A 125650-nucleotide genomic window follows, 5' to 3' on the forward strand; every position below is an offset into this window, starting at 1 on the left:
CTTCAAGAGGTAGTCACCTGGAATGCATTTCAATTAACAGGTGTGCTTTGTTAAAAGTTCATTTGTGGAATTTCTATCCTTAATGCATTTGAGCCAATCAGTTGTTGTTACGGATACAAGTGTGTATCCTGTGTATTTCTTTTTTCTCCTTCTCCTCCTCACAGGTGACAATCATCACTCCCCAATCAGTCATCAATCAGTCCCCAATCAGAAGACACCTGTTCCTTTTCCCCTCAACCTATCACAGTCCCTTTCCCTTGGTTTAAAATCCCAGTCAGTTGTTTTCTCCCCAGCTCATTCTCAATCTGTGATCAATCTTTGTGCTCATTCTCTCTCAATCTCGCTCTATGTTCCCAGCTCTCTTTCTGTATTGATCTCTCTTTTGGTTTGCAACTACATGTCACTTTGTCCATCCCACCTGTGAGTATTGTTTTTGTTAAAGTGTTGACTGTTTTTGTTTGGTGGGAAAAGGGGGTACCAAGACAAGTCGCCCATGGGCATACATTACCCGTAGGAATACTTTGTCTAAGTACCCTAGTTAGAACTGGGCGGACCACCCACTGTATTTTTGGTTAGTTAGCTAGCTGTTATTGAGGTAGGCTAGTCTAGCTTAGGGGTGTTTTTGGATTATTGTTTCTTTGCTTGGGTCCAGCTCAGCCCCTTTTCTCACACCCCATTACCGTGTGTTTATAAATAAACCATTAGAGTTTGACAGTAGAGTGTAGTTGTCTGTGGTTATTGGTTGTCATTGTTTCTTATCACTATTATAATTTGCATGATTTATGTTACGGTCTCGTTGCCATCCCCCCTAGACTGCAGGGCCAAAGGGATTCGTAACAGTTGTGTTGTGACAAGGTAGGGGTGGTATACAGAAGATGGCCCTATTTGGTAAAAGACCAAGTCCATATTATGGCAAGAACAACTCAAATAAGCAAAGAGTGACAGTCCATCATCACTTTAATAACTTTGAAAGTTTCTTCATGTTCAGTCGCAAAAACCATCAAGCGCAATGATGATATTGGCTCTCATGAGGACCACCACAGGAAAGGAAGACACAAATCAAAAACAATGTATTAGTCACAAGCGTTGAATATAGCAGGTGTAGACCTTACAGTGAAATGCTTACTTACGAGCCCCTAATCGACAGTGCAGTTAAAAAAAATATGGATAAGAATAAGAGATAAAAGTAGCAAGGAATTAAAGAGCACCAGTAAAAAAAAAAAAAAGTGTGTGTGTGTGTGTGTGTATACATACATACATACAGGGGGGTGCCGGTACAGAGTCAATGTGCGGGGGCACCGGTTAGTTGAGGTAGCATGTGCATGTACGATGTAGAGTTAATTAAAGTGACTATGCATAGATGCCTTTAGAGCGTGGGGGGGCGGCAATGCGAATAGTCTGGGTAGCCATTTGACTAGATGTTCAGGAGTCTTATGGCTTGTGGGGTAAATCAAATCAAATGTATTTATATAGCCCTTCTTACATCAGCTGATATCACAAAGTGCTGTACAGAAACCCAGCCTAAAACCCCAAACAGCAAGCAATGCAAGTGTAGAAGCACGGTGGCTAGGAAAAACTCCCTAGAAAGGCCAAAACCTAGGAAGAAACCTAGAGAGGAACCAGGCTATGAGGGGTGGCCAGTCCTCTTCTGGCTGTGCCGGGTGGAGATTATAACAGCACATGGCCTAGATGTTCAAATGTTCATAAATGACCAGCATTGTCAAATAATAATAATCATAGTAGTTGTCGAGGGTGCAACAAGTCAGTAACACAAGAGTAAGTGTCAGTTGGCTTTTTCATAGCCGATCTTTGAGAGTATCTCTACCGCTCCTGCTGTCTCTAGAGAGTTGAAAACAGCAGGTCTGGGACAGGTAGCACGTCCGGTGAATAGGTCAGGGTTCCAGCAGGTCTGGGACAACAGGTCTGGGACAGGTAGCACGTCCGGCGAACAGGTCAGGGTTCCATAGCTGCAGGCAGAACAGTTGGAACTGGAGCAGCAGCACGGCCAGGTGAACTGGGGACAGCAAGGAGTCATCAAGCCAGGTAGTCCTGATGCATGGTCCTAGGGCTCAGGTCCTCCGAGAGAGAGAAAGAGAAAGAGAGAATTAGAGAGGATATTTAAATTCACACAGGACACCGGAAAAGACAAGAGAAATACTCCAGATGTGACAGACTGACCCTAGCCCCCCGACACATAAACTACTGCAGCATAAATACTGGAGGCTGAGACAGGAGGGTCAGGAGACACTGTGGCCCCATCCGATGAAACCCCGGACAGGGCCAAACAGGTAGGATATAACCCCACCCACTTTGCCAAAGCACAGCCTCCACACCACTGGAGGGATATCTCCAACCACCAACCTACCATCCCGGGACAAGGCCGAGTATAGCCCACAAAGATCTCCGCCACGGCACAGCCCAAGGGGGGGCGCCAACCCAGACAGGAAGACCACGTCAGTGACTCAACCCACTCAAGTGACGCACCCCTCCCAGGGACGGCATGGAAGAACACCAGTAAGCCAGTGACTCAGCCCCCGTAATAGGGGTAGAGGCAGAGAATCCCAGTGGAAAGAGGGGAAACCGGCCAGGCAGAGACAGCAAGGGTGGTTCGTTGCTCCAGCCTTTCCATTCACCTTCACACCCCTGGGCCAGACTACGCTTAATCATAGGACCTACTGAAGAGATATGTCTTCAGTAAAGACTTAAAGGTTGAGACTGAGTCTGCGTCTCTCACATGGGTAGGCAGACTATTCCATAAAAATGGAGCTCTATAGGAGAAAGCCCTGCCTCCAGCTGTTTGCTTAGAAATTCTAGGAACAATTAGGAGGCCCGCGTCTTGTGACCGTAGCGTACGTGTAGGTATGTACGGCAGGACCAAATCGGAAAGATAGGTAGGAGCAAGCCCATGTAATGCTTTGTAGGTTAGCAGTAAAACCTTGAAATCAGCCCTTGCCTTAACAGGAAGCCAGTGTAGGGAGGCTAGCACTGGAGTAATATGATCTAACTGAAGTTTATTTAGTGCTTTATCCGGGTAGCTGGGAAAGTAGAGCATTGCAGTAGTCCAACCTAGAAGTAACAAAGGCATGGATTTTTCTGCGTCATTTTTGGACAGAAAGTTTCTGATTTTTGCAATGTTACGTAGATGGAAAAAAGCTGTCCTTGAAACAGTCTTGATATGTTCTTCAAAAGAGAGATCAGGGTCCAGAGTAACGCCGAGGTCCTTCACAGTTTTATTTGAGACGACTGTACAACCATCCAGATTAATTGTCAGATTCAACAGAAGATCTCTTTGTTTCTTGGGACCTAGAACAAGCATCTCTGTTTTGTCCGAGATTAAGAGTAGAAAGTTTTCCGCCATCCACTTCCTTATGTCTGAGACACAGGCTTCTAGCGAGGGCAGTTTTGGGGCTTCACCATGTTTCATTGAAATGTACAGCTGTGTGTTATCCGCATAGCAGTGAAATTTAACATTATGTTTTCGAATGACATCCCCAAGAGGTAAAATATATAGTGAAAACAATAGTGGTCCTAAAACGGAACCTTGAGGAACACCGAAATGTACAGTTGATTTGTCAGAGGACAAACCATTCACAGAGACGAACTGATATCTTTCCGACAGAAAAGACCTAAACCAGGCCAGAACTTGTCCATGTAGACCAATTTGGGTTTCCAATCTCTCCAAAAGAATGTGGTGATCGATGGTATCAAAATCAGCACTAAGATCTAGGAGCACGAGGACAGACGCAGAACCTCGGTCTGATGTCATTAAAAGGTCATTTACTACCTTCACAAGTGCAGTCTCAGTGCTATGATGGGGTCTAAAACCAGACTGAAGCATTTCGTATACATTGTTTGTCTTCAGGAAGGCAGTGAGTTGCTGCGCAACAGCTTTTTCAATTTTTTTTTAGAGGAATGGAAGATTCGATATAGGCCGATAGTTTTTTAAATAATTTCTGGGTCAAGATTTGGCTTTTTCAAGAGAGGCTTTATTACTGCCACTTTTAGTGAGTTTGGTACACATCCGGTGGATAGAGAGCCGTTTATTATGTTCAACATAGGAGGGCCAAGCACAGAAAGCAGCTCTTTCAGTAGTTTAGTTGGAATAGGGTCCAGTATGCAGCTTGAAGGTTTAGAGGCCATGATTATTTTCATCATTGTGTCAAGAGATATAGTACTAAAACACTTTAGTGTCTCCCTTGATCCTAGGCCTTGGCAGGGTTGTGCAGACTCAGGACAACGGAGCTTTGGAGGAATACGCAGATTTAAAGAGGAGTCCGTAATTTGCTTTCTAATGATCATGATCTTTTCCTCAAAGAAGTTCATAAATGTATTACTGCTGAAGTGAGAGCCATCCTCTCCTGGGGAATGCTGCTTTTTAGTTAACTTTGCGACAGTATCAAAAATAAATTTCGGATTGTTCTTATTTTCCTCAATTAAGTTGGAAAAATAGGATGATCGAGCAGCAGTGAGGGCTCTTCGATACTGCACGGGACTGTCTTTCCAAGCTAGTCGGAAGACTTCCAGTTTGGTGTGGCGCCATTTCCGTTCCAATTTTCTGGAAGCTTGCTTCAGAGCTTGTGTATTTTCTGTATACCAGGGAGCTAGTTTCTTATGACAAATGTTTTTAGTTTTTAGGGGTGCAACAGGGTAGAAGCTGTTGATAAGCCTCTTGGACCTAGACTTGGCGCTCCGGTACCGCTTGCCGTGTGGTAGCAGAGAGAACAGTCTATGACTAGGGTGGCTGGAATCTTTGACAATATTTAAGGCCTTCCTCAGACACCGCCTGGTATAGAGGTCCTGGATGGCCAATTTTCTGGAAGCTTGCTTCAGAGCTCGTGTATTTTCTGTATACCAGGGAGCTAGTTTCTTATGACAAATGTTTTTAGTTTTTAGGGGTGCAACAGGGTAGAAGCTGTTGATAAGCCTCTTGGACCTAGACTTGGCGCTCCGGTACCGCTTGCCGTGTGGTAGCAGAGAGAACAGTCTATGACTAGGGTGGCTGGAATCTTTGACAATATTTAAGGCCTTCCTCAGACACCGCCTGGTATAGAGGTCCTGGATGGCAGGAAGCTTGGCCCCAGTGATGTACTGGGCCGTTCGCACTACCCTCTGTAGTGCCTTGCGGTCGGAGGCCAAGCAGTTGCCATACGAGGCAGAGATGCAACCAGTCAGGATGCTCTCGATGGTGCAGCTGTAGAACCTTTTGAGGATCTGAGGACCCATGCCAAATCTTTTCGGTCTCCTGAGGGGGAATAGATTTTGTCATGCCCGCTTCACGACTGTCTTGGTGTGCTTGGACCATGTTAGTTTGTTGGTGATGTGGACACCAAGGACCTGCTCCACTGCAGCCCTGTCGATGAGAATGGGGGCGTGCTCGGTCCTCTTTTTCCTCTAGTTCACAATCATCTCCTTTGTCGTGATCACGTTGAGGGTGAGGTTGTTGTCCTGGCACCACATGGCCAGGTCTCTGACCTCCTCCCTATAGGCTGTCTCATTGTTGTTGGTGATCAGGCCTACCACTGTTGTGCCATCGGCAAATTTAATGATAGTGTTGGAGTCGTGCCTGGCCGTGCAGTCATGAGTGAACAGGGAGTACAGGAGGGGGATGGGCATGCACCCCTGGGGGGCACGTGTGTTGAGGATCAGCATGGCGGATGTGTTGTTGCCTACCCGATCCACACACTGACATTTCCCACCTGGACAAAAAAAAGCAACACCTATGTGATAATGCTATTCATTGACTACAGCTCAGCGTTCAACACCATAGGGCCCTCAAAGCTCATCAATAAGCTAAGGACTCTGGGATTAAACACCTCCCTCTGCAACTGGATCCTGGACTTCGACGGGCCGCCCCCAGATGGAAAGGTTAGTGCGGTATGCAAATTGGAGTGGGTCTAGGGTTTCTGGGATGATGATGGTGTTGATGTGAGCCATGACCAGCCTTTCAAAGCACTTTATGGCTATAGACGTGAGTGCTACGGGTCAGTAATCATTTAGGCAGGTTAACTTAGTGTTCTTGGGCACATGCACTATGGTGGTCTGCTTAAAACATGTAGGTATTACAGACTCGGACAGGGAGAGGTTGAAAATGTCAGTAAAGACACTTGCTAGTTGGTCTGCGCATGCACGCAGCACACCTCCTGGTAATCCATCTGACCTAGCGGCCTTGTGAATGTTGACCTGTGTAAAGGTCTTACTCACATCGGCTGCGGAGAGCGTGATCACAGTCTTCTGGTACAGCTGGTGCTCTCATGCATGTTTCAGTGTTATTTGCCTCGAAGCGAGCATAGAAGTAGTTTAGCTCGTCCGGTAGGCTCGTGTCACTGGGCAGCTCTCGAATGGGCTTCCCTTTGTAGTCTGAAATGGTTTGCAGGCCCTGCCACATCCGACGAGCGTCAGTGCCGGTGTTTTACAACTCGATCTTAGTCCTGTATTGACACTTTGCTTGTTTGATTGTTCGTCGGAGGGCATAGCGGGATTTCTTATCAGCTTCCAGGTTAGAGTCCCGCTCCTTGAAAGCCGCAGCTCTAACCTTTAGTTCAGTGCGGATGCTGCCTGTAATCCATGGAGTTACCTCTGCTGCAGAGGATAAGTTCATTAGAGTTAACAGCCTCAGAAATTGCAGCCCAAATAAATGCTGCACAGAGTTCAAGTAAGACACATCTCAACAGCAACTGTTCATAGGAGACTGCGTGAATCAGGCCCTCATGGTTGAATTGCTGCAAAGAAACCACTACTAAAGGACTAATAAGAAGAGACTTGCTTGGGCCAAGAAACACGAGCAATGGACATTGTCTTTGTTGAGACGCAGAGTAGGTGAATGGATGATCTCCGTATGTGTGGTTCCGACCGTGAAGCATGAGGGAAGGAGGTGTGATGGTACTGGTGACACTGTCTGATTTATTTAGAAATCAAGGCACACTTAACCAGCATGGCTACCACATTATTCTGCAGCGATACACCATCCCATCTGGTTTGTGCTTAGTGCATGCTATTCACTGCCCGCACCTGCTCGCCCGTCCAGCATCACTACTCTGGACGGCGCTAACTTAGAATACATGGACAACTACAAATACCTAGGTGTCTGGTTAGACTGTAAACTCTCCTTCCAGACTCACATTAAGCATCTCCAATCCTAAATTAAATCTAGAATCAGCTTCCTATATCGCAACAAAGCGTCCTTCACTCATGCTGCCAAACATACCCTCGTAAAACTGTCCATCCTACCGATCCTCGACTTCGGTGATGTCATCTATAAAATAGCCTCCAACACTCTACTCAACAAATTGGATGCAGTCTATCACAGTGCCATCCGTTTTGTCACCAAAACCCCATACACTACCCACCACTGCGACCTGTACGCTCTCGTTGGTTGGCCTTCGCTTCATACTCGTCGGCAAACCCACTGGCTACAGGTTATCTACAAGTCTCTGCTAGGTAAAGCCCCGCCTTATCTCAGCTCACTGGTCACCATAGCAGTACCCACTCGTAGCACGCGCTCCAGCAGTTATATCTCACTGGTCACCCCCAAAGCCAATTCCTCCTTTGGTCGTCTTTCCTTCCAGTTCTCTGCTGCCAATGACTGGAACGAACTGCAAAAATCACTGAAGCTGGTGACTCATATCTCCCTCACTAGCTTCAAGCACCAGCTGTCAGAGCAGCTCACAGATCACTGCACCTGTACATAGCCCATCTGTAAACAGCCCATCTATCTACCTACCTCATCCCCATACTGTATTTATTTATTTATCTTGCGCCTTTGCACCCGAGTATCTCTACTTGCACATTCATCTTCTGCACTCCTACCATTCCAGTCTTTAATTGCTATATTGTAATTACTTTGCCACCATGGCCTATTTATTGCCTTAACTCCCTTATCTTACCTCATTTGCACTCACTGTATATAGACTTTTTGTTTTCTTTTGTTCTTCTGTACTGTTGCCTGTATGTTTTGTTTATCACGTGTAACTCTGTGTTGTATGTGTCGAATTGCTATGCTTTATCTTGGCCAGGTCGCAGTTGCAAATGAGAACTTGTTCTCAACTAGCCTACCTGGTTAAATAAATGTGAAATAAATAAAATAAAAGTGGGACCAAAAACACACCTCCAGGCTATGTAAGGGCTATTTGACCAAGAAGGAGAGTGATGGTCCTATATCAGGTGACCTGGCCTCCACAATCAGCCGATCTCAACCCAATTGAGATGGTTTGGGATGAGTTGGATCGCAGAGTGAAGGAAAGCAGCTAACAAATGCTCAGCATATGTGGAAACTCCTTCAAGACTGTTGGAAAAAGATTATTCATGAAGCTGGTTGAGAGAATGCCAAGAGTGTGCAAAGCTGTCATTAAGGCATAGGGTGTCTACTATAAAATATATACTGCTCAAAAAAATAAAGGGAACACTTAAAGAACACATCCTAGATCTGAATGAATGAAATAATCTTATTAAATACTTTTTTCTTTACATAGTTGAATGTGCTGACAACAAAATCACACAAAAATAATCAATGGAAACCCAATTTATCAACCCATGGAGGTCTGGATTTGGAGTCACACTCAAAATTAAAGTGGAAAACCACACTACAGGCTGATCCAACTTTGATGTAATGTCCTTAAAACAAGTCAAAATGAGGCTCAGTAGTGTGTGTGGCCTCCACGTGCCTGTATGACCTCCCTACAAAGCCTGGGCAAGCTCCTGATGAGGTGGCGGATGGTCTCCTGAGGGATCTCCTCCCAGACCTGGACTAAAGCATCCGCCAACTCCTGGACAGTGTGTTGTGCAACGTGGCGTTGGTGGATGGAGCGAGACATGATGTCCCAGATGTGCTCAATTGGATTCAGGTCTGGGGAACGGGCGGGCCAGTCCATAGCATCAATGCCTTCCTCTTGCAGGAACTGCTGACACACTCCAGCCACATGAGGTCTAGCATTGTCTTGCATTAGGAGGAACCCAGGGCCAACCGCACCAGCATATGGTCTCACAAGGGGTCTGAGGATCTCATCTCGGTACCTAATGGCAGTCAGGCTACCTCTGGCGAGCACATGGAGGGCTGTGCAGCCCCCCAAAGAAACGCCACCCCACACCATGACTGACCGACCGCCAAACCGGTCATGCTGGAGGATGTTGCAGGCAGCAGAACGTTCTCCACGGCGTCTCCAGACTCTGTCACGTGCTCAGTGTGAACCTGCTTTCATCTGTGAAGAGCACAGGGCGCCGGTGACGAATTTGCCAATCTAGGTGTTCTCTGGCAAATGCCAAACGTCCTGCACGGTGTTGGGCTGTAAGCACAACCCCCACCTGTGGACGTCGGGCCCTCATACCACCCTCATGGAGTCTGTTTCTGACCATTTGAGCAGACACATGCACATGTGTGGCCTGCTGGAGGTCATTTTGCAGGGCTCTGGCAGTGCTTCTCCTGCTCCTCCTTGCACAAAGGCGGAGGTAGCGGTCCTGCTGCTGGGTTGTTGCCCTCCTACGGCCTCCTCCACGTCTCCTGATGTACTGGCCTGTCTCCTGGTAGCGCCTCCATGCTCTGGACACTACACTGACAGACACAGCAAACCTTCTTGCCACAGCTCGCATTGATGTGCCATCCTGGATGAGCTGCACTACCTGAGCCACTTGTGTCTATTCCATTTGCACAACAGCATGTGAAATTTATTGTCAATCAGTGTTGCTTCCTAAGAGGACAGTTTGATTTCACAGAAGTGTGATTGACTTGGAGTTACATTGTGTTGTTTAAGTGTTCCCTTTATTTTTTTGAGCAGTGTATTTTGATTCGTTTAACACTTTCTTAGTTACTACATGATTCCATATGTGTTATTTCAAAGTTCATGTCTTTACTATTATTCTACAATGTAGAAAATAGTAAAAATAAAGAAAAATCCTTGAATGAGTAGGTGTGTTTAAACTTTTGACTGGTATTGTATATATTCTTTGTATCATGTTCTTTATACTCAGTAGCCAACAACAGTTAAATATTATTACTGACACATATCAAATTGCATCTGCATTGTTTTCACACTTATTGTTCAAACTAGAATTGCAATTAATGTCTAAATGTTTCAGCTTTCTTGTTACTGATTCAATCAATTTCTTATTTTAGTTTTTTTTCTCAGTTTCTAAATGGAAGCTATCATAACATGAAAAGTGTGTGTTTTTATTTACATTCTGTGGGTTAAAGGGTAAATGGATGCATCTCTGTGTTACGCTCGTTGATGGAAGGATTGGACCAAGGTGCAGCGTGGTAGGTGTACATCTTAACTTATTAACAGAACAACGAAAAAAAACAACAATACAAACAAAACAAAGTTCTGGGCTGCTTACAGGCAGCTAACCAAAAACAAGATACCACAAACAATAGGTGGGAAAAGGCTGCCTAAATATGATCCCCAATCAGAGACAACGATAGACAGCTGCCTCTGATTGGGAACAATATCAGGCCAACTTAGAAATAAAGAAACTAGAATGCCCACCCTAGTCACACCTCGACCTAACCAAAATAGAGAATAAAGGATCTCCAAGGTCAGGGCGTAATACTCCGTGTTTACTCAAGTAGATTTAATGGGCACAGTCGGCATAGGGAGAAAATGCGTAACTTAATGATTTATATGTCATTTATCGATGCATTATGTAATTGATTGGTTGATTGTAATATTCCTAATATTATTCATGATTGTTCCATTTGTTCATTATAAATTGAATTATGGTTAACTAAACCAATTAATTCTTACAGTACTATTATTTTAGTTTTATTATATAAAACAGTTTTACTATAAAACATGTTAACAAATGTGTGTATGTACACTACATTACTGGCACTATGTGGACACTTTCTCAACAAATCTCTCATTCCAAAATCATGGGAATTAATATATTCAGCCCCTTTGCTGCTATAACAGCCTCCACTATGCTGGGAAGGCTTTCCACGAGATGTTGGAACATTGCTGCGGCGACTTGCTTCCATTCCGTCACGAGCATTAGTGAGGTCGGGCACTGATGTTGGGCGATTAGGCCTGGCTTGCAGTTGGCGTTTCAATTCAGCCCAAAGGTGTTCGATGGGGTTGAGATCAGGGCTCTGTGCAGGCCAGTCAAGTTCTTACACACCGATGTCAACAAACCATTTCTGTATGGACCTCACTTTGTACATGGGGGTATTGTCATTCTGAAACAGGAAAGGGCCTTCCCCAAACTGTTGCCACAAAGTTGGAAGCACAGAATCGTCTAGAATGTCATTGTATGCTATAGCGTTAAGATTTCCTTTCACTGGAACTAAGGGGCCTGGCCGGAACCATGAAAAACAGCCCCAGACCATTATTCCTACTCCACCAAACTTTACAGTTGGCACTATGCATTGGGGAAGATGGCTTTCTCCTGGCATCTGCCAAACCCAGATTTGTCCGCTTGTGTGGCCTACCACTTCGCAGCTGTTGCTCCTAGATGTTTCCACTTCACGATAACAGCACTTACAGTTGACTGGGGCAGCTTTAATGGCAGAAATTTGACAAACTGACTTGTTGGAAAGGTGGCATCCTATGACGGTGCCACGTTGAAAGTCACTGAGCTCTTCAGTAAGGCCATTCTACTTCCAATGTTTGTCTGGAGATTGCATGGCTGTGTGCTTGATTTTATACACCTGTCAGCAACAGGAGTGCCTGAAAAAGACAAATCCACTCATTTGAAGAGGTGTCCACATACTTTTGTGTGTGTATATATAAACTCTGCAAAAAAAGAGACGTCCCTTTTTTAGGACCCTGTCTTTCAAAGACAAGTCGTAAAAATCTATATAACTTAACAGATCTTCATTGTAAAGGGTTTAAACACTGTTTCTCATGCTTGTTCAATGAACCATAAACAATTAATGAACATGCATCTGTGGAATGGTCGTTAAGACACTAACAGCTTACAGACGGTAGGCAATTAAGGTCACAGTTATGAAAACTTAGGACACTAAAGAGGCCTTTCTACTGACTCTGAAAAATGCCAAAAGAAAGATGCCCAGGGTCCCTGCTCATCTGCATGAATGTGCCTTAGGCATGCTGCAAGGAAGCATGAGGACTGCAGATGTGGCCATGGCAATAAATTGCAATGTCCATACTGTGAGATGCCTAAGACAGCGCTGCAGGGATACAGGACGGACAGCTGATCGTCCTTGCAGTATCGGTACAGCCGAACATCACACCTGCGGGACAGGTACAGAATGGTAACAACTCCCCGAGTTACACCAGGAACACACAATCCCTCCATCAGTGCTCAGACTGTCCGCAATAGGCTGAGAGAGGCTGGACTGAGGGCTTGCAGGCTTGTTGTAAGGCAGGTCCTCACCAGACATCACCGGCAACAATTTCGCCTATGGGCACAAACCCACCGTTGCTGGACCAGACAGGACTGGCAAAAAGTGCTCTTCACTGATGAGTCGCGGTTTTGTCTCACCAGGGGTGATGGTCAGATTTGTGTTTATCGTCAAAGGAATGAGCGTTACACCAAGGCCTGTACTCTGGAGCGGGATCAATTTGGAGGTGGAGGGTTCATCATGGTCTGGGGTGGTGTGCCACAGCATCATCGGACTGAGCTTGTTGTCATTGCAGGCAATAACAACGCTGTCCCTCATGTGGTACCCTTCCTGCAGGCTCATCCTGACATGACCCTCCAGCATGACAATGCCACCAGCCATACTGCTCGTTCTGTGCATGAATTCCTGCAAGACAGGAAAGTCAGTGTTCTGCCATGGCCAACGAAGAGCCCTGATCTCAATCCCATTGAAATGGCTAGGGCCATTCCCCACCGAAATGTCTGTGAACTTGCAGGTGCCTTGGTGGAAGAGTGTGGTAACATCTGGCAAATCTGGTGCATCCACGAGGAGGAGATGCACTGCAGTACTTAGTATCTGGTGTGGCCACCAGCTGCATTAACTGTTACTTTGATTTTGACCCCCCCTTTTACCCCCCCATGGCCCTTCTAGCCATATCTGTTTAGAACAACATAAAGTAAGCAAAAATGCCCAGTCATCAAGCTAGGTAAGAGATTGTTATTAAATATGTTTAAGTGATTGATAAGACTGAACTAGAACAATGATAATTAAATTATCAATATTGTGTTGCACCTTTAACCAATAGCCTAACAAATGAACAACTCTTACAAATAAAGTATAGAGAGTTTGATTGTCTTCATTAAGACATCCTTTACATCAAATGTCAGCCAGACCGCCCAGCAAACCCGAGCCACCTACACATCCAACCCTCGCCAGTCTAGTAAATAACTCAACTTCCTTCCCATTATTGTTTTTTATGTCTCAAGGAAAGGTTTGGAAAACAAAAAAGTTTGATTAAAAACACACCTACACATTAACAATACATCCTTCATATAATTATTCTCATAGGTGTGTGTGGTGTAGTGGTCTAAGGCACTGCATCTCAGTGCAAGAGGTGTCACTATAGTACCTGGTTCAAATCCAGGTTATATCACATCTGGCTGTGATTTGGAGTCCCATAGGGTGTAGTCTGGGTTTGGCTGGAGTAAGCCGTCATTGTAAATATGAATATGTTCTTAACGGACTTGCCTAGTTAAAAAAAAAGGTCTAATAGTGATGAAGAGCTCTTTTTTACTTGCACACAATATAGCTGGGTCACCCTGTCCTGCCTCTAGGGGTCCACCATCCTGCTACGCCCCAAACCAACACACTCCACTCAGCTTTAGGAAACATTCATTATAGGTTTCAGCTATGTTAGTCCAAGGCCAGAGTGACAACCAACATTACGGCAGACCCTCAGGGCCAGGACTGAGCAGCCCAGCAGCTAGGGATCACTTAAATAGGTATCTCCCCTGACGTGGGCATGTTTTCAATACAGACTCCTTTTGTCGTACAGTATTCCATATAAGGAATCCAGACCTTATGAAAGTTGCACAGTATAGCCTTAATCTTTTAATAAATCCAATCTAGTGATACATAACTTGACATGTCTTCCATCCATTTTGGGAGGATAACCAACCTTCCAATGAATGGCAAAGCGTTTCTTAACCACTATAAATGCTAGGTTACACAGTCTCCAGCATCAACATTTCCAAGCAAACAAAAACAAGGGGAATGGAGAATCTGTAGACATGCTGAGATAAAAGAACATACTCTTTGCCAGATTTCAGCCAGCCTTCACAAGTCCATAACATAAGCAAATATGTCCCCTTTTGTGTTTTACACCTCCAGCAGAATAATTAAATTTCTGACTGCATGATATTCAGTTTCATTGGCATATAGTACGTTCTACGGATGGTCTTAAAGTGCAGAAATTTATGTCTGAAATTAAATGAACATGACAGAGCATTGTAACATATCTGTATCCAGTCATCATCATCAATAGCGTCTCTAAGGCTTCCTCACATTTTTGTTTTACATGTTTTGTGTCATTGGGAAAAGCCTCTATCAACACTTGATACAGTTTGGAAATCAACTTTAGAGGCTTGTCAGACGGTCTTAAAATATTTTCAATCTTTGAAGCGTCTTGCTTGTCCAGTGTTTGCTGCACAGAGAAAATAAAGTCCTGTATCTGCAAAAACATCACCTCAGCTCCGTCAGACTGGTCTTCCCTGGCTACCTGACCCTGATGAGACCCTTGTCACCATCTGATCCCACTTAGATGAGGCATGACAAAGACTTACATTGGGGTACATTTATACATTATATATACCAGGAATAGAATCAACGGTTAAACAATTGAAATTACCATTATTCCCAGATCCCAGACTAGCCTACCCATCAACTCAAGATGGAACTGTATTTATTCACTGATTGTTATAATATACTGCAAAATTCACCTGAGATCTCTAGACTAGTCTTCCATGGCTGGCTGACCCTGCAGGGACACCTGTCACCATCTGATCCTGCTAAGACATGATGAGCATAGTATTGTGTACTGACTGTGCACCATGACAGTGCAGCCTGTAGAGCTGTTTATACCGTGTCAGTGTGAAAAGTAGGGAATAACCTTCGGAAACTGACAGATCAATAACGTTACATTGCTGTACTGACTAATAAATCCTACAATGCGCTGAAAAAACATCACAATATCTGTCGTCAATCATTTGGCCACTGGTTTCATCGTTTCATTGATTTAGACAAAAAAAGCTAGCTAGCTAACGTTAGCCAACTTTTGGCTAGCTCTGCTAACTAATGGTACATCATTTAATGTACTTCTGTTGACACGGGACATAACAAAAGCTACAAAACATTTTCAAACAAACAACAGCTGTTAGATACTGCTACCTGACAGATAGCTAGAGGCTAGCTAAAGCTGAACTGGCTGTGGTAGATAGTAGCTAGCTAACTAGCTGCTAGCAGTTCATTCACTTCAGTCAAGAGATGATGAAACATTAGCTAACGTAACATGCCAGTTACACTACTAGCCTCACTGAGAATATTATTATTTCTGTCAAACAGCAGTTACCTTGCCAGCTAAATCAGTCAACTAAGGAGTAGCCAGTTTCTGTTCTGCTTGTTTTTACGACTCTGAGAAAAAGTGCAACAAAGACAGAAGCTGCCTCTGTTCATCTCTCATTTGCTGCTCCTATATCCCAGCCTTTCAAAAGCTTTGCCTTCATACATGCTGTCTGCATGCTCTGTGTTGTCTGTGCGGACCGAAATCCAGCTAGCTGAAACCAGAAAACAGCCTACCCGACCGCTCTGAGGCTTTTGCATGGTCGTAAAGTATACCGGTACCACGTTTTGTATCACACTGCAATGATAAAACAGTGCAATTATTTAAAAAAACAGTGAAAATTGCGCCCCTGTCCATAAGATTAATATGGTTTGATTTTTGGTCCTGTTTTCAAACTTATTTCGATAAAAATACATTAAGAAACATCATTTTTAGCCCCATCGGTCTTTGAACTGAGGCTTATCAATCAAACATTTAAGTAAAATACATTAATACATATTTTTTCTTTGGAATACACACACACACACACACTACTCTCAGTCTACACCCCCCTGCTCCAGTATAAAGTGTGACAGTGAATTGATGTCAGTCACTGTAGGATTACACTGCAGCACCAGAGTAACCATGCTATCCTGTCCTGGGAACACCTGGGATAGGCTCTCCCTAATCCTGGAGGTCTCTTCGGCACTCCTCTTCACCCCCAGCCCCAGACCACCGGGTCCAGCCCTAGCCTGCCCATTCCCCCTGGCCTGGCTGGGCTCTGGCTCCACAACGACCCCTGGTGTCCAGTCACGGAACTGAAGGACCTCTGTCTGGGCCCTTGGAGCTCGGGGAGAGTGGAAGGAGGATGACACGCCTGCAAATGAGTGACTGCCTGGGACAAGAGGCCTGAGAAAAGAGAGAGACAGAGAGGGATGTATACCTACTAAAGGGTGATTGTGTTTCCTGATTTGGCATTGTTTTAGATGATTCATGCATAGTTCATGGTAGTACGAGTTGGGATGATGGTTCATTGTTTAGCTAGCTACATGTCTAAACAAAAGACTCCACTATGCAAGTAACCATCTCACGGTACCGTTTACACCTTCTGTATCCTGCGCATTTGACAAATAAACTCAGATTTTTATCTGATATAGTGTATGTTTACCATAGAGGGTAATGTGAAGAACAACATGACCTGCACCAAAATCAGATTAGGATATAGGCCAAGGACTAGATAAAGCGTATTTTTGCTACTACTTTCACCACTTTTAGTCTTGATCTTTGGTTGTTTACTACACTGTAAATCCTTAAAGAGATGGGTGGGGCTAAGGCTTAAGAGTATGTGCATAATGCTGAATGGGTGTAGACAAAGAAGAGCTCTCGAGTAGGTGTACCACAAACATTCACAGGCCATTTTCTCAAAAGTGGTAGGGATATGGAATGTCAAACCAAATTGACCACGGGCATTACGATCAAGACGCATGCAGCTTTGCTCCGAACTGATGATTACTTGGATGCTGCCAGCTGTGGGCAAGATTGAAATAAACCCAACTGTTACGGCACCCTTCGTTCTGTTACGGCACCCTTCGTTCTGTTACGGCACCCTACGTTCTGTTACGGCACCCTTCGTTCTGTTACTGTACCCTTCGTTCTGTTACGGCACCCTTCGTTCTGTTACGGTACCCTTCGTTCTGTTACGGCACCCTTCGTTCTGTTACGGCACCCTTCGTTCTGTTACGGCACCCTTCGTTCTGTTACGGCACCCTTCGTTCTGTTACGGCACCCTTCGTTCTGTTACGGCACCCTTCGTTCTGTTACGGCACCCTTCGTTCTGTTACTGTACCCTTCGTTCTGTTACTGTACCCTTCGTTCTGTTACGGCACCCTTCGTTCTGTTACGGTACCCTTCGTTCTGTTACTGTACCCTTCGTTCTGTTACGGCACCCTTCGTTCTGTTACGGCACCCTTCGTTCTGTTACGGTACCCTTCCTTCTGTTACGGTACCCTTCGTTCTGTTACGGCACCCTTCGTTCTGTTACGGTACCCTTCGTTCTGTTACGGTACCCTTCGTTCTGTTACGGCACCCTTCGTTCTGTTACGGTACCCTTCGTTCTGTTACTGTACCCTTCGTTCTGTTACGGCACCCTTCGTTCTGTTACGGTACCCTTCGTTCTGTTACGGTACCCTTCGTTCTGTTACGGCACCCTTCGTTCTGTTACGGTACCCTTCGTTCTGTTACGGTACCCTTCGTTCTGTTACGGCACCCTTCGTTCTGTTACGGCACCCTTCGTTCTGTTACGGTACCCTTCGTTCTGTTACGGTACCCTTCGTTCTGTTACGGCACCCTTCCTTCTGTTACGGTACCCTTCGTTCTGTTACGGTACCCTTCGTTCTGTTACTGTACCCTTCGTTCTGTTACGGCACCCTTCGTTCTGTTACGGTACCCTTCGTTCTGTTACGGTACCCTTCGTTCTGTTACGGCACCCTTCGTTCTGTTACGGCACCCTTCGTTCTGTTACGGTACCCTTCGTTCTGTTACGGCACCCTTCGTTCTGTTACGGCACCCTTCGTTCTGTTACGGTACCCTTCGTTCTGTTACGGCACCCTTCCTTCTGTTACGGTACCCTTCGTTCTGTTACTGTACCCTTCGTTCTGTTATGGTACCCTTCATTCCCGTTACGGTACCCTTCGTTCTGTGACATACAATTTTTTCCTCTCATCTCGCAAATCTACATTTTGGTCAAGACTGACTTTACCACCAAAATTATTCTATTTACACATTGTAGTACATTTTAATACTAGAATGTTTCTGACACATATAGATGCCAAATACACACATTTCAAAACGTGAAGTTGCTTTTTAGGAGCAGAAAGTCTTTAATATGGGAGAAATGAAGAGAGTAAGAAAGAATCATCAAGGGTGTGTGTGTGTGTGCGTGTCTGGGTTTGTGTGTGTATGAGTGTGTATGGCTCCATGTGTGTTTGTTACCTGTGCTGGGAGTGTAGGAAGTCATCTAGGTGGGGTCCTCCTCGGCCCAGCGGATCATCCGGTACCATAAAGTGATCCCCCACAAACGTGTATTGGAGGAGTCTGGGTAATGAACAGAAACTGAGGTTACGGATGGATATGAGACCAATTTGACTGGATCAATTTCAAATCAAAAAGGTGTTGGTTCATACACAAGGTTTACCTTAGTGGTCAAATCCACTAAGGTAGTGACAAAGATATTGTTGCACTCTTACGTTAGGCAAAAATCTATCCAAAATGTATTTATGAAAATGTTTCTGATTTCTTTAAACAATTCCCAACATACTAAATTACAAAACATATTTCATGCCCATTGTATCTTCTCCTCCATCTCTTTCTTTCTTTCACCTTTTCTTGATGATTTCTCTCCACACATGAGACTCATCCAGCAGGTCTCTGAGGTTGTCGTTTGTCACGATCACTCCATCCGTCTTCTGGGCCAGCTGCAGCATGAACCTGCAGAGAAGAGAGGGATGAACGAAGAGAGGGATGAACGAAGAGAGGGATGAAGGAAGAGTATAAAGGGGAGGTCACTTCATCTGTTTAGATAATATTCACAAGCCTTCTACGGTAAATTTATAATTGTAACAAACTGAAATAACATTCATTAGTCTCTTACTGCAGCTGTCTGGTGAATGTGACAATAACATATATATTTTTTTAAATAATACTTTTTTATAAGCTGTTTATACACTGTTTTTTGCTGTTTATAAGTAGACCTTAAAGTTTATAAGCAGTTTATAAGCAGATATTCAGATAAAGTTTATAAGCTGTTCAAAGGTAGATATTTTCTGATAAAGTTTGTAAGCGGTTTACAAACAAGGTATATATAGTATAAGAGCAGTTTACAAGCAGATCTATTGTATGACAGAGGAGAGCGACTAGAACAACCTGTCGTCGTATGAGTTGATCCTCTTCCCTTGGACTTCTCTGGAGGGGGTGTAGGAGAGCAGACCCAGATTCTGGAGCTCACTAAGGTAGTGCTGCTCTGAAAACAACACAGACACACCAAACTCTCCTTTATGAACGTAGTTCACACAGTCACACACATTTACCACCATTAATCAATGACTTAGGAACTAAACAGGGTTGGGGGTCTATTCTAAAGAAAAATACATATACATTCTTCCTGAAGTAACTTAATTGAAAACTGAATTGATAAAACTGATGACATGAAAGAGCTAGGTGGATGTGAAGTCTGGGCTTCCAGACAGACATATAGTGTTACCTTTGCCCCGGTGGTCTCTCTTCTGCCTCCACTGGGGCAGGAAGGTACTGATTCTGCGATGCCCGCGGTTCCAGAAGTGTTGCACGGCCAGGGCGATGCCTCGGCACGAAAAGAAATGGCCCAGCCCGTGACTATAGAGGAGGAGTGGGATAAAACGTAATTAAATGGCCCAGCCCGTGACTATAGAGGAGGAGTGGGATAAAACTTAATTAAATGGCCCAGCCTGTGACTATAGAGGAGTGGGATAAAACATCATTAAGTGAATCAGCCCATGACTATACAGAAGGAGTGGGATAAAACCAAATTAAATACAGTATAATGTTTGATACTTTGTATAGTTCAGTATGTGCTTTGAATCATGTAAACTATATCTAGCTGTCAGTTAGAGCATAGTATTACCACTAAATCAGTTGTGGATTCAAGTGCTGCAGGGGCCACACAGGTATTTATGCTGCTGTTCTTTCTACACTGCTTTCAATGAAAGCGTTAACATAAATAACTAAATTAATGATTGAATAACCGCAACATTTTGCCTGCTATTCTTGTCTGTGGTTACATTTTCTACATCTTTTTTTATCCCTTCATCTGCTCACCTCTTGTTCTCACATTCCCTCGTACTCACCTCTCTTGTTCTCACATTCCCTCGTACTCACCTCTCTTGTTCTCACATTCCCTCGCACTCACCTCTCTTGTTCTCACATTCCCTCGCACTCACCTCTCTTGTTCTCACATTCCCTCGTACTCACCTCTCTTGTTCTCACATTCCCTCGTACTCACTTCTCTTGTTCTCACATTCCCTCGTACTCACCTCTCTTGTTCTCACATTCCCTCGTACTCACTTCTCTTGTTCTCAGATTCCCTCGTACTCACCTCTCTTGTTCTCACATTCCCTCGTACTCACTTTCTCTTGTTCTCACATTCCCTTGCACTCACCTCATGGCAACGTTGCTCCCATCGATAATCACCATCCTGAGTCCCGGGTCTCCTGGTTGGTCGGTCAGCTTGAGGTCAAATGGAGTCTGGAGGCCTTCCATGAAGCGCTGTTGCCCTGTCACCACAGCCCCTGCTGCCATGGTCGGGAGACCTCGTCTATCAACAGCCTCTGCTGTTAGAGCTGGGAGATCCCTTCCCTCTGCTGCTAGGGGAAAGAGACCACGTTTCTCCTTCGCTCTGGTTGCTGAGGAGTTATTCATGGTAAGAGTGGGGGGTAAGGTGGTCTGGGGTGGCTGGGTGGGAGGGTAAACAAGTTGATGGGGAAATAAGAGAGGGTAGGTGGGTTGTGCGAGTAATGTGTTGGGGTAGGTGGGTTGTGGGAGTAATGTGTTGGGGTAGGTGGGTTGTGGGGGTAGTGTGTTGGGGTAGGTGGGCTGAGGCGGCCCTCTGACCAAAGGGGGGCTGGCTCGATGGGGGGTGTGTGTCCGTGTGGGATTCTTCTGGTGACTGTGGGTCAGGAACGGAACCTGGTTTGTAATGGCATTCCATTGAGCCAGATCTGGTTCAACCTTATCTGTACCATCGACGATTCGGTTCGACACGGTCACTCCTACCTCATCGGTCTTCCTTTCACTCTTTCCTTTCACACTCTTTCTTTCTTCTCCTCTCTTCTCAGTAACAGTGGACTGCGGTACTGGTGCCTCCATCTCTCTACCTCTCTCCTCCTCCCCGTCTCCTGCTCTGTCCTTTCTCTGTAGCTCTGAGACAACCTCATCCACCTCTCTTGGTTCATCTCGTACCTGGTCCTGGGAAGCAGCTTCTGTCTCTCTGGCTCCCTCCCTCTGTAGCTCCAGGAGTAGCTGGCGTGTGGACAGTTCAGGTAACATACTGTACACTTCTGCTACCTTCTCCTCTGTGTATCCACAACTGGCTGCGGCCCTCTTCACAACTCCCAGGACAAAATCCTCCTCGTTCCCCCCTTCGACTCCCTCCATGCCGCCCTCGCCCCTCTCCCTGCCTTCCTCCAGTGAATCCTCAGACAAGTTAACGGTAGACCCTCCACTCTCCCTACCTTTTCTCCCCTCCTCTCTACTCCTCACCCCTTCTTCCACACCTCCCTCCAGCTCCACTCCCATCCCTCCATCTATACCGCTTCTCTTTCCTCTCACTCCTTTACCTTCCCTCTCCTCCACTTCTGTGTGCTCCATCTCCACTGGGCAGTTCATGGCCAGACCGGTCCTGTCATGTTCTTGCTGGACCAGGTCCAGGATCTGGGATGCTTCTCTGGGTCCAGTCTGGGCCAGGACCCTCATTACCTCATCTTCTGCATAGCCCATAGCCGTGAAGAACTTCAGCAAGAGCCCAAACTCCTCCCTACTCCCTACTGACAACAACATCTCCCCCTGTCCTTCCTCCCCCTGTTCCTCATCCTCTACCTCCTGTTGGGAACTTCCTTGCCCCTCCTCCTCAGTTTGAAGGAAAGAGTGGAAGATGGGAAGTTGAGGTGCTGCGTCTTTCCCTATCCCTCCCTGTGACCAATCTTTGCTCATCTCTCTTTCTTGTACATGTAAGGTAGTTAACGTCTTTTGTTGAGAAAGCTGCCCAATATTCCGTAGACCAGGGTCTTGGTTGTGGGTGGAATTTATGGGAGGTTTGCTCCTTGATGTGGAAATCCCCTGCATTCCCACTATGTCCCTAGCCTCTCCAGCTCTGGTCCCTACTCTAGTATCCATAAGTGTTAGTATGTCCAAGCCTGACTGGCTGTCCCATTGTCTCTGGCTATCAGTGTCCATTAGACCCACTCTGTCTCTAGACCCCCCAAGGCTGAGGTTCGAGCCCCCGGGACCAGGGTTGGATCCCAGCCCAGACTCCCTCACCAGATCCAGTAGAGTCTCCTTCACCACCCCTGGTAGCACCAGCAGATCCAGAGTGTGCCTGTCCTCCCATCTCTCCACCAGGGATTTGAAGGCCCGACGGGAATCCAGGGTCTCGCCTGATCCTCTGTCGCCAGGCTCGGTTCTTCGTCCCTGGGTGCCCTCGTAGTTCTTCACCAGGTCTGTGATGAGGGAATAGGCCCTGACCACTGGTTCTGCCAGTCCTGAGATGAGCAGGAAGCCTGGGGAACCCACCTGGAGGAAAGGAAATGGAGATAATCTTAACTTTAGCCTTATTCTTGCCATCTCTCTAAAGAGACTTAGGGGCTCCCGAGTTGCGCTGCGGTCCAAGGCACTGCATCTCAGTGCTAGAGGCGTCAATACAGACCCTGGTTAGATTCCAGGCTGTTTCACAACCGGCCGTGATTGGGAGTTCCATAGGGCGGCGCACAATTGGCCCAGCATTGTCCTGGTTAAGGTTTGGCCGGGGTAGGCCGTCATTGTAAATAAGAATTTGTTCTTAAAACCTGTTGTGGATAGGGGGCAGAATTTTCACGGCCGGATGAAAAAAACGTACCCGATTTAATCTGGTTAATACTCTTGCCCAGAAACTAGAATATGCATATAATTAGTAGATTTGGATAGAAAACACTATAAAGTTTCTAAAACTGTTTGAATGGTGTCTGTGAGTATAACAGAACTGATATCATAAGGTGAATGCACCAATTTGTAAGTCGCTCTGGATAAGAGCGTCTGCTAAATGACGTAAATGTAAATGTAAACTCATATGGCAGGCAAAAACATGAGAAGATTCCAAGCAGGAAGTGGCCTGTCTGCGAATTTGTAGTCCTTCTGTTGCATCTCTATCGAAACTACAGTATCTGAGCTGTTACGTGACACTTTCTAAGGCTTCCATTGGCTCTCTAAAGCCTTCAGAAACCGGATTGAGGCGTCTCCTGTCTCTGGGCAGATAACAGGAGCACAGTTTGTCAGTGGACTGCCTGGTGACAGAGAGATTGGAGATGCGCGTTCACGAGATCACACCATTTTTTATTTTCCTCTTTGAATGAATACAACATTGTCCGGTTGGAATATTATCGCTATTTTACGAGAAAAATAGCATAAAAATTGATTTTAAACAGCGTTTGACATGCTTCTAAGTACGGTAATGGAACATTTTTAATTTTTTTGTCTCGAAATGCGCTCGCGCGTTACCCTTTGGATAGTGACCTGAACGCACGAACAAAACTGAGGTATTTGCACATAACTCTGGATTATTTGGAACAAAAACAACATTTGTTGTGGAAGTAGCAGTCCTGGGAATGCATTCTGACGAAGAACAGCAAAGGTAATCCAATTTTTCTAATACTAATACTCTGAATAGCTAGCCGTGATGGCTGAGCTATGTACTCAGAATATTGCAAAATGTGCTTTCGCCGAAAAGCTATTTTAAAATCTGACATAGCAATTGCATAAAGGAGTTCTGTATCTATAATTCTTAAAATAATTGTTATGTATTTTGTCAACGTTTATCATGAGTAATTTAGTAAATTCACCGGAAGTTTTGGGTGGGAATGCTAGTTCTGAACATCACATGCTAATGTAAAAAGCTGTTTTTTGATATAAATATGAACTTGATTGAACAAAACATGCATGTATTGTATAACATAATGTCCTAGGAGTGTCATCTGATGAAGATCAAAGGTTAGTGCTGCATTTAGCTGTGTTTTGGGTTTTTGTGACATATATGCTTGCTTTGAAAATGGCTGTGTGATTATTTTTGGCTGGGTACTCTCCTAACATAATCTAATGTTTTGCTTTCGCTGTAAAGCCTTTTTGAAATCGGACAATGTGGTTGGATTAACGAGAGTCTTATCTTTCAAATGGTGTAAAATAGTCATATGTTTGAGAAATTAAAGTTATAGCATTTTTAAGTTTTTTTGTATTTCGCGCCACTCTCTACGATTGGATATTGGTGAGGCGTTCTGCTAGCTAAATAAAGGTTAAATAAAAAATTAAATAAAGACTCAAACCCACAACCTCCTTCCTCTCCTCTAATGTGCCTAGTCTTCCTTTACATCATCCATCTGATCAACTTAGTGTGTGTGTGTGTGTGTGTTCCTGCGTGCCTATGTGTGTGTGTGTGTAGCCTGTATGTGTGTGTGTTGCCTATTTGTCTATTCTTACCAGTATGTAAGCAGAGGTGTTTCTGATCAGACACTCCATGAAAAGCCCTCGGGCTCCACAGAACACACAGTGAAGGACACCTGGATATGGAACCTCCTGCTGGGCCTCCTGGTTCACAACTCCCTTCACAAACAACTGGAGGAGAGAGAATGAGAGAGAGGAGGAAGTGGGGAGAGAGAGAGATTTAATACTATATTATGTTACAACATACAGTAAGTTTTGGAGTTTTCCCTGGTCAGATGACGTGATCAGAAAAACCGCATGGCCCAAGTTGTGACAGATATAGAAAATGACCACCTTGCATTACTGCAGAACACACAAGGTTAACCTCAACCTCAAAACATGTTAACATATTATTGTTGTTTTTAACTCCAAACAATGTTAAGAGCCATTTCTTACTTTGGCAGCCACAGCGTTCTTCCTCACTCCTTTTAGTCTGAGCCAGATCTGTCCATCATGGGGTAACACAGCATCTTCCTCTCTACCGATCGTAAAGGACACCCCAAATATCCTCTCCACTGAGGGATGGAAGGACCGCAGGGCACCGCGGAGCGCTCCGGAACACGCAAACTCATCCTCCACCTGCTCCTCTCTTCTTCCATCATCACTCCATCCTTCTCTCATTCTTACAGACATTGGAGAGAGATGGCTTAGGGCAGAGGCCATGGTACTGGGTAGATGTCAGAACTCACTGAGATGGTGGGGAGGGTGGGAAAGAGAGAAAGAGAGGGGGGAGGGAGAGAGAGAACGAGAGACAATACACATGGAATTTTTGACGTGCAAATAAAGCATTTTGATATTGAATTTTAAAATTGAGAGAGAAGACACCGAGAGAGTGAACCATGTCTGTTTATTTAAAATAAAATATGAATAACTTAATATATTTATTATTATTTTCTAGATTATGTGTGAAATTAGAAACACAAGCATTTCGCTGTGAATACATCTACAAATCTGTGAACCCGAACAATAAACTTTGATTTGCCCATGTCAGCCAATGACAACCATATCAGCATAGATCTATAGGTCAACGAGATGAAAGATTTGGAAGGATGGCCTCGCAAGACTCATCTATGTAATTAAGCAGTATTCATAACCCAAGTGGGACATTGGTATTTACCACATACGACTGGGAAAACCCCACTTGAACGCCCCTCCAACTGGTAATTACCAGTGATATATATACATATATATATACATATACATATATATATATATATATACACACACACACACACACACACACACACACACATATATATATATATATATATATATATATATATATATATATACACATACATACATACACACACACACACACACACACACACACACACACACACACACACACACATGATATATTGTTGAACATATCGGAATCGGCCGATATTAGCTAAAAATGCCAGCATCGGCATCGACCCGCTGTCTAATTTAACGGCGATGTGCAAAACTGATGTCAAAGCTGACGTGCATACCTATATAACGTAGGTACATGGAGTAATGATGCCACGTAAAATTTTGCGCTACACGTATAACACAGCATTCCTAACCTAGCCCACAATGTCTGCTGTGTGGATCGAGCAGTCAACTTGTCAAACAGTCATTTGAAAGAGTAAGAAAATTCAAAGGCGAAATCCATTAACGCCAAGATAATGGAATTCATTGCCCTTGACAATCAACTGTTCTCTGTCGTGGGTGATGTTGGCTTTCGCAGACTGGTCGAGCACCAAGTGTGCTATTTTACAGATGTTGCCCTACCGGAGTTACACAGTAATAGCGTCACTGCTATTAGCTTCACGACTGACATTTGGACCAGCAATATCAGCCCCATGAGCATGCTGAATCCGACAGCACAGTGGGTCGTCGAGGATTTCGTACTGAGGAAAGTCATATTGTATGCTCATGAATGTGCTGGTTGTCATACCACTGCTGCCATTTCAATGGCATTTGAGAACATGTTTGAAACATGAACACACTAGCTGACTCCATTCAAACAACTGACTTGAGAAAAAAGCTCATCAACTAACAAGGACTGCAACTTCGATGCAGACAAGAAACAGGGTTTACGTGAAAATGTTACATACACAGCTGAACAAGATGGAAACGGACACAGTGACAGTGCGCACCGAGGAAGAGAGGCCACGGACAGACAGAGCTGAAACTTCACTGCTTGACATGTATGATGAAATCCTGGTTGAGAATGAAACAACTGAACAAATGAACAACGAAACAGCACAGCAAGTAAGTGAAAGAAATAGGTTTTGATTATGTTTTACTGGTAATGGGGACATATGTAAATGCCAACAAAATAACATTTTGGTCAGTGTAATGTGTGTGTGTGTGTAACCTTTATTTAACAAGGCAAGTCAGTTAAGAACAAATTCTTATTTACAATGATGGCCTACCCCGGCCAACGCTGGGACAATTGTGCGCTGCCCTATGGGACTCCCAATGACGGCCGGATGTGATACAGCCTGGATTTGAACCAGGGACTGTAGTGACACCTCTTGCACTGAGATGCAGTGCCTTAGACCACTGTGTCCATGTGTGTGTGTTAACTATTTAACCAGAATGCTTAAAAGGCCGCTATAATTGTTTATATCGGTTATCGCTATTGGTATTGTTTTTTTTGGCAAGGAAAATATCACATATCGGTATCGGCCAAAAACGTCATATCGGTGCATCACTAATATATATATACAGTAACAGTCAAAAGTTTGGACACACCTACTCATTCCAGATTTTCTTTATTCTTTGTATTTTCTACATTGTAGAATTATAGTGAAGACACCAAAACTACGAAATAACGCATGTTGTAACCAAAAAAAGGGTTAAACAAATCAAAATAAATTGTATATTTGAGAATCTTCAAAGTAGCCACCCTTTACCTTGATGACAGCTTTGCACACTCTTGGCATTCTCTCAACCAGCATTTCAATTAACAGGTGTGCCTTGTTAAAAGTAAATTTGTGGAATTTCTATCCTTCTTAATGCGTTTGAGCCAATCAGTTGTGTTGTGACAAGGTAGGGGTGGTATACAGAAGATAGCCCTATTTGGTAAAAGACCAAGTCCATATTGTGGCAATAACAGCTCAAATAAGCAGAGAAACTACAGTCCATCATTACTTTAAGACAGTCAATTCCGAAAACTTCAAGAACTTTGAAAGTTTCTTCAAGTGCAGTCGCAAAAACCATCAAGCACTATGATGAAACTGGCTCTCATGAGGACCGCCACAGGAAAGGAAGACCCCGAGTAACTGGGTGGCTAGGAACACATTTATTTGGGCTGCAATCGAGGATATGTTCATTAGAGTTAAATGCAACTCAGATTGCAGCCCAAATAAATGCTTCACAGAGTTCAAGTAAGAGACATATCTCAACATCAACTGTTCAGAGGAGACTGCGTGAATCAGGCCTTCGTGGTCAAACTGCTGCAAAGAAATCACGACTAAAGGATACCAATAAGAATAAGAGACTTGCTTGGGCCAAGAAACACGAGCAATGGAAATTAGACTGGTGGAAATCTGTCCTTTGGTCTGAATAGTCCAAATTTGATATTTTTTGGTTACAACCACAGTGTCTTCGTGCACCCCCCACAGAAACTTGCCCAAGCCTCCCACATTTCTCCTTCACCCAAATCCAGATAGCTGATGTTCTGAAAGAGGTGCAAAATCTGGACCCCTACAAATCAGCTGGGCTAGACAATCTGGACCTTCTCTTTCTAAAATTATCCACCCGAAATGTTGCAACCCCTATTACTAGCCTGTTCAACCTCTCTTTCATATCATCTGAGATCCCCAAAGATTGGAAAGCTGCCGTGGTCATCCTCCTCTATAAAGGGGAAGACACTCTAACTAACTAACCTCCAGATGAGCTTCAATGCCATTCAACTCTCCTTCCGTGGCCTCCAACTGCTCTTAAATGCAAGTAAAACTAAATGCATGCTCTTCAACCGATCGCTGTCCACACCTGCCCACGCATCTAGCATCACTACTCTGGACGGTTCTGACTTAGAATATGTGGATAACTACAAATACCTAGGTGTCTGGTTAGACTGTAAACTCTCCTTCCAGACTCACATTAAGCATCTCCAATACAAAATTAAATCTAGAATCGGCTTCCATTTTCGCAACAAAGCATCCTTCACTCATGCTGCCAAACATACCCTCGTAAAACTGACTATCCTACCGATCCTTGGCGATGTCATTTACAAAATAGCCTCCAACACTCTAAACAGCAAATTGGATGCAGTCTATCACAGTGCCATCTGTTTTGTCACCAAAGCCCCATATACTACCCACCACTGCGACCTGTATGTGCTTGTTGGCTGGCCCTCTCTTCATATTCGTTGCCAAACCCACTGGCTCCAGGTCAGCTATAAGTCTTTGCTAGGTAAAGCCCCGCCTTATCTCAGCTCACTGGTCACCATAGCAGCACCCACCTGTAGCACCCGCTCCAGCAGGTATATTTCACTGATCACCCCCAAAGCCAATTCCTCGTTTGGCCACCTTTCCTTCCAGTTCTCTGCTGCCAATGACTGGAACAAATTGCAAAAATCACTGAAGCTGGAGACGCATATCTCCCTCACTAACGTTAAGCATCAGCTGTCAGAGCAGCTTACAGATCATTGCACCTGTACATAGCCCATCTGTAAATAGCCCACCCAACTACCTCATCCCTATTGTTATTTTTTTGCTCCTTTGCACCCCAGTATCTCTACTTGCACATCTATCACTCCAGTGTTTAATTGCTAAATTGTAATTATTTTGCCACTATGGCCTATTTATTGCCTTACCTCCCTAATTTTACCTCATTTGTACACACTGTATGTAGACTTTTCTATTGTGTAATTGACCGTATGTTTGTTTATTCCATGTGTAACTCTGTTGGTGTTTGTGCCGCACTGCTTTGCTTTATCTTGTCCAGGTCGCAGTTGTAAATGGTAACTTGTTCTCAACTGGCCTACCTGGTTAAATAAAGGTGAAATAAAAAATAAAATATAAAGTGGTGGTGGATATTTGGTTTTTGTCGGAATGCAGCTGTATTGACCCTCTAGGCAGAATAAACTTGGTTAAGTTTTCATAATGTCCGTTGAGTGTTTTACTCTGAGAATTAGAGTCCAAAAATGTATTGTATGCTGCTGCATAAATTATGTAATATACCAGGGAGAAATGTATACTGTAGCTAAGAAAGTCAAATCAAACTTTATTTGTCACATGCTTATTTACAAGCGCCCAACCAACAGTTCAGCTCAAAAAGAGTTAAGAAAACATTTACCAAATAGACTAAAGCAAACAATAACAATAAAAAGTAACACAATAACACACCAATAACGAGGCTATATACATACAGGGGGCACCGGTACCGAGTCAGTGTGCGGGGTACAGGTTAGTTGAGGTAATTTGTACATGTAGGTAGGGGTGAAGTGACTATGCATAGATAATAAACATACACAAGGGGGGGGGGGCTTTCCTCTGACACCGTCTATTATATAGGTCCCGGATGGCAGAAAGCTTGGCCCCAGTGATGTACTGGGCTGTTCGCACTAGCCTCTGTAGCGCAATACAGACAGACGCCATGCAGTTGCCATACCAGGCGGTGATGCAATCGGTCAGAATGCTCTCTATGGTGCAGCTGTAGAACCTTTGAGGATCTGGGGACCCATAACAATCTTTTTAGTCTGCTGTGGTGGAAAAGGTTTTGTCGTGCCCTCTTCACGACTGTCTTGGTATGTTTGGACCATGATAGTTCGTTGGTGATGTGGACACCAAAGATCTTGAAACTCTCGACCCGCTCCACTACAGCCCCGTCAATGATAATGGGGACCTGTTCGGCCCACCTTTTCCTGTAGTCCACGATCAGCTCCTTTGTCTTGCTCACATTGAGGGAGATGTTGTTGTCCTGGCACCACACTGCCAGTTCTCTGACCTCCTCCCTATAGGCTGTATCATCGTTGTCGGTGATCAGGCCTACCACTGTTGTGTCGTCAGCAAACTTAATGATGGTGTTGGAGTCGTGTTTGGCCACACAGTTGTGGGTGAACAGGGAGCACAGGAGGGGACTAAGTACACACCCCTGAGGGGCCCCAGTGTTAAAGATCAGTGTGGCAGACGTGTTGCTGCCTACTCTTACTACCTGGGGGCAGCCCGTCAGGAAGTCCAGGATCCATTTGCAGAGGGAGGTGTTTAGTCCCAGAGTCCTTAGCTTAGTGATGAGCTTTGTGGGCACTATGGTGTTGAACACTGAGCTGTAGTCAATGAACAGCATTCTCACATAGGTGTTCCTTTTGTCCAGGTGGGAAAGGGCAGTGTGGAGTGCGATTGAATCATCTGTGGATCTGTTGGGGCGAATTGGAGTTGGTCTATGGTGTCCGGGAGGATGCTGTTGTGAGCCATGACCAGCCTTTCAAAGCACTTCATGGCTACTGACGTGAGTGCTACGGGGCAGTAATCATATAGGCAGCTTACCTTCGCTTCCTTGGGAACAGGGACTATGGTGGTCTGCTTGAAACATGTAGGTATTACAGACTCGGTCAAGGAGAGGTTGATAATGTCAGTGAAGACACTTGACAATTGTTCCGCGCATGCTTTGAGTGCACACCCTGGTAATCCGTCTGGCCCTGCGGCTTTGTGAATGTTGACCTGTTTAAAGGTTTTGTTCACATCGGCTACCGAGAGCATTATCACACAGTCATCCAGAACTGCTGGTGCTCTTGTGCATGCTTTAGTGTTGCTTGCCTCAAAGTGAGCATTAAAGGCATTTAGCTCGTCTGGTAGGCTTGCGTCACTGGGCAGCTCACGTCTGGGTTTCCCTTTGTAGTCCGTAATAGTTTCCAAGCCCTGCCACATCTGACGAGCGTCAGATGTGGCAGGGTAGGATTCAATCATCATCCTGTATTGACACCTTGCTTGTTTGATGGTTCGTCTGAGGGCATAGCACTATTTCATATAAGCGTCCAGATTAGTTTCCCGTTCCTTGAAAGCGGCAGCTCTAGCCTTTAGCTCGATGTGGATGTTGCCTGTAATCCATGGCTTCTGGTTGGGATATGTACGTACAGTCACAGTGGGGACGTCGTCGTCGATGCACTTAGTGATGAAGCCGATGACTGAGGTGGTGTACTCCTCAATGCCATTGGATGAATCCCGGAACATATTCCAGTCTGTGCTAGCAATACAGTCCTGTAGTGTAGCGTCCGCGTCATCTGACCACTTCCGTAAGTCACAGCTTTACTTCCTGCTTTAGTTTTTGCTTGTAAGCAGGAATCAGGAGGATAGAATTATGGTCAGATTTGCCAAATGGAGGGCCGGGGAGAGCTTTGTATGCATCTCTGTGTGTGGAGTAAAGGTGGTCTAGGATTTTTTCTCCCTCTGGTTGCACATATGACATGCCGGTAAAAATTTGGTAAAACTGATTTAAGATTGCGTGCATTAAAGTCCCCGGGCCAATAGGAGCGCTGCTTCTGGGTGAGCATTTTCTTCTTCTCTACCAGACGTTGCGTCTCTGTTCTGCCGGTGCATGGAAAATCCCGCCAGCTCTATATTATCCGTATCTTCATTCAGCCACGTCTCGGCGAAACATAAGATATTACAGTTTTTAATGTCCCGTAGGTAAGATAATCTTAATCGTAGGTCGTCAATTATATTTTCCAATGTTTGCACATTAGCAAGAACAACGGATGGTAGTGGGAGTTTACCCGCTCGCCTACGGATTCTCAGAAGGCTGCCTGATCTGCCGGCCCCTTTTCCCGCATCATTTCTTCAAGCAAATGACGGGTATCAGGGCCTTTTCCAGTGAAAGCAGTATATCCTTTTTGTCGGACTCATTAAAGGAAAACGTTTATTTTAGTCTGCAGTGAGTAATCGCTGTTCTGATGTCCAGAAGTTATTTTCGGTCATAAGAGACGGTAGCAGCAACATTATGTACAAAATAAGTAAAAAAATAAGTTACACAAAAAATACTAACAAAATAGCACAATTGGTTGGGAGAATGTAAAATGTCAACCATGTTCTTCGGAGCCATCTATAACTCTAAGTGTAATACAAAGTGTATGTTGTGTAGTAAGCTGTTAGTAGCCCATGTGCCTCACCCTAATAATTTGGTCAATTTTTGTTTGCCCCACAAAGATTTACATGCTAACATCGCCACTGGTAATTACAAGTGGGAAAGTCATCTATCATTCCTGAGCTCCTGGAATCAGGAGGATAGAATTATGGTCATATTTGCCAAATGGAGGGAGGGGGAGAGCTTTGTATGCATCTCTGTGTGTGGAGCAGTGATGCCAACTTCGGAATTTTGTTGCTAGATTTAGGACCTTTTCAGACTACCCTGGCAACTTTTTTTTCAAACAGCACCTAGCAACAAATGTAGCTACTTTAAAAAATGTATTTGGAACTTTTAGCAACTTTTGAAAAGTGACTCAAACGCTAAAATGCACGCATTTTCCCTCTAAATGACACAAAAACATTTTTTTTCTGTCACAACACATGTGCCTGGCTGCAAAAGTGCATTGTGAGTGACATCAGCAGCAGGCGCTCAGCTCGTGCACAGGCAGCAGCAGGCCAGCAGCAATTTCAGCAAATTGCAAATCAGTAGCATGGGTTCGACGAGCCAAACCCAATGAATATAGTTGGTCACGAATGTTTGATCTTGAACAGAACTTACAACATCAATCAACCTTGTTTCAATCAAAATTGTACAGCCAGAAGTACAGAAAACAGTGGGAGTCTGTACCTGAACAAATGTCAAATCATATGTTTTGAATAGATGGCTAGTCAATTTGAGTAACGTTATTGTGTATTCTACGTAATGACGCAGTTTTACGTTATCACGCAATGACATCACAACGTCATTTAGCAACTTTTAGCAACAAATCAACCTGCCTCTAGCAACTTACCCTGAAAGTTAGTTGGCAACACTGGTGTGGAGTAAAGGTGGTCTAGGATTCTTTTCCCTCTGGTTGCACATGTGACATGCTGGTAAAAAATTGGTAAAACTGATTTAAGTTTGCCTGCATTAAAGTCCCCTGCATTAATCACAAGTGGGAAAGTCGTTTATCATTCCTGAGCTCCTGTTGGCTTCACGTTCATGAGGAAAATGGGCATGATTGTGTGCGACATGATTGTGTTCAAGTGCTTTCGAAGTCGGAACAATTCATCAACCAATAAGATTTTAGGTAGCTTGTTAATCTAACTAACGTTGCTAATAATACAATTAGCTAGCTTGCTTAACATTGACAATATGGTCTAGCTAAATTATCCATATCGATAAGGTTGTAGTTGTCAAAACCGAATTTGTTGTCATCTTTTGGTTGTAAAGGTCAAAGGTCTGTGGGGAAACGTCACAACTCCGGCAAAACAATTTTGTTTCCCACATGTAACTCTGAATTGGAGGATCTTTAAATTGAAACTTTTTTGATGTCACATACTAAGAAAATTACCTCGATAACAGCATTTTCGGCAGTTAAATAAAACAACAAAACATTATTTCTAAAAAGCAATCTAACAGTTTATGAAAATTATAATTTGTTTACATCCATGAAAATGTATTTTTAGTTTATCTTTGACCCAGCTTGTTGTTGGCCATTAGCCAATCGCCGTTTCTCAACGAGTTCAAACCACGTGAATGCATCCAATTGTTATTTACACCTTAAATAATAAGGCCTACCACCACTTGGTTATGAACGCAGAATTATAACAGGCACTAACACACTCTCCAAACACAGTATCGTTCACAACAACAGCTATAATAGTTTATTTAATTTACAAAGATAATTGTAGGCTATATTTAAATAATATTATGAACAAACTCAACAAAATAAGTCTCTAACCTCATTCATCCTTTTCCCGAAGTTGCTTCTCTCAGTTTCGATTTCTAGTATTTGAATAACTTGGTTTTGCCTTCTGCAATCACAGAACAATGCAGTCCAAAGTTCACAAGTACCGGTGAACACAAAAAAACGTTGTGAACGAGCGACAGCAAAGGTAGGTAATATTATACAAGAAAGTTTGTGAATTGAGCGACAGAGTTGTGCTACTGTAGAAAGTACTGTCTGAAATTATGTGGGCTTTAAAACAGACACTATACAGACACAACAACATAAAGGCTGGAGTATCTGCGACATACGTAATCATGTAGGCAGAGTAACACGCACGATTTAAATGGGTTATTATCGGTAATATCACCAACAGTTTCCTTTTAATACTTTATTAAATATATTTGGTGCGTTCGAATTATGTGTTGTAGACCTACATAAATATCAGATTCGAAGTGACTGAACACACTTGTACATAACAACAACATGCTGTCGTAAAATCCCTAGCTTTGACAGAACATAAATGCGCAGATACACCAGGCTGTACGATAAAAAAACGAGAATTAACAGTCGTCACTAGTTACCACATCCACAAAGTTACAAACCCTTCCTATTTCTACAATTTATCTCCTTAGATTTTTACTTCGAAAAACCTTACCTTAACTCTAACCGTAACCACACTGCTAACCGTATGCCTAACCATAACGTTAAATTAGGACCAAAAAGCACATTTTTGTTTTCATGAATTTTTACGATATATTCAATTTTTACTTTGTAGCTGTGCTGTCTAGCGTAAACCAAAATAAACCGAGCGATCAGGGAAATTCCATTTACGTCACGTGCAACATAAAAACTTCCCTTTCCATAGATCGGTGGTACCGCTGTAAACTAAAATTATCTTCGTCTTGTAATTAATTATTTGCAACAATCTAGCAGTCAGTCAATAATAATGGTTGTCAGCTGAAGTAGCCTAAGGCCATAACAATACATAATTGGTACATAATCATAATATGCCTAAAATAGGCTATGTAGTGGAATTTCAAACTATTATTCAAAAAAATAAACTTTCTTTTCAAAACACACCGCATTAGGACATTTTTCTAAAATTGCTCCATATAATAAAAACATGTCATTGTCAATGATTCGAAGAAACGGCTATTTAGCTTACTAAAACATTTTACAACTGTGACTAATCAGGTTATCTTCACCTTCACTCTATTTCGCAGCCAGGTGAGGCGCCCCTGCTGTCACTCAAGCAGCGCGTCATCCTCTGATTCTGCAAACTCTTGATGGGAAGTGAAAGAAGTTTATGAGAAGTACACCGCCATTAGAAAAGACATCTCGCAGAAAATGAACTGACAAATTTTTAACACAACGGGTTTGATAATTTTCGCTGCTATTTCATTGCAAAATAGTGTTTTTAATAACACCCATTGTTATAAAGAGAATGAAAACTACAAAGGTAAGCATGGTTCTGTTTGGTTCTGTGATTTTTTTCTTCTTTTTATTGAATGGTAGATTACAATTGAGGAAGTTAAGAGTACGAAGGAAAATACCATTATAGTTGAGAGATTGAGTCTACTCTCTCTCTCTTTCAATTAAATTAAATTCAAAGGGCTTCATTGGTATGGGAAACATAATGTTTACATTGCCAAAGCAAGTTAAATAGATAATAAACAAAGTGAAATAAACAATCCAAAATTAACAGTAAACATTACACTCACAAAAGTTTCAAAGGAATAAAGACATTTCCAATGTCATATTAGTGTTATAACGATGTGCAAATAGTTAAAGTACAAAAGAGAAAATAAATAAACATAAATATGGGTTGTATTTACAATAGTGTTTGTTCTTCACTGGTTGCCCATTTCTTGTGGCAACAGGTCACAAATCTTGCTGCTGTGATCGAACACTGAGGTATTTCATCCAATAGATATGGGAGTTGATCAAAATTGGATTTGTTTCTTTCTCTCTCGCTCTCTCTCCCTCATTTGGCTTTTTTCTATTTCTGGCTTGAGGGTATTCTTTATGGTTGTCTGTTCTTCTCACTTTGGCACAGTAGCTACAGTAAATCAGTTACTTTGTGCAGTATTGTAGCCTACATTCTGTACATTCTATTGTACACCATCACACATGCTGTAACAATCCATTGTTTCACTTGTGGTTTAGTTGCAGTATATCTCCTTGGCCTCCTGGTGAAAGATGGAACTGTCCAGTTGTCCGGCTCCGTTGCTGATTGGTGATGACAGACTGCAGAACTGGTGTGTGATTGGCTCAGGAGGGTTTGGACAGATCCACAAGGCCAGACATGTAGAGTGGGGGTTGGACGTGGCCATCAAGTTGTTGCATTATGATGACGGGTAAGTATTGTCTATTTCACAACTTTGCATAAAAGTACTTTCTTGAGTTGAGTGCATATTCATATTATAGCGTCCATAGTTAACCCAACACCTATTGATCTCATCAAGGGGTTCGGATCTCTTGGTGTAACGACTGTCATTTGACCTGGGTTCAAGTACTGGCCCAGGCAAATCCCACATTTTCCTCAATAACATGTTGCCAATATCTCTGTCAATTATTTTGTCCCTCCACACATACACCTCTACCTACCTACCCATCACACACACACACACACACACACACACACACACACACACACACACACACACACACACACACACACACACACACACACACACACACACACACACACACACACACACACACACACACACACACACACACACACACACACACACACATACACCTCTACCTACCCATCACACACACATACACCTCTACCTACCCATCACACACACACATACACACCAGCTCCAGCTCATCTCTGCTCAGAGAGGCAGACCTCATGCGCCAGGGGGGGAGCTCATATGTCCTCAGGATCCTAGGGGTGTACCAGGGACGGCCCCCAAGCTCCGGCCTCTCCACCCACTTGGGGCTGGTCATGGAGGTAAATAATACCTACTGTGAATAAGTCTGACTTAGTGACTCAGAACATGCACGGGTGGTAATTAGGAGCATATACAATGTGTGGGTATTTATTATTTTATTTGTAATATTTCTACAGTTTATGGAGAGGGGGTCCCTGGCGACCCTCCAGGAACGTCTCTCCGGCCCCCCACCCTGGCCCCTGTCCTTCCGCCTGGCCCACCAGGTGGCTCTGGGCATGAACTTTCTCCACCATCTCGATCCGCCCCTACTGCACCTGGATCTCAAGCCCAGTAACGTGCTGCTGGATGACAGCCTCCATGCCAAGGCAAGTCCCAGGCTCCTTGGTTTGATACAGTACCAGTCAAAAGTTTGGTCACACCTATACATTAAAGGGTTTTTCTTTATTTTTGACTATTTTCTACATTGTAGAATAGTAGTGAAGACATCAAAACTATGAAATAACACATATGGAATCATGTAGTAACCAAAAAAGTGTTAAACAAATCTAAATGTATTTTATATTTGAGGTTCTTCAAAGTAGCCACCCTTTGCCTTGATGACAGCTTTGCACACTTTTGGCATTCTCTCAACCAGCTTCACCTGGAATGATTTTACAACAGTCTTGAAGGAGTTTCCACATATGCTGAGCACTTGTTGGCTGCTTTTGCTTTACTCTGCGGTCCAAGTCATCCCAAACCATCTCAATTTGGTTGAGGTCGGGGGATTGTGGGGGCCAGGTCATCTGATGTAGCACTCCATCACTCTCCTTCTTGGTCAAATAGCCCTTCCAAATCAAATCCAATTTAAATAGTCACATGCGCCGAATACAACCGGTCTGTAGACCTTAAAGTGAAATGCTTACTTACAAGTCCTTAAGTAACAATGCAGTTTTAAGAAAAATAAGTGTTTGGAAAGTATTTCCTAAAATAAACTGAAGTAAAAAATTAAGAAATAGAAAAACAACAAATATTATGTACCAAATAAGCTACAAATAACACAAAAAAACACACACAATAGCACAACTGGCGCCATTATTTGTATTATTATTTAACCTTTATTTAACTAGGCAAGTCAGTTAAGAATAAATTCTTATTTACAATGACTGCCTACCAAAAGGCAAAAGGCCTCCTGCAGGGATGGGGGCTGGGATTAAAAATAAATAAAAATATAGGACAAAACACACATCATGATAAGCGAGACAACACAACACTACATAAAGAGAGACCTAAGACAACAACATAGCATGGCAGCATCACATGACAACTCAGCATGGTAGCAACATGACAATAACATGGTAGCAACACAACATGGCAGCAGCACAAAACAGGGTACAAACACTATTGGGCACAGACAACAGCACAAAGGGCAAGAAGGTAGAGACAACAATACGTCATGCAAAGCAGTCACAACTGTCAGTAAGAGTGTCCATGATTGAGTCTTTGAATGAAGAGATTGAGATTAAACTGTCCAGTTTGAATGTTTGTTGCAGCTCATTCCAGTTGCTAGCTGCAGCGAACTGAAAAGACGAGCGACCCTGGGATGTGTGTGTTTTGGGGACCTTTAACAGAATGTGACTGGCAGAGCGGTGTTGTATGTGGAGGATGAGGGCTGCAGTAGATATCTCAGATAGGGGGGAGTGAGGCCTAAGAGGGTTTTATAAATAAGCATCAACCAGTGGGGTCTTGCGACGGGTATACAGAGATGACCAGTTTACAGAGTAGTATAGAGTGCAGTGGTGTGTCCTATATGGAGCATTGGAGGCAAATCTGATGGCCGAATGGTAAAGAACATCTAGCCGCTCAAGAGCACCCTTACCTGCCGATCTATAAATTACGTCCCCGTAATCTAGCATGGGTAAGATAGTCATCTGAATCAGGGTTAGTTTGGGAGCTGGGGTGAAAGAGGAGCAATTACGATAGAGGGAACCAAGTCTAGATTTAACTTTAGCCTGCGGCTTTGATATGTGCTGAGAGAAGGACAGCGCACCATCTAGCCATACTCCCAAGTACTTGCATGAGGTGACTACCTCAAGCTCTAAACCCTCAGAGGTAGTAATCACACCTGTGGGAAGAGGAGCATTCTTCTTACCAAACCACATTAACTTTGTTTTGGAGGTGTTCAGAACAAGGTTAAGGGCAGAGAAAGCTTGTTGGACACAGCTTTGTTGTAGAGCATTTAACACAAAATCCAGGGGCCAGCTGAGTATAAGACTGTATTATCTGCATAAATGGATGAGAGATCTTCCTCAAATCAAATCAAATTAAATGTATTTGTCACATACACATGGTTAGCAGGTGTTAATGCAAGTGTAGCGAAATGCTTGTGCTTCTAGTTCCGACCATGCAGTAATATCTAACAAGTAATCTAACAATTCCACAACAACTACCTTATACACACAAGTGTAAAGGAATGAATACGAATATGTACATAAAAATATATAAATGAGCGATGGCATAACGGCATAGGCAAGATGTAATAGATGGTATGGAGTACAGTATATACATATGAGATGAGTATCGTAGGGTATGAAAACATATAAAGCGGCATTGTTTAAGGTGGCTAGTGATACATTACATCAGGATGGCATAGAGTACAGTATATACATATGAGATGAGTAATGTAGGTTATGAAAACATTATATAAAGTGGCATTGTTTAAAGTGGTTAGTGATACATCTAATACATCAAGATGGCAAGATGCAGTAGATGGTATAGCGTACAGTATATACATATACTGTAAACATTTTCTAATATAAATAATATAAAGTGGCAAGTGATAAATTGATTACATCAATTTTCCCATTATTAAAGTGGCTTGAGTTGAGTCAGTATGTTGGCAGCAGCCACTCAATGTTAGTGATGGCTGTTTAACAGTCTGATGGCCTTGAGATAGAAGCTGTTTTTCAGTCTCTCGGTTCCAGCTTTGATGCACCTGTACTGACCTCACCTTCTGTCCTTGCTGTCCTTGCTGTCCTTGATGATCTTTTTGGCCTTCCTGTGACATCGGGTGGTGTAGGTGTCCTGGAGGGCAGGTAGTTTGCACCCGGTGATGCGTTGAGGAATGTTATTGATTTAAATATTGTATAAGAGAGATTTGAACAATAGAGCTAGCAAGCTTGTAGTCCTAAAAATGGAAATGAGTAACAGAGATGACCAGTTTACAGAGTAGTATATTTATTTACATTAGTGTGTAACAGTTATTTCTGGTTTGTGGCTTTGATATTCGTAGTGTAGTATTGTTAAACTTGTGAAGCAATGGAACAGCGAATTCAGGGTTTATGAACTTGTCATGCCAGTGGTGGAGAAGTAAGAGTGGCACAGACCCTCTACTACTTCATTTTGCTAGAGATCCAGGTTATAGGATCATTCTAATGGTCTTTATATTTTACATTCATTCCAATAACACGTGAAAGTGTTATTGGTTGTGATTTCATGATTTTCATAATGTGATAATTTAGGGGTTTTCCATTTTTTTTTTTTACTTCTTACATCTAGACGTTCCGCTAGCGGAACACCGCTCCAATATCCAATGATAGGGCGTGGCGCGAAATACAAACTCCTCGAAAATCCGAAAACGTCCATTTTTAAAAAATATGACTATTTTACACCATTTTAAAGACAAGACTCTCCTTTATCTAACCACACTGTCCGATTTCAAAAGGGCTTTACAACGAAAGCAACACATTAGATTATGTCAGGAGAGTACCCAGCCAGAAATAATCAGACACCCATTTTTCAAGCTAGCATATAATGTCACAAAAAAACAAAACCACAGCTAAATGCAGCACTAACCTTTGATGATCTTCATCAGATGACACTCCTAGGACATTATGTTATACAATACATGCATGGTTTGTTCAATCAAGTTCATATTTATATCAAAAACCAGCTTTTTACATTAGCATGTGACGTTCAGAACTAGCATTCCCACCGAACACTTCCGGTGAATTTACTAAATTACTCACGATAAACGTTCACAAAAAACATAACAATTATTTTAACAATTATAGATACAGACCTCCTTTATGCAATCGCGGTGTCCGATTTTAAAATAGCTTTTTGGGGGAAGGACATTTTGCAATATTCTGAGTAGATATCCCGGCCATCACAGGCTAGCTATTTTGACACCCACCAAGTTTGGTACACACCAAACTCAGATTTACTATAAGAAAAATTGTATTACCTTTGCTGTTCTTCGTCAGAATGCACTCCCAGGACTTCTACTTCAACAACAAATGTTGGTTTGGTTCCAAATATTCCATAGTTATATCCAAATAGCGGCATTTTGTTCGTGCGTTCAAGACACTATCCGAAGGGTAATGAAGGGTGACGCGCCGGCGTGTATCGTGACAAAAAAATTCAAAATATTCCATTACCGTACTTCGAAGCATGTCAAACGCTGTTTAAAATCAATTTTTATGCGATTTTTCTCGTAAAATAGCGATAATATTCCGACCGGGAGACGTCGTTTTCGTTCAAAGACGAAAATGTAAAATGGACTCTTCACGTGCAAGCGCGCACCCGTTTCATTGTTCTCAGATCGACCACTATCCAAATGCGCTACTGTTTTTCAGCCAGAGACTGCAGAGTCATCATTCAACGTTCTGGCGCCTTCTGAGAGCCTATGGGAGCCTTAGAAAGTGTCACGTTACAGCAGAGATCCTCTGTTTTCAATAAAGAGGCTAAAGAAGGCCAAGAAATGGTCAGAGAGGGCACTTCCTGTTTGGAATCTTCTCAGGTTTTGGCCTGCCATATGAGTTCTGTTATACTCACAGACACCATTCAAACAGTTTTAGAAACTTTAGGGTGTTTTCTATCCAAATCAAACAATTATATGCATATTCTAGTTTCTGGGCAGGAGTAATAAACAGATTAAATCGGGTACGTTTTTTATCCGGCCGTGAAAATACTGCCCCTTATCCATAACATGTTAAACGCCACTCCTGAATAAGAAACAATGTAATTAACAATTCTATAAATACTCACTGTGCTGCTGTGTTGAGTAACACCCCACCACCATCTTGTGGCTGGACAGTGAACTGCTCACATGACTCTCTCACCTTTAGGACTGGTTTTTAAAAAATATTTTTTTTCATCTCTTAAATAATTATGATTAGATCCACCATTGAGCACAAAAACAACACTTGTTACAGAATATTTTACATAGAAATAACATCTGTCAGACAAACCATGCCTGACAACATGATCCAAAATACATATTTTACATGTCAGATTAAATACCACTGTGTGTGTCAACAACATACGTGTGTGTGTGTGTGTGTGTGTGTGTGAGTGAGTGAGAGAGAGAGAAAAGGATATTGCATGTGCTTTCCAATAGGTTATACCGGCACATCTCCTGTGCCGGTATAGAAACAAATTATCTTACTGTCGACTCTATAGGACAAAACAAATATTGCGTTAAAGGACAACGTTTACCCTGAGCTGGGATTAGACCGTCGTGAGACAGGTTAGTTTTACCCTACTGATGATGAAAACTATAAATTCCACTAGATTTCCAACTAAGGAAGTCTCTAGCCTTACAGCATTGTGTCAGGTTCACTGTTGCCCTCCTTACACACTTGAACATAAAACAAGTATTGATTACATTCTTTGCAAATGCTTTCTGGAGAGCCTTCCGATTATGGGCGGAGCAGCTGCCGTACCAGGCGGTGATACAACCCGACAGGATGCTCTCGATTGCGCATCTGTAAAAGTTTGTGAGTGTTTTTGGTGACAAGCTGTATTTCTTCAGCCTCCTGAGGTTGAAGAGGCGCTGCTGCGCCTTCTTCACCACGCTGTCTGTGTGGGTGTACCATTTCAGTTTGTCCGTGATGTGTACGCCGAGGAACTTAAAACTCTCCACCCTCTCCACTACTGTCCCGTCAATGTAGATAGGGGGCTGCTCCCTCTGCTGTTTCCTGAAGTCCACGATCATCTTTTTTGTTTTGTTGACATTGAGTGCGAGGTTATTTTCCTGACACCACACTCCGAGGGCCCTCACCTCCTCCCTGTAGGCCGTCTCGTTGTTGTTGGTAATCAAGCCTACCACTGTAGTGTCGTCTGCAAACTTGATGATTGAGTTGGATGCGTGCATGGCCACGCAGTCGTGGGTGAACAGGGAGTACAGGAGAGGGCTGAGAACGCACCCTTGTGGGGACCCAGTGTTGAGGATCAGCGGGGTGGAGATGTTGTTACCTACCCTCACCACCTGGGGATGGCCCGTCAGGAAGTCCAGGACCCAGTTGCACAGGACGGGGTCGAGACCCAGGGTCTCGAGCTTAATGACGAGTTTGGAGGGTACTATGGTGTTAAATGCTGAGCTGTAATCGATGAACAGCATTCTTACATAGGTATTCCTCTTGTCCAGATGGGTTAGGGCAGTGTGCAGTGTGATGGTGATTGCGTCGTCTGTGGACTTATTGGGTCGGTAAGCAAATTGGAGTGGGTCTAGGTAGGGTGGAGGTGATATGGTCCTTGACTAGTCTCTCAAAGCACTTCATGATGACGGAAGTGAGTGCTACAGGGCGGTAGTCATTTAGCTCAGTTACCTTAGCTTTCTTGGGAACAGGAACAATGGTGGCCCTCTTGAAGCATGTGGGGACAACAGACTGGGATAAGGATTGATTGAATATGTCTGTAAACACACCAGCCAGCTGGTCTGCGCATGCTCTGAGGACCAGCCAGGGATTCCGTCTGGGCCTGCAGCCTTGCGAGGGTTAACACGTTTAAATGTTTTACTCACATTGGCTGCAGTGAAGGAGAGCCTGCAGGTTTTGGTAGCGGGCCGTGTTGGTGGCACTGTATTGTCCTCAAAGTGAGCAAAGAAGTTGTTTAGTTTGTCTGGGAGCAAGACATCGTGGTCTGCGATGGGTCTGGTTTTCTTTTTGTAGTCCATGATTGGTTGTAGACCCTGCCACATACCTTTCGTGTCTGAGCCGTTGAATTGCGACTCCACTTTGTCTCTGTACTGACGCTTAGCTTGTTTGATTGCCTTGTGGAGGGAATAGCTACACTGTTTGTATTCGGTCATGTTTCCGGTCACTTTGCCCTGATTAAAAGCAGTGGTTCGCACATTCAGTTTTGCGCGAATGCTGCCATCAATCCACGGTTTCTGGTTGGGGAATGTTTTAATAGACGCTGTTGGTACGACATCACCGATGCACTTGTTAATGAATTCGCACACCGAGTCAGCGTATTCGTCAATGTTGTTGTTCGCAGCAATGCGGAACATATCCCAGTCCACGTGATCGAAGCAATCTTGAAGCACGGAATCCGATTGGTCCTACTGCCTGAGCTATGTTGTTGATGTAAATTGAGAAGAGCGTGGGGCCTAGGATTGAGCCTAGGCAGTGGCTGAGACAGCATATTGTCTGACTTTATACACTGCACTCAGAGACACTAATACTCCTTAACCTCTCTAGGGCAGGTGGCACCAAATCGTCCCACCTACGTAACAGCCAGTTGAGTCCTGTGGCGCGATTTTCAAATACCTTAGAAATGCTATTACTTCAATTTCTCAAACATATGACTATTGTCGTGTCTTTGGCTATGCCGGATTAAGTGATATGACATGCTAACTTATAAAATTATTTCTCTGTAATTAATATTACCTGATTAAGCTAATCATGTAAATGTAATTAACTAGAAAGTCGGGGCACCACAGAAGAACGTTTATAGAGCTGTTATCTTCCGAATAAACTCTTAAAATACTTAGTAATATTTTACATCGATAGCAGTCAATATTAACCCTTATCTTATTTTCAGTCTCATCATGAAAGTTGTAAATTCTTGGTTATCTTCACAAACCCTGGCTAACAAGTTGAATCAGCAATACAAAATTGGGTTTAATTATTTATTTACTAAATACCTAACTAATCACACAGAATTACAAATACACAGAATACAATGACGTCATACAGAAAACGTCCTGGTGAACGGAGCCTGTATCATGGCTGGTTACACAAAGGAAAGGGGGGTTGGGCTTGAATGAAAGAGCGGGAAGATTTAGGAACAAAGAAACAGCAGCTATGCTATCGTAAATACATTATCTTATGCATTCTAAATTACCGCCCATTTGGAAAAGGAAAATGCAATAAATATTTACTCTGAGCTGCGCTTTGGTAGATTGGTCGTAGATGCTGGCCGGGTTGGCCAACAGATCTGCCTGTAGTGGAAGAATGTCAATGGTGGTAAATTGGGTACGTGGTCTGGTTGTTAGACTGGATCCGTCGTCCGTCCTTTCCTAGCCCACGTTAGCAGCGGCTAACTCAACGGCTAGGAAGTATCACTTCTGTAGTGAATAAGCTCAAAGTTCATACCATTCATACCATAGCTCACGCCGAGGTTGGCTTAGTTCTGTTCTTGATATGTGTCTGTCCTTCTAACGTAGAGGCTGCAGTCCTCACGTACTGGAACACGTGAATGTCTTTTCGTCAAAGACTTATATAGTGGAGAGGAGGGAAGGAGGTGTTTCATCGTTTATAACCCCATGTCTCTTCACAGGGTTGGCCACTGATCGGGCAGGGCCCTTTCCTTATGAAAACCCAATTCTCTCATTTGGAAGCTAAAATTACATTTAATCTCCTAACAAACAATTTCAATATCAAACATTTCAATTGCATAACAATTCCATGTGACTCTGATAACTAGAGGGTGTATACTTTCTCAGGTACAGTTTATGTCGTCCTGTCATCAATCATAATGTCTCAGATAACAATGAACTGACATACATACTCATTACGTTATTAAGCATATTTCCAACTGGTTTTATTATCAAAAGATGGTTCCTTTTCCCCATTTGTTTGATGTTCCCAGACTCTCTATATTTAACACAGGCTATTCAAGTCCTTCAGTAGGGTCAGAGAGAGAGGGGAAGGGAGAAGGGTATTTATGTGGGGGTCATAAACCTTACCCACAGGCCAACGTCATGACACTATTTTACAGCTATTTAAAGACAAGACTCTCGTTAATCTAACCACACTGTCCGATTTCAAAAAGGCTTTACAACGAAAGCAAAACATTTGATTATGTCAGCAGAGTACCCAGCCAGAAATAATCAGACACCCATTTTTCAAGCTAGCATATAATGTCACAAAAACCCAGAAGACAGCTAAATGCAGCACTAACCTTTGATGATCTTCATCAGATGACACACCTAGGACATTATGTTATACAATACATGCATGTTTTGTTCAATCAAGTTCATATTTATATCAAAAACCAGCTTTTTACATTAGCATGTGACGTTCAGAACTAGCATACCCCCCGCAAACTTCCGATGAATTTACTAACAATTTACTAAATTACTCACGATAAACGTTCACAAAAAGCATAACAATTATTTTAAGAATTATAGATACAGAACTCCTCTATGCACTCGATATGTCCGATTTTAAAATAGCTTTTCGGTGAAAGCACATTTTGCAATATTCTAAGTAGATAGCCCGGCATCACAGGGCTAGCTATTTAGACACCCAGCAAGTTTAGCCTTCACCAAACTCCGATTTACTATTAGAAAAGTTTGATTACCTTTCCTGTTCTTCGTCAGAATGCACTCCCAGGACTTCTACTTCAATAACAAATGTTGGTTTGGTCCAAAATAATCCATAGTTATGTTCAAACAGCGGCGTTTTGTTCGTGCGTTCAAGACACTATCCCAATGGTAAATAAGGGTCACGCGCACGGCACATTTCGTGACAAAAGATTTCTAAATATTTCATTACCGTACTTCGAAGCATGTCAACCGCTGTTTAAAATAAATTTTTATGCCATTTTTCTCGTAAAAAAGCGATAATATTCCGACCGGGAATCTGCAATTAGGTAAACAGCCGAAAGAAAATACAGCACGGGGTCGACTCGGGCACGCGCCTAATTCCTTTGTCCTCTTATCGGCCACTTGGCAAAGGCGATAATATGTTTCAGCCTGGGGCTGCCTCGATATCGTTCAGCTTTTTCCCAGGCTCTTAGAGCCTATGGAAGCCGTAGGAAGTGTCACGTTACAGCTAAGATCCCCACTCTTCAATAAACAGAGACAAGGAGAACGACTCCTTGTCAGACAGGCCACTTCCTGCATGAAATCTTCTCAGGTTTTTGCCTGCCATATGAGTTCTGTTATACTCAGACACCATTCAAACAGTTTTAGAAACTTTAGGGTGTTTTCTATCCAAAGCCAATAATTATATGCATATTCTAGTTACTGGGCAGGAGTAGTAACCAGATTAAATCGGGTATGTTTTTTATCCGGCCGTGTAATCGTCATTGGAAATAAGATTTGTTCTTAACTGACTTGCCTAGTTAAATAAATAGTGCTATCTTCTATATACTAACACTACCTTGTCACAACACAGCTGATTGGCTCAAAGGAAATTCCACAAATTAACTTTTAACAAGGCACACCTGTTAATTGCAATGCATTCCAGATGATGACCTCATGAAGCTGGTTGTGAGAATGCCAAGAGTGTGCAAAGCTGGCGTCAAGGCAAAGGGTGGCTACTTTGAAGAATCTGAAATATAAAATATATTTTGATTTAACACTTTTTTGACTTTTTTTTCTACGTGATTCCATATGTTTTATTTCACAGTTTTCATGTATAATGAAAACTATTTCACATGTATAATACATACTTGTACATCTGTGAAATAGGACAAATATAAGCACACACCAAAGAATAATTATTACACTTGTGTTGTTGAATGTTGATCCCAACTCCCGAGTCTGTCTCCTGATTCTATTCTGTCAGCATTCACTCTGTCATTCTGAAAGATTTTCTCGTAATGCCAGAAATGCAGACGACGATGGAGCTGCCCAAAAATGTTTCCAGCCAACGGGAAAACCAGAACCTCTTCAATTTGAGCCAGATTGACAGCGCTCTGACCCAATGAGAATGGGGGGGGGGGGGGGGGGCACCAAGAGTGGCCAATCATATTCAGGGTCGGCTGGTGCAGAGATATGTCCCCCCCCATGCCCCTCCCTTGGCAATTTCACCAATGATTGTGACATTATTCTCTCTTTCTCCTCTCTCCTCTCTCTCCAGCTGACAGATTTCGGCCTAGCCAGGGTTTACCACAGCATTTCCAAAGCGAACAGGAACGACACGGGAGAGGACGGCGGAACATTAAGTTACATGCCACCAGAGGCTTTTGACATGACATACAAGCCCACCCACGCCTCGGATATCTACAGGTAAGTATACACCATTGATACAATTGACATTTCACTGTTTCTCAAGGCATCATTCAGGATAATAAAACAGTTTACAGCAGGTATAAAACGTGCAGCGAAATGCTTGTGAACTGAATGGATACATATAGTGCCTTCAGAAAGTTTTCACACTCATAGATTTTTTCCCACATTATGTTGTGTTACAGCCTTAAAATGGACTACATTGAGATTTTGTGTCACAAAGTGGAATTATGTTTTTCAAAAGGTTTACAAATTCATAAAAAACGAAAAGCTGAAATGTCTTGAGTCAAGAAGTATTCAACCCCTTTGTTATGGCAAGCCTAAATAAGTTCAGGAGTAAAAGTAATTTGCTTACAAAGTCATATAAGTCATACACTGTGAGTGAGTGTTTTAAAATTATTTTTGGATGACTACATCATCTGTTAATTACACTTTGGATGGTGTATGAACACACCCAGTCACTACAAAGATACAGGCATCCTTCCTAACTCGGAGAGGAAGGAAACCGCTCAGGGATTTCACCATGAGGTCAATGGTGATTTATAAAACAGGTACAGAGTTTAATGGGAAAGGGGGATCCCTAGTCAGTTGCATTCAACCAAAATGTGTCTTTCGCATTTAACCCAACCCCTCTGAATCAGAGAGGTGCGGGGGGCTGCCTTAATCGACGTCCATGTTATAGGTGCCCAGGGAGCAGTTGTTGTGGGAGTTAATTGCATTGCTCAAGGGCAGAACGACAGTATTTTCCACCTTGCCAGCTTGGGATTCGAACAAGCAACCGCTATGCTACCTGCCGCTCTTCAATGGCTGTAATAAGAGAACTGAGCAGGGATCAAGAACATTGTTGTTACTCCACAATACTAACCTAATTGACTGAGTGAAAAGAAGGAAGCCTATACAATATTCCAAAACATGCATCCTGTTTGCAACAAGGCACTAAAGTAATACTGCAATAAATGTGGCAAAGCAATTCACTTTTTGTCCTGAATACAAAGTGTTATGTTTGGGGTGTTCTAAATAAACAGATTAAAACTCACAGATTCTTAATAAAGCTCAAACCAAGTTTATTCACGCACTGGGTCATATACAGTCTTATACAGCTGCATAAGACAAAGACATATTTCCACCAGTGGTATTATGTATATCCCAATTTGGGTGGAGTCTCCTCCTTCTGCCTAAACATTACATATTTATTGCAAGTCAGGAAGTTAAGTAATGCGGGCAATAAACTGTTCCTTCTCCCTTAATCTGACCTGATCTCGGCCCCCTTCCTCACTAAACCACATCTCTCCATGCTTATCAGTGCCTGTAAACATGTGATTGCCTTTCCTTTACTCAGTACATTCCAAGCTTAATTGCCTTCACTATATACATTCCTCCTACAGATAACCATTAACTTCTGGTGTAGAAACCAGACTATGGCACTCAATATTCCAATAGGATACCTGATAATTAACGATATTTCAAGTTTAGAGTCAGAACTCATCAGGGGCAAATACAATACAACACATTACTGAATACTACTCTCCATATTTTCAAGCATAGTGGTGGCTGCATCATGTTATGGATATGCTTGTAATCATTAAGGACTGGTGAGTTTCAGGATAAAAAAACCTGAAATTGAGCTAAGCACAGGCAAAATCCGATAGGAAAACCTGTTTCAGCCTGCTTCCACCAGACACTGGGAGATGAATTAATCTTTCAGCAGGACAATAACCTAAAACACAGGGCCAAATATACACTGGAGTTGCTTACCAAGAAGACAGTGAATGTTCCTGAGTGGCCGAGTTACAGTTTTGACTTCAATCTGCTTGAAAATCTATGGCAAGACCTGAAAATAGCTGTCTCGCAATGATCAACAACCAATTTGACACAGCTTGAAGAATTTGGAAATTAATAATGGGCAAATGTTACACAATCCAAATGTGTGGAAAGCTCTTAGAGACTTACCCAGAAAGACTCACAGTTATAATCGCTGCCAAAGGTGATTCTAAAATGTATTGACTCAGGGTCTTGAATACTTATCCAATCAAGATATTTTTGTTTTGAAAATTAATATTATTGTTGTGATTCCATTTTTTACAAAGGTTAAGAATGTTTCTTCCAAGTTGACATTACAGAGTATTTTGTGTAGATCGTTGACAAGAAATGACAATTAAATCATTTTAATCCCACTTTGTAACTCAGCAAAATGCGGAAAAAACTTCCTGATGGCACTGTAGTAGGGGAAAGATACGTTACATGGCTATCATGATGATTATTGTTCTCTTTCTAACAGCTATGGCATACTCCTGTGGTCCATCATCACAGGCAAAGAGCCATATCCTAGTGAGTGACTAGTCCTAACACACAAACATAAATACATTTACCCATCAAAGATATACCCACTTCCCTCGAATTCACAACCCTCCCTCTCCTCCTCCTCCCCTCCCCCTAGACGCCCGGTCCAGTTTGGTGCGGTTCCGGATCCCCCAGGGGGATAGACCCTCTCTGGATGCGTTGGACAGGGACCAGGTCGAAGGGCTGGGGGAACTGGTGGAGCTCATGGAGAGATGCTGGGATACAAAACCCACCCTGAGACCCACATTCCTGCGTAAGACAAGAGCCTGGAGGGGAGTGGATATGTTACAAATAAAATTTGTGCAATATGTTATGATTTTTTTTTTGTGCTTATGATACCGAAGTACATCTTTAACCCATATTTTCTTGTGACCCATGGCTCTATTTTGTTGGTGTTCAGACTGCCTTGCTGTGACAGAGAAGATGTACGAGAAACACAAACAAGGGATAAATGATGCCGTCCATCAAGTGCAGAAAAAACTGGTACTGAAGATGACCCTGTCATTCGACGCTTTCAGTACCGTAACAGTACTAGTCAACTTTATTAAACAACTATGTCTACCTCGCAATCTAACTCCCACCTGTCTGTCTGTCTGTCTGTCTGTCTGTCTGTCTGTCTGTCTGTCTGTCTGTCTGTTTCTAGGATTCAGAGAGTGATCAGAGTATTACATCCGCTGTTGCTGCCCTGCATATCTCACAGCCATCAGGTACAACCCTTTATAACTCGATACATTTGCCAAAAATCTTAAATTACCACTGCAGTTATCATTCATTTATTCATTAACCTTTCACAGGAATTCAAAAACACAAAGTGAAAATCTCTGATCGTGTGAAGAGTGAACCTCCCCCAACACAGGTATGTGATGTATGGTGAATTTGGCCTTTAACACTGGTCAGTTTTGAATTTTCCTCAGTAATGGTTATGGTTAGGATTGGGGGAGGGGACGCTGATCCTAAATCAGTACCTAGGGTAAAACTTCCCCCTGGAACCAGGTATGGTCTAAAGTTAATAATTTGATATATTTTGCACCAGATGCTCAAATAGGAAAATGGAAAATTGGTTTCTGATAAATATAAATACAAATAAATAAATATTATACAAACATTACACAGGACCTATTTTCTTCTTCCTATATTCAAGGAAAAACATCTTGTGTATGAGAAAACAGAGTGGCCTACACAGAGTAACATGAGTCTACATTCTTATGTAACATGTAACATAACAGTTGTGACATGGTGGTGTTATGGGTATTGTTAGGTTCCAAATAGAGTAAAACACATGGGCGCTTAGTAAAGCTCAAACCAAGTTTATTCACCCACTGGGTCACACAGCTGCATAAGACCAAGACATATTCACACAAACGCTGGTATTTAAACCTTTCTTCCTAACATCACTGAACAGCCAATACATCTCTGTTGCTAGACAGAACTTTTGTGATATCTGTTCTTCCTCACTTTATCTGACCTGACCTCAGCCCAAATTCCTCACTCCTCCCCAACTCATGGCTGTCCTGTTGACTTGTACCAGATTGTGGCCCTTTTCCTTTCCGTAGGATCCCTGTTGTCTAACAATAGCATGTTCGGACAGAATGTAAACGTTCTACATTCCCCTCAGTGACATGAATAAGGATATTTCATATTTTCAAGTTTCGAAGTCAGAACACATCAGTATAATCGACCAAAGGTAAAAAAAACTTGACTTCCTGTTCTTGTGTTTGCTACAGGAAACGGCTGGTAGTTTGACCTCAAAACAGAAATATAAAGGTATACGCAAGGAAGTTGTCGTGGGTGATCGCCTGGTAACCAACAAGGGCTTGTCATGGGAGGTTATCTGGTAACCAATGAGGGAAATATTTCTGGCCCTTAATGTTTGAATCCAAAATGTATTATCCTTTCACAAGATTCTTGTAATTTTTTTTCCCCTCATAGAGTATCCATCCGTTCAGCACACACCCCTGCCAATGAGATGGCCAGATGCAGATCCGGTCACTTCTTCAACCAATCACAAACCAAAGATGTTCCCCCTTGTATCCAATCATGACTGCAAAACAACAGCTTCCCGCTCTGCATCTAATCAAAGTTCAGCGGTCAATTTTCAGGTACAGAGTCATGTTTCTGTATGGAAACGTGTTCCCAAAATAACCGTTATATAATAATAGAACAGTGAAGTGAACACTCTGCTGAATCATTGAAACCAAAGAAACCAATGTCATGACTAAAGCTCAGGTCATAGGCTACAATGTGACCAAGTACTAAACTTTAGACATAGGAGTTACCACACCCATTCTCAGAGATACCTAACTCTACTGAGCTAGGCAAATCAGCTTTTATTTTTCGTGCACCTCATTTGTGGAACAATCTTCGAAATGTTCTTCTTTTCTTTCTGCTTACATTTTGTATTTACATTTTGATGTGTGTATTTTCTATACTTTATGTAATTTAAGGCTCATCTGTAAAGAGACCTTGGTCTCAGTATGACTCCCTGATAAAATAAATAAAAATGATAATATTTACTCTCTAATTTCTCCTTTCAGCGCCTGTGTTCCGCTCCAGTTACCCCATCCAATTATCCCACAGGTATTACTTTCAGTCTATTTACTTTCTATGTGTCTATTGGTTAAAGGTATAGTCCACCCAGTTACATATCGGTCTCCTTACCCAGGAAGCAGTGACTTCAGTGCCTTCAGAAAGTATTCAGACACCTTGACTTTTTCCACATTTTGTTACGTTACAGCCTTATTCTAAAATGTATTATTAAACAATCCTCAGCAATCTACAAACAGTACCCCATAATAACAAAGCGAAAACTGTTTTTTAGAAATTTCAGCAAATGCATTAAAAATAATAAACAGAAATAGCTTATTTACATAAGTATTCAGACCTTTGCTATGAGACTCGAAATTGAACTCCGGTGCATCCTGTTTCCATTGATTATCCTTGAGATGTTTCTAAAACTGGATTGGAGTCCAGCTGTGGTAATTTAAATTGATTGGTCATTATTTGGAAAGGTGCACACACCTGTCTATATAAGGTCCCACAGTTAACAGTGCATGTCAGAGCAAAATCCAAGCCACGAGGTCGAAGGAATTGTCTGTAGAGCTCCAAGACAGGGTTGTCTTGAGGCACAGATCTGGGGAAGGGTACCAAAACATTTCTGCAGCATTGAAGGTCCCCAAGAACACAGTGGCCTCCATCATTCTTAAATGGAAGAAATTTGGAACCACCAAGGCTCTTCCAAGAGCTGGCCACCCGGCCAAACTGAGCAATCGGTGGAGAAGGGCCTTGGTCAGGAAGGTGACCAAGAACCCGATGGCCATTCTGACAGAGCTCTAGAGTTCCTCTGTGGAGATGGGAGAAACTTCCAGAAGGACAACCATCTCTGAAGCACTCCAACAATAAAGCCTTTATGGTAGAGTGGCCAGACGGAAGCCACTCCTCAGTAAAAGGCACATGGCAGCCCGCTTTGAGTTTGCCAAAGGGTACCTAAAGACTCTCAGACTATGGGAAACAAGATTCTCTGGTTTGATGAAACCAAGATTGAACTCTGCTCTGAATGCCACGTGTCATACCTGGAGGAAACCTGGCCCCATCCCTACGGTGAAGCATGGTGGTGGTAGCATCATGCTGTGGGGATGTTTTTCAGTTAGTCAGAATTGAGGGAAAGATGAACGAAGAAAAGTACAGAGAGATCCTTGATGAAAACCTGCTCCAGAGTGCTCAGGACCTCAGACTGGGGTGAAGGTTCACCTTCCAACAGGACAATGATCCTAAGCACACAGCCAAGACAACTCAGGAGTGGTTTCGAGACAAGTCTCTGAATGTCCTTGAGTGGCCCCTGTCAGAGCCCAGACTTGAACCCGGTCAAACATTTCTGGAGAGACCTTAAAATTTATGTGCAGCAATGCTCCCCATACAACCTGACAGAGCTTGGGAGGATCTCCAGATAAGAATGGGAGAAACTCCCCAAATACAGGTGTGCCAAGCTTGTAGCATCATACCCAAGAAGACTTGATGCTGTAATCACTGCCAAAGGTGCTTCAACAAAGTACTGAGTAAAGGGTCTGAATACTTATGTAAATGTGATATCAGTTTTTTATTTGTAATAAAAATGCTAACATTTCTAAAAACCTCTTTTTGCTTTGTCATTATGGGGTATTGTGTGTAGATTGAGGAGGGAAAAAAACTATTTAATACATTTTTGAATAAGGCTGTAACGCAACGAAATGCGAAAAAAGTCAAGGGGTCTGAATTCTTTCTGAAGGCACTGCATGGACAACGTATGACAGGAATCCATGCTTTGGTTTAGTTTCTCTGGCACTGTTTACACGTGGTAACATTTTAGCATTTGTGGCACAAATACCATTCAAGTCATGAGACCGATATTAGTATTTTCCGCGCATTATGTTCAAATCATCTATAAGTTACTTTTTTGAGCTTCACTATCAATTTAGAATCTTTCGGGTGATTTGGAAATGATGCGAGAAAAATGCTAATATCGGTACCATGACTTGAATGGGATTTGTGACACAAATGCTAAAACGTTAGCATGTGGAAACAGTGCCAGGGAAACTAAACCAAAGCATGGATTGCTGTCATACCTTGTCCATAGACTGCTTGCAAGGTAAAGAAACCAATACGCCATTTTGTAATTTGGGTGAACCATCCCTTTAAGAGGTGTTTAAAATATCTGTGGCTTTTTCCCAAGTCTTTCCATGCTTCTAAGTGTCAGAAGGAAGCATTTCCTCTTCTTGAAGACATTTTGAAAAGAAAGAAATGAGTGACAATTGAGATAGAGCTGGGTGAATATCAAAAGTATTTCCTTTATTACTTGCCTCCTAAGCACGCATTGGAGGAGAAGGTCTGAGGGGAGGGACATGGGACCTTCTTCTCCAATGCTTATTGTGGATGACGTGAGGAATCAAGGACAGACTATTAAGATACATCCATAACCTCTTTCTCATCCAGGGGGATTCTCCATCAACATGAGCAATGTGGAAGGACTGCAGTTTGGTGACAATAACTACATGTTCATCGGGTCGCAACAACTCAGTAAACGCCACAGAAACCCCACAGCGCCATCTAGAGTTAACTACGCACCAGTGAAGCCAAGAAACCCTAAAGCTCCAGAGCCATGGTGAAGTCGCCAACACTCCCAGCCCTATGCCCGTGTACAAATCTCTGCCAGAGACCGAGGTTCACTCTTTGTCTCTCATCTTCACCTGTCAGCCCCTCTGTTTCTAGTCTGTCTGTAATAAAAACACAATATTAAGATTCACTCTCCTTAAAAAAAAGAAACCATAAATGATAATTCTCTTTTTTTATTACTTTTTTGTAACATTTTGAATGATGAAATCCTGTGCAGCTAGAGAGCATGGATTGATCCATCTTTGTCCTTTTTATTCTGTTACATTTGCCCATGAGGGACTGGTCTGCACTGACGTCCTAAAGAAACTAACATTAATATCTTTGCATTAAAAAAAGTTCTCAATTTGTTGAGCTTCAGGGAAGTCAATAAAAAGCTCAGCTTTACGGAATGACCATCGGTGTTTTCATCTGTCCTACCACTAGAACAAGTCTATTTTTCCCTTTTATAATGTTTATTGTGTTTTTGTAACCCTTATCCAAAGAGACAATAGAATTTATTAATAGATTGGCGTTCCAATGACATTGATATGACGTATGTATGGTTCATACAGTTGAAGTCAGAAGTTTACATACACTTCGGTTGTAGTCATTAAAACTTGTTTTTCAACCACTCCACAAATTTCTTGTTAACAAACTATAGTTTTGGCACATTGGTTAAGACATCTACTTTGTGCACGACACAAGTAATTTTTCCAACAATTGTTTACAGACAGATTATTTCACTTATAATTTACTATATCACAATTCCAGTGTGTCAGAAGTTTACATACACTAAGTTGACTGTGCCTTTAAACAGCTTGGAAAATCCCCAAAATGATGTCATGGCTTTAGACGCTTCTGATAGGCTAATTGACATCATTTGAGTGAATTGGAGGTGTACCTGTGGATGTATTTCTAGGCCTAAAAAAAGTATCTATATCCACAGTAAAACGAGTCCTATATCGACATAACCTGAAAGGCCGCTCAGCAAGGAAGAAGCCACTGCTCCAAAACCGCCATAAAAAGCCAGACTACGGTTTGCAACTGCACATGGGGACAAAGATCATACTTTTTGGAGAAATATCCTCTGGTCTGATGAAACAAAAATAGAACTGTTTGGCCATAATGACCATTGTTATATCTGGAGGAAAAAGGGGGAGGCTTGCAAGCCAAAGAACACCATCCCAACTGTGAAGCACAGGGGTGGGAGCATCATGTTGTGGGGGTGCTTTGCTGCAGGAGGGACTGGTGCACTTCACAAAATGGATGGTGTCATGAGGAAGGAAAATTATGGTGATATATTGAAGCAACATCTCAAGACATCAGTCAGGAAGTTAAAGCTTGGTCGCAAATGGGTTTTCCAAATGGACAATGACTCCAAGAATACTTCCAAAGTTGTAGCAAAATGGCTTAAGGACAACAAAGTCAAGGTATTGGAGTGGCCATCACAAAGCCCTGACCTCTATGCTATAGAACATTTGTGGGCAGAACTGAAAAGCGTGTGCGAGCAAGGTCTACAAACCTGACTCAGTTACAGCAGCTCTGTCAGGAGGAATGGGCCAAAATTCACGCAACTTATTGTGGGAACCAAATACTAATTGAGTGTATGTAAACTGCTGACCCCCTGGGAATGTGATGAAAGAAATAAAAGCTGAAATAAATAATTCTCTCTACTATTATTCTGACATTTCACATTCTTAAAATAAAATGGTGATCCTAACTGACCTAAGACAGGGCATTTTTACTAGGATTAAATGTTAGGAATTGTGAAAAACTGAGTTTAAATGTATTTGGCTATGTAAACTTCCGACTTCAACTGTATATCAGTACATATTAACCTTATAATCTTATATTAACACTTCAATAAACACACACATCTTTAAAGAATGAACCAACACCCCGTCCTATATATTCTTACATGCCTCCACTCGGTATTCAAGCAGCGAGAGAAATTGGTTGTGACAGTGTACGGTATGAAACTCATAGGTTCCTGGCAACACACACACACACCTTGCCAAAAATACCATCTGCCGCCGGATCCACCAGGGCGAACTGCAGGAGTCCTTACCCAGACTCCTCCACTCGAAGCGTTGAAGGTGTCCGCACTATTTACAGCACTAGCAGATGCACAGCTTTGGAGAAGGTGGAAGTATCCCTTAATTACTGATTCAGGGTTAGATTTTATGTAATCTCCCTAACGGTTGAGGTTAGCATAGGGAGCATAGAATCATAGAATCTGATCCTAGATCTGTGGTAAGGTCAACTTCTATTATACAGTTATAGGGTCACCCTTATGATTACATTTGTGATCTGGGCCTGCATTCATAAAGTATATCAGAGTAGGGGGGTGGGGTGGTTCGATGCTAGCTGCCCACCTGTCGTCATCATCTGGCTCCAAGTAGCATTCCTCGGCGACGAGGCCATACCCCAAAACTGTACAATAAAATGCCAGATTACATTCTATCCCTGTTGTTCATTCAGTTAAGCCTGTACTCGATTGAACTTTTCCTACAAAGATTCCACTGTCTTTTATTACCTTTAGATCAATTATTATTTATATGTAATTATTATTATTATGTCATTATTAGCATTTCATGCATCAAAGGAAGTTGAATACAATACATAACTACACAAGCATGACACCTACTGTACAATCTACAGTATCATTCATATGCTGGAGCAGTGTATAGAAAAAAGTGTAATGCAAAATGGTACCATTCAGGATTTTGTAATACAAACTCCTCCTCCTTTGTCATACAAACTCCTCCTTTGTAAAACAAACTCCTCCCCCTTTGTAATACAAACTCCTTCTCCTTTGTAATACAAACTCCTCCTTTGTAATACAAACTCCTCCTCCTTTGTAATACAAACTCCTCCTCCTTTGTAATACAAACTCCTCCTTCTTTGTTATACAAACTCCTCCTTCTTTGTTATACAAACTCCTCCTCAGTCTGTCTTGTCCTCTCTCTTTCACGTCCTATCCTTTCTCTCTCTCTCTCTCGCTCACGTCCTCTCTGTCAATCCCATCACTCACTTGCTTACCCATCTCTTATTCTCTCACTCCTATCTCCCCACATTCCTCCCCCTCTTCTCCCCCCCCCCCCTTTAACCCTCCCTCCCTCTCTGCCTCCCTCCTTACAAAGGAAACACCAGAAACCCAGAGAAGGTGGAGTATTTCCACCCCCCCATCAGGTTCCCTCTCTCCAGTTTGAGATAAGCCTTGTCTCCTCTCTCCATGGTGACCAGGCCAGCGTTGGTGGCTGCTTCCCTGGTCACGTCTTGGTCCCCGGCAAAGGCTGAGATGATCGGATGTCCATTTAAAACCAGACTCACCTGAAAGAAAGGGATAGAGGGAGGGGGAGGGGAAAGGGAGATGGAGGGGTAGAGGGAGAGAGAGCGATATAGAATAGAGAGAGAGATAGAGGGGGCAGGAGACAAGGAACAAGATTAATCATGGTCTTTTGAATTACCTTACCTTCCTATGCACACCCTGACATTGTTTTGTATAGGGCATCAACTTTGTATTTGTGTCCTCGTGTTTGTCTCACCTGAATGGTCTGTCGGTTATAGACCTTGACCACGTTGAAACAGAAACTATAGACTCCTGTTCTAGGCGCCAGGAAGATGCTCCGTGCTGGATCAAAATGGCTGCCCACATTCACAAGGATCTGAGAGAGAGAGAGAGAGAGAGAGAGAGAGAGAGAGAGAGAGGGAAAGAGAGAGACGGAGAGGGGTGGGGGGAGAAGAAGTAAAAGAGAGAAAGAGTGAGAGAGAGACGGAGAGGGGTGGGGGAGAAGAAGTAAAAGTAAAAGAGAGAAAGAGAGACAGAGAGAGACGGAGAGGGGTGGTGAATCAGTTGGTGTAGCAGTTTACCTTAAGCTCTCATTGATGTACAGTTGGTGGTGAAATTTGTCACTCACTTTTGGCTAATATAGGTATTCAGTATCCTGGATGTTAATATTTTATTGTCACACTCACTAACCTGGTCAAAATATATGGTCATAGTACGGTTGCTCATCTCCGAGGGTTCGTGGTTGGTGTTCCTGACAGCGGAGAACGCCACTCGACCAGTCCCCGATCGCACCGACATCCCCAGAGCGTTACCCGACGGTTCCGATGAGGGGGTGGAGTCACAAACCACCAGGCACTTCCCCTCCAACACGATTGGCTCAGTGTCATTCTGAGCCCTGGCCCCCGGGGGACCAAATTGGAGGAACAGAATTAGTCCAAGGAACAAGGTGGGGCTTACGGACATTATGGGACGGGGCAAAGATGAACAAGGAAGCGGAAGGCAGGGCATATTGTCTGAAATGGTTTTGAACTCTTGGGTGTTCTGGGGATGTTAGTTTATCTGTTTTCACAATTGAAAATGTCAGTTTCCACACACAGTTTCAGTAAAAAAACTATCCTTTGTGAAGATATGACAAATTCCAGTGAACCAATGTCCGTCTTTGCAGTGTTCTTGTCTCAACCACACAGTAATCCGCTAAATCACAGTTTAAATCCTTCCAGGGTCAATTGATCCAAACCCACTGAATCTGAATAGTGGATGGTAGATGCCCGATCCCTTGGAACCCACCTTTGGGCTGTGGCTTTGATCCAACCCCTCTTGCAGCCAAGTTTGTCCAGGTCCCCAACCTGTGTTACCAGATTAGTAACACATGTCTGAGTTGTCCAAATGAACAGGTATGCATCTCTCTCTGTCTCTCTGTCAGTTGGGAGCTGTGGAGTCGTGTGGTCAGGTGGTCCTCCCCAACCTTGACCCTGTAGTAGATAAATATATGCACTTGCTGTGGTCATCTAATACATTATGAACAACAGTATCCTAGATTATACAACAGCTGGGTTTAATCCTGGATGCTGATTGGTAAAACCACATTCCAGCCGGTGTCTATTCCACAAACTACCACCGGCTAAATCTATAATGTTAAAATGCCTATTTGCTCTGTTCCATCTCACTGCACAATCCATCAGCCCAGTCAGAGAAGTTATAAACTTGATCTCCACTATGAAAAGCATCTAGACATTATCTCCCATTTCTGTTAGACTAACATTTAGTTTTCAACAGTGCAGATTTGTATTAACCTTGCTTTCTGTCTCTCCGACATATGTAAAATTGTTTCAATATCAAACTTCAATCTCCAGCTGTCCCATAGTAATGAACGTGTCGGGAGTTGGGACGAGACAGACAGGCAGGCAGCTTTTCTCAGCCAGTTGAAGTCATGAATAAGCTGGCATCATTTTTATGGATACAGTGCATTTGGAAAGTATTCAGACCCCTAGACCACATTTTGTTACGTTACAGCCTTATTCTAAAATGGATTTAATAATTTTTTCCCTTCATCAACCTACACACAATACCCAGTAATGACAAAGCAAAAAAGTTTAGTTTTTTTTGCAAAAAAAAGAATAAACGGAAATATCACATTTACATAAGTATTCAGACCCTTTACTCAGTACTTTGTTGAAACAACTTTGGCAGCGATTACAGCCTCACAAGCTTGGCACACCTGTATTTGTGGAGTTTCTTCCATTCTTCTCTGCAGATCCTCTCAAACTCTGCAGATCCTCTGCATAGCTATTTTCAGGTCTCTCCAGAGATGTTAGATCGGGTTCAAATCCGGGCTCTGGCTGGGCAACTCAAAGACATTCAGAGACTTGTCCCGAAGCCACTCCTGCGTTGTCTTGGCTGTGGAAGGTGAATCTTCGCCCCAGTCTGAGGTCCTGAGAACTCTAGAGCAGGGATTCATCAAGGATCTCTCTGTACTTTGCTCCATTCGTCTTTCCCTCGATCCTGACTAGTCTCCCAGTTCCTGCTGCTGAAAAACATCCCCAAAGCATGATGCTACCACCACCATGCTTCACCATCGAGATGATATTGGCCAGGTGATGAGCGGTGCCTGGTTTCTTCAATACGAGACGCTTGGCATTCAGGGCAAAGAGTTCAATCTTGGTTTCATCAGACCAGAGAATCTTGTTTCTCATGGTCTAAGCATCCTTTAGCTGCCATGGGGCAAACTTTTACTGAGGAGTGGCTTCCGTCTGGCCACTCTACCATAAAGGCCTGATTGGTAGAGTGCTGCAGAGATGGCTGTCCTTCTGGAAGGTTCTCCCATTTCCACAGAGGAACTCTGGAGCTATGTCAGAGTGACCATTGGGTTCTTGGTCACCTCCCTGACCAAGGCCCTTCTCCCCCGATTGCTCAGTTTGACTCGGTTGCCAGCTCTAGGAAGAGTCTTGGTGGTTCCAATCTTCTTCCATTTAAGAATGATAGAGGCAACTGTGTTCTTGGGGACTTTCAATGCTACAGACAGGTCTTTGTACCCAGATCTGTGCCAGAACACAATCCTGTCTCGGGAGCTCTACAGATCAATTCCTTCGACCTCATGGCTTGGTTTTTGCTCTGACATGCACTGTCAACTGTGGGACCTTATATAGACAGGTTTGTGCCTTTCCAAATCATGTCCAATGAATTGAACTTCCCACAGGTGGACTCCAATCATCTCAAGGATGATCTTTGGAAACAGGATGCACCTGAGCTCAATTTTGAGTCTTATAGCAAAGGGTCTGAATACTTTTGTAAATAAGGTATGTTTTTTTTTTATTATACATTTCCAAAAATTACAAAAAAACTGTTTTTGCTTCGTCATTATGGGGTATTGTGTGTAGATTGATGAGGGAAAAAATGTATTGAATCCATTTTAGAATAAGGCTGTAACATAACAAAATGTGGAAAAAGTGAAGCCGGTGTTTGGAGGATACAGTATATTGGCACAGTTTGCCGACCCTCGAATTCGTCTCGGGCCTAACAACACCTGTGCCAACATATCCTCCAAACACCGGCTTCTCTGGCATTATCACTTAAATAACCGTTCAGAAGAGAGATTGACAATGAACACTGATTTACAGAGGAAGGTAGTCTATATTCTTAAAATCATAGTATTCTAAACTAACCCTGGAAGCAGGCCAAAATGAAATGCATTGATGTAATTTATAGTTTGATGTCAGGGTTAAGTAATGATATTAAAGCAGCTTCTAAGGAGTAGCGTCTACTGTACAAGTTGTATAGATGGAGATAGAAGTGAGAGATGCGGAGGAGAGAAGGAGGAGGTTGAAGAAGAAATGAGCTAATGGATTGGCTTGAAGAGAGAGAGGGGGAGGGAGCGAGGTGGCTGAGGCTATCGAAGCCATCTGGACACAGGAAGAGGGGAGGCATTGAGGAGGAGAGGGAAGAAGAGGAGAGGAGGGGGGAGGAGAGGAATGCATCATCACTACTGAGCAACCATCTGTGGGATACACGCTCCCGTCACAGACACACATGCGCACACACACACACAGTATAGTGCCGCACACACAATTGTGCGTGTATTCAAGCATGTAGGCAATTCCATATATTCATGTATATATGAAATTGCACCAAACTGCATCCAATGGTCTATATTAGTAATGTCCTTGGAACTTAATGGATTGTAAAGTTAATATTTGGGTGACTTTATCTGACTCCACCATAGAAGTACATTGTCAAAAAGCATATGTTTAAAAAGGTACAAATGTTCATTCTTAGAGAAGGCTACTTGCACCTTGGGGAAAAGTCTCTTTATTCACAAAGTGAGATTATTACAGAAAGATGTTAATCAAACAGAGCAGTAAAGTGACAGAAATATGCTATTATGATAATAACAATAATGTCTTCAAAAACATTTCCCCCACATTATCAATTTTGATCAAATTAAGGATAAAACATTGGGAATTAAAACTTTACAACAGTTGAAATCTAAATCTTAAATCTTACCTTTGCAATAACTGTATTTCTATGTTTTCATGTAGCAATGAGGAAGTTACTCCTTTTTCTGTTCCTTTTCTCACTCTCACATGCTCTCTACCCCCCAAACTCTCGCTCTCTCACACCTCTCTCCCTCCTTTCCTCACTCTCGTTTCCCTCTCTCTAACCCTGCCCTCTTTCATATCTCTCTCCCTCCTTTCCCTCTTTCTAACCCTGCCCTCTTTCTCTCTCAGGGAACCCCGGTGTTCAAACCGACGTGTAATCGTATCACGAGCATCACATACAATGTCTGTTTGCTTTTTTTTCCTACCTGTTCCAAACTCCTCCCTCTCTTCCCTTTTCTCTCTATCCTTTCTTTCTTTCTCCTCAAAATATAGAAAGCTAGTAAGAAAACAATCTCAAGGGGATTTTTAGTTACACCTGTTGCACATTAAGCTATGAAATATAAGAATCAATTCTACCAAATCTGGATACAAAATCATCATTTAACTTTTATGCTTATGTCATTTCCAAGTTCTGATTGATCTTAGATATGCATGATTGGTTCTGTCCATCAACGCAGGTAGTATTTTTCAGAAGTATCTCTCAAAGTCAACCGTCAGATAACAGTCTCAGAAGTGTTGCGAAACAGAGCCAACAGATGATTGACGGCTCCTCCCAGCCAACGCCAGGGCCGCGGGCGGTACCTTAGACCTCACAACTTCCTGTATAGGCCCCGCCTCCCCTTCCACAGAACAGATAACCAATGGGGCGGTGTTCTTCCCATCGTCATGGAGACAGGGGTTAAAATACGGATACAGTGTCTCAGTGAAGCCGCATCCCCTGTAACTATAAATATGAGCCTTCGCCTCCATGTTGTAAAAGGAGACCAATCCCTCCTCGAAATCCACAAACACCCCAACCTTCCGCGGCTTCTTTCTCAGGTGAAGTGGTACAGATGGCCCGGCGCACGCACTAAGATGGCTGCCTTTCCTCCGGCACACAGCCCAGTAGCCTTGGTCCGGCCTCACCGTGACACTCCCCTTCCTGTTGACAGACTCTTTAGCCACGCCCACATCCCAGTCTGTCTTGTCACCCACCTGAAGGGCAGACAGCAGTTCAATTTGAAATGTTTCCTCTCCCTGCACTGTAATGTTGAGAGGGAGAGTCATGCCTATTCTCATATAACGTTCATAGGATTTTTGGTTGCGCCAAAGCTCACGTTGGTTAGTTTAGATTAGTTTGCTTTTTAAATCATCACCTACCTGGACTACCCAGTAGCGCCTCCCGGTGGCAAAGCCTTGCTTTCCCAGCACACAGACGCAGGAGTCAAACCTCCGAGGGTCAGCAGGAAGGGAGTGGTTCTGCTGGTATCCCAGACTCACCTGCTTCCCATCGGAGGACAGGACGAGCCATGAGGCGGCTGTGACTGGATCCAGAGTGACGTCCACTGTGGAAGGTCAAAGTTATTGTACGTAAGTTATGTGAGTTATATGTAAGATTATGACTCAAGGTATGTACTTGAGTCATAATCTCATTTACACAATAATGTATCAATTGATTAATTGATTGGTTAATTTATTGACTGATTAAATTATTCATTCATTCATTCATTCATTCACACACACAAGCATAGACTCACCTGCATATTTCTGGGTTCTCCTCAGCTCTGGAATAAGAATGAATAAGTGTTAACAATAAAAATACAATAAAAACCTTGTTGCCCTAGTTACAACACGAGTGAATATCCTCTCTAGGACATATGGGACGGTAACGTCCCACCTCGCCAACAGCCAGTGAAATAGCAGAGAGCCAAATTCAAAACAACAAAAATCTCAAAATTCAAATTTCTCACACATACAAGTATTATACACCATTTTAAAGATAACCTTCTCATTAATCCAACCACATTGTCCGATTTCAAAAAGGCTTTACGCCGAAAGCATAGCATTAGATTATGTTAGGACAGCACCTAGACAAGAAAAACCACACAGACATTTTCCAAGCAAGGAGAGGCGTCACAAAAACTAGAAATACAGCTAGAATTAATCACTAACCTTTGATGATCTTCATCAGATGGTGCTCATAGGACTTCATGTTACATAATACATGTATGTTTTGCTCGATAAAGTTCATATTTATATAAAAAAAAAACATTTTATATTGGCGTGTAATGTTCAGAAATGTTTTGCCTCAAACTTCCTGTGAATGAGCACATCAATTTACAGAAATACTTATCATAATCTTTGATAAAAGATACAAGTGTTATGCACAGAATTATAGATAAACTTCTCCTTAATGCAACCACTGTGTCAGATTTCAAAAAAGCTTTACGGCGAAAGCAAACTTTGCAATAATCTGAGTACAGCGCTCAGACATCAAAACAAGCCACACAGATACCTGCCATTTTGGAGTCAACAGAAGTCAGAAATAACATTATAAATATTCACTTACCTTTGATGATCTTCATCAGAATGCACTCCTAGGAATCCTAGTTCCACAATAAATGTTTGTTTTGTTCGATAAAGTTCATCTTTATGTCCAAATACCTCCATTTTGTTTGCACGTTTAGTCCAGCACTCCAAATTCACTAAGCGCGTGTGTTTAGTCCAGACGAAAAGTCAAAATAGTTCCATTACAGTTTGTAGAAACATGTCAGACGATGTATAGAATCAATCTTTAGGATGTTTTTATCATAAATCTGCAGTAATATTCCAACCGGACAATTCCATTGTCTTTAGAATTGAAAGGAAAGGCAGCTCGCTCTCACAGCCGCGCGCATATTTGAGCTCATGCCAATTTTCCAGACACAAGACTGAATCAGCTCTTATTCTCTTCCCATTCCCAGTAGAAGCCTGAAACAAGGTTCTAAAGACTGTTGACATCTAGTGGAAGCCGTAGAAAGTGCAATATGACCCCACAGACACTGTATACTGGAGAGGCAATCACTTGAAAAACTACAAACCTCAGATTTCCCACTTCCTGGTTGGGTTTTTCTCAGGTTTTTGCCTGCCATATGAGTTCTGTTATACTCACAGACATCATTCAAACAGTTTTAGAAACTTCAGAGTTTTTTCTATCCATATCTACTAATTATATGCATATTCTAGTTTTTGTGCCTGAGTAGCAGGCATTTTACTTTGGGCATGTTTTTCATCCAAGCTACTCAATACTGCCCCCCTTTCCTAGAGAAGATATAGCACATAAGGACAGCAGTAAAAATACTAACCCGCTTCACATAATCTCTTTTCGAAGTCTCTGCAGGTGTCCACAAGCTGAGACATAGCAGCCCTCACAGTGTCCACACATAGATCGGAGTATACACTGATCTCAGACCAGTCCTTGGTGGGTGGAGGAGTGGAGAGAGATGGAAAACTCTACAAAAGAGTATAACATTACATTTAAATGAATTAAATTAGATTCAATGTATTTATCCCCTCAGAGTGGAAATTAAGAAAGGCAGGGTCATTGTAAAACATCACATGGTATATCAATGTGTCAGTATTAAGATAAATTACACTGACCTGTAGGAAGTGGAGATGGTCCTCTGTGTGTGAGAGCTGCTCCAGCTCAGTGCTTCTTCTCTGTAGTTCAATGATTTCCCGCTCCAGCTCATTGATGAGCCCTTCAGCGCGCCTCTCTGCTGCTTTCTGCTTCTCCTCAATCACCTCGATGAGCTCAGCCTGGCTTCTCTCGATGGAGCACACCAGTTCGCTAAAGACTAGTACACTGCCCTCAATGTCTTTTTCAGCACTTATCTACAAGACCAAACAAAGGAAAGAATAATTGAAAATTAAAGGCAATGCTTGTGAATTAATTGTCTTGCTAATGCACTGTATATTCATAAAAAAACTAACATATTGATTAAATAAAACTGCAGAGGACCCAGAGTTGACCCCTGGAGTACCCCACATAGATGAAAACAATAACAGTCAGGATGCTTATCATAAGAACTCACTCTACTGAAAAAGTGTCCGATCCTTACGAGGTTATTAAAGGTGCTACATGTAGAATATTTCACCCATGTGGAAGCTAGGTGAATTGCAAGAGCTCTTCAGCTGGATATAAATAAATCTTCCCCCTCCCCTGCATTCCATTTCCCACGCAACAAAGTGGAGAGGTTAGTGCTATCCGACGTCCCAAGGATCCCGGATAGCATGGTGAAGACTACTTTAATTTCAAACAAGCATAAAAACAATATTTTTGGTTATTGAAAATATATTTCACAGTGATTTAGATAGTATAATGATTGCCTACACTATTCAGTCCTTGTGTTCTCACCTAAACTGAAATTGAGTGAAGAGTGCCAAATTCTAGCAACCAGGAAATGACAGAGTGATTTCTACATTGGCCACTTGCCCCAGTCTTCCATTGTTCATTGTACTTGTGGCGGAGATGACTATGCTTTTTAGTGACGCCGATGTAAGAGAGGGAGGGTGAAGTTTTCCCATCTTGAGAACAGAAGCCAGTCTGACTTTTGTTGTCAAATAGAGAGTGTATATTTTAGAATTTTTTGTTGGCCCAAAATCATTTTTGGTTGAAAATATATTGTGAAACACTATCATTCAACTATTACTGCAGATGTTTTATTGACATTTTCTTAAATTACAATGCAAATATTCTACATGTAGCTCCTTTAAAAAACAGTTTGAAATATTACAAATTCAGAAGATCCAGAGTTGAGCCTTGGGGTACCCCACAACAGTCAGGATGCTTATCCTAAGAACTCACTCTGCTGAGCTCCACTGAGTGTTTGATCTCATCCATCTTCCTCAGTCTGTCCTGAACCATCTTCAACAGATCTCCTTCAGTCTTCTTCATCTGAGTCTGTAAAGACAAAACTGAAGGACTGGTCTGCTAAACTTTGATACAAGATACAATTTGATAACACTATATTTAAAGACTGCGGGCATTATATTTTATTATGAACTAGGTGGTTCAAACCCTGAATGCTGATTGGCTGACCAAGGGTATGACAAAATATTTATTTTTCCTGCTCTAATTACATCGTTAAGCAATTTATAATAGCAATAAGGCACCTCAGGGGGTTGTGGTATTTTTTTACATTTTTACATTTTAGTCATTTAGCAGATGCTCTTATCCAGAGCGACTTACAGTAGTGAATGCATACATTTCATTTCATGTAGTTTTTTTTTTGTACTGGCCCCCCGTGGGAATCGAACCTACAACCCTGGCATTGCTCACACCATGCAGGCGTTGCAAACACCATGCTCTACCAACTGAGCCACAGGGAAGGCTAAGGGCTGTATCCAGGCACTCCGAGTTGCGTCGTGCCAAAGAACAGGCCTTAGTCATGGTATATTGGCCATATATCATACCCCCTCGGGCGTTTTTGATTAAATAATATGTAAGGCTTATTATACAGTACCAGTCATAAGTTTGGACACACCCACTCATTCAAGGGTTTTTCTTTATTTATACTATGTCCTACATTGTAGAATAATAGCGAAGACATCAGAACTATGAAATAACATATATGGAACTATGTAGTAACCAAAAAAGTGTTAAACAAATCAAAATCAATTTTATATTTGAGATTCTTCAAAGTAGCCACCCTTTGCCTTGATGACAACTATGCACACTCTTGGCATTCTCTCAACCAGCATCATGAGGTAGTCACCTCGAATGAATTTCAATTAACATGTGTGCCTTATTAAAAGTACATTTGTGGAATTTCTTTCCTTCTTAATGAGTTTGAGCCAATCATTTGTGTCGTGACAAGGTAGGGGTGGTATACAGAACATAGCCCTATTTGGTAAAAGACCAAGTTCATATTATGGCAAGAAAAGCTCAAACAAGCAAAATAGAAATGACAGTCCATCATGACTTTAAGACATGAAGGTCAGGCAATCTGGAACATTTCAAGAACTTTGAAAGTTTCTTCAAGTACAGTTGCAAAAACCATCAAGTGCTATGATGAAACTGGCTCTCATGAGGATCCCCACAGGAATGGAAGACCCAGAGTTACCTCTCCTGCAGAGGATAATCAACAAGCTAAGGACCCTGGGACTAAACACCTCTCTCTGCAACTGGATCGTGGACTTCCTGACTGGCCGCTCCCAGGTGGTAAGGGTAGGTAACAACACATCCGCCACGCTGATCCTCAACACAGGGGCCCCTCAGGGGTGCGTGCTCAGTCCCCTCTTGTACTCCCTGTTCACTCATGACTGCACGGCCAGGCATGACTCCAACACCATCATTAAGTTTGCAGATGACACAGTGGTAGGCCTGATCACTGACAATGATGAGACAGCCTACTGGGAGGAGGTCAGAGACCTGGCCGTGTGGTGCCAGGACAACAACCTCTCCCTCAACGTGATCAAGACAAAGGAGATGATTGTGGACTACAGGAAAAGGAGGACCGAGCACGTCCCCATTCTCATCGACGGGGCTGTAGTGAAGCAGGTTGAGAACTTCAAGTTCCTTGATGTCCACATCACCAACAAACTAACATGGTCCAAGCACACCAAGACAGTCGTGAAGAGGGCACGACAAAACATATTCCCCTTCAGGAGACTGAAAAGATTTGGCATGGGTGCTCAGATCCTCAAAAGGTTCTACAGCTGCACCGTCACGAGCATCCTGACAGGTTGCATCACTGCCTGGTATGGCAACTGCTCAGCCTCCGACCGCAAGGCACAACAGAGGGGAGTGTGCATGGCCCAGTACATCACTGGGGCAAAGATTCCTGCCATCCAGAACCTCTATACCAGGCGGTGTCGGAGGAAGGCCCTGAAAATTGTCAAAGACTCCAGCCACAATAGTCATAGACTGTTCTCTTTGCTACTGCACGGCAAGCGGTACTGGAGCGCCAAGTCTAGGTCCAAGACTCCTGAACATCTAATCAAATGGCTACCAAGACTATTTACATTGCCCCCCTCTTTTACGCCGCTGCTACTCTGTTATTTTCTATGCATAGTCACTTTAATAACTCTACCTACATGTACACATTACCTCAATTACCTCGACTAACCGGTGCCTCCATACATTTTCTCTGTACCGGTACCCCCTGTATATAGTCTATTGTTATTTTACTGCTGCTCTTTAATTACTTTTCCTTTTATTTCTTATTCTTAACCATGTTTTTTAAACTGCATTGTTTGTTAGGGGCTTGTAAGTAAGCATTTCACTTGTTGTATTCGGCACATGTGACTAATACAATTTGATTTGATTCAAAAAGTTCAGTGGAGTTACCAGCCTCATAAATTGCAACCTAAATAAATGCTTCACAGAGTTCACACATCTCAGCATCAACTGTTCAGAGGACACTCTGAATTAGGCCTTTATGGTCGAATTGCTGCAAAGTGTAAGATTCTGGGTTAAACTTGGAACATTGTTATACTCAAATGTATAGTATCTAAGGAAGTGAAAGAGACTGGTTTTTACATCAGAAGTTAATGGTTATCTGTAGAAGCCAGATGGCTTTGGAATGTGTTGGGTGGACAGGAGGAAGTCACAGGATTGCTATAGGTGATACGGGTGGAGATCTTTGGATTAGGCCTCAAGGGGGTTGAGGTCAGGTCAGATTCCCTTAAGGGAGAAACAATGGTTTATTACCCTATCACTTTGTCTTCCTGTCGGACCATAACAGATGTAAGGATTGGAGAGAAGGATGAGTGCCTAAATTGGAGTATATATACTTGTGGTGGTGGAAACGTGTTGTTTGAATGCAGCTGTATTGACCCTCTGGGCAGAATAAACTTGGTTAAGCTTTCATAAATGTCTGTTGAGGTTTTACTTTGAGAATTAGAACCTAACAAAAGAAACCAGTACTAAAGTGCACCAATAAGAAGAATAGACTTGCTTGGGCCAAGAAACACGAGCAATGGACATTAGACCGGTGGAAATCTGTCCTTTGGTCTGATGAGTCCAAATTTGAGATTTTTGGAACCACCGTGTGATCGTGAGACACAGAGTAGGTGAATGGATGATCTCTGTGTGTGTGGTTTCCACTGTGAAGCACAGAGCAGTAGGTGTGATGGAGTGGGGGTGCTTTGCCAGTGACACTGTCAGTGATTTATTTAGAATTCAAGGCACACTTAACCAGTATGGCTACCACATCATTCTGCAGCGATAGGCCATCCCATCTGGTTTGCATTTAGTGGGACTATCATTTGTTTTTCAACAGGACAATGAACCAACACACCTCCAGGCTGTGTAAGGGCTATTTGACCAAGAAGGAGAGTGATGGAGCTGCATCAAATGACCTGGCCTCCACAAGCACCCAACCTCAACCCAATTGAGATGGTTTGGGATGAGTTGGACCGCAGAGTGAAGGAAAACCTGCCAACAAGTGCTCAGCATATGTGGGAACTCCTTCAAGACTGTTGGAAAAGCAGTCCAGGTGAAGCTGGTTGAGAGAATGCCAAGAGTGTGCAAAGCTGTCATCAAGGTAAAGGGTGGCCACTTTTTTGGTTACCATGATTCCACATGTGTTATTTCATAGTTTTGATGTCTTCACTATTATTCTTCAATGTAGAAAATAGTAAAAATAAAGAAAAACTTTTGAATGAGTAGGTGTCCAAACTTATGACTGGTACTTTGTGTTATGCTTCCCTATGTAGGACATGTTCAACTTACCCTCATCTTCTTGTTCTCTCTCTCCATAGGGATAGTGTTGTGGCCCTTGTGGTCAGTCTCATTGCATCTCACACACACCGGTGTCTGGTCGTTCCTGCAGTACAGCTCCAGGGGCCTCTCATGCTTCCGGCACAGGCCTCGCGTGGCGAAGGTTGCTGGGTCCGTCAGCCTGTGCCTCTGGAGGGCCGGCTCTCTCTGGTGAGGCCCCAGGTGGTTCTCGCAGTACGACCCCTGACATACCAGACAGGACTTAACAGCTCTCTGCTTCGTCCCGGTACAGACATCGCAGGAAACTGCTTCGGGCTCAAGACCGAGCCCTGGTGAACACTGTGACGCTAATACTCCTATATCTTGATAATCGCCTTCATCTGCCTGCTGGGCTTTGACCTTTAAAATATATATCATATAAATAATAATATAATAGTATAATATATACACCTAATATATGCCATACATCACCTTTAGGGACCTCTGGAAGTGCTCAGTGATGTCCTTAAAAGCGCGATTGATGCGTAGCTCTGGCCGACGGAGGAAGCTTTCCTTGCAGAGGGGGCACTCGAAGCGCTTGCGGGTATCCCAGTAGCCTTTGATGCAGGTCAGGCAGAAGTTGTGACCACACGGGATGGACACGGGGTTGGTGAAGATGTCCAGGCAGATACAGCACTGGAACTGCTCCTCTGACATGAGGGAAGCCATGCCTTCAACAAGACAGAATCGACTCTTTTTAACAGAGCATTTCACCACTTTTCATCATACATATTTTCACAAATGTAGACACCAGAGGAGGCTGGTGAGGGCTCATAATAATTAATGGAAGGGAGTTAATGGAAGGGTATCAAATACATGGAAACTAGGTGATGTGTTTGAGACCATTCCATTGATTCCTTTGCAGCCATTACTATGAGCCTATCCTCCCCCATTTAAAGTGCCGCCACTGGTAGACACTGGTATGGTGCTGGAGAGTGAATGTTTAAAGTAGTGCAGTGTCCCTTTAAGTACAGGAATCCTAAAGGCTTGGAATGTAATTTAGTGTGTTTGATTACCCCAAGGACGGAGAGAAAGAAGTCAAGGGAGAGTAATATGAAACAAAGCAGATGCTTTTATACAAAGGGAAGCCATGCCTTTGGAGGAAGTTACAAGAATCAGGAACCAAATAAACAAAAATTTTCTCTTTTACATCACCTTTTATGTATCTTTTTGCATATGTACAATTATGTTAAATGAACCTGGACCAGTTTCTTTATTTGCATAAGATGTGTTCTTCTGGGACTACTAAACAACAACCAAATGAACCTGACAGGAACATTTACTGGAGCTGACATTTGTGTCATCATAGTCTCATGTTGCTTCCAAAATCACGTCGTTGTCACGCCTGTTTAGGGAGGCCTGGTTCTCGACAAGGTTAGTGTCAAACCATAAACGGGTTTTGTAGCTCACAAACTCTAACCTCAGAAAAACAAAACAAACCAGTTCCTCATTGTCACATGACAGGAATGTACTTTTCCCTAGTTTTCTCCTACAGTGACTCAGTGTTTGGATCACGCCCTGTGAAATTGCTCAACAGTTCTTCTATTCTTGTTCTTTAATTATTTTTTTATTTTATTTACATGTTACCAACAATGAAATGCTGCTGAGCAGGTGTAGGAATGACAGTGCAGGAAATACAAACAGTCTAATGTATGAGTTTTGTATAATTTCAGCTAGTGTAGCATGCTTCATAACAAGTCAATCTCTTTCCAGAATGCGTATATACATTTCTATACCACATCTGTTTTAGAGGATTGGATTGCACAAAGAATATGATTTATTGTATCATTTTCAAGGAGGTGATACAATTGTGCATTGAGTAAAATTGCTTAAAAGTTATCAGTTTCAAGCTTCAAGACTTGGTAAAATGTAGGCTAAATAATTAAAGTTATTTACATAATGGTCATTATCCTATAATATATAGAATAATAATATTATATATTATGCAATAGTCTTCATTGATGTGACTCACCTGTGAGTAATCAGAACCAGGTAAGCAGAAAAAAAGTTTTTAGTCCGGTCCTATTCAACACAGGTGTGTTGAGATACAGGTGAGCTCTTCCTGTTATAGGTGGAGACATGGTGATATTCAACCACACCTATCCAATCAGAGAATAGATGGTCACTTTAACCCCACCCACATCTGCACATTTTTTAACTGTGTTTTGTATGTTTCCTGCATATGTACGAAGATGTTCAAATAAACCTAAACCTACACCCTCACTGCTCTGGTAGGAGCTGTCCTTAATGTATATAGTACTATAGAAGCAAAAAAAAACAATCACAATTGAAATAGTCATCCTTTATTAGAATTAAAAACTGTGACCTTCTAAACCCAACCCACCTTTGTTGTCACTGTTCTGGGTGAGAGTTAACGTTAAAGTATGTGTTGATATAGAAACAAAAACAATCACAAGTGAAGTAGTCATACTTTATTAGAATTTGCTTCAAAATTACAACGATCAACACCAATTCCAGCAATTTTTTAAAATTTGTAATTACATGTTCTTAATGAATATAATTTAAACATTATAATTATTTAAAAACCAAGAGGGACAAAATGGAAATACAATTGATACTTTTTGGACCACAATGAAAATAACAATAATAAAAGAAATGTAAAACTTTTTTGTGTTATCCTCAATGATTTTAAACGCATTGTGTCCACGTGTGGTTGTATTGTGTTGTTAAATTGTCAAATAAATCTTAGCAAATCAATAATTTAACTACACACATTTACACACTAAAATGACACAGTTCACACAATATGTCAGATTAAATCTAAAGTTAGTATAAAAAAGCCAAAAGTTTAAGTAACGTACAGTGCATTTGGACATACATACGTATTCAGAACCTTTACTCAGTACTTTGTTGAAGCACCTTTGGCAGCGATTACAGCCTCGAGTCTTCTTCGGTATGACGCTACAAGCTTCACACACCTGCTTTTGGGGAGTTTCTCCCATTCTTCTTTGCAGATCCTCTCAAGCTCTGTCAGGTTATTTGGGGAGTGTCGCTGCAATGTTATTTTCAGGTCTCTCCAGAGATGCTAGATCGGGTTCATGTCCGGGCTCTGGCTGGGACACTCAAGGACATTCAGAGACTTGTCCTGAAGCCACTTCTGCGTTGTCTTGGCTGTGTGCATAGGGTCGTTGTACTGTTTGAAGGTGAATCTTCGCCCCAGTCTGAGTTCCTGAGCACTCTGGAGCAGGCTTTCATCAAGGAACTCTATGTACTTTGCTCCGTTCATCTTTCCCTCAATCCTGACAAGTCTCCCAGTACCTGCCGCTGAACAACATCCCCACAGCATGATGCTGCCACCACCATGCTTCACCGTAGTAATGGTGCCAGGTTTGCTCCAGACATGATTCTTGGCATTCTGGCCAAAGAATTCAATCTTGCTTATGTCAGACCAGGGAATCTTGTTTCCCATGTTCAGAGTGGATTGCATTTGGCATTTGGCAAACTCAAAGTGGGATGTAATGTGCCTTTTGCTGAGGAGTGGTTTCCATCTGCCCACTCTACCATAAAGGCCTGATTGGTGGAGTGCTGCAGAAATTGTTGTCCTCCCATCTCCACAGAGGAACTCCGGAGCTATGTCAGAGTGACCACTGGGTTCTTGGTCACCTCCCTGACCAAGGCCCTTCTCCACCGATTGCTCAGTTTGGCTGGGTGGCCAGCTCTAGGAAGAGTCTTTGTGGTTCCAATCTTCTTCCATTTAAGAATGAAGGAGGCCACTGTGTTCTTGGGGACCTTCAATGCTGCAGGTATTTTTTGGAACCCTTCCCCAGATCTGTGCCTCGACACAATCCTGTCTCGGAGTTCTATAGACAATTCCTTCAACCTCATGGCTTTGTTTTTGCTCTGACATGCACTTATATAAACAGGTGTGTGCCTTTCCAAATCATGTCCAATGAATTGAATTTCCCAGAGGTGGACTCCAATCACGTTGTAGAAACATCTCAAGGATGATCAATGGAAACAGGAAGCACCTCAGCTCCATTTCGAGTCTGATAGCAAAGGGTCTGAATACTTTTGGAAATAAGGTATTTCAGTTTTTTTTCTAAAATATAAATTAGCAAACAATTCTAAAAACCTGTTTTTGCTTTGTCATTACGGGGTATTGTGTGTAAATTGAGGATTTTTTTTCCAATCCATTTTAGATTATGGCTGTAATGTAACAAAATGTGGAAAAAGTCAAGGGGTCTGAATACATTCCAAATGGACTGTATGTGATCAGCCATCATTTTACAGTGTTAGAGCTGTCATTTCTCCACCTTCTTTTCTATCCACCTGTTCATTCTTAATGAGTACAAGGGCGTATAATATATCATGCATGAAATGTAATACATAATACATAGATGTTAACAAAATGATTATCTAAACGTATTTTTTTTAAATCATTGAATTAAATTGTATTTATTTATTTAACTTGGCAAGTCAGTTAAGAACAAATTCTTATTTTACAATGACAGTCTACCACGGCCAAACCCTAACCCGGACAACACTGGACCAATTGTATGCTGCCCAATCACGGTCGGGTTGTGATACAGCCTGGAATCAAACCAGGGTCTGTAGTGATGCCTCTAGCACTGAGATGCAGTGCCATAGACCGCTGTGCCACTTGGTCCCCCGTCAGGCTGCTCCTTCCATCTCAGTTTGACGTCATCAGACATCCCTTCTCCCTCAGCTCCTTCTTCTCTCTTTGTCATAACTGGTATTCTCTCCTGCTTTTTCTTCTTTTGGGGATCCCTCTTTTATTCCTTGTGGAAGATCTTTCAATTTTTTTACCTTTATTTAACTGGGCAAGTAAGTTAAGAACAAATTATTATTTACAATGACGTCCTACCCCTGCCAAACCCTCCCCTAACCTGGACAACACTGGGCCAATTGTGCGCCGGCCGTTTGAACCCGGTTCTGTAGTGACCCCTCTAGCACTGCGATCCAGTGTCTTAGACCGCTGCGCCACTCGGTCCCCCATCAGGCTGCTCCTTCCATCTCAGTTTGATGTCATCAGACATCCCCTTCTCCCTCAGCTCCTTCTGTATCTCAGGAACAGAAAGAGGTGAAATACAGCATATTATAAACCGAGTGGTTCGAGCCCTGAATGCTGATTGGCTGACTGCTGTGTAATGTCAGACCCTATACCAGGGGTATGACAAAACATTTATTTTTACTGCTGTAATTACATTGGTAACCAGTTTATAATAGCATTAAGGCACCTAGGGGGTTTGTGATATATGGCCAATATACCACGGGTAAGGGCTGTTTCCAGCCTAAGAACAGCCCTTAGCCGTGTTATATTGGCCATATACCACACTCCCTCGGGCCGTATTACTTAAATATGCAATGTCCGAATATGCTATGATATGCTTTAATATAATAAGTAAGAGATAATCAACGAGGGATTATGGAAAATTATGATTATTATTATTGTTATATTTTCGATTGAAAATAATGAACGGCATGGAAAGTGTGTTCCACGACGTGCTAGCGGAGGGGAACTGACCTTCCATGGAGTTGCATTATTTTCCAGAGAAGGCATAGCATAGAGCATCTATTATCCAAACAAGAGCCAGGCAGAGACAAGACCTGGTACCTTTGGTTATTTGAATTATCTAATGCAAAATGGTTGTCCACATTTAATTTTCCAGAGCCAACAACGAGTAAGCAAATCAGACAACCTCATAGTAGAAAAGTTTACCTATTCAATCATTTAGCCTGTAGTATTCTATGCGAGAAAATAATATTCCTCTCGCATGATGCGAGTGCCGCACAGGGAGAGAAATATGCATGCCCAGTCATTGTACATTCTTAATGCAGTCGCATAAAGAAAAAATATTGAAAGCAGTTTTGATGGCCACTGTTAGAAGAGGAGGATCATAGAGCTTTCTAGTGTCATTAAGCTACACTTAGATAGGTTATGATTATTTTAACCATTAGCGTTACATAGTCAAAAAGGTTAATTGTTAATATTTTTCTTATTTTCTAAGATATCAATGCCAAACTTAACATGGTTCATCATGGTAATGTCTTTGATGACCCTATAAGTTGAAAGGCCATTGTAAAGTGGATTTACAAAGGAAGTAAATGGACATGTAAAATCTGATTTCCTGGTTATGGGCTTCAAAAAAAAGAAGACACCTGTACCATGTCAGATGTAGAGTTTTCATCCCAATATTACACTTTATATACATCACAGAAGACTGAAAATATAACAAAATCTTTTGACATAGAAACACCAGATTTTTTTTTACCCGGGGTGCATTCAGCAAGACGCAACATTTTGGAACATTCAGATAGAAATAGTCTATGTAGAACAAACACCTCTCTGACATGTAGAATAGGGTAACGTTCGAAAATGTTGGGCAACTAAACGTGGCCCTGTGTTTTATATTGTATGACATCACATTTTGTTTTTATTTTAGTTTCTGCATACGTATACCAATATATTAAAATCAATCTAAACCCTCACAGTTCTGGTCAGCTTGGCAAACAAGACGAACTGGCAACAGACAAACAGAGGACACAGGTACAAGTACATAGGGGATATGGGGAAGATGGGCGACACCTGGAGGGGGTGGAGACAAGCACAAAGACAGGTGAAACATCAGGGCCTGACAAGTGTATTTTCTTTACCCCATTTTATCCCTGAATTAGGTCCCTTGGCTTATCTTTGCAACTCCTCAATGGGCTTGGGAGAGGACGAAGGTCAAGTCATGCATCCTCCGAAACATGACCTGCCTGGCCGCCTACTTCTTAACACACTGCTCGCTTAGTCTGGATGTCAGCCAAACTAATGTGTCGGAGAAAACACCATTAGACTGACGATGGGTGTCAGCTTGCAGGTGCCCGGCCCTGTCATAAGGAATAGCTAGAGCATGATGAGCCAAGGAAAGCTCCACCGGCCTGGATTTTGTCTAGTTTAATTTTTCTATGTTGTGTTGTAGTTTCTTTTTTCTATGTTGGGGTTTTCGTATGATCCCCAATTAGATTCCCATCGTTGTCTCTAATTGGGGATCATATTTAAGTAGTTGTTTTTCCCACTTGTGTTTGTGGGAGATTATTTTGAGTTAGTGCATGTTGCACCTCTGTCGTCACGGTTTTGTTTATAGTTTATTGTTTGTCTTGCAAAGTTTCACATTAAAATAAAAGATGTGGAACGATACCCACGCTGCGCTTTGGTCTCCTTCCTACGACGAAGTGACAGAATCAGAGAAATGATGCTACCCTCTGCCTATTGGCTACTTAGGTTGTTAAAGCCTGTCTCAAAATACAAAACTGCCCCTTTAAGACAAAAAAAACATCTTTATCTAACTTGCTTTTCAAAGACGTCTAGAAATGTACACGTTTTGTGCTCTTGTAGGAAGCAATCACTAATCTATTGCTGACTACAAATTATCTATAATTGTGCTAATAACTCACTAACTAACAAAGGATATGAACAAAATGTGCACATGTGGCTACATGCAGCTCTTGCTTTGATCTCAAAACAAGCGCATCTACTCACGACCACAGCTTTAAACACAGTCCAGTTCAAAGTAAATGGCACAATTGTCTATTTGCATATAGGCCTACTGCAGTTCTGATTGGTTATGTCACACCGGTCTGTGCAGAGTACTGTCTGTGGGCTGAAGGGCTGAATAGTGTGCAATATTATCCTACTCCCATGTATTCTGCCTTCAACAAAATCTCTTGCATAGTTTGTTTTGTCTTGGTATGTTACATTGAAAGTGGCTAATATTGCGTTCATTCGATCACAATTGCCACAGTAAAAGGAAACGTTGATAGTGTTAACTAACAGGGAAAACTGTCGAAAGTTGAGTGAAGTGCAATCTCATGCTTCTCTTCATGGGCCGGGGAGCTGCACAGCAGTCTCGGGCTACTAGAACACAGTTTAGAGGGAACATTGTTCAGGACCCTAAATTGTTATGGCTGAAAGGGATATTCAATATCTGCTTTTTTTTAATATGTACCCATCACCAATAGATGCCCTTCTTTGCTGTGCAACCTCCCTGGTCTTAGTGGTTGAATCTGTGTTTGAAATGCACTGCTAGACCTTAGGGACCTTACAGATAATCGTATGTGTGGGATACAGAGATGAGGTAGTCATTCAAAAATAATTGTAATTATTAATATTATACTATTATTGAGTCCATACAGTTTATTATATGGTTGAATACTTAAAAATAAATAATAATTTGAAAAAAATGCCAAAAACATTATTCCACTTTGACATTATGGGGTAGTGTGTGTAGGTCACTGACCAAATAATCTACATTTAACCCATTTAAAATTCAGTCTGTAACACAACAAAATGTGGAAAAAGTAATGGGGTGTGAATATTTTCTGAAGGCAGTGTACATATTGCATGTTGGTGTTATTTGGACTTATGGTTCATGAGAAGAAGTTTTTCAAATGTTGCCCAAAATGCCCGTATAGAAATGTAATTTTAAATCACAAAATAAATATGTGTACGACACATGATTAATTGAATAATGACAGAGCCTTTGCTAATGATATTACAGTGTAATTCAGATTGCCCCTTTAAATGGTAATTCCCATGTCGTTACCATGTTGTTACTACAATTAATACTAAGTAGTTACATAGGTGTAAGGGTTAGTTTATTATTATAGATTATTTTATATGAGGGTGGAGATGGGGGGGTGAGCAGGTGGGTCTGGGCAGGTGTGATGTTATGGATGTTTGCGAGAATCTGTATGCCACAAACAACAGCATACAGATTCTCGCAAACATCCATAACATCACACCTGCCCAGACCCACCTGCTCACACCCCCATCTCCAGCGCCCGCATCACTCTCTGCCACATGGCCTCAAACTGCACCATTTTGTCGCCCACACATCTATCAGCATTTAGATAATAAAGCATTTTACCTTTCCATTGGGTTAACGATGGAGGATTTGTTGATTTCCAGTTTTAAGTCTATTTTTTTTTTTCAAGATGATTGACGAGAAAAGTATCATCCAACCCATCGGGTATCTCATTGCACCCTCAACAACTTGCAGACTTGTTTACGCTGCTGTGCGTTTTTGTTGCCGATCTTACTTTGCTACCTAACGGTTTTTACTTTTTCATTACCGTATATTTTTACTTTTTACCCTCACTCAACTTTTTTCATTCAACTTTCTTACTCCGGAGGTTTTATCTGGACATGGTTCGTCAGGACTTCAAACAGCCGAAGCTAAGTAACATTAACATGATGCCTTCTAATTGCAGTCGTTGTACTTATAATATACAGGAGAACGAGCGCCTTATGGCAAGGATAGCTGTGCTGCAAGCCCAGCTTCAGACGCAATCGTTAGGCAAGGGTAATTTCAGTGTAGGAAAGGATGAAACAGCGTCTGTGCCACCATCAAGTACAGATAATAACGTTAGTATAAACCCCCTCGCACGGTCCCCGCAGCCGGACAACTTTCTCATGGCTTCTGGAGGGAAACGCTGTAGGAATGCTCAACCGCTGTCGCTTATTCAGCCGACAGAAACTTTCAACCGGTTCTCCCCATTAAGCGAGTCGGAGTCGGAGGCCGAGACTTCTCTGGTCTCTACTCCTCCCGCTGTGGGGTCTGAGACGCCGACGGCTCCCACCATTAGCTCTGACAAATTGAAAACCCTAGTCATTGGCGACTCCATTACCCGCAGTATTAGACTTAAAACGAATCATCCAGCGATCATACACTGTTTACCAGGGGGCAGGGCTACCGACGTTAAGGCTAATCTAAAGACGGTGCTGGCTAAAGCTAAAACTGGCGAGTGTAGAGAGTATAGAGATATTGTTATCCATGTCGGCACCAACAATGTTAGGATGAAACAGTCAGAGGTCACCAAGTGCAACATAGCTTCAGCGTGTAAATCAGCTAGAAAGATGTGTCGGCATCGAGTAATTGTCTCTGGCCCCCTCCCAGTTAGGGGGAGTGATGAGCTCTACAGCAGAGTCTCACAACTCAATCGCTGGATGAAAACTGTGTTCTGCCCCTCCCAAAAGATAGAATTTGTTGATAACTGGCCCTCTTTCTGGGACTCACCCACAAACAGGACCAAGCCTGGCCTGTTGAGGAGTGACGGACTCCATCCTAACTGGAGGGGTGCTCTCATCTTATCTACGAACATAGACAGGGCTCTAACTCCTCTAGCTCCAGAATGAAATAGGGTGAAGGCCAGGCAGCAGGCTGTTAGCCAGCCTGCCAGCTTAGTGGAGTCTGCCATTAGCACAGTCAGCGTAGTCAGCTTAGCTTTCCCCATTGAGACCGTGTCTGTGCCTCGATCTAGGTTGGGCAAAATTAAAAATGGCGGTGTTCGCATTAGTAATCTCACTAGTATAAAGACCTCCTCCATTCCTGCCATTATTGAAAGAGATTGTGATACTTCACATCTCAAAATTGGGTTACTTAATGTTAGATCCCTCACTTCCAAGGCAGTTATAGTCAATGAACTAATCACTGATCATAATCTTGATGTGATTGGCCTGACTGAAACATGTCTTAAGCCTGATGAATTTACTGTGTTAAATGAGGCCTCACCTCCTGGTTACACTAGTGACCATACCCCCCGTGCATCCGGCAAAGGCGGAGGTGTTGCTAACATCTACGATAGCAAATTTCAATTTACAAAAAAAAACAATGACGTTTTCGTCTTTTGAGCTTCTAGTCATGAAATCTATGCAGCCTACTCACTCACTTTTTATAGCTACTGTTTACAGGCCTCCTGGGCCATATGCAGTGTTCCTCACTGAGTTCCCTGAATTCCTATCGGATCTTGTAGTCATAGCAGATAATATTCTAATTTTTGGTGACTTTAACATTCACATGGAAAAGTCCACAGACCCACTCCAAAAGGCTTTCGGAGCCATCATCGACTCAGTGGGTTTTGTCCAACATGTCTCTGGACCTACTCACTGCCACAGTCATACTCTGGACCTATTTTTGTCCCATGGAATAAATGTTGTGGAACTTACTGTTTTTCCTCATAATCCTGGATTATCGGACCATTTTATTGCGTTTACAATTGCAACAAACAATCTGCTCAGACCCCAACCAAGGAGCATTAAAAGTCGTGCTATAAATTCTCAGACAACCCAAAGATTCCTTGATGCCCTTCCAGACTCCCTCTGCCTACCCAAGGACGTCGGAGGACAAAAATCAGTTAACCACCTAACCGAGGAACTCAATTTAACCTTGCGCAATACCCTAGATGCAGTTGCACCCCTAAAAATTAAAAACATCTGTCATAAGAAACTAGCTCCCTGGTATACTGAAAATACACGAGCTCTGAAGCAAGCTTCCAGAAAATTGGAACGGAAATGGCGCCACACCAAACTGGAAGTCTTCCGACTAGCTTGGAAAGACAGTACCGTCCAGTATTGAAGAGCCCTCACTGCTGCTTGATCATCCTATTTTTCCAACTTAATTGAGGAAAATAAGAACAATCCGAAATTTCTTTTTGATACTGTCGCAAAGCTAACTAAAAAGCAGCATTCGCAAATGGAGGATGGCTTTCACTTCAGCAGTAATACATTTATGAACTTCTTTGAGGAAAAGATCATGATCATTAGAAAGCAAATTACGGACTCCTCTTTAAATCTGGGTATTCCTCCAAAGCTCCATTGTCCTGAGTCTGCACAACTCTGCCAGGACCTTGGCTCAAGGGAGATACTAAAGTGTTTTAGTACTATATCTCTTGACACAATGATGAAAATAATCATGGCCTCCAAACCCTCAAGCTGCATACTGGACCCTATTCCAACTAAACTACTGAAAGAGCTGCTTCCTGTGCTTGGCCCTCCTATGTTGAACATAATAAACGGCTCTCTATCCACCGGATGTGTACCAAGCTCACTAAAAGTGGCAGTAATAAAGCCTCTCTTGAAAAAGCCGAATCTTGACCCAGAAATTATAAAAAACTATCGGCCTATATCGAATCTTCCGTTCCTCTCAAAAATTTTAGAAAAAGCTGTTGCACAGCAACTCACTGCCTTCCTGAAGACAAACAATGTATACGAAACGCTTCAGTCTGGTTTTAGACCCCATCATAGCACTGAGACTGCACTTGTGAAGGTGGTAAATGACCTTTTAATGACGTCAGACCGAGGCTCTGCATCTGTCCTCGTGCTCCTAGATCTTAGTGCCGCTTTTGATACCATCGATCACCACATTCTTTTGGAGAGATTGGAAACCCAAATTGGTCTACATGGACAAGTTCTGGCCTGGTTTAGATCTTATCTGTCGGAAAGATATCAGTTTGTCTCTGTGAATGGTTTGTCCTCTGACAAATCAATTGTAAATTTCGGTGTTCCTCAAGGTTCCGTTTTAGGACCACTATTGTTTTCACTATATATTTTACCTCTTGGGGATGTCATTCGAAAACATAATGTTAAATTTCACTGCTATGCGGATGACACACAGCTGTACATTTCAATGAAACATGGTGAAGCTCCAAAATTGCCCTCGCTAGAAGCCTGTGTTTCAGACATAAGGAAGTGGATGGCTGCAAACTTTCTACTTTTAAACTCGGACAAAACAGAGATGCTTGTTCTAGGTCCCAAGAAACAAAGAGATCTTCTGTTCAATCTGACAATTAATCTGGATGGTTGTACAGTCGTCTCAAATAAAACTGTGAAGGACCTCGGTGTTACTCTGGACCCTGATCTCTCTTTTGAAGAACATATCAAGACTGTTTCAAGGACAGCTTTTTTCCATCTACGTAACATTGCAAAAATCAGAAACTTTCTGTCCAAAAATGACGCAGAAAAATTAATCCATGCTTTTGTTACTTCTAGGCTGGACTACTGCAATGCTCTACTCTCCGGCTACCCGGATAAAGCACTAAACAAACTTCAGTTAGTGCTAAATACGGCTGCTAGAATCCTGACTAGAACCAACATTTTTTATCATATTACTCCAGTGCTAGCCTCCCTACACTGGCTTCCTGTTAAGGCAATGGCTGATTTCAAGGTTTTACTGCTAACCTACAAAGCCTTACATGGGCTTGCTCCTACCTATCTTTCCGATTTGGTCCTGCCGTACATACCTACACGTACGCTACGGTCACAAGACGCAGGCCTCCTAATTGTCCCTAGAATTTCTAAGCAAACGGCTGGAGGTAGGACTTTCTCCTATAGAGCTCCATTTTTATGGAATAGTCTGCCTACCCATGTGAGAGACGCAGACTCAGTCTCAACCTTTAAGTCTTTACTGAAGACTTATCTCTTCAGTAGGTCCTATGATTAAGTGTAGTCTGGCCCAGGAGTGTGAAGGTGAATGGAAAGGCTGGAGCAACGAACCGCCCTTGCTGTCTCTGCCTTGCCGGTTCCCCTCTTTCCACTGGGATTCTCTGCCTCTAACCCTATTACAGGGGCTGAGTCACTGACTTACTGGTGTTCTTCCATGCCGTCCATGGGAGGGGTGCGTCACATGAGTGGGTTGAGTCACTGACGTGGTCTTCCTGTCTGGGTTGGCGCCCCCCCCTTGGGTTGTGCCATGGCGGAGATTTTTGTGGGCTATACTCGGCCTTGTCTTCGGACGGTAAGTTGGTGGTTGTAGACATCCCTCTAGTGGTGTGGGGGCTGTGCTTTGGCAAAGTGGGTGGGGTTATATCCTGCCTGTTTGGCCCTGTCCGGGGGTATCATCGGATGGGGCCACAGTGTCTTCTGATCCCTCCTGTCTCAGCCTCCAGTATTTATGCTGCAGTAGTTTATGTGCCGGGGGGCTAGGGTCAGTCTGTTTCATCTGGAGTATTCTCTTGTCTTATCCGGTGTCCTGTGTGAATTTAAATATGCTCTCTCTAATTCTCTCTTTCTTTCTTTCTCTCGGAGGACCTGAGCCCTAGGACCATGCCTCGGGACTACCTGGCATGATGACTCCTTGCTGTCCCCAGTCCACCTGGCCATGCTGCTGCTCCAGTTTCAACTGTTCTGCCTGCGGCTACGGAACCCTGACCTGTTCACCGGACGTGCTTGTTGCACCCTCGACAACTACAATAATTATTATTATTTGACCATGCTGGTTATTTATGAACATTTTAACATATTGACCATGTTCTGTTATAATATCCACCCGGCACAGCCAGAAGAGGACTGGCCACCCCTCATAGCCTGGTTCCTCTCTAGGTTTCTTCCTAGGTTTTTTGCCTTTCTAGGGAGTTTTTCCTAGGGAGTTTTTCCTAGCCACCGTGCCTCTTTCACATGCATTGCTTGCTGTTTGGGGTTTTAGGCTGGGTTTCTGTACAGCACTTTGAGATTTCAGCTGATATACGAAGGGCTATATAAATAAATTTGATTTGATATGTCATGTCTTGAAATATGTAGACAGATGGATTAAAAGTAAATGGACATTGTTGTTTTAGATTCTCATTCGCATCTGTGATAGAATGTTACTTCAGGTTTGCAAACTAGTGAACGTCAAGCAGTCATGCTGGGGTTCAAGCTATTGCCACACAGCGCCACCATTAGGACAAATTGGACACATCCTTCCTAGGATTAGCTACTTCTGCACTCCTGACCACACTTGCCAAATATCAGAACTCAAAACGTGTAGATAGGTTATTCGGTGCCAAACGAGTGGCATTTTAAGTGTTTTTAACAAAATGTAAAATCTATCACGGCGGACATTATGGTTCTTTGAGGCAAATTTGTTTATTGTGAGGAGCGGGACCTATACACCAAATTTCAGGACTCTAGGGGGGTGGGACCTTTCAAAGTTTGAATCTTCAATCGCTTATTGTACTGCCACCATGTCGCTAATTGGCATGGTATTGCATGAGAGCGTGTGGACTATGGGCCTTTTCTATCATGCCAAGTTGCACCCTCCTAGGCATTACCATCTCACAGGAATTTGCATGTTAATTATCCTTGACAGAAGAACCGGTTCAAAAATAATCAACACCAACAAATACAAAAGGGTTTCACCTAGTTTCATCAGCATCAGCACCAGCATCATAATAATCCTAATAATAATAATACATAAATCAGCAATATTCATATGCAAACAGTTGAATGTCTGCATACTGAAGTTACTCAGAAGATATTAACCTATTAAGTAGCAGAGCGATTGACTCCATTGCATGGTTAGTGTCGGAGGCTTCATTCAACCACCTGTCTCCTGTCTCCGGCACCGATTTTTGAGTTCACTTCAAGCACTGAGTAAGACTCATAACAATTAATAAGAGTGGGGTAAAATTTTGGTTCAAGTCATTCACTGCAAATAGAGTTAAAATCTATTATGAATCTATAAAAATATTAGAAATATTTTCATTGGTCTATATTTACACATAGAAATCAGTAAAGACAACAACATTAAAGTTCAAGGAAAACAAAATTAAATTCAAATTCAAAGATATGAACTGTTGATTTGGTCTGGTCTGTGGACTGATGTCTCCCGCTTGGTGTGTGTGTCTGGTGTTGTCTCGGTCAAGGGTTGCCACTCCTCTATGCAGAGGTCCTTTAGAGGACTGAGATGCAAAGTCACCCTCCAAACGACGCGTTACAGTATCTTTCCACTTCCACAGGTGAAACAAAATGGCCACCGCTGCCGGGACTCCAAGTCATCCATCAGAGATTCCTAATGACCAGTCATTTCCCTAGCCTCGCTCACCATGCTGATAGGCTTGCTTACCATGGTAATAGGCACTCCCCGTATTAGCCTATCAAATACCAGTGGCCAGTGATGAACACGGCAACCAAGGTGAGCTGGGTCACCTATGTTCGGCAGAAGACTGTGTTAGCCCTCTAAGCTAAAGCCTATAGTTTCGGCATTAGGCAACCAACATGGGGTGTTGATTGAAAAAACACTGTGCTCCAGGGTGAAGTTTCCCCTAGGTACAAATCTAGTATCAGTGTCCCCTCCCGCAATCCTAACCTTAACCATTAGTGGGGAAAATGCTAAACTGACCAAGGATCAAAGTCTATGGGTAGCTTCATCCTATACTTTCCACTGTCCCTCCCTGAGACTGAAGACAGGCCGATGAGAGGTGAAAGTGAATCAGGCCCAAACGATGAAATCATCACAGAAGAAAACAGAACCATTATGCGCCGGAGGGGCTGAAAATAAAGGAGAATGAAAGAGAGACTGAAGAAGAAGAGGAGAAAAGGAGAGGGGGGATTAAGGAAGTGGAGGAAAGATTCTGCCCCCTCGAGTCATTGGATTATACATTCCCTTATACACAGCTTCAGTCATTCTAAATGGGACGCTAGTATTTATATTTATATTGGAACCAATTGTCTGGCTGGTCTGAGCTCCCATTGGTCAGTCAGAGCTGAAGTGGGAGGAACTAAACTGATGCAGGCAGCTCAGGTGCTGGCATCAAGTCATGACACGGTCACACGGATTCCACATTACCTCAAAGTCACACCCATTGCCTTGTTAGTGAACACACCTAGAACTGTACTGGATGCATTATTTGATTTCTGATGTGTAAGGGCCTAGGGCTTTGTGCTTGTGTTCCTGTAATGAACTTCAGTTAGTCAGTGTTATTATACTCTGCCCTCCCTGCTTGTGTGTGTGTGTGTGTGTGTGTGTGTGTGTGTGTGTGTGTTCATCTTTAATGTGGTAATGCTAATGACGCATTCCTCTTGTCAGGTCCGTTTGGGTGTGTCGTCATGGCCAGGAAACATTGCCCCTTGGACTGTATGGGCACGCCCCTGAAAAAAAACATTCAGGCAGGAAAGGGTTATACAAAACAAATAACCATGACTGGTTTTGTGGTGAATGCTGTCACTGTGAGTCAGGTTTTAGACAGACAGACAGACATGCAGCACTGAGGCACATGAGACGAAGTGGTTGACTGACTTGAGAATAACTGCATTGATACCGTGAACATGTAAACGCACTGACTCAACTTGTTGTTGACAGCTACAGTGCAAGGCACAGTATGATTGAATCAGTGCAAGGCTCAGTATGATTGAATCAGTGCAAGGCGCAGTATGATTGAATCAGTGCAAGGCTCAGTATGATTGAATCAGTGCAAGGCTCAGTATGATTGAATCAGTGCAAGGCTCAGTATGATTGAATCAGTGCAAGGCTCAGTATGATTGAATCAGAGCAAGGCTCAGTATGATTGAATCAGTGCAAGACTCAGTATGATTGAATCAGAGCAAGGCTCAGTATGATTGAATCAGAGCAAGGCTCAGTATGATTGAATCAGTGCAAGACTCAGTATGATTGAATCAGTGCAAGGCTCAGTATGATTGAATCAGAGCAAGGCTCAGTATGATTGAATCAGAGCAAGGCTCAGTATGATTGAATCAGTGCAAGGCTCAGTATGATTGAACCGGAGGGACAGTAGTTATATGCTTGAACTGTCATTTTGTGTGGATGAAGACGTGACATTGAATAGGCTTACACTGTCTCTTTCTTTTATTCCAATGGTGGCACAAGTTAGACAAATAGTTTTTAGGATATTATAATCCGTAAATTGCAAAGCAATGCCAGGGGTGTTGTGGTGTAGTAACTGAGAAATAATCTCTACGTTTTTGTTCTAGTAGTGCTACACAGGTGTGTCTTTTTACCTCGGAAAACAAGGGTCTATTCAAGGGGTTAACTGTAAGAATGAAGCTTGACTCATTTGTCGGTGTAACTGTGTTTGGAGAACAATCAGATACGAAAGATAATTAACAACAATTATTACCTGGATTATTAAATGATAATGAACACTTTTTTGTATTGTTGTCATAGCCCAATTATTCTCAAATTACACTTCTTGTCTTGCTAATATGTCATTGGCGCCCACTCAAAACTGACTTCTCTCAGTGATCATTATGGATTGTTTAATGTCAAACTATGGGTTGCATCCCAAATGGCACCCTATTCCATATATAGTGCACTACTTTTTGCTATTATTGTCAAAAGTAGTGCACTATATTGGGAATAGTGTGCAATTTATAACAGTGTGCAATTTGTGACTCACATTATGGGTTCCATTATTCTCCCCAGAGATGGCTTCCCCTACCAGTCTGTCATCAGAGAAGAAGTTCCAGAGATGGCTTCCCCTACCAGTCTGTCATCAGAGAAGAAGTTCCAGAGATGGCTTCCCCTACCAGTCTGTTGTCAGAGAAGAAGTTCCAGAGATGGCTTCCCCTACCAGTCTGTTGTCAGAGAAGAAGTTCCAGAGATGGCTTCCCCTATCAGTCTGTTGTCAGAGAAGAAGTTCCAGAGATGGCTTCCCCTACCAGTCTGTTGTCAGAGAAGAAGTTCCAGAGATGGCTTCCCCTACCAGTCTGTTGTCAGAGAAGAAGTTCCAGAGATGGCTTCCCCTACCAGTCTGTCATCAGAGAAGAAGTTCCAGTGTTCTGTCTGTCTGGATGTGTGTATTGACACGGTCACGACCCCTTGTGGCCACACGTTCTGCATGGGCTGTTTCAGAGAGCTCTGGAAGAAAAGTTACACGTGTAAGTGGCCAACCTGTGAGAGAACCCCAAATTAGCCTCAACGTGGAATTCAAAGAAATCGGCGATCAGTTGAAGAGGACTCGAGATGGTGTCTCAACCATAACTGCCGCCAAGCCTGGTGAAGTGGCCTGCAATGTCTGTACCGGATGAAGCTCAAGGCCCTGAAATCCTGCCTGGTGTGTTTGACCTCTTACCGTGAGATTTACCTGGAGCCTCATCAGAGAGTTGCTATGCTGAAGGGTCCACAAGCTGATCGACCCAGTGGAGAACTTGGAGGACAAGATGTGTAAGAAGCACGAGAGGCTGCTGGAGATGTTCTGTAGGAGAGACCAGACATGTCAGTCAGTTTTACATCGAGACAGAAATAAAGTCTCCTCGTGGAACGGATTAATTTGTTTTTGCCTATCATCAATAATGACAAACCACCTACCGTAATTTCCGGACTATTAAGCGCACCTGAATTAAAAAAATATATATTCTTTTGAACATAAATAAGCCGCACATGTCTATAAGCCGCAGGTGCCTACCGGTACATTGAAACAAATTAACTTTACACAGGCTTTAACGAAACACGGCTTGTAACAAAAATAAATAGGCTTTAACGAAACACGGCTTGTAACAAAGAATTAGCAGTAAGCTTTAGTTGTCTTTTTGCACTGAGTCAATTCCTAACACTGCTGTTTCCAACGTCTTATCATCGACTCATTAAGACCAAGCTCCCGTGCAGCAGCTCTATTTCCTTTTCCAACAGCCAGACCAATCGCCTTCAACTTGAAAGCTGCATCATATGCATTTCTCCGTGTCTTTGCCATGATGAGGGTGACAAAATGACTACCGTAATCAGAATGATGGGAAGTTTGAGAGCGCTCGATTTAATCTAAACAGTAAACAAAAAAGTTGTTTGACCTTAACCCGTTCGGCAATTTCATTGGTCTAATGAAAGCTTCATGCAGCCAAAAAACTGAGCACGTCACAGAATGTGTTTTTTTGGAGAAAAAAAAATTGAAAGCGGGAAAAATCCATATATTAGCCGCGTTATTGTTTAAGCCGCGAGGCTCAAAGCCTGGGAAAAAAGTTGCGGCTTATAGTCCGGAATTTACGGTAATACTGACAACTTAGATGGAAAGCTGCTGAGGATAGTAGAGGAATATGTTGCCACTCCTATTTCTCATATCTTCAATCTCAGCCTGGATATTTATTTTGCTCCATCAGACCTGGAGGCAACTAAAATAATTCTGCTACCCATAAATGGTAAAGCTGATTCAAATATTCAACTAATTGTCAAGCTTTGAAAATTTGAATCAGCTGTGTAGTGTTAGGGCAAAAACCAAAACATGCATCCCTTGTGGAGCCCGAGGACAGAGTTTGGGAAACCCTGGTTTAAGTCTAGTGGAAAATCATAAGTAAAATATAATAGCTCCCCTATAGGCAGGTAGCCTAGTGGTTAGAGCATTGGGCCAGTAACTGAAAGGTTGCTGGATTGAATCCCTGAGCTGACAAGGTAAAAATCTGTCATTCTGCCCCTGAACAAGGCAGTTAACCCACTGTTCCCCAGTAGAATAAAAAAAATAGGCCAATCAGTGTCATTCTTTATGGCCTCTAGTTTCTGTGTGCCAAAAAAATCTATGCTTGAGTTACCCTAACCGTAACCCTCTTCCAATCCTTCTCAGGTGGGGGACAAGACCTACTGGGTTCTAGGTGTGGTCAGAGAGCCGTCAAAAGGAAGGGTATGATAACCTCAACCCCAGAGAACGGCTACCGGACCGTGAGGCTGAAAGGAGGGGACGAGTACCGTGCCATCGAATCGCTCCTTCTCTCTCTCGGACGGAGAAGCCCTAGAAGAAAATGACTGGTCATTAGGAGTGTCTGATGTATAATTTGGATTCAAGGTGGGTGTGTTTGTGGATTATAAGGAAGAGTTGGTGTCCTTTTATGATGCGGTGGCCAAGGCTCATATCTGTTATTTTAATGGGTGCTTCCTCAGTCCCAGTGTTAATGATGATGGTAAAATCTCAGCCCTATTGGTCATCTCCTGTGTCAATCATGAAGTGTAGGTTTCTGATTTGCCTAAAACCATACCTCAGGCCCAGTGGGCGTGCTTGTTTTTCACTACCCTGTGGCCTGGGTAGGTGGAGATTTCACTTCAGGACCAATGGAATGGTCTCAATTTAGCCCCATTGGTCATCTTCCCTGTCAATCATGAAGAGCAGGTTTCTGATTTGCTTCTATCCATGAATCAGTCCCAGTGGGCGCGCTCATTTTGCATCACCGGTGGCCTGGGTGGGTGGAGACTTCACTTAAGGACCAATGGAATAGTGTGCTAACTCCACCCACACGGGGCACCAGGCGATGCAAAACGAATGCAGCTATTGTTAGTGATGGTTAAACGTCAGCCCCATTGGTCATTTCCCCTGTCAATCATGACGGATAGATTTCTGAAGAAGTCTACCAGAACTTTCTGTTGAGCGTGAGAACATGTCAAATACACCATGTGATAAAAGACACAATTAATTAAATATTTTGATTGACGATGCCCTAAATCTTGACTAGTTGTCTATGAATGCTCAAATGTATTGTTTTAATATTATAATACATAAGCAATATGAAAAGTATTGCTGCAAACTTTTCAGGCCTCAAACAAAAACTGTCCCCGATAAAGGTTTGCAGCAATACTTTTCATATTACTTATATATTAGGATATTAAAATACTCACTGTGAATAAATGTTTGGCAATATTGTGTTTATGTGCTTCTTCTTCTTCTTCACTATTATGGCGGTCCGCAAACAAATTATGTAGGTGGATACCGCCACATAATGTATTGGATGTGTATCAGCCTACTATTCTGTAGCAGGAATTCATTCAACTTTGTGAAGATAATTGCCCTACCAACAAACCCTGCACCCATTAAAACCTCACCACTTGTTGATGTGCTTATTTACTTTAAGGTCATGCCTTTCCTTCCATCTGTGTGTAACATACTGGTTTCCATCCACCCAGAGCTAGAGTTTCCATGTGTTTTGCATAGACCTACTGGTGCTGAGAGCTCAGCTGCATTCAGAGACCTGAGAGGATATTTCTTGCATCCCAAATGGAACCCTATTCCCTTTATGGTGCACTCTATTTGACCAGGGCTCTGCTGTAGGGAATATGGAGCCATTTTAGAATCAAACAGGGCTCTGGTCAAAACCAGTGCACTATATACTGTAGGAAAAGGATGGCATTTGGGACTTGATTCTTTTCTAAAAGGAACATGGATATTACCACATACTTGTTTAAAGGGGCAATTTGGGATTACAACAACAAACACTTGTTTAATGTCATTCAAAGGCCTCAAATTACAGGTGATAGTATTATTACGTCTTATCAGTCAGTGAACCATGCCAGGAATGCTCAACAAATGCTACATTCTCAGGTCACAATTACAATATTTGTATACAAAGCCTTCAGATAGTATTCACACCCCTTGACTTTTTCCACATTTTGTTGTGTTACAAAGTGGGATAAAATTGATTTAATTGTAATTTTTTGTCAACGATCTACACAAAATACTATGTCAAAATACAAGAAAAATTGTAACATTTGTAAAAATAAAAATAATCTTGATTAGGTAAGTATTCAACCCCCTGATTCAATGCATGCTAGAATCAACTTTGGCAGCGATTGTCACGAGTGCTATCTTCGTATTCCCTGTCATAGATCAGCCAAGGCGCAGCGTGCCGGTAGTTCCACATAATTTAATTAGTGATCCCGAACAAAACAAGAAACAGGTGAATACTGAAACAACCGTGACGTTCTAGAGCTGCACACACACAGCTGCACTATAATAATAATAATTTGAAAAAAATGGCAAAAACATTATTCCACTTTGACATTATGGGGTAGTGTGTGTAGGTCACTGACCAAATAATCTACATTTAACCCATTTAAAATTCAGTCTGTAACACAACAAAATGTGGAAAAAGTAATGGGGTGTGAATACTTTCTGAAGGCAGTGTACATATTGCATGTTGGTGTTATTTGGACTTATGGTTCATGAGAAGAAGTTTTTCAAATGTTGCCCAAAATGCCCGTATAGAAATGTAATTTTAAATCACAAAATAAATATGTGTACGACACATGATTAATTGAATAATGACAGAGCCTTTGCTAATGATATTACAGTGTAATTCAGATTGCCCCTTTAAATGGTAATTCCCATGTCGTTACCATGTTGTTACTACAATTAATACTAAGTAGTTACATAGGTGTAAGGGTTAGTTTATTATTATAGATTATTTTATATGAGGGTGGAGATGGGGGGGTGAGCAGGTGGGTCTGGGCAGGTGTGATGTTATGGATGTTTGCGAGAATCTGTATGCCACAAACAACAGCATACAGATTCTCGCAAACATCCATAACATCACACCTGCCCAGACCCACCTGCTCACACCCCCATCTCCAGCGCCCGCATCACTCTCTGCCACATGGCCTCAAACTGCACCATTTTGTCGCCCACACATCTATCAGCATTTAGATAATAAAGCATTTTACCTTTCCATTGGGTTAACGATGGAGGATTTGTTGATTTCCAGTTTTAAGTCTATTTTTTTTTTTCAAGATGATTGACGAGAAAAGTATCATCCAACCCATCGGGTATCTCATTGCACCCTCAACAACTTGCAGACTTGTTTACGCTGCTGTGCGTTTTTGTTGCCGATCTTACTTTGCTACCTAACGGTTTTTACTTTTTCATTACCGTATATTTTTACTTTTTACCCTCACTCAACTTTTTTCATTCAACTTTCTTACTCCGGAGGTTTTATCTGGACATGGTTCGTCAGGACTTCAAACAGCCGAAGCTAAGTAACATTAACATGATGCCTTCTAATTGCAGTCGTTGTACTTATAATATACAGGAGAACGAGCGCCTTATGGCAAGGATAGCTGTGCTGCAAGCCCAGCTTCAGACGCAATCGTTAGGCAAGGGTAATTTCAGTGTAGGAAAGGATGAAACAGCGTCTGTGCCACCATCAAGTACAGATAATAACGTTAGTATAAACCCCCTCGCACGGTCCCCGCAGCCGGACAACTTTCTCATGGCTTCTGGAGGGAAACGCTGTAGGAATGCTCAACCGCTGTCGCTTATTCAGCCGACAGAAACTTTCAACCGGTTCTCCCCATTAAGCGAGTCGGAGTCGGAGGCCGAGACTTCTCTGGTCTCTACTCCTCCCGCTGTGGGGTCTGAGACGCCGACGGCTCCCACCATTAGCTCTGACAAATTGAAAACCCTAGTCATTGGCGACTCCATTACCCGCAGTATTAGACTTAAAACGAATCATCCAGCGATCATACACTGTTTACCAGGGGGCAGGGCTACCGACGTTAAGGCTAATCTAAAGACGGTGCTGGCTAAAGCTAAAACTGGCGAGTGTAGAGAGTATAGAGATATTGTTATCCATGTCGGCACCAACAATGTTAGGATGAAACAGTCAGAGGTCACCAAGTGCAACATAGCTTCAGCGTGTAAATCAGCTAGAAAGATGTGTCGGCATCGAGTAATTGTCTCTGGCCCCCTCCCAGTTAGGGGGAGTGATGAGCTCTACAGCAGAGTCTCACAACTCAATCGCTGGATGAAAACTGTGTTCTGCCCCTCCCAAAAGATAGAATTTGTTGATAACTGGCCCTCTTTCTGGGACTCACCCACAAACAGGACCAAGCCTGGCCTGTTGAGGAGTGACGGACTCCATCCTAGCTGGAGGGGTGCTCTCATCTTATCTACGAACATAGACAGGGCTCTAACTCCTCTAGCTCCAGAATGAAATAGGGTGAAGGCCAGGCAGCAGGCTGTTAGCCAGCCTGCCAGCTTAGTGGAGTCTGCCATTAGCACAGTCAGCGTAGTCAGCTTAGCTTTCCCCATTGAGACCGTGTCTGTGCCTCGATCTAGGTTGGGCAAAATTAAAAATGGCGGTGTTCGCATTAGTAATCTCACTAGTATAAAGACCTCCTCCATTCCTGCCATTATTGAAAGAGATTGTGATACTTCACATCTCAAAATTGGGTTACTTAATGTTAGATCCCTCACTTCCAAGGCAGTTATAGTCAATGAACTAATCACTGATCATAATCTTGATGTGATTGGCCTGACTGAAACATGTCTTAAGCCTGATGAATTTACTGTGTTAAATGAGGCCTCACCTCCTGGTTACACTAGTGACCATACCCCCCGTGCATCCGGCAAAGGCGGAGGTGTTGCTAACATCTACGATAGCAAATTTCAATTTACAAAAAAAAAACAATGACGTTTTCGTCTTTTGAGCTTCTAGTCATGAAATCTATGCAGCCTACTCACTCACTTTTTATAGCTACTGTTTACAGGCCTCCTGGGCCATATGCAGTGTTCCTCACTGAGTTCCCTGAATTCCTATCGGATCTTGTAGTCATAGCAGATAATATTCTAATTTTTGGTGACTTTAACATTCACATGGAAAAGTCCACAGACCCACTCCAAAAGGCTTTCGGAGCCATCATCGACTCAGTGGGTTTTGTCCAACATGTCTCTGGACCTACTCACTGCCACAGTCATACTCTGGACCTAGTTTTGTCCCATGGAATAAATGTTGTGGAACTTACTGTTTTTCCTCATAATCCTGGATTATCGGACCACCATTTTATTGCGTTTACAATTGCAACAAACAATCTGCTCAGACCCCAACCAAGGAGCATTAAAAGTCGTGCTATAAATTCTCAGACAACCCAAAGATTCCTTGATGCCCTTCCAGACTCCCTCTGCCTACCCAAGGACGTCGGAGGACAAAAATCAGTTAACCACCTAACCGAGGAACTCAATTTAACCTTGCGCAATACCCTAGATGCAGTTGCACCCCTAAAAATTAAAAACATCTGTCATAAGAAACTAGCTCCCTGGTATACTGAAAATACACGAGCTCTGAAGCAAGCTTCCAGAAAATTGGAACGGAAATGGCGCCACACCAAACTGGAAGTCTTCCGACTAGCTTGGAAAGACAGTACCGTCCAGTATTGAAGAGCCCTCACTGCTGCTTGATCATCCTATTTTTCCAACTTAATTGAGGAAAATAAGAACAATCCGAAATTTCTTTTTGATACTGTCGCAAAGCTAACTAAAAAGCAGCATTCGCAAATGGAGGATGGCTTTCACTTCAGCAGTAATACATTTATGAACTTCTTTGAGGAAAAGATCATGATCATTAGAAAGCAAATTACGGACTCCTCTTTAAATCTGGGTATTCCTCCAAAGCTCCATTGTCCTGAGTCTGCACAACTCTGCCAGGACCTTGGCTCAAGGGAGATACTAAAGTGTTTTAGTACTATATCTCTTGACACAATGATGAAAATAATCATGGCCTCCAAACCCTCAAGCTGCATACTGGACCCTATTCCAACTAAACTACTGAAAGAGCTGCTTCCTGTGCTTGGCCCTCCTATGTTGAACATAATAAACGGCTCTCTATCCACCGGATGTGTACCAAGCTCACTAAAAGTGGCAGTAATAAAGCCTCTCTTGAAAAAGCCGAATCTTGACCCAGAAATTATAAAAAACTATCGGCCTATATCGAATCTTCCGTTCCTCTCAAAAATTTTAGAAAAAGCTGTTGCACAGCAACTCACTGCCTTCCTGAAGACAAACAATGTATACGAAACGCTTCAGTCTGGTTTTAGACCCCATCATAGCACTGAGACTGCACTTGTGAAGGTGGTAAATGACCTTTTAATGACGTCAGACCGAGGCTCTGCATCTGTCCTCGTGCTCCTAGATCTTAGTGCCGCTTTTGATACCATCGATCACCACATTCTTTTGGAGAGATTGGAAACCCAAATTGGTCTACATGGACAAGTTCTGGCCTGGTTTAGATCTTATCTGTCGGAAAGATATCAGTTTGTCTCTGTGAATGGTTTGTCCTCTGACAAATCAATTGTAAATTTCGGTGTTCCTCAAGGTTCCGTTTTAGGACCACTATTGTTTTCACTATATATTTTACCTCTTGGGGATGTCATTCGAAAACATAATGTTAAATTTCACTGCTATGCGGATGACACACAGCTGTACATTTCAATGAAACATGGTGAAGCTCCAAAATTGCCCTCGCTAGAAGCCTGTGTTTCAGACATAAGGAAGTGGATGGCTGCAAACTTTCTACTTTTAAACTCGGACAAAACAGAGATGCTTGTTCTAGGTCCCAAGAAACAAAGAGATCTTCTGTTCAATCTGACAATTAATCTGGATGGTTGTACAGTCATCTCAAATAAAACTGTGAAGGACCTCGGTGTTACTCTGGACCCTGATCTCTCTTTTGAAGAACATATCAAGACTGTTTCAAGGACAGCTTTTTTCCATCTACGTAACATTGCAAAAATCAGAAACTTTCTGTCCAAAAATGACGCAGAAAAATTAATCCATGCTTTTGTTACTTCTAGGCTGGACTACTGCAATGCTCTACTCTCCGGCTACCCGGATAAAGCACTAAACAAACTTCAGTTAGTGCTAAATACGGCTGCTAGAATCCTGACTAGAACCAAAAAAATTTATCATATTACTCCAGTGCTAGCCTCCCTACACTGGCTTCCTGTTAAGGCAAGGGCTGATTTCAAGGTTTTACTGCTAACCTACAAAGCCTTACATGGGCTTGCTCCTACCTATCTTTCCGATTTGGTCCTGCCGTACATACCTACACGTACGCTACGGTCACAAGACGCAGGCCTCCTAATTGTCCCTAGAATTTCTAAGCAAACGGCTGGAGGTAGGACTTTCTCCTATAGAGCTCCATTTTTATGGAATAGTCTGCCTACCCATGTGAGAGACGCAGACTCAGTCTCAACCTTTAAGTCTTTACTGAAGACTTATCTCTTCAGTAGGTCCTATGATTAAGTGTAGTCTGGCCCAGGAGTGTGAAGGTGAATGGAAAGGCTGGAGCAACGAACCGCCCTTGCTGTCTCTGCCTTGCCGGTTCCCCTCTTTCCACTGGGATTCTCTGCCTCTAACCCTATTACAGGGGCTGAGTCACTGACTTACTGGTGTTCTTCCATGCCGTCCATGGGAGGGGTGCGTCACATGAGTGGGTTGAGTCACTGACGTGGTCTTCCTGTCTGGGTTGGCGCCCCCCCCTTGGGTTGTGCCATGGCGGAGATTTTTATGGGCTATACTCGGCCTTGTCTTTGGACGGTAAGTTGGTGGTTGTAGACATCCCTCTAGTGGTGTGGGGGCTGTGCTTTGGCAAAGTGGGTGGGGTTATATCCTGCCTGTTTGGCCCTGTCCGGGGGTATCATCGGATGGGGCCACAGTGTCTTCTGATCCCTCCTGTCTCAGCCTCCAGTATTTATGCTGCAGTAGTTTATGTGCCGGGGGGCTAGGGTCAGTCTGTTTCATCTGGAGTATTCTCTTGTCTTATCCGGTGTCCTGTGTGAATTTAAATATGCTCTCTCTAATTCTCTCTTTCTTTCTTTCTCTCGGAGGACCTGAGCCCTAGGACCATGCCTCGGGACTACCTGGCATGATGACTCCTTGCTGTCCCCAGTCCACCTGGCCATGCTGCTGCTCCAGTTTCAACTGTTCTGCCTGCGGCTACGGAACCCTGACCTGTTCACCGGACGTGCTTGTTGCACCCTCGACAACTACAATAATTATTATTATTTGACCATGCTGGTTATTTATGAACATTTTAACATCTTGACCATGTTCTGTTATAATATCCACCCGGCACAGCCAGAAGAGGACTGGCCACCCCTCATAGCCTGGTTCCTCTCTAGGTTTCTTCCTAGGTTTTTGGCCTTTCTAGGGAGTTTTTCCTAGGGAGTTTTTCCTAGCCACCGTGCCTCTTTCACATGCATTGCTTGCTGTTTGGGGTTTTAGGCTGGGTTTCTGTACAGCACTTTGAGATTTCAGCTGATATACGAAGGGCTATATAAATAAATTTGATTTGATATGTCATGTCTTGAAATATGTAGACAGATGGATTAAAAGTAAATGGACATTGTTGTTTTAGATTCTCATTCGCATCTGTGATAGAATGTTACTTCAGGTTTGCAAACTAGTGAACGTCAAGCAGTCATGCTGGGGTTCAAGCTATTGCCACACAGCGCCACCATTAGGACAAATTGGACACATCCTTCTTAGGATTAGCTACTTCTGCACTCCTGACCACACTTGCCAAATATCAGAACTCAAAACGTGTAGATAGGTTATTCGGTGCCAAACGAGTGGCATTTTAAGTGTTTTTAACAAAATGTCAAATCTATCACGGCGGACATTATGGTTCTTTGAGGCAAATTTGTTTATTGTGAGGAGCGGGACCTATACACCAAATTTCAGGACTCTAGGGGGGCGGGACCTTTCAAAGTTTGAATCTTCAATCGCTTATTGTAGTGCCACCATGTCGCTAATTGGCATGGTATTGCATGAGAGCGTGTGGACTATGGGCCTTTTCTATCATGCCAAGTTGCACCCTCCTAGGCATTACCATCTCACAGGAATTTGCATGTTAATTATCCTTGACAGAAGAACCGGTTCAAAAATAATCAACACCAACAAATACAAAAGGGTTTCACCTAGTTTCATCAGCAGCAGCAGCAGCAGCATCAGCACCAGCATCATAATAATCCGAATAATAATAATAATACATAAATCAGCAATATTCATATGCAAACAGTTGAATGTCTGCATACTGAAGTTACTCAGAAGATATTAACCTATTAAGTAGCAGAGAGATTGACTCCATTGCATGGTTAGTGTCGGAGGCTTCATTCAACCACCTGTCTCCTGCACCGATTTGAGTTCACTTCAAGCACTGAGTAAGACTCATAACAATTAATAAGAGTGGGGTAAAATTTTGGTTCAAGTCATTCACTGCAAATAGAGTTAAAATCTATTATGAATCTATAAAAACATTAGAAATATTTTCATTGGTCTATATTTACACATAGAAATCAGTAAAGACAACAACATTAAAGTTCAAGGAAAACAAAATTAAATTCAAATTCAAAGATATGAACTGTTGATTTGGTCTGGTCTGTGGACTGATGTCTCCCGCTTGGTGTGGTGTGTCTGGTGTTGTCTCGGTCAGGGGTTGCCACTCCTCTATGCAGAGGTCCTTTAGAGGACTGAGATGCAAAGTCACCCTCCAAACGACGCGTTACAGTATCTTTCCACTTCCACAGGTGAAACAAAATGGCCACCGCTGTCGTGACTCCAAGTCATCCATCAGAGATTCCTAATGACCAGTCATTTCCCTAGCCTCGCTCACCATGCTGATAGGCTTGCTTACCATGGTAATAGGCACTCCCCGTATTAGCCTATCAAATACCAGTGGCCAGTGATGAACACGGCAACCAAGGTGAGCTGGGTCACCTATGTTCGCCAGAAGACTGTGTTAGCCCTCTAAGCTAAAGCCTATAGTTTCGGCATTAGGCAGCCAACATGGGGTGTTGATTCAAAAAACACTGTTCTCCAGGGTAAAGTTTCCCCTAGGTAAAAATCTAGTATCAGTGTCCCCTCCCGCAATCCTAACCTTAACCATTAGTGGGGAAAATGCTAAACTGACCAAGGATCAAAGTCTATGGGTAGCTTCATGCTATACTTTCCACTGTCCCTCCCTGAGACTGAGGACAGGCCGATGAGAGGTCAAAGTGAATCAGGCCCAAACGATGAAATCATCACAGAAGAAAACAGAACCATTATGCGCCAGAGGGGCTGAAAATAAAGGAGAATGAAAGAGAGACTGAAGAAGAAGAGGAGAAAAGGAGAGGGGGGATTAAGGAAGTGGAGGAAAGATTCTGCCCTCTAGAGTCATTGGATTATACATTCCCTAATACACAGCTTCAGTCATTCTAAATGGGACGCTAGTATTTATATTTTTATTGGAACCAATTGTCTGGCTGGTCTGAGCTCCCATTGGTCAGTCAGAGCTGAAGTGGGAGGAACTAAACTGATGCAGGCAGCTCAGGTGCTGGCATCAAGTCATGACACGGTCACACGGATTCCACATTACCCCATAGTCACACCCATTGCCTTGTTAGTGAACACACCTAGAACAGTACTGGATGCATCATTTGATTTCTGATGTGTAAGGGCCTAGGGCTTTGTGCTTGTGTTCCTGTAATGAACTTCAGTTAGTCAGTGTTATTATGCTCTGCCCTCCCTGCTTGGCTGTGTGTGTGTGTGTGTGTGTGTGTGTGTGTGTGTGTGTGTGTGTGTGTGTGTGTGTGTGTGTGTGTGTTCATCTTTAATAATTGGTAATGCTAATGATGCATTCCTCTTGGCAGGTCCGTTTGGGTGTGTCGTCATGGCCAGGAAACATTGCCCCTTGGACTGTATGGGCACGCCCCTGAAAAAAACATTCCGGCAGGAAAGGGTTATACAAAACAAATAACCATGACTGGTTTTGTGGTGAATGCTGTCACTGTGAGTCAGGTTTTAGACAGACAGACAGACATGCAGCACTGAGGCACATGAGACGAAGTGGTTGACTGACTTGAGAATAACTGCATTGATACCGTGAACATGTAAACGCACTGACTCAACTTGTTGTTGACAGCTACAGTGCAAGGCTCAGTATGATTGAATCAGTGCAAGGCTCAGTATGATTGAATCAGTGCAAGGCTCAGTATGATTGAATCAGAGCAAGGCTCAGTATGATTGAATCAGAGCAAGGCTCAGTATGATTGAACCAGTGCAAGGCTCAGTATGATTGAATCAGTGCAAGGCTCAGTATGATTGAACCAGAGCAAGGCTCAGTATGATTGAACCAGTGCAAGGCTCAGTATGATTGAACCAGTGCAAGGCTCAGTATGATTGAATCAGTGCAAGGCTCAGTATGATTGAATCAGTGCAAGGCTCAGTATGATTGAATCAGTGCAAGGCTCAGTATGATTGAATCAGTGCAAGGCTCAGTATGATTGAATCAGAGCAAGGCTCAGTATGATTGAATCAGTGCAAGGCTCAGTATGATTGAATCAGTGCAAGGCTCAGTATGATTGAACCAGAGGGACAGTAGTTATATGCTTGAACTGTCATTTTGTGTGGATGAAGACGTGACATTGAATAGGCTTACACTGTCTCTTTCTTTTATTCTAATGGTGGCACAAGTTAGACAAATAGTTTTTAGGATAATATAATCCGTAAATTGCAAAGCAATGCCAGGGGTGTTGTGGTGTAGTAACTGAGAAATAATCTCTACGTTTTTGTTCTAGTAGTGCTACACAGGTGTGTCTTTTTACCTCGGAAAACAAGGGTCTATTCAAGGGGTTAACTGTAAGAATGAAGCTTGACTCATTTGTCGGTGTAACTGTGTTTGGAGAACAATCAGATACGAAAGATAATTAACAACAATTATTACCTGGATTATTAAATGATAATGAACACTTTTTTGTATTGTTGTCATAGCCCAATTGTTCTCATATTACACTTCTTGTCTTGCTAATATGTCATTGGCGCCCACTCAAAACTGACTTCTCTCAGTGATCATTATGGATTGTTTAATGTCAAACTATGGGTTGCATCCCAAATGGCACCCTATTCCATATATAGTGCACTACTTTTTGCCAGGGCCAATAGGGTTATTGTCAAAAGTAGTGCACTATATTGGGAATAGTGTGCAATTTATAACAGTGTGCAATTTGTGACTCACATTATGGGTTCCTTTTTTCTCCCCAGAGATGGATTCCCTTACCAGTCTGTCATCAGAGAAGAAGTTCCAGAGATGGCTTCCCCTACCAGTCTGTCATCAGAGAAGAAGTTCCAGAGATGGCTTCCCCTACCAATCTGTTGTCAGAGAAGAAGTTCCAGAGATGGCTTCCCCTACCAGTCTGTTGTCAGAGAAGAAGTTCCAGAGATGGCTTCCCCTATCAGTCTGTCGTCAGAGAAGAAGTTCCAGAGATGGCTTCCCCTACCAGTCTGTTGTCAGAGAAGAAGTTCCAGAGATGGCTTCCCCTACCAGTCTGTTGTCAGAGAAGAAGTTCCAGAGATGGCTTCCCCTACCAGTCTGTCATCAGAGAAGAAGTTCCAGAGATGGCTTCCCCTACCAGTCTGTTGTCAGAGAAGAAGTTCCAGAGATGGCTTCCCCTACCAGTCTGTTGTCAGAGAAGAAGTTCCAGAGATGGCTTCCCCTACCAGTCTGTTGTCAGAGAAGAAGTTCCAGAGATGGCTTCCCCTATCAGTCTGTCGTCAGAGAAGAAGTTCCAGAGATGGCTTCCCTACCAGTCTGTTGTCAGAGAAGAAGTTCCAGAGATGGCTTCCCCTACCAGTCTGTTATCAGAGAAGAAGTTCCAGTGTTCTGTCTGTCTGGATGTGTGTATTGACACGGTCACGACCCCTTGTGGCCACACGTTCTGCATGGGCTGTTTCAGAGAGCTCTGGAAGAAAAGTTACACGTGTAAGTGGCCAACCTGTGAGAGAACCCCAAATTAGCCTCAACGTGGAATTCAAAGAAATCGCCGATCAGTTGAAGAGGACTCGAGATGGTGTCTCAACCATAACTGCCGCCAAGCCTGGTGAAGTGGCCTGCGATGTCTGTACCGGATGAAGCTCAAGGCCCTGAAATCCTGCCTGGTGTGTTTGACCTCTTACCGTGAGATTTACCTGGAGCCTCATCAGAGAGTTGCTATGCTGAAGGGTCCACAAGCTGATCGACCCAGTGGAGAACTTGGAGGACAAGATGTGTAAGAAGCACGAGAGGCTGCTGGAGATGTTCTGTAGGAGAGACCAGACATGTCAGTCAGTTTTACATCGAGACAGAAATAAAGTCTCCTCGTGGAACGGATTAATTTGTTTTTGCCTATCATCAATAATGACAAACCACCTACCGTAATTTCCGGACTATTAAGCGCACCTGAATATAAGCCGCACCCACTGAATTAAAAAAATATATATTCTTTTGAACATAAATAAGCCGCACATGTCTATAAGCCGCAGGTGCCTACCGGTACATTGAAACAAATTAACTTTACACAGGCTTTAACGAAACACGGCTTGTAACAAAAAAAAATTTGCAGTAAGCTTTAGTTGTCTTTTTGCACTGAGTCAATTCCTAACACTGCTGTTTCCAACGTCTTATCATCGACTCATTAAGACCAAGCTCCCGTGCAGCAGCTCTATTTCCTTTTCCAACAGCCAGACCAATCGCCTTCAACTTGAAAGCTGCATCATATGCATTTCTCCGTGTCTTTGCCATGATGAGGGTGACAAAATGACTACCGTAATCAGAATGATGGGAAGTTTGAGAGCGCTCGATTTAATCTAAACATTAAACAAAAAAGTTGTTTGACCTTAACCCGTTCGGCAATTTCATTGGTCTAATGAAAGCTTCATGCAGCCAAAAAACTGAGCACGTCACAGAATGTTTTTTTTTGGAGAAAAAAAAATTGAAAGCGGGAAAAATCCATATATTAGCCGCGTTATTGTTTAAGCTGCGAGGCTCAAAGCCTGGGAAAAAAGTTGCGGCTTATAGTCCGGAATTTACGGTAATACTGACAACTTAGATGGAAAGCTGCTGAGGATAGTAGAGGAATATGTTGCCACTCCTATTTCTCATATCTTCAATCTCAGCCTGGATATTTATTTTGCTCCATCAGACCTGGAGGCAACTAAAATAATTCTGCTACCCAAAAATGGTAAAGCTGATTCAAATATTCAACTAATTGTCAAGCTTTGAAAATTTGAATTAGCTGTGTAGTGTTAGGGCAAAAACCAAAACATGCATCCCTTGTGGAGCCCGAGGACAGAGTTTGGGAAACCCTGGTTTAAGTCTAGTGGAAAATCATAAGTAAAATATAATAGCTCCCCTATAGGCAGGTAGCCTAGTGGTTAGAGCATTGGGCCAGTAACTGAAAGGTTGCTGGATTGAATCCCTGAGCTGACAAGGTAAAAATCTGTCATTCTGCCCCTGAACAAGGCAGTTAACCCACTGTTCCCCAGTAGAATAAAAAAAATAGGCCAATCAGTGTCATTCTTTATGGCCTCTAGTTTCTGTGTGCCAAAAAAATCTATGCTTGAGTTACCCTAACCGTAACCCTCTTCCAATCCTTCTCAGGTGGGGGACAAGACCTACTGGGTTCTAGGTGTGGTCAGAGAGCCGTCAAAAGGAAGGGTATGATAACCTCAACCCCAGAGAACGGCTACCGGACCGTGAGGCTGAAAGGAGGGGACGAGTACCGTGCCATCGAATCGCTCCTTCTCTCTCTCGGACGGAGAAGCCCTAGAAGAAAATGACTGGTCATTAGGAGTGTCTGATGTATAATTTGGATTCAAGGTGGGTGTGTTTGTGGATTATAAGGAAGAGTTGGTGTCCTTTTATGATGCGGTGGCCAAGGCTCATATCTGTTATTTTAATGGGTGCTTCCTCAGTCCCAGTGTTAATGATGATGGAAAAATCTCAGCCCTATTGGTCATCTCCTGTGTCAATCATGAAGTGTAGGTTTCTGATTTGCCTAAAACCATACCTCAGGCCCAGTGGGCGTGCTTGTTTTTCACTACCCTGTGGCCTGGGTAGGTGGAGATTTCACTTCAGGACCAATGGAATGGTCTCAATTTAGCCCCATTGGTCATCTTCCCTGTCAATCATGAAGAGCAGGTTTCTGATTTGCTTCTATCCATGAATCAGTCCCAGTGGGCGCGCTCATTTTGCATCACCGGTGGCCTGGGTGGGTGGAGACTTCACTTAAGGACCAATGGAATAGTGTGCTAACTCCACCCACACGGGGCACCAGGCGATGCAAAACGAATGCAGCTATTGTTAGTGATGGTTAAACGTCAGCCCCATTGGTCATTTCCCCTGTCAATCATGACGGATAGATTTCTGAAGATGTCTACCAGAACTTTCTGTTGAGCGTGAGAACATGTCAAATACACCATGTGATAAAAGACACAATTAATTAAATATTTTGATTGACGATGCCCTAAATCTTGACTAGTTGTCTATGAATGCTCAAATGTATTGTTTTAATATTATAATACATAAGCAATATGAAAAGTATTGCTGCAAAGTTTTCAGGCCTCAAACAAAAACTGTCCCCGATAAAGGTTTGCAGCAATACTTTTCATATTACTTATATATTAGGATATTAAAATACTCACTGTGAATAAATGTTTGGCAATATTGTGTTTATGTGCTTCTTCTTCTTCTTCACTATTATGGCGGTCCGCAAACAAATTATGTAGGTGGATACCGCCACATAATGTATTGGATGTGTATCAGCCTACTATTCTGTAGCAGGAATTCATTCAACTTTGTGAAGATAATTGCCCTACCAACAAACCCTGCACCCATTAAAACCTCACCACTTGTTGATGTGCTTATTTACTTTAAGGTCATGCCTTTCCTTCCATCTGTGTGTAACATACTGGTTTCCATCCACCCAGAGCTAGAGTTTCCATGTGTTTTGCATAGACCTACTGGTGCTGAGAGCTCAGCTGCATTCAGAGACCTGAGAGGATATTTCTTGCATCCCAAATGGAACCCTATTCCCTTTATGGTGCACTCTATTTGACCAGGGCTCTGCTGTAGGGAATATGGAGCCATTTTAGAATCAAACAGGGCTCTGGTCAAAACCAGTGCACTATATACTGTAGGAAAAGGATGGCATTTGGGACTTGATTCTTTTCTAAAAGGAACATGGATATTACCACATACTTGTTTAAAGGGGCAATTTGGGATTACAACAACAAACACTTGTTTAATGTCATTCAAAGGCCTCAAATTACAGGTGATAGTATTATTACGTCTTATCAGTCAGTGAACCATGCCAGGAATGCTCAACAAATGCTACATTCTCAGGTCACAATTACAATATTTGTATACAAAGCCTTCAGATAGTATTCACACCCCTTGACTTTTTCCACATTTTGTTGTGTTACAAAGTGGGATAAAATTGATTTAATTGTAATTTTTTGTCAACGATCTACACAAAATACTATGTCAAAATACAAGAAAAATTGTAACATTTGTAAAAATAAAAATAATCTTGATTAGGTAAGTATTCAACCCCCTGATTCAATGCATGCTAGAATCAACTTTGGCAGCGATTGTCACGAGTGCTATCTTCGTATTCCCTGTCATAGATCAGCCACGGCGCAGCGTGCCAGTAGTTCCACATAATTTATTTAGTGAACCCGAACAAAACAAGAAACAGGTGAATACTGAAACAACCGTGATGTTCTAGCGCTGCACACACACAGCTGCACAAAAACAAGATCCCACGAAAACACAGGGAAAAACAGGCTGCCTAAGTATGGCTTCCAATCAGAGACAACGAATGACAGCTGCCTCTGATTGGAAACCATACCCGGCCAAAACATAGAATGCAAAACATAGAATGCCCACCCACCTATCACACCTTGACCTAACTAAACAGAGAAAGCACAGCTCTCCTAGGTCAGAGCATGACAGCGATTACAGCTGTGAATCTTTCTGTATAAATCTCTAAGACATTTGCACACCTGGACTGTACAATATTTGCACATTACTTTTTTTTTTATTCTTCAAGCTCTGTCAAGTTAGTTGTTATAGACACTATAACTCTAAAGGCCCACTGAAGAAGAGCTACTGTATGCTGAAGGTCAGGTTGAACTTGTATACTATTGACTGGAAAATATGTCTTAGAAATTGCATGTTAACTCAGTCAGGGAAAACTAACTTATTTGCTTGAACAAGGTGATTTGTTTCAGCAGTGCAAGTTTCCCTTGTCCAGGTGGCCCCTTTATATGCATACACACGCGCACACACATGCACGCACGCAAACACATGCCAGGCACACACACACACACACACACACACACTAACACAACTTACACACAGAAACGGTGAAGGTTGTCGTTGCCCCTTGACACTGATCTTGGGTTAGTTTTGCATTTCCCTCACAAATTGTTAAGGTTAGGATTGAGGGAGGGGAAACTGATCCTAGATCTGTACCTAGGGTAAACTTCACTCCGGAGCCTAATGCTCACATACAGGTGGGTGAATAAGGGAGAAGGAAGCCATGTGACATCTGTTTGCATTTTTCCATGTCAGAGAAACAACCCCATTGTAAAGAGAGAGTGAAAGGGAAAGAAAGAAGGAGAGAGAGAGGAGGACTACACAGCACTCTCTGGGTCAAAAACGTCTTACAACAGGTAACAAGTAAAAAAAAAAATGTTGTATTTGTTTTATTTGACCTTTATTTATCTATCCAGGAAGAAGTCCCTTGAAGACCTCAATTTGTCCTTTTATCACCTGAATGTAGGGAATAAAAAAAACATTGTTGTTGATAGTTATTAGTTATTTTGAAAAAGGGGAAGTTTAATATATCACAAAATGGAGAAATTATTCTTTCAATACTATTTATTTAATGTTTAAATTACTGTGTATTGCAGATATGGAAGGGAGGGCTCTCATCCTGGTACTCTCAGGTCAGTGTGTGTGTGTGTGTGTGTGTGTGTGTGAGAGTGAGAGTGTGAAAGTGTGGCAGTGTATCTCTGTGGTATACTGAATCATATACAGAACTGCATTTCTCCACAGGGCTGTGCACCCTCTCCTCCTGCCTCACTCGCGAATACCACTATGTTAGCAGCCCTAAGACCTGGACTGAAGCACAGAGATACTGCAGAGAGAAGTACACTGACCTGGCCACCATAGAAAACATGGAGGATATGAAGAGGCTGATCAACACTGTAGACATTGGTTATAATGGATCAGTCTGGATAGGATTGGAGAAGGGAGATATCATGGTGTGGCAGTGGTCTCTGGCAAACAGAGATTACTATGGGGAAGAAGGAACTGGGTTCAGGAAGTGGAGTGAAGGAGAGCCTGATAATAGTATGGGGAGAGTTGAAGAAGAATGCGCTGCAATGAATGAGAATGGTCAATGGCATGACATGCCATTCAACTTTAAATTGTCTGTCTCCTGCTATGACGGTGAGAGTTACTGTTTTCATGCTTTTCTACTTCCAAGTTTCTTAAGACACACCAGACCTGGGTTAGATAAATAATACTGAGTTTGTGTCTGTATTTAAAAAATTCATTTTTTGAAACGTATTTCAAGTGAAGAGGTTAATTCCAAAACACTATATATTCATTTTCAGAAATGTTGGTAAATTATCTTTTATATTTTAAATAACTTATTAAAGAGATTTGTTTGCTTTTTCACCACCAAATCATGGTATGGATTTTGTATTGGTATTTGTTTTATTAAGGATCCTCATTAGCTGCTGCCAAGACAGCAGCTACTCTTCCTGGGGTCCAGCATCACCTGTTGAGGCCACGGGTTAGCAATGAACCCTGAGACGGGATTGCTAGCAAGGCTGGAAATTCAAAACATCAAAAATCTAATAATTTCAATTTCTCAAACAATCAACTATTTTACACCATTTAAAAGATAAACATCTCCTAATCTAACCACATTGTTCGATTTTCAAAGAGGCTTTACGGCAAAAGCATAAAGTTAGATTATGTTAGGACAGTACATAGCCACAAAAGTACAAACATCCATTTTCAATTCAAGGTCAGGCGTCACCAAAAGCAGAAACCAGCTAAAATTATGCACCAACCTTTGACAATCTCCATCAGATGACACTCCTAGGACATTATGTTATACAATACATGCATTTTTTGCTCCATCAAGTTCATATTTATATCCAAAAACCGCATTTTACAGTAGCGGTGAAATTCTGATTTTTTTCTTCTCTGAAATGCTTCCGGTGAACAACGTTACAATTTTCAAAATTACTATTCGAAAACATTGGTAAATTATAATATTGTCATTCAAATAATTATAGTTTAACATTTCGTAAATGATACTGTCTTGCCAGATTTCAAAATAACTTTACTGGGAAATCACAAGTTGCAATAAACCGGGTGCTGTGCTAAGAACAATAAGCTAGCCTAATTAGCTTAGCATCATCTTGTAACCATGTAATATCAATAATACTATTGTCAATAATCCATTACCTTTGATTATCTTCATCCATTGGCAGTTCCAGGAATTCCAGGTCCACAACAAATGTGGTTTCTTTTGACAAAGTTCATAATTGATGTCCAAATAACTCCAAGTTGTTCCATGTTGTTAGCGCTTCGGTGGCTACTAAAAAGTAGCGCGGGGGGGGGTGTGTGATGTCACGGCAAAAAGTTCAAAAAGTTACAAAAATAATCTATTTACGTTTGTTCAAACATGTCAAACGTTGTTTAGCATCAATCTTTAGAGCCATTTTTAACGTGAAACATCAGTAATGTTTCAACCCGACTTCACCTGTGTCTAGAAAAACGTTTTTTAAAAATGTCTCGTGTCTCATGATTGCGCAGGTGCAGGCCATAATGGAAGTGACGACATCCCACGGACGTCAACTTCAATGCATTCTAATTTGCTCCCTGTTAATCATAGAAGCTTCAAACAACTTTATAAAGATCGCTGACATCTAGTGGAAGCCGTAGGAGTTGCGAACTGAATCCTTTCTCACTATGGTATCTAATAAACAATGACACTAAATAGTACAGCCACAAAATTCTCATTTTTCTTTTAATCTATTTTTCTCAGGTTTTTGCCTGCAATATGAGTTTTGTTATACTTACAGACACCATTCAAACTGTTTTAGAAAATTCAGAGTGTTTTCTATCCGAATGTGTTAATAATATGCATATCCTAGCTTCTGAGTTGGTGTAGGAGGCAGTTAAAAATGGGCACATATTTTTTTCAAAATTCTCAATACTGCCACCGTGGCCCGTAGAGGTTAAGGCAGTTATATACCTTTTACAGACATGTATTTGTTTGAAATCTATCACTTGATGGTTTCAAAACACTACATATCTGCCTCACCTTGAGATAAATAAGTATTAGTGCTAAGTTTTGCACAAATTACTACATTGTTTATAAACAAATGATACATTTGTGCAGGGCCAGGTTAATTGTCACGTCCTGACCAGTAAAAGGGGTTATTTGTCATTATATATGGTCAGGGCGTGGCAGTGGGGTGTTTGTTTTGTGTGTTTCGGTGTTTTGGTTTATGTTCTATGTTATCTATTTCTATGTGTTTATCTATTTTTCTATTTCTCTATTTCTATGTTGGGTTTTTGGCAATGACCTCCAAATAGAGGCAGCTGGTTGTCATTGTCTCTAATTGGAGGCCATATTTAGTTGGGTTTGTTTTCTCTTGTGTTTTGTGGGTGGTTGTTTCCAGTATAGACTGTGCACCTTACTGGACTGTTTTCGTTGTTTGTTTTGTTCAAGTGTTTTTCTCTAATAAAAATAAAGAAGATGATCACTATACCCGCTGCGTTTTGGTCCACTCAATACGACGCTTATGACAGAACCACCCACCAAAGAAGGACCAAGCAGCAGAGGAAGGAGCAGCAGTAGAGTTATTTGGAGTCATGGACATGGGAGGAGATCCTCGATGGTAAAGGTTCATGGAGCCAGGCTGGGGAGTCTCCAGTGACGCCCCTCAGCCCTGAGTCTCCAGCGACGCCCCTCAGCCCGGAGTCTCCAGCGACGCCGCGCAGCCCAGAGTTTTCAGAATGGGGACTAAGCCCGTAGCCAGAGCCACCTCCGTTGTTGGAGGATTGGGGGGGTGTAGCATGGGAGCCGTTGTTGACGGTGGCCACCCTCCCTTCCCTCCCTTTAAGTTTGGGGTTGTTTAGTGGGGTTTTTGTTTAAGGTGCATTCGGGGTATGCACCTTTGCGGGGGGGGGGGGGGGGTACTGTTACGTCCTGACCAGTAAAAGGGGTTATTTGTCATTATAGTTGGTCAGGGCGTGGCAGGGGGGTGTTTGTTTTGTGTGTTTCGGTGTTTTTGGATTATGTTCTATGTTATCTATTTCTATGTGTTTATCTAGTTTTCTATTTAGTACGAACTGGTCATGATGGACCCAGCAGACTTGGGCCAGCTCCACAACACTGTCTCCTCCCAAGGAGCCACCATTGGAAGGCACGAGGAGTTGCTTTGTGGTCTTATGGAAGGGTTCCAGACCTTGGCCAAACGCCATGACCGAGCGTTGAACACATTGCTGGAGCAATTCCATGGGTTGTCTGTCAGACAGCCTACCACGATGGTAATCTCCCAGCCCCTCAGTAACCCAGCTGTTAGTAGCGTGGCTTCCCCGGTCACCCCGGTTTCCCGAGAACCCCACTTACCTCCCTCGGAACGCTTCGCTGGAGAGTCGGGAACCTGTTGGGCGTTTCTCGCTCAGTGTTCTCTCATCATTGAGCTGCAGCCCTCCTCCTTCCCCTCGGACCGCTCAAACATAGCACACCTCTTCACGCTGATGTCCGGGCTGCGGCAGTGTGGGAACAACAGTTGGCGGTATGCTTCAGTCTGGAGTAGTTCGTGGCAGAGGTTAAGAAGGTTTTCGATGCTCCATTGTCCGGGAGAGAGGCTGCCCAGATGTTACTCCAGCTTCGGCAAGACTCCCGCAGTGTGGCAGATTATGCGTTGGATTTCCGCGCGTTGGCAGCTGAGTGCCTTGAGCCTGGAATCGCTGTTCGACACATTCCTGCACGGAGTATTGGAGGAAGTTAAGGACGAGCTAGCTGCCCGGGAACTACTGACGGATCTCGACTCGCTCATCACCTTGACCTTCCGGATCGATGGGTGGCTATGGGAATGTAGGAAGGAGAGCAGGTCTGATTCCACTCACCCGCCCAAGGATTCCACCTCGCCTCCAAGGCATCCCGGAAGTTCCCGTCTCTGTTGCCAAAAGAACCCGAGGCTACCCGAGTTCCCCCGAGAGTCTCCGCAGTCTGCTGATTCACCTCTTCCCGAGCCGACGCAACTAGGCAGAGCTAGGCTGTCTCCAGCCAAACATCAACACAGGCTTCAAACGAAGAGTTGCCTGTATTGCGGGACTACTGGTCATTTCGTGTCCTCCTGTCCACTAAAAGACCAGGCTCACCGGTAGGGGCGAGTACTCTGGTGGGCCATACGGATAACTTTTCTTCTCCACTCAATCACACCCCTTTCCATGCAATCCTGCTGTGGGGGAACCAGTCGAAATCTCTCCGGGTACTCATCGACTCTGGGGCCGATGAGAGTTTTATGGACGCTACCATGGCGTCCGAGCTGGGCACCCCAACTCAGCCCCTCTCCATTCCCATGGACATTAGAGTGCTGGACGGGCGCTATATAGGCCGGGTCATCCACAATACCACCCCCATCAACCTACGAGTTTCAGGGAACCACAGCGAGGCTATCCAATTCATGCTAAAGTCTCCTCAGGTTCCCATGGTATTGGGATTATCTTGGCTCCAGCGACACAATCCCCTCATTGACTGGACTGCTGGTGCCCTCGTGGGCTGGAGCCTGTTCTGCCATGCCCATTGCCTGAAATCAGCGCAGCCTGCTCCGGGACATCTTCCCTGGGGCTCGGAAGTTGCCCCGGACCTCCAAGAGGTTTTCAGTAAGGCCCGAACCCTACAACTGTGGGATCAACCTTCTCCCAGGTACCACACCGCCCTGGGGACGACTATACTCTCTGTCTGTTCCGGAAACCAAGGCTATGGAGACCTACATTGAGGACTCCCTAGCTGCAGGGTGTATCTGTCCTTCTGCCTCCCCACCGGTGCAGGGTTCTTCTTTGTTGAGAAGAGGGACAAAACCTTGCGTCCGTGCATCAACTACCGGGGCCTCAACGACATCCCGGTGAAGAACCGCTACACGCTACCACTCATCGCCTCAGCCTTCGAGCCACTCCAGGATCCCATTGTTTTCTCCAAGCTGGACATGCAGAACACCTACTTCCTGGTGCGGATACAGGAAGGGGACGAGTGGAAGTCTGCCTTCAACATGGCCAGGGGTCACTATGAATATCTGGTCATGCAATTTGGTCCTATGAAAGCTCTAGCTGTGTTCCAGGCCCTGGTTAATGATGTTCTCAATGACATGTTGAACTGGTTCGTTTTTGTCTACCTCGACGACATCCTCGTCTTCTCCCGCTCGGCCCAAGAACACGTGCTCCACGTCCGACAGGTCCTCCAGCACCTCCTGGAGAACCAGCTTTTTGTGAAAGCGGAGAAGTGCAAATTCCATCGCTCCACCATCCCCCTCCTTGGTTACATCATCGCTGCAGGGAGTGTACAGATGGATCCCGGGAAGATAAGAGCGGTGGTGGATTGGCCCCAGCCTACATCCAGAGTGCAGCTGCAATGTTTCCTGGGATTTGGCAACTTCGCTTCCCCCCTGTCTGCACTCATCTCTCCCAAGGTTCTGTTCAAGTGGTCCCCAGCTGCTGACTGGGCATTCCAGCACCTCAAGCACTGCTTCAACACAGCTCCCATATTGGTTCCTCCTGACCTGTCCCGTCAGTTTGTGGTTTGAAGAGGCCGTTGCTTCGGATGGCAGAGTGGGGGCTGTCCTGTCCCAGCGTTCTGCCCTGGACTTCAAGTTACATCCCTGGGCCTTCTTCTCCCATCGCCTCAACGCCACGGAAAGGAATTACGATGTGGGAAATCGTGAGCTTCTCATGGTGAAGATGGTGTTTGAGGAGTGGAGGCACTGATTGGAGGGGGTGGAACATCTGTTCATTGTGGGGACGGACCACAATAACCTGGAATGTCTCCGCATGCTTGGACCCCGAGACCATCCTTCCCACCTCGTGCCTAGTGACGGCATTCAGCTGGGGAATAGAGAAGCAGGTCCGTGAGGTGCAGCATTCCCAGCCGAACCCTGGGGGGGCCCAGATAACTGGATGTTTGTTCCTGACGCTGTCCTCCCCTCGGTCCTGGAGTGGGCCCACTCCTCCAGGCTTGCCTGCCACCTGGTCTCCCGTCTGACCCTGGCCTTTGTGCGACAGCGCTTTGGTGTCCTACCATGGTCCCTGACATCTCCGCCTTCGTCGCCGCCTGCATGATCTGTGTGCAGAAATAGACCCCTCGGCAAGCTCCGGCTGGTCTCCTTCAACCACTGCCTGTCCCTCACTGTCCCTGGTCTCACATATCCCTGGACTTCGTCACAGGTCTCCCCCCGTCTGATGGCAACTACGTCATCCTGACAGTAGTGGACCGGTTTTCCAAAGCCACCCATTTCATTCCTCTCCCCAAGCTAACCTCTGCAAAAGAGATGGCCCAGCTCATGGTGCAGCATGTCTTCCCAGATCCATGGACTCCCGGTGGACATGGTCTCCGACCGGGGTCCTCAGTTCTCGTCCCGGTTCTGGAAGGCGTTCTGCACACTCATTGGATCGTCGGCCATCCTGTCCTCCAGTTTCCACCCTCAGTCCAACGGCCAGTCGGAGCGAGCCAATTAAGACCTGGAGACGACTCTTCGCTGCCTTGTCTCCGCCAACCCCACCACCTGGAGCCAGCAACTCGTGTGGGTTGAATAAGCCTGCAACACCCTCCCCTGCTCTGCCACTGGTCTCTCACACTTTGAGTGTTCCCTGGGTTATCAGCCCCCGCTCTTCTTGGAGCAAGAGGAAGAGGTCGGCATACCTTCGGCCCAGATGTTTGTCTGTCGCTGTCACCGTACCTGGAAGAGAGCCCGATCGGCCCTTCTCAAGACCACCTCCAGGTATCGTCAACAAGCGGAACGCGACCGAACCCCGGCTCCCCGGTTTCGTCTCGGGCAGAGGGTATGGCGGTCCACTCAAAATCTGCCCCTCCGGGTTGACTCCCACAAACTTTTGCCCCGTTTTATCGGCCCTTTCTCCATCTCCAAAATTATTACCCTCTCTGCTGTTCGTCTTCTGTTGCCCTGTACCCTCTGTATACATCCCACTTTTCATGTGTCTAGGATTAAACATGTCTGACAGCCCTTTGTCTCCCTTTTCCTGACCCTGCCTGCCGTTCTGTACCTTTTGCACTCTGTTCTGGATTACTGACCTCTGCCTGCCCTATACCTGTCATTTGCCTGCCCCCTGTTTTTGTAATAAACTTTTGTTACTTCGAAACTGTCTGCATCTGGGTCTTCCCCCGGAGCCGTGATAAACACAAAAAAACTGCCCGAGGCCTATGAATACAGCAATATGAGATCTGTATGTAAAATATTTACATTTGACATTATGGTCCTTTAGCAGACGCACTTATCCAGAGTGATTTACAATTAGTCCATTCATCTTAAACCTCTTACATCTAGATGTTCCGCTAGCGGAACACCTGCTCCAATATCCAATGATGGGCGTGGCGCGAAATACAAATTCCTCTAAAATCCGAAAACGTCCATTTTTCAAACATATGACTATTTTACAGCATTTTAAAGACAAGACTCTCGTTAATCTAACCACACTGTCCGATTTCAAAAAGGCTTTACAGCGAAAGCAAAACATTAGATTATGTCAGCAGAGTACCCAGCCAGAAATAATCAGACACCCATTTTTCAAGCTAGCATATAATGTCACAAAAACCCAGAAGACAGCTAAATGCAGCACTAACCTTTGATGATCTTCATCAGATGACAACCCTAGGACATTATGTTATACAATGCATGCATGTTTTGTTCAATCAAGTTCATATTTATATCAAAAACCGGCTTTTTTACATTAGCATGTGACGTTCAGAACTAGCATACCCCCGCAAACCTCCGGTGAATTTACTAAATTACTCACGATAAACGTTCACAAAAAACATAATTATTTTAAGAATTATAGATACAGAACTCCTCTATGCACTCGATATGTCCGATTTTAAAATAGCTTTTCGGTGAAAGCACATTTTACAATATTCTCAGTAGATAGCCCGGCATCACAGGGCTAGCTATTTAGACACCCAGCAAGTTTAGCACTCACCAAAATCAGATATTCTATTAGAAAAGTTTGATTACCTTTGATGTTCTTCGTCAGAATGCACTCCCAGGTCTTCTACTTCAATAACAAATGTAGGTTTGGTCCAAAATAATCCATAGTTATGTTCCATCAGCGACGTTTTGTTCGTGCGTTCTAGACACTATCCCAATGGTAAATAAGGGTCGTGCGCATGGCGCATTTCGTGACAAAAGATTTCTAAATATTTCATTACCGTACTTCGAAGCATGTCAACCGCTGTTTAAAATCAATTTTTATGCCATTTTTCTCGTAAAAAAGCGATAATATTCCGACCGGGAATCTGCAATTAGGTAAACAGCCGAAAGAAAATACATCACGGGGTCGACTCGGGCACGCGCCTAAGCCTTTTGTCTGCTGATAGACCACTTAGCAAAAGCGCTCATGTGTTTCAGCCAGGGCTTTGAATTACGTCATTCAGCATTTTCCCGGGCTCTGAGGGCCCATGGAAGCCGTAGGAAGTGTCACATAACAGCAGAGATCCTTTGTAATGGATAGAGAGAATCAACAAGGGGAAGAAATGGTCAGACAGGGTACTTCCTGAACAGAATCTTCTCATGTTTTGGCCTGCCAAATGAGTTCTGTTATACTCACAGACACCATTCAAACAGTTTTAGAAACTGAGTGTTTTCTATCCAAAGCTAATAATTATATGCATATTCTAGTTTCTGGGCAGGGGTAATAATCAGATTAAATCGGGTACGTTTTTTATCCAGCCGTGAAAATACTGCCCCCTATCCATAACAGGTTAAGGTCGCTAGGTGAGACAACCACATATCACAGTCAAATGTACAGGATACGAATATTCCATTCCAGCTAAACAATGGATATATAGATTTTTTTAACACACACCTAAAATCTATGAATTAAAAATATGACAACAGTAATATTTTACAAACAAATGAAGGTTCCATAAGCAATCATTTCTGATGATTGTGAAACATTTCTGAAATGTTTTTAAAATGGTTGTATATAGTGTTTTGGAACAAAACTCTTCAAGTATATTTTCACTTACATAGTCCAAAACATCTGTTTGAATGAAGTATCCAACTACTTTTTTCTATATATATATATATATATATATATATAATGAAAGGAACTCAATTAAATCTGCACTATTTTCAAATGAACTGTATCCTAACAAAAAATCTGCCAATCTCAAATATTTCAGATAAAAACAATATTAAGGTTAATAATAACGAGTTGATGACCTGGAGAGAGGCTCAGCTCTACTGCAGGAAGCACCACACAGATCTGCCTAGTGTGAAGAACCAGAGAGAGAACAATGTGTTACAGAACCTAGTGCTTGGCAGTGGTCTGATGTGGATCGGCCTGTTCAGAGACTCCTGGAAGTGGTCAGACCAGAGTGACTCCTCGTTCAGATACTGGGGTCCCAACCAGCCCATTAATCGCTTAGGGAATCAGAACTGTACTGCAGTATGGGAAGGAGTATGGACAGAACATCCTTGTATGTATAGGATTCCCTTTGTTTGTTATGGAGGTGAGTCTTCATTTATTTTACTTAAGTGATCTCTTAAGTATCTTTACATCATGGCCTACTATAGTATGGGCAACATTTGTAAAATGCATTGTGATAAATGTCACTTTTGCTGTCAAGGTTACCTCTCACTGTAACAATAAACATGACACGTCTGTGTATTTCTATGCTCCTCCCCCCAGTGAAGAAGACACAGCAGATGGTAAGAGTGAGGCTGACCACAAAGGAACAGAACATGGACCTGACTGATCCTGACATGCAGGAGGCCATCTTGCAGCAGGTGAGTCTCCCACTCTTCGTGAAAGAAGCTCTTTCCCCATTACAGTTATATTATGAGCAGAGCAGAGCATAGCATAGCATAGCATAGCATAGCATAGTTATACTGTATTCTGTTTCTTTGTGTTCCTGAGATAAAGAAGGATCTGAGAGAAAACGGGATGTCTGATGAGGTCAAACTGAGATGGAAGGAGCAGCCTGATGGAAACATATTCCGCAAGGAAAAAAAGATGGATCTCCAAAAGAAGAAAATGAAGGAGAGAATACCAGTTATGACAAAGAGAGAACTCTAAACTTGGAGAATTATATTTCTTATTTTCTGGGAAGTTCTATATATTAATTTACCTGATTTAGATTTTTTTAGGTCTCCAACTATATTGAATTTGCATATTTATATAAGGAATAATAGATACTATCCTTAAATATATAACCCGTATTTGGTGAAACTGCCTCATCCTTGTGATATTACAACAAGAAAGAAGTTACTTCAAACAACGAACACTGTTTTTCCCCCTCAGACATCATTGAAGGCGCGAAAGAACTCTGTTTCATCACAACAGCACAAAAACAATAGTAAGGCGCTGGGGTGAACTATGGCGTGGTTTCACCAAATGTTGATTCTAGCTTTAAGTAATACACTGCTAAAAAAGAAAGTTTAGAACATGTATTAGTAGCCTGTGTAACATTATATGCTGCAGTACTCATTAAGAATGAACCGTTTTGTTTCAATTGATGATGATATGAGTATATGTTTAAATACATATACCTTATCGCTACAATACATATACTGAATTGTAGCGACCTTAACCAACACCTACTGTAGCAAACTCGTCAAGAGATTCAGATCTCTTGGCGTAACAGCTAAGGTGTTCGTTTGAATTTAGCTAGAGCCTGGTTTGAGTCCTGGTCGGGGCTACCCCCCTGGAATTTGCTTCAGTATGTAAATTATGTAGGTGAAATATGTAGCAACGATATAAATCATGTTTGAAAATGTTTATAATCATGTTTGTAAAGTAGTTATAAAATAAATGTCAGTTAAACATTGTAACCCTGGGCAGACAAATCCTTTCCACTTCTCCAGTGTGATGATGTCATGGACCCTGATGGTCTGACTGTGAAGGATTGGGCCTCTAACCTGCTCTGTGCTCAGTCTCCTTTTTTGGTTGCAGATAGAACCCTTCTGGTTCCAGGCAGATCCCTTTTGGGTTCCCCTTCTACAGAGGGTTCTACCTGGAACCCAAAAGGGTTCTATCTGGAACCAAAAATTATTATTCTATGGGGATGGCCGAAGAACCATTTTGGAACCATATTTTCTAAGATTGTAGGGGAAACACAGGTTTTTCAGTCATCATTCAACACCCCACATTAGCAGCCTAATGCCTATACTATAGGGTTGAGCTCAGAGGGATAACACAATCTTATAGCAAATACAGATGACTAGAGTTCAACCCCAGGTGGTCACCTTGGTAGCTGTATTAATCAATGGCCACTGGTATTTGCTAGGCAAATTGAGGGAGTGCACCCTGCCATGGTGAGCGAGGCTGACGGATGACTTGGAGTCACGGCAGCGACGACCATTGTGTTTCACCTGTGGAAATTTAAAGAAACTGTAAAAGGTCATTTGGAGGGTTACTTTGCATCTCAGCCCTCTAAAGACCTTTGCAGAGAGGAGAGGCAACCACTGACCGAGACAACACCAGACAGACACAGCAAACGGGAGAGCTCAGTCGACAGACCAGAGAACCAGAGAGATAGCAGACCATCTCAACAGGTCAATATCTTTGAATTTGGTTTAAATTTTATGAATCTAAACTGAATTATCTACACTGAGTAATCAATCAAACTGGGGGAAAAAATATTTGTTTGTTGCTTGAAATTGTTATTGAACTTAAGCCTTAATCTTAAATATGCTTGTTTTTTTACTGAGTGATTTCTCTAACTAAATATGGACCAAAAAAAATATTTGAAATGTCTTTATATATTCATAAAAGATTTGACCTCTAATTGAATTCAATAAATTGGGGTGATAGTTTTCCCAATTTGTACCCCAAACATGTAATTGCTTTTTAACCCCAAGAGGAATTATGAGTCTTTAGTGCTTGAAGTGGGCTGAAATAGGTGCCGGTACTGTCAATATTTAGGTGTCGAAACAATATTTTTAAGCCGATATTCTATAATGGTGCCGGTACTTAAGGAGTTGAAAATTCGAGGTGTGGAACTCAGTACCATGACCCAAATTAAGCACGGGTCTTAGAAATGTAATAGTATAGCAGTGTTGCTTTCGTCCCTCTCCTTGCCCCAAGGAGTTAAAATTAAAACCCTCATACTACCGACTTAGAGGATATGATTGACTGTTGACAGTGCAGTTGTCTGTGTTCCTTGTCTTGATTGGCTTTGGTTAGGATTGGCCAGCCTGTGGGTAACGCAGGATGTATGTTTTTCTGCAGGGAGACAGAAATAGCAAAAAAATAACACGCAATAATGACAGTACATGAATGCATAATAAAGTTATTAACTGCTATAATATTCATAAATTGCAATATCTTTCCTGGCTGAGTTCATGAAGGACCTGAATACAGAGGAGGCACCCTCAAACTTGCTTGTTGTTATACTTGACCATAGAGTTGGATGGCACATCAGACATCATGTTACCCCTGTTGTAACTTACATTGCCCTGAACATTTTGATTGTGACATCATTTATAATCTCACAATGGGACTGGCATTGTTTACGGACATATTCAATCAATCCCTATCCCAGTCTGTTGTCCCCACATGCTTCAAGATGGCCAACATTGTTCTTGTTCCCAAGAAAGCTAAGGTAACTGAACTAAATGACTATTGCCCCGTAGCACTCACCTCTGTCATCATGAAGTGCTTTGAGAGACTAGTCAAGGATCATATCACCTCCACCCTACCTGATACCCAAGACCCACTCCAATTTGCTTACCGCCCCAATAGGTCCACTGACAATGCAATCGCCATCACACTGCACACTGCCCTATCCCATCTGGACAAGAAGAATACCTATGTAAGAATGCTGTTCATTGACTACAGCTCAGCATTTAACACCAGAGTACCCTCCAACCTCATCATTAAGCTCGAGACCCTGGGTCTCGACCCCGGCCTGTGCAACTGCTTCCTGGACTTTCTGACGGGCCGTCCCCAGGTGGTGAAGGTAGGAAACAACATCTCCACCCCGCTGATCCTCAACACTGGGGCCCCACAAGGGTGCATTCTCAGCCCTCTCCTGTACTCCCTGTTCACCCACGACTGCGTGGCCATGCATGCTTCCAACTCAATCATCAAGTTTGCAGACGACACTACAGTGGTAGGCCTGATTACCAACAACGACGAGATGGCCTACAGGGAGGAGGTGAGGGCCCTCGGAGTGTGGTGTCAGGAAAATAACCTCTCACTCAACGTCAACAAAACAAAAGAGATGATCGTGGACTTCAGGAAACAGCAAAGGGAGCAACCCCCATTTACATCGACAGGACAGTAGTGGAGAAGGTGGCAAGTTTCAAGTTCCTCGGCGTACACATCATGGACAAACTGAAATGGTCTACCCACACAGACAGCGTGGTGAAGAAGGCGCAGCAGCGCCTCTTCAACCTCAGGAAGCTGAAGAAATTTGGCGAGGTCAGTACAGGTGCATCAAAGCTGGGACAGAGAGACTGAAAAACAGCTTCTATCTCAAGGCCATCAGACTGTTAAACAGCCATCACTAACATAGAGAGGCTGCTACCAACATACAGACTCAAATCTCTGGCCACTTAAATAAATGGACTTAATAAAGGTATCACTAGTCACTTTAAATAACGGCACTTTAATAATGTTTACATATCATCAGGGGCGGAAATCCCGGGGGGGACGGGGGGGACACGACCCCCCCATCCTTGGAAAAATATGATTTGTCCCCCCCAATATATCACTGAAACATAGCTATGTAATTTAAATAATATTAATAATACGCAATGAAAGCAATTGTGCTGATTATAGACACTTAATAGCGCGTTTTTAAGTTTCAAAAGATTGCGACCCCCCCACCCTTTGCCTCACAATGTTTTGATCCACTGCCAGTTCCTTAGTTGGCAAGGTAACAGAGGGGTCGTATCTACTGTCTGAAAGGCACTCAATGAACGTAACTGAAGTGAGGTTAATCCAGTCAATCGCGCACACACACTAGCTGAATATGCAGAGCTAGCGCGCAAATATTAACTATTAAGCTAGCTAGTACCTATTCCATTTATGTGGCCTCGTCAAAGATGGAATCTTTGCTATCGTCAATTTATTCCAAGATCAGCATGCAGATGATGTAAGTAAGTGCTTCAAAGTCCCTGCGATAAGGTTAGCGATAAACTGAAGTCCAAACTGAACAGAACTACACTCTCTTCTACCATTGTCTTAAATATATTTAATGGTCTCGTTGCAAAAGCTAAATTGTCGCAAGGGAACTTTTATTTATTTATTTTATTTCACCTTTATTTAACCCGGGTAGCAAAGATTATAGCAAACACCACTGAAACGGAATTGGTGCTCGCTAGCTTTGCAAATTCAGCTATTGTTGGAAGCCAGCCAATATGAAACAAACTATTAAAATTGGAAAAGGTTGCAGCATATGTTGTGTAAATGGTGAACTGATACAGCTGTCAACTCTTGTCATTTTAATCCGTTTCACATTTGCTAGCTACCTTTTAGATCGAAGCCCAAATAGAATGATAAAAGATAAGATGATAGAAGCCCATCTCCTACTGTAAATAACCTACACACTGTGTGTGTGTAGCCAGCCAGCCAGCCAGGTAGAAAAATAAAAGACGGACATCAGAGTATTTTTCAGTACACCAAAACGCAAAGTAAGAACCCTAGTAGCCTAATATCTCAAAGACTAGTTGATAAAATGTTCATAAGAAAGAAATGAAATTCTAATGGAAATGTTTCACAATGATGTCATTAGGCAGAGCAGGCAACAGATGGCACACAGACAGCAGAGTTGGGGACAGATATGCAGGGACAGACTGGCAGAGACAGGGATTCTCAGGTAAGTTTGTTGAGTCTTTGTTTGGCAACATTATGAAAGGTTCTCCATTTTTTTACTTGTAAAATAGGAACATAATTGGAAAATGCCATGGATACCCCCACTCTCAACTTAAACTGGTGACTGAACTAAGATTTGTTAAAGGCAATGGTATTGCTGTTGTGATTAGTTGTGTAGTTTTGGGTACCGGTAGTTAGGAGTACGGCAAACACCTTATTTCTTTGGTTCCTCAATATACATTTACCATATTACAATGTAGGCTATG

At 42.9% G+C, this 125650-nt stretch overlaps 4 protein-coding genes and 1 pseudogene across 6 annotated transcripts; 2 read left to right on the top strand and 3 right to left on the bottom strand.

The window, feature by feature from the left end:
- Positions 1-13894: 13894 nt before the first annotated feature.
- Positions 13895-34605, bottom strand: khnyn (KH and NYN domain containing). 2 transcript variants are annotated; one of them, XM_029754402.1, is made up of 9 exons: positions 33556-33583; positions 25059-25350; positions 24660-24794; positions 20599-22727; positions 19666-19796; positions 19329-19425; positions 18786-18893; positions 18399-18500; positions 13895-16316 (listed from the first exon to the last, which is right to left on the bottom strand). In XM_029754402.1, the coding sequence occupies exons 2-9, from the start codon at positions 25323-25325 to the stop codon at positions 15965-15967; spliced, it is 3321 nt and encodes a 1106-aa protein (XP_029610262.1). In that variant the 5' UTR covers positions 25326-25350; positions 33556-33583; the 3' UTR covers positions 13895-15964. The 2 variants fall into 2 exon arrangements, with proteins under 2 accessions (XP_029610262.1, XP_029610261.1); XM_029754401.1 differs by lacking the exon at positions 33556-33583 and adding an exon at positions 34489-34605 and having other exon boundaries at positions 13899-16316.
- ripk3 (receptor-interacting serine-threonine kinase 3) lies at positions 34562-56481 on the top strand. Its single transcript, XM_029754403.1, has 15 exons — positions 34562-34642; positions 35700-35935; positions 36643-36833; positions 37306-37441; positions 37559-37747; positions 48455-48603; positions 50882-50931; positions 51041-51196; positions 51344-51426; positions 51587-51650; positions 51738-51799; positions 52668-52707; positions 52873-53042; positions 53478-53520; positions 55909-56481. Exons 3-15 carry the CDS (start codon positions 36676-36678, stop codon positions 56079-56081), a joined length of 1473 nt encoding a protein of 490 aa, XP_029610263.1. The 5' UTR covers positions 34562-34642; positions 35700-35935; positions 36643-36675; the 3' UTR covers positions 56082-56481.
- A 2118-nt stretch (positions 56482-58599) lies between these two features.
- LOC115194585 (cerebellin-1-like) lies at positions 58600-63994 on the bottom strand. The gene is made up of 4 exons (XM_029754406.1): positions 63860-63994; positions 60050-60831; positions 59616-59735; positions 58600-59400 (listed from the first exon to the last, which is right to left on the bottom strand). Exons 2-4 carry the CDS (start codon positions 60365-60367, stop codon positions 59203-59205), a joined length of 636 nt encoding a protein of 211 aa, XP_029610266.1. The 5' UTR covers positions 60368-60831; positions 63860-63994; the 3' UTR covers positions 58600-59202.
- On the bottom strand, positions 63639-74521 carry LOC115194584 (zinc-binding protein A33-like). Of its 2 annotated transcripts, none has more exons than XM_029754405.1 (9): positions 74430-74521; positions 72890-73128; positions 72431-72802; positions 68561-68656; positions 67354-67587; positions 67059-67206; positions 65472-65498; positions 65095-65279; positions 63639-64929 (listed from the first exon to the last, which is right to left on the bottom strand). In XM_029754405.1, exons 2-9 carry the CDS (start codon positions 73124-73126, stop codon positions 64462-64464), a joined length of 1767 nt encoding a protein of 588 aa, XP_029610265.1. In that variant the 5' UTR covers positions 73127-73128; positions 74430-74521; the 3' UTR covers positions 63639-64461. The 2 variants fall into 2 exon arrangements, with proteins under 2 accessions (XP_029610265.1, XP_029610264.1); XM_029754404.1 differs by having other exon boundaries at positions 72431-72817.
- A 15896-nt stretch (positions 74522-90417) lies between these two features.
- On the top strand, positions 90418-92703 carry LOC115194983 (uncharacterized; annotated as a pseudogene).
- The last annotated feature ends 32947 nt before the right edge of the window (positions 92704-125650 follow it).

Source organism: Salmo trutta, chromosome 5 (genome assembly GCF_901001165.1).
Source record: "Salmo trutta chromosome 5, fSalTru1.1, whole genome shotgun sequence".
Taxonomy (NCBI): Eukaryota; Metazoa; Chordata; class Actinopteri; order Salmoniformes; family Salmonidae; genus Salmo; species Salmo trutta.

What these genes read in the sequence shown, in the direction of transcription:
- khnyn (XM_029754402.1), bottom strand. Translation starts at nt 25,325, where the DNA reads ATGGCCTCTGCCCTAAGCCATCTCTCTCCAATGTCTGTAAGAATGAGA. An exon ending in AGAACGCTGTGGCTGCCAAA is followed by an intron (nt 24,795 to 25,058) that starts GTAAGAAATGGC and finishes TCTCTCCTCCAG; the next exon opens with TTGTTTGTGAAGGGAGTTGT. An exon ending in TTCCTACACTCCCAGCACAG is followed by an intron (nt 16,317 to 18,398) that starts GTAACAAACACA and finishes CTCTTTTCTCAG; the next exon opens with GCCTCTTGTCCCAGGCAGTC.
- ripk3 (XM_029754403.1), top strand. Translation starts at nt 36,676, where the DNA reads ATGGAACTGTCCAGTTGTCCGGCTCCGTTGCTGATTGGTGATGACAGA. An exon ending in ATGACAGCCTCCATGCCAAG is followed by an intron (nt 37,748 to 48,454) that starts GCAAGTCCCAGG and finishes CTCTCTCTCCAG; the next exon opens with CTGACAGATTTCGGCCTAGC. An exon ending in ATCAAGTGCAGAAAAAACTG is followed by an intron (nt 51,427 to 51,586) that starts GTACTGAAGATG and finishes GTCTGTTTCTAG; the next exon opens with GATTCAGAGAGTGATCAGAG.
- LOC115194584 (XM_029754404.1), bottom strand. Translation starts at nt 73,126, where the DNA reads ATGGCTTCCCTCATGTCAGAGGAGCAGTTCCAGTGCTGTATCTGCCTG. An exon ending in GAGAGAACAAGAAGATGAGG is followed by an intron (nt 68,657 to 72,430) that starts GTAAGTTGAACA and finishes TTGTCTTTACAG; the next exon opens with ACTCAGATGAAGAAGACTGA. An exon ending in ACCATCTCCACTTCCTACAG is followed by an intron (nt 67,207 to 67,353) that starts GTCAGTGTAATT and finishes ACTCTTTTGTAG; the next exon opens with AGTTTTCCATCTCTCTCCAC.
- LOC115194585 (XM_029754406.1), bottom strand. Translation starts at nt 60,367, where the DNA reads ATGCCCTGCCTTCCGCTTCCTTGTTCATCTTTGCCCCGTCCCATAATG. An exon ending in TGACCATATATTTTGACCAG is followed by an intron (nt 59,736 to 60,049) that starts GTTAGTGAGTGT and finishes TCTCTCTCTCAG; the next exon opens with ATCCTTGTGAATGTGGGCAG. An exon ending in ATAACCGACAGACCATTCAG is followed by an intron (nt 59,401 to 59,615) that starts GTGAGACAAACA and finishes CCTTTCTTTCAG; the next exon opens with GTGAGTCTGGTTTTAAATGG.